The 144,179-nt window shown below is 44.1% G+C and overlaps 1 protein-coding gene across 1 annotated transcript; it reads left to right on the top strand.

The window, feature by feature from the left end:
* Positions 1–19,751: 19,751 nt before the first annotated feature.
* On the top strand, positions 19,752–73,542 carry timm21 (translocase of inner mitochondrial membrane 21). Its single transcript, XM_072274138.1, has 6 exons — positions 19,752–20,138; positions 34,949–35,011; positions 49,783–49,880; positions 53,854–53,927; positions 71,956–72,058; positions 73,130–73,542. The coding sequence occupies exons 1-6, from the start codon at positions 19,832–19,834 to the stop codon at positions 73,220–73,222; spliced, it is 738 nt and encodes a 245-aa protein (XP_072130239.1). The 5' UTR covers positions 19,752–19,831; the 3' UTR covers positions 73,223–73,542.
* The last annotated feature ends 70,637 nt before the right edge of the window (positions 73,543–144,179 follow it).

Consider the following 144,179-nt stretch of genomic DNA (forward strand, 5'->3'; position numbering starts at 1 on the left):
CAGCAAGCCAGGCAGCATCTATGGAAAAGAGTGCAGTCGATGTTACGGGTCAAGACCTTTTATCAGAAGTCAGGATAAGGTGGAGGAGGGGAGGAAGAAGTACAAGGTGGTGGGTAATAGGTGAAACTGAGAGAGGGGGAGGGATGAAGTAAAGAGCTGGGAATTCGATCAATGAGAGAGATAAAAGGCTGGAGAAGGGGGTAGAAAATCATGGAACAAAGGGAAGGTGGAGGGAGGTGATGGGCGGGTAAGGAGATAAGGTGAGAGAGGAAACTGGAATGGAGAGAGGGAGCGAATTACCAGAGGTTCGAGAAATTGATAGTGAGAAATCAATAGTCATGCCATCAGGTTGGAGGCTATCCAAACGGAAAATAAGGTGTTGTTCCTCCAACCTAAATGTGGCCTCATCACGACAGTGGAGGAGGTCATCGAATGGCATATCAAAAAGGAAATGGGAAGTAGAATTGAAATGGATGGCCATCGGGAGATCCCACTTTTTCTGGCAGCATTGATAGTGGAGGAAGGAAAGCCCCTTTCTGTGCTGCGCTCACCTGCACCTCTTCCATTTTGTGCATGTCTGCCCTCACCCCATCCTCCTGCCTCTCCACCAGAGATAGGGTTCATCTTGTCCTCACCTACCACCCCACCAACCTCTGAATCCAGCACATAATTCTCCTTAACTTCCATCACCACCAACAGGATCCCACCATCAAGCACATCTTTCCTCTCCTCCCCTCCCCCCCCATTTTCTGCTTTCCGCAGGGATCACTCTGTGCACGACTCCATGCCTCTCTCCCCACTGATCTCCCTCCTGGTACTTATTCTTGCAAGCGGAACAAGTGCAACACCTGCCCCTACGCCTCCTCCCTCACTACCATTCAGAGCCCCAAACAGTCCTTCCAGGTGAGGCAACACTTAACCTGTGTGTCTGTTGGGGTCATATATTGTGTCTGGTACTCCCGGGGTAGCCTCTTGTATAGTGGTGAGACCTGACGTAGAGTGGGAAGTCACTTAGCTGAGCACTCCGCCAGAAAAAGCAGGATCTCCCAGTGCCACCCATTTCAATTCTACTTACCGTTCCTATTCCAATATGTCTGTCCATGGCCTTGTCTTCTGCCGCAATGAGGCCACACTCAGGATGGAGGAGCAACACCTTATATTCCATCTGGGTAGCCTTCAACCTGATGGCATGAACATCAATTTCTCGAACTTCTGGTCATTGCCCTCCTTCACCATTCCCATGTTCTTAAAACTTCTTTAGAACTATAGTGACAGTCATTAGGTCCAAAAGACTAATACAAAGGAGTAGAATTTGACCCATTGAGTCTGCTCTCCCATTCAATCATGGCTGATCCTTCTCTCCCCTCCTCAGCCCCACTGCACTGTCTTCTCCCTGTAACCTTTGCTGCTGTATCCAATCAAGAACCTATCAATCTCTGCCTTAAATGCACCCAATGACCTGGCCTCCACAGCTGTCTGTGGTAACAAATTCCACAAATTCACCATACTGAGGCTAAAGAAATTTCTCCACCTCTCTGTTTTAAATAGACGCCCCTCTATCCTGAGGCTATGTCCTCCTGTCCTAGTATCCACCACCATGGGAAACATCCTTTCCACATCTACTCTATCTAGGCTTTTCAACATTCAAAAGGTTTCAGTGAGTAAATTCCAGCAAGTACAGACCCAGAACTATCAAACATTCCTTGTATGATAACCCTTTCATTCCCAGAATCTTCCTTGTGAATCTCCTCTGAACCGTCTCCAATGCCAGCATATCTTTTCTTAGATGAGAAGCCCAAAGCTGTTCACAATAGTCAAAGTGAGACATCACCAGTGCCTTATAAAGCCTCATCCCTGCTCTTGTCTTCTAGACCTCTTGAAATGAATGCTAACATTGCATTTGCCTTCCTCACCACCAACTCAACCTGCAAGTTAACCTTTAGGGTGTTCTGCATAAGGACTCCCAAGTCCCTCTGCATCTCAGATTTTTGCATTTTTCCCCCCATTTAGAAAACAGTCCGCACATTTATTTATATAACCGTGCATTTTCTAACAGTGTCTTTCATTTCCTTCAGATCCCACAGAACAGCAGTGGAAACAAGCCATTTCTTATTCCTCAGACAGTAAAAACAAGCTGCTGGAGGAACTCAGCAGGTCAGGCCGCATCTTTGGTGGTAAATAGACAGTTGACATTCTGGATTTGAACCCTTTATCTGGACAGTCCAGCTGAAGGGCAGGCAGCAAATGTCAGCTATCCATTTCCCTCCAAAGATCCTGCTTAACCTGCTGGATTATTTCTTTTTTATTAAAATAGACTATATTCATGATTGAAAAAGTGCATATATAAAGGAAGAAACAGTATAAAACCTTTGCATTCATGTTTGTTACATTCAGTAATGTAAACTCTGAAGAGAGAAAAGCAACACATACAAAGACAGCACCATTGCCACTCCCTGAGGTAATTTGTTTTTCGAGGGGCTTCCACCATCCAACCCCACCCTCGTCATGTGCTGCAGTGGAAGGAGTCTACACTGTGGTCCATTGCTTTTCGTTGCATCTTTCAACATCTGTGGACTCTTGAGACACCACTTCAGAAGACGAGTTCTCTCCTTCCTCATTCATCATTCCTCTTCACACCTCCTGCAGACAAATTGAATGCCAGTAACAAGTCTTCATTGTCCTCTCTCAGCTGACACCAGACTGTCATCCATTTGCACTTGGGTCTTCCCCTTTTACAGTTGTTCCCATTGTTTTCTGGATTTCAACTTGTTCTACAACTTTATATGTGTTTGTTTTCTGACTTTCTCGGCTCTGATTAAAGTTCTTCAACCTGAAACATTAATTCTGATTGCCTTGTTATACAGATGGTGTGTGTGTCAAGCAGAGAATCTCCAGCATTTTATCTTTTTATTTCATATTTGCAACATAAAGCAGTTTCTTTTGGTTTCTCTACTATTGTCAGCAAAGTATCACATAAAACAGCTTTCATCCCGTGCTACACCTTCACAACTGATCCCTTGCATAATCTACTAGTTCATTGGTTTATTATAGTACATTTACTGAATGACTACAATGAAAAAAAACAGTGTAAACGTTCCATCCAGGCAGACCATGTACTGAGATACAGTGAAAAACTGTGTAAGCGTGCCATCCAGGTAGATCACACCATACATAAGAACATTGAAGCAGCAAAATGAAAATAAAATGCAGAATATATTTAGCAACTACAGAAAAAAGTGAAGTTCAGATAAAGAGTCATATTAAGGTAGACTAAGAAGCCGAAAAATGCACTTTCTGCATCTGAGAGGTCAGGATCAGAATAAGGCTCCGGTTTATTATCACTGAAATATGTTGTGTTGCTGCAAAACATAAAAAATTATTACAAGTTACAATAAATAAATACATAAAGAGGTAATGGTTTTATGAGGGGGTGTAATTTTAAGGTGATTGGGGGAAAGCACAAGGCTGATGTCAGGGGTATTTTTTTTCTCTCTACACAGAGTGGTGGGTGCATAGAATGCACTGCCAGGGGTGGTGGTAGAGCCAGATACAGCTGGGACATTTAAGAGACTCTAAATGGGCACATGGATGATAGAAAAATGGGGGGCTATGTGGGAGGGAAGCATTAGACCAGGGGTTCTCAATGTTTCTTATGCCATGGACTCCTACCATTAATCAAGGGGTCCCTGGACCGCAGGTTGGAAATCCTTGCATTAGACAGAGTCAGTTACAATGTCAGCACAACACCATGGACCGAAGGACCTGCACTGTTTTATCTAAATACATACATATAATCATTAATAAATAAATGCATACATACATACATAAGTAGTGCAAATGAGAGATAGCAAATTAGTGTGAATGGACCATTCAAAAATCCATTGACATTCAAGAATCTGACAACAAAAGATTAGTGCTGTCTTTGAGTCTAGTGATATGTGCTTTTGAGCTTTTATAACTTCTGCTTGACAGGAGAAGAGCAACTGACCAGGATGGGAGTTCTCCTTGATTATGCTCTCTGCTTTCCCAGGGCAGTGGGAAGTGTAGACAAGTCAATGGAGGAGAGTTGGGTTTGCATAATGGACTGGCCCGCATTCATGACTCTTTGAAAGTATATGTGGTCTTGAGCATAGCAGTTGCCATAGCAAGCCGTGTTGCATTCAGCTACAATGCTTCCCATTGTGTCAATGTAAAAACTGCTAAGAATTATCAGCAACATGCTGAATTCCCTTAGACTCCTGAGGGAGTAAAGGCGGTGATGTGCTTTCTTGGCCATAATGTCAACATAGTTGGATCAGGAAAAATTGTTAGTAATATTTACACCTGGTAACTTGAAGCTTTCGACTGTCTCCACCTCTGCACCCTTGATACAGACGGGACTGGAATGCACCCCGCTTCCTGAAGTCAATGGCAAGCTGCTTCATTTTGCTGACATGTAGGGAGAAGATGTGTGACTAGACTCTCTATTTCCTTCCTCTACCCCCTCTCATTGTTGTGTAAGATCCAGCCCACTGTGGTGGCATCATCTGCAAATTTGTAAATGGAGCTAGAAAACAATCTGACCTTGCAGTCATGAGTGAGCAAGCAGTCATAGATTTATTGGGAGTTAGGTGTGAGGCTTCGAATGCAGACATGCAGGATCCAGTGTTGAGGATAATCATAGAGCAGTATGGTTGCTTATCCTTGCTGGTTGCAGTTTTATGGTCAGGTAGTCAAAGGTCCAGATACCTGGGGAGGTGGGGGGAACACGATGCAAGCTTTGGTCCCTTCTTAGTTTTCAATAACACGTTGACTCTTGACAAACCACCTACAAATAAGACATCTGTAACAACAATCAATTCTACTTCACCACCACTTTTCTGGACTCCTCTATTGTTTTCCAAATACAGTGGATTCAATTTAATTGGGAGACATTGGGACAAATACATTTTGGTGCAAATAAACGTCTGCCTCAACTAGCCAAAGTTTCATGGACATGAAATGGTGACAAAAACCACTGCTTTTTGATTTGGTGTCTGAGGGCCCAAAAGGGTGGTGGGATACATCGCTACCAAAGGAGGTGTAAGGCGATCCTTCCCTCCACTAGCCTGCAGGTCATCCTTGGGCAAGGTGTAGCACCTGCTTAGCCCCCCGATCAGGGTCATGTGAACCCATGGGAGCAGGTGGTGGATGGCCATGTGAGCAACCAGAGCAGATCACAAGTCCTGGTTATGTGACCACGGACACCAGGCAGACAATCTCTAAAGAGTATTGATAGTGGCTGGGGTCCCTGTCTTGTAAAGACACTGCCCAGAAAAATGCAATTGCAAACCACTTCTGTAGAAAAATTTGCCAAGGACCACTGTATCATGAAGAGAGTCACTGGAGAGGCATTGAAGCTAGTGGATATAGAAGTGATTAATTTAAGAAAATGAGACACAATTGGAGGAAGAAGCCTCCTGACCCAGTATTACATAACATTTTTATATGCTAAAGATCAAAAATAACAGCAGGACAATTCTATATTTACAATATATCTACAATGCTTCTTTTGAATTACATATAGTTTTCACACACCTCCTTCTTCACACCCACATTCCGGACGCCCAAACTGAATGTTAATCAGCATAGTCTGGTTTGCGATTAATTCCAATGCACTGCTCCAGGAAAACTATTGTTCAAGACTTAATTATAAATTCAATTTACAATTCATGTTCATGTCTGAAGATTGGTTGCTGATGAAGTAAATATTTGCTATACACCCTGACTCCAGAATATGCCCTAACAGGAACAATCATGGTCATGAGGGCTATGATTGCCTATGTCATACCACATGGCACATATTGAAGGTGATGATGGCCCCAATGGATAACATAGCATAAGCACATGCAACTGATGCAACTCTTTACTCTAGGCACAGTGTATTGTCTAATGGCCACACAAGTACAGGCAACTGTTGCTAGTTAGAACCCGTTCGGCAACAGTCTCCTGTCCCAACTAACTGGCATAGTATCCCAAATAAATGAAGGGAATCCAGCTATTTTTTATTTAAGAGTTATCCCAAATAAGCAACTGCCCTGATTAACCAATGGCTCAATTAACTGGAATCCATTGTATTAAGACTGATATTCTGACACCAAGTGCTGAATGAGCAGAAATTTCCTCCAGAGAAACCACGAGGAAGATTAAAGTTGCTCCCACCACCAATTTATTTTCCAGGCTGTCAACCCCATTGGAGAACATGGCAAATATAAGACTAGATGATAGGAATGAAGTAGGCTACTTGGTCTCTCAAGTCTATTCCAGTGTTCAAGAGTGTCATTGGAGAATTTGACCCAACTCAGCCTTTTCCGTAGGCAGCAAAAATGGCATTAAAAATAGGAGGATTCAACCATATGACCTGTAATGTTACTCCATAAGATCAAAGGTGATCTGGTCCTGGCCTCAGCTCTATTTTCCTGCCAGAAACCTATCTATTATTCAATACTACTTCATATTTCAACTTTTAATACGTCTAATGAATTGAGATCTAATGCTCCCTTGGTAAAATAATTCCAACTGTTCACTCTCTGAAAGAAAATACTCCCAGATGGACATGAATCTCTGAAATTCTTTACCTCAAGACAACAGTAAAATGCAGATTTGTTCATTGAGCATATTTAGACAGTGATCAATAGATTGTTAGACATTAATAGGATCAAGGGATCAGTTCAGAAAGTCACACTGAAGTAAAAGAATGGCCACAATTTTACTGAGTGGTGGAGGATACACTTGCAAGTATACTTCCTACTCCTGCTGCAACAACAGCGTCAGTAAAACTAAGGAACTTATTGACAACTTCATGAAGGGCAAGCAGAGTGAACATGCACCAGTCTACACTGGTGGATTGGCAATGGAGAGGGTCAACAGCTTTAGGTTCCTAGGTGTTAACATATCAGGTGACTTGCTCTGGACCCAGCACCTAAATGCAATCATACCCATGTCTTCCTTGGAAGTTAAAGAAGTTCGTCATGTCACAGAACTCTCTAACAAGCTTCTCCAGATGTACTGTTGAAAGTATTCTGAGCAGTCGTATCATAGTCTAGTATCTGTAGAAAGTGGTAGACAGAGCCCAATACATTGTGGGCACATCTCTTCCCAAAATTGATAGTATTGACATGAGGTCAGCCTCAAGAAGGCTACATCAAAGATCCCCACCATCTGGAGCATGCCATCTTCTCGTAGCTACCATCAGGCAAGAGGTATGGAAGCCTGAAGTCCCAAACCACCATTTTCGAGAACAGCAACTTTCCTTTAATCATTCGGTTCTTGAACAAACCTGCACAATGCTAGTCACTACTTTATTTAGCAACTCTATGACCGCTTTGTACTGCAGTGGACTTTTGTTCTGTTATCTATCTTGTATAGTTTCATATAACTTATGTTTTTCTTGTTATGTTTAACTTGTTAATGTTATGTATAATTATGTTTAACTTATGTTGTGTCTCTGATGCTACATGCTAGTGAAGCTGTTCCAAATAAGTTTCTTTTTATGGCATCTTTACATAACATTAATGTGTAATAAATGTTCCAGCTACGGCAGGCTCCACCTGGCTTTTGGGATATTGTCATTCCCTCCAGACGTGGGTGGAGCGGATCTCTCAGTTGTTAGATGAGTGGCAGTGCTCAGTTGAGGGGAAGTGACAGAAGCGAAGTGTAAATGTGGAGTAGTTTTCGGCAGGTCGAGGTGGTCAGAGGGGATCGAATGTTGAGAAGAGGATTGTTACTAGAGCTCCAACTGTTTGTGCATGAAGAGATTGAACTTTGATAAGTTTGGCGCCTTTTATTTTCCTTTTATATTTTATCTCTAGTAATTATATAGTTCCAGTAATACCTATAAATTGTAATCAATTAATCGTATATGGTGTTTTGTCTGTTATTTGGCGGGGTGGGGTACAATCACATAGCATCCACACAAACTTAATTACCCAGTTTGGCGGGGCCCAGGGCTGCTTTCCCTAGACAGCGAGTTGAGTGAGCCTGAGGCTTGCCAGGAGGCTACATTTGGGGTCTTAGTCCGGAATTGGATTCAGTGGTGTGCTGCGTGATTGCCCTGTTTAAATCAGCGCTGCGGTGTGTCTGTGGGATTGCAGTTAGTAATGTGTGTCTCTATGGGTTATATGCTGGTTATTGCTGCATGCGTGTTGGGTGAGGTCTTTGTTCGAGTTCAGACTAGCGCTGACAAGTTGGTGGTGGGACTAGGGGCTGTCCATACTGTTAGGAAAGAGGGGGAAAAGTTTTCAGTGTGTCTTCTCTGGCTAGGAGGGCAGCTAAATTGCTTGCAGTGCCAGGGGGATCATTTCAGGGGATCAGCCCCTCCCTAAGTTGTTCAGCTGATCAGAGAGGTGTCGGGAAACTTAGTGGAGGCCCAGTGGGGAAATGGCTTGGGGTCTCTGGGGGAGCACGTTCCCAGTGATGTACCAAGGAACTCCCAAAAGGAAAAGACCCTATTCCTGAAGGCTTAGAGGGACCACGCCCCAGTGTGTCATTACGGATAGATGGAAGCTATGCTAAAGCCATCCTCGACCCCGGGGCGCAGGTCAAGTTGTTGTACAGTTCATTTTACAACCAGTGTCTGAAGCATTTACCCTTGACAACATTAAGGGCACTGGAGATTTGGGGTACCAGTGCCAGTAATTGTCCAGAAGACAATGATTGGTTGGTGACCCTGGGGTTCATAGGGGCATTGTCTGGGCACCCAGCATTTCAAGCTGCTTGTGAAGACGTGTGTAGCAGCCTTGGGCTGGTACCAAATTTAAACGAGACCCCATTGTGTTACAGCCTGGGGGAAGTATCTGAGGGTGAGACCCTCTTAGTAGACACTCCAAAATACCACGAGGGAGGGGAGTTGACCGCTGAAGACACCTCGGTGAGAGAGAGGTCACAGTGACTGGACCCTGTAGCCGTGGAAGACGCAGGCAGCGTGTGTGTGGATTATAGGACTCTGAACAGGCGCACTGTCATTGACCAGAATACGGCCCTGAGGGCCGAAGATGCTATGGTCTGTTTGTGTGGTGCGACGTGATTTAATGTGCTGGATCTGAGGAGTGGATGTTGCCAGATCCCGATGAGTGAAGACGATGAGGAGAGGACAGCTGTTATAGGTTCCCTAGGATTCTTTCGGTCTGAAAAGATGCCCCAGGGCATATCCGGAGCCCCTGCAACCTTCCTGCAGGGCATGAGGAAGACCTTGGGAGATGTGGAGGTGTTTGGAGTTTTGGCGTATGTGGATGACCGCCTAGAGTTTGGATTCGCCTTGGGGGACTATGAGGCCAGGCAAGTGGCGAATCCCACAAGCCCCCCAAAAATGGATACAATCATCCTTATCAGTAATATAACCCAAACAAGCTGCTAGAAAGAGAACCACTGTCTCAGCAGTTAACATCGCAGAGAAGCCATTTTAAGTATAACATAACAAAGAAGCCACTTTAATTAGCCTACGCAGTAACACAAAAGAAGAAACCCCTTACACGTGCATATGATAATAAACTCAAGTTTGACTTGGGATGCAATGGGAAAGAAGTCAGGAAGGGCAGTAGTGAAAATTGATAGTTGAAGGGTCAGACAGGAGATTCTGTGGCCACAAAAGAGACACCAGTCATGGGCATCTCAGTGCAGCTGCAGAAAATTCTCAAGTGGAAGTGTGGTGCATGGTGGTACCAATGGCACAGAATGAAAAATGGACTAGGTCTTGCACATTGAATACGGGGAGTTATTAGAGAATCAATAAATTAGGACCTCTAGGTTTAGTAGTCTCTGGATTACTCCCAGTGGCATGTGCTGGTGATGATAGAAATAAAAAGATAGCTCAAATGAATGTGTGGCTGAGGAGGTGGTACAGGGGACAAGGATTCCAGATGTTGGATCATTGGGATCTCTTCTAGGGTGGAGGGAGGTGATGTACAAGAGACATGGGTTACAACCGGACGAGACGGGGAGCAATATCCTGACTGGGAGATTTACTAAGGCTACTCAGGAAGGTTCAAATTAGAGTGGTGGGGAGTGGGGCCTGTTTTCCGTTTGTTGTCCGTTCTGTTGGGTGCGGTCTAAAGAGATTGTGGAGACATTAGTAGCAATTTTTCAAGAATCACTAGATTCTGGAATGGTTCTGGAGGACTAGAGAATTGAAAATGTCACTCCATTATTTAATATAGGAGGGAAGCAAAGGAAAGCAGCGGCCATATCGCCTGATCTCAGTGGTTGGGATGATGTTTGAGTCCATTAGTAAGGATGAGCTTTCAGGGTACTAGGAGGCACATCATAAACCAGACCAAAGTCAGCATGATTTTTTAAAGGGGAAATCTTGCCTGACAAAACTGTTGGAACTCTTTGAGGAAATACTGGCAGGAGACTGTACATCCTCCCAGTGGGTTTTCCCTGGTTGCTCCGATTTGCTCCCATAGTCCAAAGACATTCTGGATAGGTTAGTTGGTCATTGTAAGTTGTCCCATGATTAGGTAAGGGTTAATTGGGTTTGTCCAGGGTTGCTGGGACATCGTGGCTCAAAGGACCAGAGGGGCCTACTCCACACTGTGGTGCTAAATAAATAAATAATAATAATATGATACAAAGACAGGTGGGGGATAGGTAGTGAGGTAGTGTTGAGGAAGCAGGGAGTCTACAGAAGGACTTGGATGGATGAGAGAATGGGCAAGGAAGTTGCAGATGGAATACAGTCTAGAGATACAAGTAACAGGCCTTGTCGATAATAAAATAACTAAAATATAATTTTAGTTATTTCATAAAATTCCTTTTATTTTTACTTGTGCACAAGGAGAACAGTCGGGGAGGAGAACCTCTGCCACCCACACTGTTCTGAAGTCTGAACAGAAACCTGCTATTTTTATACAGAATTCACTTCTCAGTTATGGGTATTGATTATTCCATATTGTATGCTTGAATTCTTTACTCTCAAGATCAATTGCCATTCAAATTAGAGGCGCAAAAAGTCAATCGAAACTTCTAACAAACAAGCCGATGAAATTTTGAAGGTAGTAAAAACAATGCAGTCTTAGTTGTTGGGTATGTTTCACGTCATTCTGATATCCTGTCTCTCACTGGCACCTCTTTTTGTGTGAGGTGATGCTATGTTTCAGGAAGACCTTTCTGGAAAAATCTTATTATATAGAGAGGCTTTATCTAGTTGATCATATTTGTCGGGGCTTGGTGGGGCAGCATGGCTCAAAGGGCCAGAAGGGCCTACTCCAAACTGCATTGCTAAATATGTAACAGATGATACAAAAATAGGTGGAGAGGCAGGTAGTGTTGGCTTGTGTATCAAAGAGGACAACTCTGGTGTTCCCAAACTAGAACCCATGGATGAACTGGGTGATCCAGTCCCTAAGGAAGGCTAGAACTGCAGTGCTCATATCAGGTGACCCTGATCTTTACAAGAAATCGATATATGATCTCTGTAAAACTATCCATCATGCCAAGAGACAATACCAGTCCAAAATCAAGTCCCAACTCAGCCGCCAGTTATATCAGCATTCACATGCTATAACGGGCTAGAAGGCCAAGTTGGGCAACATTGTCAACGACAGCGCACAACTTCCCAATGAACCTCATGCATTCTATGCACGTTCAAACAGAGTGTGATTGGAATGTCACCATCAGCCCAACAGCCTTCAATGCACCTCAACTCAGTCACCATTGCAGTCATAAGAACAGTTGTTCAGAGAGTGAATCCATGGAAAGCAACTGGCCTGGATGGTGTCCCAGGTGATGTCCTTATATCACATACAGATCTGTTGGTGGGGGTATTTGCAGTCATTTTTAATCTCATTCTGAGATTCTCAACCATAAAAAGACCACTATTCTCCCTAAAAAAAAACAATGTAACATGCATTAATAACCATAGCCTGATGTCTCTGGCGTCCAACAACATGATGTGCTTCAAGAGGCTGGTCACAGCCTCCCAGACAACCTTGATCCACTGCAATCTGCCTAATGCTGAAAAAAGTCTAAAGCAGATTCTATCTCACTGGGTTTACACTCATTTCTGGAGTATCTGGAGAGTAACACACCTATGTCAGATTATTGTATTGACTACAGCTCTGCATTCAATACTATAATTCTGAACCAATATCTCTCCAAACTCCTGGACGTGGGATTCAACACCTCCCTTTACAACTGGATGCTTCACTTCTTGACCAACAAACCTCAGTCAGTAAGGATAGGCAGCAACACCTCTGTCATGATTATCCACAACACTGGTGCCCTACTCTGCTCCCTATACATTCGTGACCGTGTGGCCAGATCCTGCTCTAGCTCAATCTACATAGAGGGCTGAATATCATCAAATAACAATGAGCAAGAGTACAGGAGGGAGGTAGTCAGCTTAGTGACATGGGGTCATGACAATAACCTTTCCCTCAGTGTCAGCAAAACAGAAGAGCTGGCCATTGACTTCATGAAGGGGGTTATGTACCTCAATGGTGCTATGGTCCAGAAGGTTGGGAGCTTCAAGTTCTCCAGAATGAACATCACCAAGAACCTGTTCTAATCCAACCACATTCGTGCTACAGCGAAGAAAGCTTACCAGGGCCTCTTTCTTCTTCCACAGGAGGCTAAAATTTGACAAATTTCCCTCATCCCTTATCAACCTTTATGGATGCACCGTAAAAGCATCTATCTGGATGCATCATGGCTTGCGACAGCAACTGCTCTACCTGTGAGCACAAGAAACTGCAGAGAGTTGTGGACCTGGTTCAGCTTATCACAGAAACCAGCCTCCCCTCTATGGGTTCCATCTCCATTTCTCACCACCTCTGTAAAGCAGCCAGCAGCATCAAAAACCCCACCCACCCAGATGTTCTCTCTTCTCCCTGTGACGAGAATACACATAAAATTAAGATGTTTGCTGGCCTGGGTATAGCATCAGTGACATCAGCAGTTGGTCTGCCACCTGTCCTCAGGGGAAGGAGAGATAAGGAACAATGGAGCAGCATCTGGAGATGTGTAATGAAGGGATTGGTGAGAGAGCTGTCTGGAGCGGCTCCCCCTTTGAATCCTGAACTGTTTGAAGTGATGGACAGGCGATACCCCAGCAGGGGGATAAAAAGGGACAGGCTCGCTAAGGCAAGACACACGACACCCGAGGTAACGAGACCCTGGAAGCGGTGCGCCTCTCACGAGTCGGTGGGAAGTACCGGACAACGCACAGGGTGGAAAGGTACGATCAGCGGGAACCCGGTGTGTGTCCGCCCTTGCTTGGGTGCCGGGTTCACTGCAGAGGATCGACCGCATCTGGAGGAGGGGTCACAGTCGGTGACCTCAGGTGACATCACCAAGGACCTGCCCAAAAGCTGTTTGTGAGAAATATCGCCGGTCTGTGAATGGAAGCCGTTTCTGAATGATCAGTCGTTCCAACGCTTTATAGTACAGGCGACCTGGGTTCCATTCCTGCCATTGCCTGTATGTTCTTCCCATGACCGCGTGAGTTTTCTCCAGGTCTCTCTCTCTCTCCCCCCACGTTGTCCATCGCCATGGCAACGATTACTGCGAACTGCACTACTAAATTGGACTGAACTTTGTGTCACTTTGAAATCGGTCATTTATCCCTGGACAACGATAGAGCTTGATTGATGCTGTTATCTTAATTCTGTGCACATGTGTGTTTATTATTGCTGAACTGTTGCATTTATTATCCTTTCGATTACTGGGTTGCTTGTTTCTTTAATAAAACTTCCTTAGTTCTAGTAATCCAGACTCCAACTGAGTGATCCATTTCTGCTGGTTTGGCAACCCATGTTACGGGTTACGTAACATCCCCCTCCCAAAAAGGTCTAAAGCCTGATAAGGTGTATCACTAGGTGCAAAACAGCTATTATCCTTCTGATACCAGACTGTTGAACAACTCCCTAGTAGTAGCACAGTAGCGTAGTGGTTAGCACAACGCTTTATAGTACAGGCGACCTGGGTTCCATTCCTGCCATTGCCTGTATGTTCTTCCCATGACCGCGTGAGTTTTCTCCAGGTGCTTCAGTTTTCTCCCACAGTCCAAAGACCCAGCAGTTGGTAAGTTAAATGGTCATTGTAAATTGTCCTGTGATTAGGCTATGATTAGATTGGGGGGTTGCTGGGCAAAGTGGCTTGAAGGGCCAAAATGGCCTATTCCATGCTGTATCTCGATAAATAAATAAATATTTAAAAAATTATAAGATGGATCTCACAATATAACTCATTATGACCTTGCACCTTATTGTTCACCTGCACTGCACTTTCCCTGTGATGGTCACACTGTACTCTCGACTTGCTGATTGTTTTAGCCTATGCCACTCCCGAGCACTGTTGTAATGAATTGATCTCTATAAGCAAAGGCAGATTTTTCACTGTACCTTGGTACATGCGTCAATCATAAACCAATTTGCCAATTTATACTGAGAACAAATTTAGTTATCAAGATGGACAGAAGCACAGTAAAGACTATTAGCTTAAACCATATTCACTTCAACACAACCAGCTTGACAGGTAAAGCAGATGAACTCAGGGCATGCATTGCTTCTGGGGACTGGGACATCATAGTTATAACAGAAACACAGTGGAGTGAAGGGCAGGAATGGCAGCTCAACGTTTCGGGATACAGATGCTACAAGTGTCATGTAAGAGAGAAGATAGGGTTGTGTTCTTGATGAAAAAGGACATAACACTGTTATTAAAGAGGATATTTTTGGGGATCATTAGGTGAGGACATCCGGATGGAATTAGAAAGGAGATACTCACTCTGAGAATCAGGTATGTTATGTAGGACTAGATGTTAATATCCCTTATTTGCACTCCTGAGACGTGCTGCCTAGACTCTGTGGGGTGACCGAGTGAGTGGTGGCATCTTCTGGGTTATCAAGTGGGCACCCTCTTTCCTCAGTGTTTCGCTGATAGGCCCACAACACCTCCGGAGGGTTCAGCAGTGAATCCCGGCATCCTGGGCTCACCCCCTAGATGCCTTTCACTAACTAAGGGGCCCAGATGGAATCCTTTCTCTTCAACCAGAGCCACTGACTATCCTTTTCAGCAGCTCTGGAGAGGTCTTTGACTGCTTGTCGATGTGTCTTCCCTCGCACTCCCAACTCCCGGAGTAGCCTTGATGTTGATGTGGCTACAAATGCTCTGCAGCCTACTTCGACCGGTCGGACCCTTGCTGTCCAGCCACGTTGTTGCACCTCAGCTGCAAGCTCAGCATACTTCAGCTTCTTGCGCTCGTAGGCCTCCTCCACTGCATCCTCCTAAGGCACTGTAAGCTCGATGATGTAAACGAGATGGAGCGAGGCCCACCTCAGCACAAGGTCTGGTCTGAGGTTGGTTTCCGCGAATTCAGTTGGGAAGCAGAGCCTCTAGCTTAAGCCTGCCACCGTCTTCCAATCACGTGCCCCGCCTATCCGCCCGGTGTCTGGTCTCGATGTATCGAGTTTCGCTTGACCCTCACCTTCCCGGACAAATGCTGTTAACGGCCAGCGGTATGAAAGGGGAGGGAGAGCAAAGACGCTCATCCACTGACTTTCCAGCACTGCTGCAAGACACTGTAGCACCTGGTTGTGCTGCCAGGTGTATCGGCCTTGAGTAAGGCTGGTCTTGCAGCCCACCAGAATGTGTCTTAGTGTTGATGAAGTCGGGCAGAGGGAGCATGTGGGGTCCTCTCCATACCACCGGCTGAGATTCACGGGAGACGGCAAGACATCATAGGCAGCCCTGATGGTGGTTCGCTCTGAATGTCCCCATCTCCCACAGCTCTTTCCAGGAGATCTTTCTTTTCTCCACTCCCTCCCATCTCATCCATTGCCCTTGCCTTGCCTGAGCGACGGCCTTTGCACACCTTGCCGCCTCCTCCTGCCGATGTATCTCCTGCGTCACGACCCTGCGTCTCTGAGACGGAGCAGCCTTGTTCCAGGCTGGTGTACTGTCCCCAAGGCCAAGACCGCTCCTCCCTTGCTGAACTCGGCCCACGATGTCCCTGTGCTTGAGTGCCGCCTTTGCTTGCTCGGTTGCTTCTGATGGAGTCCATTTCCTCCCAGTATCCAGGATGTGGGCAGCTTGTGCTACAAATGGATCACTTGCCCCTATTAACATCATCCCCAGTCTTACTCTGGTGCACTTGTACTCCTCTGAAAGACTGGAAATGGGTAGCTCTAGGACTCCTTTGCTGTAGAGCCCTGTGCTGCTGAGGCACCTGGGAAGTCCAAGCCACTTCCTTACGTACGAGCTGATCAGTCTCTCCAGCTTTTCCACCTTCGAGATTGGAACTTCATACAGGGTTAGTGGCCACATGGGAAGTGGAAGGAGCCCAAATTGCCTACACCAGAGCTTCAACTCACCAGGGAGTGTGGTTCCGTCAATGCTCTCGAGGCCACTGATGGCATCCTTGCTGAGCTGATCTACCTGCTCTTTGTCTTTGAGGGATGTGTTATACCACCGACCTAGGTTCTTCACAGGCTTCTTGAAGACTGTTGGAATTGTTTCATGGCCCATGTAGAAGCATTGGTCCACCAGCTTCCCCTTGACGATAGAGATGCTTCTGGACTTGCTCGGCTTGATCTTCAGCCGAATCTACTCGATGTTCTCTTGAAGCTTTCTCAACAAGCGTACAGTACAAGCCTTGGTCGTGGTGCATGTTGTGAGATCGTCCATGTACGCTCTGATGGGCAGCAGCCTCAGGCCAGGTCTTATGCGCTGTCCTCCAACCACCCATTGAGATGCTCTAATGATCACCTCCATTATAGCGCGCCCCCCCCGCCCGCCATAGACGATGGGAACTGGAGGCCAGATATTTAGAGAGATGCTACGTCCTTTCTTGCTTATAATTTATATAAATTATTTGGATGTGATTGTACAAGGCATGATTAGTAAGTTTGCAAATAACATTAAAATAGGTGACAGTGCAGAAGGTTATGAAAAATTACAGGGGGTTCTTAATCAGCAAGGTACGTGGGCTGAAATGGACAAACAGATTTCAATGCACTTTGGGAGGTTGACTCGAGTTTCACTTATACAGTGAATGGTCAAACCCTGGTTGTAATATGGAAAAGAGGGTTTAGGATTACAATTGCATTGTTTACTGAATGTGGCATCACAGGTAAATAGGTTGATGAAGAAGGCTTTTGGCATGCTGGCCTTCATCAATCAGCATGTTAAGTGTAGGAATTGGTAAGTTATGCTGCAGTTATACAAGATATCGGTGAGTCTGCACTTGGAGTATTGTGTACAGTTTTGGTCACCTGTTAAAGGAAGGATATGGATATTAAACTGAAAAAGAGTGCAGAAAAGAATTACCAGGATGCTTTCTGGACCAGGTGGCCTGAGTTACACAGAGGTTAAATGGACTAGGACTTTGTTCACACAAAGTTAAGAGATTAAAGGGTGACCTGACTGAGGTTTATAAGAATATGAGGGCATAGACAGAGCGAAAACACATGATCTTTTTTGCCCAGGAACTGGGTGCTAAAAACAAGAGTACATAAATTTAAGATCTGAGAAGAGAGATTTGAAAAAGGACATCAGGGGCAGCTTCTTCATGCGAAAGCTGATGCAGCTTTGGAAAGAACTGCAGAAATCGTGGTTGAAGTTCTGGCATCGGCCTACCCGCCAACAAGGACATACATATATACTGAAAGGTGCTGGGAAAAAAGCCAGCAATATCCTGGAGGATCCCTCACCCTGCCTGTGGACTATTTGTTACACTCCCGCCAGGGAAGAGCCTGCACAGCCAGGCCAGGACCACCAGCCTCAAAAACAGTTACTTCCCCCAAGCTGTCAGGCTGACCAACACCACCATTGACCCACCAGATCCACATCAGCCACAGCTGTCCACTGCCTCTCAGCACCCCCCACTCTGCCATCTTACTTGTACGTTGTGCTTCATAGGATTGCCTTTATATTTATTGTGGAGTACAATCATTTCCTTGTAATAATTATTCTGCTCTCCTTTACTGAAGAAAGACAATAAACAACTTTGAATTTTGAATTAGCAACATTGATTATCTATCTAGATAAGTACATGGTTATTATTTTATTCTGGATTTATTGACTATGCCTGCAAGAAAAAGAATCTCAGGGTTGTATATGGTGACATGTATATACTTTGATAATAATTTTTTTTAGATTATGAGGACATGCAGTCCTCTTTTATTGTCATTTAGTAATGCATGCATTAAGAAATGATACAATGTTCCTCCAGAATGATATCACAGAAACACAAGACAAACCAAGACTAAAAAACTGACAAAACCCACATAATTATAACATATAGTTACAACAGTGCAAAACAATACCATAATTTGATGAAGAACAGACCATGGGCATGGTAAAAAAAAGTCTCTCGAAAGTCCCATCATCTCACACAGACGGTAGAAGGGAGAAACTCTCCCTGCCATGAGCTTCCAGCGCCGCAAACTTGCCGATGCAGCATCCTGGAAGCACCCGACCACAGCCCACTCTTGAGTTCGTCCGAAAACGTCCAGCCTCCGACCAGCCCTCTGGCACCGAGCACCAAGCACCATATCTGCTGAGTGCTTCGACCCCGACCCCGGCAACAGGCAATAGGCAAAGCCGAGGACTTAGGGCCTTCCCCTCCGGAGATTCTCAATTGCACAGTAGCAGCCGCAGCGAAGCGAAGCAGGCATTTCAGAAGTTTCTCCAGATATTCCTCCATGCTTCTCACGTCCATCTCCATCAAATCAGGATTGTGCACGGCCCCTATTTAACAAATACGATATAATTTCGGAGTGTCTGCGTCGCGCCACCGTCATCTCCTCCCCTCCAATTTATCCTTGAATACCAACATTGTACTTGTTGAAATACATTTCATACCGTAAGACCATAAAATATAGGCGCATAACTAGGCCACTTTTCCTATCGAGTCTGCTACGACAGTTTAAATGCATTGTGGCTTTAGTCGTTGTATCCTTTTGTAGTAAGTATCCTTATATCCTTCTTATCATTTGCTTTCCTGTGGTAACACCTGCATTATCTTAATTAACATTTTTAAGAGACAATTATACATTACTGTCTAGAAGCTGGCAAGTTTTCAGTGACTTGGAATAATTACGAACCGGTTTTCCCAAACTATATCATGTTTAAATTTAGAAAAAATCAGAAGTGTCACTTTTGATCCTTCGGTTAAATTTGAAGAGACTTGGAGGTCATTTACTCAACACTTTCATATGACGTAGCTTGACCTTTTCCGAATCCTTCTTATTAACCTAGAATATATGGATAGAGGAGCGGAGTTAACAACATTAATGATTGTGTTCGATGTAGTATATTAGCCCAGCCTTGTTTTGTTTTGTTTTGTTTAGATCAGTTTTTGGTTTCGTTCAGTTTAGTTCTTTTTCTTAGTTTTTTTTACTTTGGGGTTTTTTTTTCTCGTGATTTTTTTCATTTTTCTTTTTATCATGGTTAACTATATCAAGAGTTTGGGAGGTCTATTATACTTGTATTATCTGTAGTTTTTACTTGCATATGTCAATTACCAATAATGTAATCCCAATCTTTTTGTATTAGTACTGTTATTATGTTTATGAACTTGAAAATTAATAAAAATATTATAAAAGAAAGGAATAATTACGAACCCAAATAAAATAAATGCACTTCCCATATTTTTTTCAGAAGACTCCATAGTTATCACAGTCATAAGCGATACAGACCGCAGGAAGAAATGCATCTTGGGAGTTGTGGTTTAACCCAGTTGTAATCTTGCAAGCATTAAACACGATGAACTACACGTCCCAGATAGCTGTTCGAATTCCGATTCCGACAAAGAATGGTCGGGACGTAGCAACTATTGTGGGAGAAGTATATTTACCTCTGTATAGTAAACAACATGGCCTGTATTTTACTTTTGCGAGCAGCGTGCACGCATAGATTAAGACTGGTATCACAGTTTAAGGTGCAGTTTCGATTAGGTGACTCGGGACTGTTTGGAATCTGCAGTTCTGTCTCACTGAGGCCCGGGACAGTCAGTTCTTTGCAACAAAAGCTGGATTCACTTCACTCTTTTAGATCGGTTTCCAGTCGGTGCATTTTTACACAGACCAGTCTGAGAACAAATAATGCGGTTCCAGAGAGGAAGCAAAACAACACGGTGTCCTTAAGAAGGAGCTCGCCGCCCGCGTCTACAGCCCAGAAAGGTAATCCTTGCAGAAAGGGGCCTCTGAATTCAAAGTTTCGACGTGTGTAAGAAAAATATTAGCATTGCCTACACCGAATTAAGTCAAAATCAAAGTAAAATTTATTATCAAAGTACGTATACGTTATCATATTCTGCCTTGAGATATTTTCTAGCAGGCATTTACAGGAAAGTAAAGAGATACACTGTAATTTATGGGAAACTATACAGTGCATTGAAAAAGTATTCAGCTCCCACAACTGTTTTCACATTTTATTATCTCTTTTCTAAATTTAAGTATTGAAATATGATTTTTGAGCTAATCTGCAAAAGTTGTGCACCATGTCAAGTCAAAAGAAAAATTCCAAAACCTGTCAACAATTTACTAAAAATTTAAAAACCAAAATTGAGGCTGAAAAAGTACTCATCCCCTTTGTAATTACTATGCCAACATTCCTCAGCTAAAATACAAGGTATTGCTGTACCACCTCACCTAGTTTGTTGATGTAGTGAATTGGAGGCTCACAAACACGAGACAATCCAAACAACACACACAAAGTACTGGAGGAACTCAGCAGGTCAGGCAGCATCTACAGAAAAAAAAGTACAGTGGACGTTTCGGGCCGAATTTGGAGGGTCACCTGTTTTCAATGAATTGTTAAGAATAAATTTCCCTCAGTGTGTTGGCACATGGCCAATTGGTTAAGGTGGCGGTCTGGTGACTGCATGTTGTGTGGTCTGTTTAACCACACATTGTTCTGTGATGACACTGGTGCCAAGCTGTATGGGTCCTAGTGCCCTTCCCTTGGACAACATTGGTGGCGTGGAGAGGGGAGACTTGCAGCATAGGCAACTACTGGTCTTCCATACAACCTTGTCCAGGCCTGCACCCTGGAAACCTTCCAAGGCACAAATCCATAGTCTCACGAGACTAACAGATGCCTCTTTTTAAATTCCCCTCTCTCGGTAAGGTCTGACAGTATGGTAGATTTTCAGCAGACCAAACCGAAGTGAAGACGAAAGAGCATTCAAGGCAAGTCAGGGAAATGATAATGTTGAAGCGTAAGTCTGGGGAAAGGTAAAAAGATTATCTGAGCTCATTGTAGTCCATTGTGAAACTATAATCACATTGCTTAGGTCAGGACACTCCTCTAAACTTAGCCGCTGGAGTCGAGTAGCACTTGTAAGAGAGGCAGTCCATTTCAGTGTGGATTTTCATTGGTTCTGTTGGGCTTCTTTGTGTTTACTGTAAACGCCCGCAAGAGGACAAATCTCAGCCAGTAATTTGATAATAAATTTACTTTCATAAAGTCTGCACTTGTATATAAACAGGATACTCATTTCTACTGCAGCCATAATGTTTGGGGGAAGAAAGAATTTAGCTGTGTCCAAATGGCACTCTTAACTCCACTGTCCCAGATGGTGAGTTTGTTGTTCATTTGCTCGTCCCTGTTGAAATAAATGGGGACAATGACTAGTTGGCGCACACTAATTTTTTCAGCTTTAGAAAGATACACAAATAGGGGAAAAATTGCACTCTAGTTTTCTCTGCAACACACACAAAATACGATGAAAATTCCCAGCCTGAAATGTCAACTGCTAATTCCTCTCTATAGATGCTGCCTGGCCTGCTGAGTTCCTCCAGCATTTTGTGTGTGTTGATCTGGAGTTCCAGCATATGCAGAATCTCCTGTTGATGATTTTCTCTGCGATGGTATTTGAGTTACTGATGAGATTATAGTTTGTATGTCAACGTTATATTACTGTTAATGAATTCTGTGCGCAGTGGTTATGATAGTTTAAATGGTTTGGCATGCACTAGGTGTGTCAAAGGGCCTGCTTTTGTGCCGCACTTTTCCATGACTCTATGACTTTGTCTGCTACTGTGATGCCAACAGTCTAAGTGAGAAGTTACTGGCTGCAACTGGAGATTGTTCTTGGCTCCACAGTCTCTAAGGTCTTGCTCAAAAAGGGTATTTATGGATGAGTGGCAAGGCAGAAGCCTTGGCTAAAAAAAGGCACATCCTTACCTGTAAAGACTTTGCAAAATGTCAGTTAGAAGTTACTGTAAAGATGTGGAAGAAGGTCTTGTGGTCAGATGAGACTGAAGTGGAACTTTTTGGCCTCAATACAAAGCGACACGTGTGTCATAAATCTAATACTGTGCATCAGCCAGGTAACACCATCCCTATTGTAAAGTATGGTGGAGGTACCATCATACTACGGGGATGCTTTTCACCTGCAGGGACTGGAAATCTGGTCAGGAATGATGGGAAAATAAATGCTGCTAAATACAGAGAAGATCTTGTACCCCATCCGTTACTTATTTTTATACACACATTCTTTCTCTCACTCTCCTTTTTCTCCCTCTGTCCCTCTGACTATACCTCTTGCCCATCCTCTGGGTTCCCCCCGGCCTTTGTCTTTCTTCCCGGACCTCCTGTCCCATGATCCTCTCATATCCCCTTTGTCAATCACCTGTCCAGCTCTTGGCTCCATCCCTCCTCCTCCTGTCTTCTCCTATCATTTTGGATCTCCCCCTCCCCCTCCAACTTTCAAATCCCTTACTCACTCTTCCTTCAGTTAGTCCTGACGAAGGATCTCGGCCTGAAACGTCGACTGCACCTCTTCCTAGAGATGCTGCCTGGCCTGCTGCGTTCACCAGCAACTTTGATGTGTGTTGCTTGAATTTCCAGCATCTGCAGAATTCCTGTTATTTGGAAAAAAACCTGCCAGCCTCTACCAGATAGCTTAAACTGGGGAGCAAATTTCATCTTCCAGCAGGTCAATGACCCAAAGCCACCCTCTCTCCCCAACTAATCTGACACATCTTGAGCAATTTTGCAAGGAGGAATGGGCAAGTCTTGCTCCATCACATGTGCAAAGTTAATAGAGACTTATCCAGAAAGACGACTGCCTGTAATGGCTGAGAGAGTGGTTCAATTAAGTACTGAGCAAAGGGGATGAATGCTTTTGAACCGTTGACATTTCAGTTTTTGAACTTATAGTTTTTCATGCTTTATAATTTTCTCTGTATTTTTGGGCTCCACTGTGGGGGGAAAAAGCGCATGAGATTCACAAATAAAAATTCTCAGTTAAATTGATCAAAATCCCTGATTGTAATACTCATTTATGTGAACAAAGAGTTGGGGCTGAAATCTTTAATGAGGCAATGTATACCTGAAGCTATTGGGTCTCCACTAACAGCAGGTGGCAACCGCTAAAAGTGAAATAATAAAATTGGACATACTGGTACAGTCTCAGTTATTGGATTCCAGGCCAATGCTTGTTTTGATTTTTTGCCTTTCCCGTATAAATTTCATTCTCAAAGCAATATTGTCAGCAACACAATCGCCTCACTGCTCATTGTAATGTTTTGCCTTGTATAAATTGGCTGTCAGGTTGCAACAGAGTCTGAATTTGAAGAAACATTATTTTGTAATAACGAAAGTCTGTGAGGTGCGGATCGTGCGGCCGCTTGTGTCAGAGAGGCTTCGGTGTGTGAACAAGGCATGCAGTCTAATAGCAAGTGACAGTCTTGGTCGCTTTTCTTGCGAGTGATCGTCTTACCCCTTTGGGCATCGTTAGTGTGGAATTCTGCAAGTTTTGTTCACTGATTTATTGGCAGGCAGCAGGGGCGGACGGCAGGGGAACCACGTGGCCTCGTCTTCCTGCTGAACCGTGTCTATGCCCACCTGGACAAGCCAGCGAGCTCTCTGAGGGTCATGTTTTTTGACTTCTCCAGTGCGTTTAACACCATCCGCCCTGCTCTGCTGGGGGAGAAACTGACAGCAATGCAGGTGGATGCTTCCCTGGTATCATGGATTCTTGATTACCTGACGGGCAGACCACAGTACGTGTGTTTGCAACACTGTGTGTCCGACAGAGTGATCAGCAGCGCTGGGGCTCCACAGAGGACTGTCTTGTCTCCCTTTCTCTTCACCATTTACACCTCGGACTTCAACTACTGCAGGGAGTCTTGTCATCTTCAGAAGTTTTCTGATGACTCTGCCATAGTTGGATGCATCAGCAAGGGAGATGAGGCTGAGTACAGGGCTACGGTAGGAAACTTTGTCACATGGTGTGAGCAGAATTATCTGCAGCTTAATGTGAAAAAGACTAAGGAGCTGGTGGTAGACCTGAGGAGAGCTAAGGTACCGGTGACCCCTGTTTCCATCCGGGGGTCAGTGTGGACATGGTGGAGGGTTACAAATACCTGGGGATACGAATTGACAATAAACTGGACTGGTCAAAGAACACTGAGGCTGTCTACAAGAAGGGTCAGAGCCGTCTCTATTTCCTGAGGAGACTGAGGTCCTTTAACATCTGCTGGACGATGCTGAGGATGTTCTACGAGTCTGTGGTGGCCAGTGCTATCATGTTTGCTGTTGTGTGCTGGGGCAGCAGGCTGAGGGTGGCAGACACCAACAGAATCAACAAACTCATTCGGAAGGCCAGTGATGTTGTGGGCATGGAACTGGACTCTCTCATGGTGGTGTCTGAAAAGAGAATGCTGTCTAAGTTGCATGCCATTTTGGTCAATGTCTCCCATCCACTACATAACGTACTGGGTGGGCACAGGAGTACATTCAGCCAGAGACTCATTACACCGAGATGCAGCACTGAGCGTCATAGGAAGTCATTCCTGCCTGTGGCCATCAAACTTTACAACTCCTCCCTTGGAGGGTCAGACATCCTGAGCCAATAGGCTGGTCCTGGACTTATTTCATAATTTACTGGCATAATTTACATATTACTATTTAACTATTTATGGTTCTATTACTATTTATTATTTATGGAGCAACTGTAACGAAAACCAATTTCCCCCAGGATTAATAAAGTATGACTAAGACTATGACTATACTGAGGACTAAGCCTCAAACCGCAGTGTCACCTGTTTACAGCCACCAGCAGAGAGTCATCGAAGCCGGTGTGCTCCACTGGGGGCAGTATGGCACGGCCTCCAGGTTAGAGTCCATGCTTCCCCCCCCCATATTTGCTTGGCAGAAAAGCTGCTTTGTTGTTGACTGCAGATTTCTGCGGCATGCATGGACTCGGGGTCGGGACTATTTTTTTTCACCTTGCTGTATTTTACTGATATCTTGTATGTGCTATGTGTACCTTGTGCTGTGTGTGACTGTTGGTATTGTGTTTTGCACTTTGGCGTCGGAGTAACGCTGTCTTGTTTGGCTGAATTCATGGGTATTCATGTATGGTTGAATGACAGTTTAAAAATTTGAATTGAAGGCTAGTGTTTATTGCCTCACTGTTATTTGATTTTTAGATGCTGGTGGTGAAATTTGCATTTGAGCTCCCTCTGAACTATATAGGATGGAGTTAACAGAATTTTGATCCTATTACAATGAAGGAGCATTTATGTATTTCCATGTTGGTGGCTTCAAGGGGAACATATACCTGGTGTTTTCCTACATATTTCCAACTTCTGCATGTTTGTGGTCAAGGACCTACTGTCCTAGAGAATGGGCAAGTTGCTACAGTACATTTTGTAGTTGGCACCACATCCGTTGTACAACAACATAGAGGTATAGAGCACAACAGCACAGAAACAAGCTCTTCTGCCGATCTAGTCCTGGCAGCCAAAAGAATAAATGCTAATGGCGGTGGACAGGGCACAAACCAATCAGTTAGTTAGCTGTGTCCCGGAGATGTCAAGTTTCAGAATCCGATGTAATATCACCGGCATATGTCGTGAAATTTGGTAACTTTGCGGCAGCAGTACATGATAACGGAGATGAAAAACTGAATTACAGTAAATATATAAAATGTTTAAATTAAGTAAGTCATGCAAAAATAGAAATAAAAGTAAGTAGTGAGGTAGTGTCCATTCAAAAATCAGATGTCAGAGGGGGGAAGAAGCTGTTCCTGATCTGTTGAGTGTGTGCCTTCAGGCTTCTGTACCTCCTTCCTGATGATATTCCTTCTTGATTCATTCATGAATTCTGCACGCTTAGATGCGGAAATGCTTTGTTGACTCAGGAGGTGAATGATAGTTCAGGCTATGTGGCCCTTGATGATCTTTTGCTGGCACGGTGTTATAGGGCCAGTCTAATTAAGGTGCTAATTATTGATGACTCCTGAGTTCATGAAAATGTTATTTAATGTTGAAAGGAGTTGGTTGGACTCTTGCTGGAGATCGTCATTTTCTGGCATGTACCTTTCTGCTTCATCAGGCAATACTAGAAAGTTGTCAACATCTTGCTACATCACACCACATAGTCCGAGGAATATCAACAGAATTGAACACTGTGCATTTGTCACCGATTAACTGGCCCCTCAGATCTTGTCTTGATACCTCAGACACAAATTCTATTTTGAAACTCTGGCACAAGGAGCACGTCATGGCCCCTGTTTACCACACTGTTCTGAAGTTTGAACAAAAAAAACTCTTTTTTATACAGAATTGACTAGCGGGATTGGATTTTGACCAATTGGTAACATTGTGTATGTTCAAATTCCTTATTTGCGTGATCAGTCACCGTTCACACTACAATAATGTAAGTGTTAATAGTCAATAGAAATGACAAGCCAACAATCTTTGAAGTTCAATATTTCTGTTTAATATCAGAGAATGTATACAATGTACAGCTTGAAATTCTTGCTGCTCAGGGACATCCATGAAAGCAGGAGTACCCCAAAGAATGAATGACAGTAAAAATGTTAGAAATCCCAAAAGTCCCCTTCTCCCCTCTCCCATGCACAAGCAGCCGCAAAGCGTCAACCCTCCCCCCTCCCCCACTTATTTCAGCAAAAAGTATCAGCACCCACCACCCACCACCCACCAGGCAAGCAATAGCAAAGCCCCCAATGAGAGACCATGATCTGCAGTACAACAATAACTAATTGTTCACCTGGCAAATTGACATACCACAGGCTCTCTCTCTCCCCTTAATAAAGTGACGAAGAGGTGTCACTCAGTGAGAGGGGAGACAAAAACAAAACAATTCTCTGATTACGGTGTTAAAGTTCACCTTGTCGCTTTTTCTCCCGAGTTCTCCGACTCAAGAATCGGCAGCAAACCCTTACCCCAGCAACGAGAGAAAGAGAGCGGTTCGCCGAGTACAGAGGCCACCAACAGCTGATGTGCCATTCCCGATATTCCGTTTTCTCCCGTGACACTTCAGTCACCGACACCAGCCAGGAATTGGCTTGTCCACAGGGCTGCAAAGCGTCAGAACCCTGGAGGCACGCTCGCTTTCTGGGCTGCGCCGGTGGGATATTGGAAAACAGCTGGTTGGTGAGCCCCAGGAGCAGGTCCTGTTGCCCTAAAGAACCGCAGTTTAAGTGCAGGTGCAGGTCAAGAGAGCTGCCAGAACACCATCCAACTTGAAAAGGAGAAAAGGAGACATTAAAGATAGAAATTAAGCTGTTTCTGGAAATTACGCGGTATGCCAGATGGGTCCAGTCCCCTGCTGTGATGTTCTTCAAAGACTTTTCTTGCCTGGGCTGACTGCACACTGTCTGAAAGATATCTTTGACTGGATATTACCTTAACCTTTACCTGACTGCAGATTCTACATACAATAATCAACAAGCATCCCCACTCTGATCTTAATGGAGCTAAAGCTGTTGATGGAACAGCTGGTGAATGTTAACTCAGGAGCTGACCTCTTCAATTAAACTCCTGTGGCTTTTTACAACCACCGTCATTTTCCCAGTCATTTGCTAAGTAGGCTTTCAGCCCGTGGAGAAATCATCTTCTCAACATGCGTAATCTTAGATTTTACTTCAGCTCCTGACCCTACACTCGGCCAAAGGCCAGTTTGATGTTAAGTTCTTGCTTCACCTCTGAAATTTGGCCCGTGTTCAGACATATGGCAGAATCATGGTCTGGAGGGAGGCAAGTGACTGAGATTCGCGAGAATGATCCTGAGGCTGAAAGGGCTAACATAGGCGGAGCATTTGATGGCTCTGGGCCTGTACTTGCTGGAGTTTAGAAGAATGAGGGGATCTCATTGAAACCTGTCGGATAGAGTGGACATGGAGAGGATGTTTCCTACAGTGTGGGTGTCTAGGACCAGAGGGCACAACCTCAGAATACAAGGATGTCCCTTTAGAACAGAGTTAAGGAGAAATTTCTTTAGCCAGTGGGTGGTAAGTCTGTGGAAATCATTGCCACAGACAGCTGTGGAGGCCAAGTCATTGGATATATTTAGAGAGGAGGTTGATAGTTTCTTGATTAGTAAGGGCACCAAAGGGTATGAGGAGAAGGCAAGAGCCTGGGGTTGAGGGGGATTCCATGATGGAATGGCGGAGCAGAATCAATGGGCCCAATGGCCTAATTCTGCGCCTATGTCTTATGGTCTTGTATGGAGATGGGATTAATGTAGGAGTACAGACTTGTCAGCACTGCACCAGCCTGTCGTTTTGTTCTTCACCCAAGAACGCAAGAAATTAGGAGCAGGAATAGACCATGTGGACCCTCAGGCCTGTCCTGCTAATCAATATAATCATGGCTGGGTAACCCTGGTCTTAAGTCCTGTGCCAGTTCTCGACAGCCCTCACTAATGGGCTAGCTTGTATAACACTAGAGCAGAACATTCCAGAGGTTCACCACCCTAGGGGGACAGAAAAAACTGTATCCAGTGTGTTCAGCTACCCGTTACTATGTGGAGTGAAGTAGTGGTTGAAGGTAGTGATAGTGGGGCTGGTAGAGACCTCGTGAAGAATTTGAGGCTGATTGTCCACTTGGCACTTCTGGCGAAAACTGAATAATGCTTCACTTCTATTTTTTTCTGCTCCTTGTCAGTCTCACCATTGGTGAAGGTAGGAATGTAACTGAGCCCCCTGTTCATGCTCTTTAGTTAAAAAACTAGACAACGGGGTGACCCATTGGGGCACCCTTTGAGAGAAAGGTAGTGCTGTCTGATGTGACCAGAATGAACATTAGGTTTCCCTGAATGCTATTGCTATCGCTTTGCTTTGGAAATTAAAGAAGAAAAGCTCAGTTTATTAAAGAAGAAAGGCGCGTAGCAAGACAAATATAGCTGCTCCTCGTTTAACGAAGGACACTTTTGATGACAACATTTCTGGTTGATCTGCCACCCTTCAAGAATACTCTAACATCTTTTTTTTTCCCTGGTTTAAAGCCACATACATCTGACCATGCTGGAATACCGGTTTCTCCAGATAAATCAACACGTTCTCCATGGTTTGGCCTTGCGCCTTCTGTATAGTCATAGCAAAGCCTGACTATATCGGGAACTGGCTCCGCCGAAGAGGGACATCTTCCCCTTCTGATAAACTGAGAGTAATTCTTGGGATCATGACAATGTCATTTTTGAATGCACCAGTGTTTATCTTTGCTACAATGAGATTGTCGTGCAGTTCTTCCACCATCATTCGCGTTCCATTGCAAAGCCTTGGTGGATCCAAGTTCCTCATTGAAATTATGGGATGCCATGATCTTGCTTCAGGTTCGATGCTGTTCGGTATATTGACAGCAACTTTGTTGGCAGTTGTTGTCATTTTGGAGATGCGCAGCCTTTTCATCCTTCGTCTCTTCAACTCTTCTACCATTTGTTCTTTCTCTCTGATCCTGGAGTCGTGCAGCCCTGGCCTGATCCGATTCTTGTTCTCTCCTCCTTCTATGTCAGTTGTTGTCATTTTGGAGATGTGCATGCCTCTCCTCCTCTGTGTCTTGTTTTATCTTTTTTGTCCTGACTCTTTGATCCTGGAGTCGTGCGGCCCTGACCTCATCCAATTCTTGTTCTCTCCCTCTCCTTGCCGCTTCCCAACGACGTTTGACGTAATCTCTTGACCGTAATGTCCCCCTTCTCTTTCCACACGGCATAATTAGGCTGACCATATTTATTTTACCTTAATGCTGGATAGAAGATACGAAACAATAACACCAAAGCCTCCAGGATGCTGATTTCTCTTGATGATATGGTTAGTGCTCTCCTAAATGGACGTGATGTCGTCTCCGCTGTCCTTTGACTGCAGCAAAGGGTTTGATGGGTGTTTCGAAGTACTTCATTACAGTAAGATTTAATTATCTCTTATTGATGGGTCGTGGTTTGATCTGTCCCAATTCTGCACATGATGATGATGATTAGCAGAATGTGACCCCTCGAAATAGAGCTGCCCTGCCCTTTTGCTCCGGTAGGTGTCGCTGCTGTGAGCATCATGAAGAGCTGCTGAGGCTGGCCGTATGCATGCGTCGTGGTGTCATGTCGCGGTTTCCATTAAAGCTGGAATCGGCTCGGGTTGTGGAAAGCGGGGCCTGTTGATTGACGAGTGAGCAATTTTATACGAATATATAACCCTGAACTTTGCATGCATTCTGTAAGTTAGCACATTTTAAGTCGATTTAGTCAAAAAAGGTGCCGCTGTATTGCACCATTCGGGCTAATTGGAGGTCACAAACAGAGCATGAGAATTTTAGTAGTATATAGATAATGCCAAGAATGTGTTGAAGTGTAACCAAAAAAGGACGTACTAATGTGACAATGATGTATATACATATTGAACAGTACAAGTAATATGCTATAGGCAGTCACGTGATCCTACGTGTGATCAATCCCTGCCTCATCCAATCAGGAATGGTGATTGAGGGATTATATAAACATCTATAACATATTGCTTCCTCTGTTTAGGATGCCAGTTCAGAGCTAACAACCCTGACTGGTCAAAAAGCAATTTTATGGAAACAGCAATGAAGAATCCTTCTATACAGTCAAGGATGGAGGAGCTTCATTGCTGCCCTAAGGGTGTAACAGGTCGTAATTAAATTTAGGATTATGTGGTTCTGACCTGAACCTTCATAGGGTTGACATGGTCTTTTGGTAGACCTGAACATTTTCTTGGAATTGCTATTGGTTTATTTTTGTGGCATGTACTGAAGTACAATGAAATGTTTGTCTTGCATACTGTTTGTAGAGATCAATTCAGTACATTAAGGTAGGATGAGGTAAAATAGTAACAGTAGCAGGACTAGCGAAAGTGCAATGCAGATAAGCAGTGAGGTGCACAGTCATTACAAGGTAGATTGTGAAGACAAGAATCCATCTCATTGTACTAGGGAACCATTTAATAGCCTTATAACAGCGGGGAAGAAACTGTCCTTGAGACTAGTGGTAAATGCTTTCAGGCTTCTCTGCCTGATAGAGGGGAGAGGAGAGAATATTTGGGGTGGTTGGGGTCTTTGATTATGCGGACTGCTTCACTGAGATAACGAGAAGTATAGACAATGGAAGGGAGGCACATTTCCATGATCTGCTGAACGGTCCCCTGAGTGTTATGTTCAACAATGAGGTTGTGATTATGGTGGAATATTGTTCAACTGATGACGATGTCCAATCTTGAGCTGCAAGATGAAGTCCTCAACCTGCTAGATGTTATCTGGTGATGGGTTCACAGAGCACAACGGAGACCTTGGGTTTGTGGTTTGGACTCTGTAGTTTACATTACGATGTATTTTTGTTTTCTGGTCACTCCTTTTTTTTGTTACTAGTTTGGGTGATTTTGAATTGGGGCGACCTGAAGTAACAAACACTGAGGTGAACAGAATGTGCCTGGTCTCTTTCGATTTTGTGTTTTATATTGTGTTTTGTCCCCTTTTTATTTGGCTGCCATTGCACACTTTTTTTCTTTTTTTTTGCACATGGTTGGGGGCTTGATGTTTTTCTTTGAATGCATTCCATGGTTTTCTTTGTTTCGTGGCTGTCTGTGGAGAAGACGAGTCATAAGACTATAAGACATAGGGGCAGAATTAGACCATTCAGCCTATTGAGTATGCACCACCATTCTATCATGGCTGAGTCTGGATCCCACTCAACCCCATACACCTGCCTTCTCACCATATCCTTTCATGCCTTGACCAATCAGGAAACTCTCAATTTCCGCCTTATGTATACTCACGGACTTGGCCTCTACCGCAGTCTGTGACAGAACATTCCACAGATTCAGTGCTCCCTCCTTATCTCTGTTCTAAAAGGTCACCCTTCAATTTTGAGGCTGTGCCCTTTAGTTCTGGATATCACCATCATAGAAAACATCCTGTCCATGTCCACCCTATCTAGTCCTTTCAACAGTTGGTAGGTTTCAATGAGATCCGCCTACATTCTTCTAAATTCCAGTGAGTACAGGCCCAAAGCTGCCAAATGCTCCTCAAATGTTAACCCCTTCATTCCTGTAATCATCCTTGTGAACCTCCTCTGGACTCTGTCCCTTTCTGAGATATGGGGCCCCAAAACTGTTGACAATACAGCAGAATCAAGTGATTCTTGGAAGATCATGACCGGATGGTAACCCATTTCGGGAGCATATTCCAAGACTTTTTCTCTGTTTTGTTCAAGTAGTTTTTTAATATAGTGAAATACAGGTAGTTCTGCTATACCAGGTGTTTTCCATAATGCAACTTGAAATGATTGATAGATTAAGAAATACTCCTCGTATTATACAGGCCACATTGTTTCAAGCAGTGGTTCCCAAAGTGGGAGGTTTCACCCCTCCCCGGCTTGGCGGTGGGCATTTCTTAGGGGGCAATATAAATATAGGGAGCAGTGGGGGGCATCTGAAGGATTACAGGCTTAATTTAAGAACTGAATGATCACATAATCATCTCATCTCTTGCTAACCCACCGTTCCCTTATACTTTGCTCTGTGCATTATGGTTGTTGAAAAGAAATGTGTGTGTCCTTTCCAGTCCTCATTGTACTAGGGATACGATTGGCCTGATACGTTGACTCTTTACTCATTTTCATTGATGATCTCTGACCTAACCAGCCTGACCCTGCATTATTACTGTTCACGATAATCATTGTGAATGTCAACAATTAAGAATGAAGAATTGGAGAATGCGATCATCGACAACATTGTTTGAAGGCAGTCCATTATCTGCAATAGGTTGTTGGCACTGATTCTGTTCTTTTAAGTCAAAAGAAAGTGATATGCATTCCTTTGTCGATAAGTAATAGGAACTGAGAGGGTAATTATGCAGTTGCTATAGAATCATTAAGTTTTGCATTATCACTGTCTTAATGCATTCCAGTATTTTCGTAACAGATGTTAGGCTAACTAGTACTTAAAATGCAGCCTTTTTGCCTCTCTCATTTTCTTCATTAATGGTGTTGTGTTTGCTGTTTTTCTGTCTCCCAGGTCTACTGCCGAATCTAGTTTACAAGATTACAACCAATACATCCACTATCACTGTTGCCACCTCTGTTCAGATGATTTGTCTGCACATAGTCCCTTTCGAACTTATTCGCTTTACTTAAAAGTATTTTTTATGAGTCTTTGTTCCCGGTAGCCACTTGTTCACATGCATTTTTATGTTTTCTATGCCTTGCTCTGGTGATCGATGCCACTTACTGTCTGATAGTACTGGTGTTTCCTTATTCCCTATTTTTAATCTTCTGTAACATTCTTTGTATTCTTGGAAATGTTTGTAATTTATACACATATTTTCTTTTTTTATATATGAGTTGTGCATTATGAAGATCTCCCAGTCCTCTGCCCTACTGTTAATCTTTGTAACTCTATAAAACTTTTTCATATTAATGTCCTTTGTTATCCTTTGTTTTTAATTAGCCATGGATGGACTACCTTTCCAATGGGGTCTTTATTTCTTAGTGGATGTTATATTCATTGGGAATTATGAGATATTTCTTGTCTGTCTCTTAACCTACAGATACTTTCCCAATCCATTTTAGACAACTTGTCCCTCATCCCTGTGGTTATTCTTATTGTCCCACTTTCATACCAGATCTGAAAAATGGAGAATGATGTATTACTGAGCGTTATATTCAATCCTTCCTCTTATTTCCAAGAAATAGATAATAAACATAAATAATATAAGACCATAATCCTATAAGATACAGGAGTGGAATTATTGGCCCTTTGTGCCTGCTCTGCCATTTCACCACGCCTGATCCATTTTTCCTCGCATCTCCTGCATTCTGCACATATCTATTCATGCCCTGACTAACCTCTGCCTTAAGTATACCCAATAACTTGGCCTCCACAGCCACCTGTGGCAACAAATTCCACAGATTCACCACCCTCTGGCTAAAGAAATTCCTCCTCATCTCTGTTCTGAAAGGATGTCCCTCTATCTTGAGGCTCTGTCCTCTGGTCTTAGATTCCCCCACCATCCTCTCCACATCTACTCTATCAAGGCCTTTCACCATTCTGTAGGTTTCAATGAGGTCACCCCTCATTTGTCTGAATTCCAGTGAGTGGAGGCAAATACTTCTCATTAGACAAGTCTTTCCATCCCAGAATCATGTTTGTGAACTTCCTTTGAACCCTCTCCAATGTCAGCACATCCTTTCTTAGATAAGGGACAGAAAACTGCTCACTGTACTCCAACTGGAGCCTTATCTGTGCTTTATAAAGCCTGAACATTACATCCTTGCTTTGATATTCTAGTCCTCTCGAATTGAATGCTAAAACATTGCATTTGCTCTGCTCACCACCAGTAGATAGGTATATGGGTAGAATCTTTCCTATGGTGATAAAAATACCATTCTCAGATATTTTTAACTTTTTGATTTGTGAACATTATGCGGTGCTACTAAATTGGACTATTACTTTGAGATGCCGAAATAAACGAGGAATTACAAAGTAGCTAGCTTTACTGTGGTGGAACAACAATTTCAAATTACTCCTGAATAAATGAAATAAGAAATGTAAAAGCAATTTTTTATTTTAAATGTAGAAAGCAATCAATTTATATTCTAAAAATGAAGTACTTTTCCATGTAAACACTCACAAATGATTAACAGAACTGTTCTCAGGTTGCTTATTATTATAAAACCACAAGATTTACTGTTAATTGACTAACACGTTTTAAATCCTTGAATGCTTCAGTGAAAGAAGCTGGAAAAGACCTTACCTATCTTCTCGTCGTGTTGGTTGGGATTGGCATAACAGGTAAGTTTTTCTTGTGCATGTACATCTTTATATAAATATATGTATGATATTAACCGAAGTTGTCAAGTATTAATCTCTATTTTAGGTTTTGCAATTTTTTTTTGTATTTAATCGGCCACTTTATTATGTGCCTCCTCTACCTAATTAACTGGGCACAGTGTATGTTTGCTGCTATAGCCCGTCCACTTCAGGTTTGGATGTGTCGTTTCAGAGATTCTCTTCTCAACACCACTGTTGTGTAACATGGATCACTCCCTACGCGACTCCCTTGTCCGTTCGTCCCCCCAATCCCTCCCCACTGATCTCCCTCCTGGCACTTATCCTTGTAAGCAGAACAAGTGCTACACATGCCCTTACACTTTCTCCCTTACCACCATTCAGGGCCCCAGACAGTCCTTCCAGGTGAGGCAACACTTCACCTGTGAGTCGGCTGGGGTGATATACTGCGTCCGGTACTCCAAATGTGGCCTATATATTGGCGAGACCCGACGCAGACTGGAAGACCGTTTCGCTGAACACCTATGCTCTGTTCGCCAGAGAAAGCAGGATCTCCCAGTGGCCACACATTTAAATTCCACATCTCATTCCCATTCTGACATGTCTATCCACGGCCTTCTCTACTGTAAAGATGAAGCCACACTCAGGTTGGAGGAACAGCACCTTATATTCCGTCTGGGTAGCCTCCAACCTGATGGCATGAACATTGACTTCTCTAACTTCTACTAATGCCCCATCTCCCCCTCGTACCCCATCCTTTATTTATTTATATACACACATTCTTTCTTGCTCTGTCCTTTTTCTCCCTCTGTCCCTTTGGCTATACCCCTTGCCCATCCTCTGGGTTCCCCCCCCCCTTCCTTTCTCCCCGGACCTCCTGTCCCATGATCCTCTCGTATCCCTTTTGCCAATCACCTGTCCAGCTCTTGGCTCCATCCCTCCCCCTCCTGTCTTTTCCTATCATTTTGGATCTCCCTCTTCCACTTTCAAATCTCTTACTAGCTCTTCCTTCAGTTAGTCCTGACTAAGGGTCTCGGCCCGAAACGTCGACTGTACCTCTTCCTAGAGATGCTGCCTGGCCTGCTGCATTCACCAGCAACTTTGATGTGTGTTGTGTAATGTGTGGTTATTTGTGATACTGTTGCTAGCCTGTCAGCTGGAACCAGTCTGGCCATTCTCCTCTGACCGCTCTCAGTGACAAGGTGTTTTTGCCCACAGAACATTTGCTCACTGGATGTTGTTTGTTTTTCACACTGTTCTCTGTAACGCTTATGCATGAAACTCTCAGGAGATCAGCGGTTTCTGAGATACTCAAACCACCTATCATCTTGACACTGTCAAAGTCACTTTTCTTCCCCATTCTGATGTTTGGTCTGGACAGTAACTGAACCCCTTGACCATGTCTGCATGCTTTTATAAGTTGTGCTGCTGCCACACATTGGACTGATTAGATATTTGCATTAACGAGCAGCTGTACAAGGCGTACCTAAAGTGGCCTCTTTAGAATTGCAAGGGGTATCGTAAAGAGGGAGGGAGAGGAGAAGCAGTGATAGAACAATAATGAATTGTGTACACACCTGAAAATTAGTTGTATAAAATTATTACCATCTTTAATTTTAAGTTGTTGTTCTGGCCAGTTGAAAATGAATAGTCTTCAAATTACTTATTTATCATAAATTCTTATTTATCTATCCTTCCCTCTCTCCCTTCCTCCCTCTTGGCCCACGCTGATATTTATCTTTGTGTTGAGGTGAATTCCCAGCTTTTCCTAATGTAATGCCCTGGTTAAGATCTTACTGCTGGGGTAGTTCATTTAATGGCTTTCTGCAGGAGCAGTGTGTTCTGCTGGTAGTGTTTGGGTTACCGTTAAAGGCAAGGGGTTGTGATGTTCAGCTTAGGAATGTCGAGTCAGCCAGTTAGGATGGCGGAATTGGAAGAAAGTTCTAGAGAAAGCTGGGTGGAGAGGTTTTGTGAGTGGGGTGGGTTCAGGTCGTTTCAGCGGGAGATGGAGAGACAAGAAGCCGAGAGAACCGACCATAGAATCCAACTGCAATGCGCGGTTCAATGGAGTCCAAGATGGGAACACCGGTGATTGGTGAATAGGTGTTGGTGCAATGAGTAAGGGACACATCCAGCTTTTGGAAGATCTGAGCTCCAACCTGTTGCTCATTTGACTGTTTTAATTATAATGGGTCCTTTTGTTTTTCTCTTTCTTCTTTAATAATGATTTGGTTAAGTTGACATTCATAAATATACTTTCTTTATAACTATTTGCACTATACGATCTGTTATTTCTAGCTGAAGGCTAATTGCATGAGGGCAGTATTTATACAGTATTTGCACCAATCGTGGTTCAGCTGGTCAAGATATCTCAACTTCCTGGTTTTGGTGGGACCCAAGTCATGTTGTACAGGGTTTGTGAAAGGTGGTTTTCTCAATGCTGAGTTCAGTGGCTGTTAGCGAGCAGCTAACAATCCGCATCTCTAGAGAAGCCCAGTAAAAAAGGGGTGTCACTAATATAACCAATAGTAAGTATTATCAAACCCTAAAGCCTTTTGCAAAGGATCAGTTAAATCCAGCTTGTGGCAATGTGTATCACAAAGATTTCACTCGTAATGTTACATATTGAACTGTCATATACTGTAAATCCAATTCTCCAACTTCCAGTAATTTGTCCGTCCTCCCCTCTCTCTCCTTTACCATTCCCCATTTTGGCTAACCTTTTACCCCTTCTCCTCACCTGTCTATCACCTCCCTCTGTTGGCTCTCCTCCTTTCCTTTCTCCCGTGATCCACTCTGCTTTTCTGTCAGATTCTTCCTTCTTCAGCCCTTTACCTCTACCACCTCTCACCTCCCAGCTTCTTACTTTATCACCCCTCTCCCATCCACCCACCTTATCCCTTCCCTCACCTGTTTTGGTCTTCCAGCCTGTACTCCTTTCTCTCTCTCCCCCCCCCCCCCCCCACTACTCCCACCTTCTTATTCTGGCCTCTTCCTCCTTTCTTTCCAGCCCTGATGACAGGCCTCAGCCCGAATTGCTGACTCTGTATTCCTTTCCGTAGGTGCTGCCTGACCTGCTTCAGTTCCTCCAGTGTTTTGCATACGCGTGTGTCTATTACTTTAGTATATGAATATTGATTTCTCTAACTTCTGTTAATTCCTCCCTCTTCCCCCTCTTCTCTTCTCCTATTTCCCATTCTGGTTACTCTCTCACCTTTTCTTTTCTCCACACCTGCACCCATGATCTAGCTATTACCTTCCTCTGGTTCCCCTCCTCCTTTCCTTTCTTCCGTTGTCCACTGCCCTCTCCTATTACATTTCTTTTTCAGCCCATTATTGCTTCCACCTATCACCTCCCAGCTTCCTAAATCATCCCCACTCACCTACTCACTCACCTTCACCCTCACCTGGTTTCACCTATTATCTGCCAGCTTGTACTCATGCCCTTCCCCCATCATTTTATTCTGGCTTCTGCCCCTTCCTTTTCAGTCCTGTCGAAGGGTCATGCCCCAAACCGTCAACCTGTTTATTCCCCTCTATAAGTGCTGCCTATCTTGATGAGTTCCTCCAGCATTTTGTGTTTGTTGATTGTCAGCAAGGACAATCACTACACACAAGATTTCCATCTGTGGAATCTCTTGTGTACATGTTTGTTCATGTTTTTTTTCCCCTTTGGAGAGCCCAGACAGCAGCAAAACCTGCATCAGGCTGCTTGCTGTTCATCGATTACAGCTCAGTGTTCAATACCATTATCCCCTCAGATTTAATCACTGAGTTTCTAAACCTGGGCTTCTGTCGCTCCCGGGAGTCAGTACAGGTCAGTCGTCTTCCTCTTTGTTAATCAACACAGGCACACCTCAAGGATGCCTGCTTAGCCCACCCACTGCTCTGCTCTCTAAACTCATGACTGTGGCCACACGCAGTTCAAATGTCATTTATAAATTCATAGATGACACCACTGTCCTTGGTAAGATCTCAGATGGCGACAGGGAGGTGCACAGGAGTGAGATAGATCAGCTGGGTGACAGGGAGGTGCACAGGAGTGAGATAGATCAGCTGGGTGACGGAGGTGCACAGGAGTGAGATAGATCAGCTGGGAGACAGGGAGGAGCACAGGAGTGAGATAGATCGGCTGGGTGACGGAGGTGCACAGGCGTGAGATAGATCAGCTGGGTGACAGGGAGGAGCACAGGCATGAGATAGATCAGCTGGGTGACAGGGAGGTGCACAGGAGTGAGATAGATCAGCTGGGTAACAGGGAGGTGCACAGGAGTGAGATAGATCAGCTGGGTGACAGGGAGGTGCACAGGAGTGAGAAAGATCAGCTGGGTGACAGGGAGGTGCACAGGAGTGAGATAGATCGGCTGGGTGACGGAGGTGCACAGGAGTGAGATAGATCGGTTGGATGACAGGGAGGTGCACAGGAGTGAGATAGATCGGCTGGGTGCCGGAGGTACGCAGGAGTGAGATAGATCGGCTGGGTGCCGGAGGTACGCAGGAGTGAGATAGGTCGGCTGGGTGACAGGGAGGTGCACAGCAGTGAGATAGATCGGCTGGGTGACGGAGGTGCACAGGAGTGAGATAGGTCGGCTGGGCGACAGGGAGGTGCACAGGAGTGAGATAGATCGGCTGGGCGACAGGGGGGAACACAGGAGTGAGATAGATCGGCTGGGCGACGGGGGTGCACAGGAGTGAGATAGATCGGCTGGGTGACAGAGAGGTGCACAGGAGTGAGATAGATCAGCTGGGTGACAAGGAGGTACACAGGAGTGAGATAGATCAGCTGGGTGACAGTGGGGTGCACAGGAGTGAGATAGATCAGCTGGGTGACAGGGAGGTGCACAGGAGTGAGATAGATCAGCTGGGTGACAGGGAGGTGCACAGGAGTGAGATAGGTCGGCTGGATGACAGGGAGGTGCACAGGAGTGAGATAGGTCGGCTGGTGACAGGGAGGTGCACAGGAGTGAGATAGGTTGGCTGGTGACAGGGAGGAGCACAGGCGTGAGATAGATCAGCTGAGTGACAGAGAGGTGCACAGGAGTGAGATAGATCAGCTGGGTGACAGGGAGGTGCACAGGAGTGAGATAGATCAGCTGGGTGACAGGGAGGTGCACAGGCGTGAGATAGATCGGCTGGGTGACAGGAAGGTGCTCAGGAGTGAGACAGATCGGCTGGGTGACAGGGAGGTGCAGAGGAGTGAGACAGATCAGCTGGGTGACAGGGAGGTACAGAGGAGTGAGATAGATCGGCTGGGTGACAGGGAGGTGCACAGGCGTGAGATAGATCGGCTGGGTGACAGGGAGGTGCACAGGAGTGAGATAGATCGGCTGGGTGACAGGGAGGTGCACAGGAGTGAGATAGGTCGGCTGGGTGACAGGGAGGTGCACAGGAGTGAGATAGGTCGGCTGGGTGACAGGGAGGTGCACAGCAGTGAGATAGATCAGCTGGGTGACAGGGAGGTGCACAGGCGTGAGATAGATCAGCTGGGTGACAGGAAGGTGCACAGGAGTGAGATAGATCAGCTGGGTGACAGGGAGGTGCACGGAGGTGAGATAGATCAGCTGGGTGACAGGGAGGTGCACAGTTGTGAGATGGATCGGCTGAGTGACAGGGAGGTGCACAGGAATGAGAAAGATCGGCTGGGTGACAGGGAGGTGCACAGGAGTGAGATAGGTCGGCTGGTGACAGGGAGGTGCACAGGAGTGAGATAGGTCGGCTGGGTGACAGGGAGGTGCACAGGAGTGAGATAGATCGGCTGGGTGACAGGGAGGTGCACAGGAGTGAGATAGATCGGCTGGGTGACAGGGAGGTGCACAGGAGTGAGATAGGTCGGCTGGGTGACAGGGAGGTGCACAGGAGTGAGATAGGTCGGCTGGGTGACAGGGAGGTGCACAGGCGTGAGATAGATCAGCTGGGTGACAGGAAGGTGCACAGGAGTGAGATAGATCAGCTGGGTGACAGGGAGGTGCACGGAGGTGAGATAGATCAGCTGGGTGACAGGGAGGTGCACAGGAGTGAGATAGATCGGCTGAGTGACAGGGAGGTGCACAGGAGTGAGATAGATCGGCTGGGTGACAGGGAGGTGCACAGGAATGAGAAAGATCGGCTGGGTGACAGGGAGGTGCACAGGAGTGAGATAGGTCGGCTGGTGACAGGGAGGTGCACAGGAGTGAGATAGGTGGGCTGGGTGACGGGGGTGCACAGGAGTGAGATAGATCAGCTGGGTGACAGGGAAGTGCACAGGAGTGAGATAGATCAGCTGGGTGACAGGGAGGTGCACAGGAGTGAGATAGGTCGGCTGGGTGACAAGGAGGTGCACAGGAGTGAGATAGATCGGCTGGGTGACGGAGGTGCACAGGAGTGAGATAGATCGGCTGGATGACAGGGAGGTGCACAGGAGTGAGATAGGTCGGCTGGGTGACAGGGAGGTGCACAGGAGTGAGATAGATCGGCTGGGTGCCGGAGGTACGCAGGAGTGAGATAGGTCGGCTGGGTGACAGGGAGGTGCACAGGAGTGAGATAGATCGGCTGGGCGACAGGGAGGTGCACAGGAGTGAGATAGGTCGGCTGGGCGACAGGGAGGTGCACAGGAGTGAGATAGATCGACTGGGCGACAGGGGGGTACACAGGAGTGAGATAGATCGGCTCGGTGACAGAGAGGTGCACAGGAGTGAGATCGGTCGGCTGGGTGACAGAGAGGTGCACAGGAGTGAGATAGATCAGCTGGGTGACAGGGAGATGCACAGGAGTGAGATAGATCGGCTGAGTGACAGGGAGGTGCACAGGAGTGAGATAGATCGGCTGGGTGACAGGGAGGTGCACAGGAATGAGAAAGATCGGCTGGGTGACAGGGAGGTGCACAGGAGTGAGTTAGGTCAGCTGGGTGACAGAGAGGTGCACAGGAGTGAGATAGGTCAGCTGGGTGACAGAGAGGTGCACAGGAGTGAGATAGGTCAGCTGAGTGACAGAGAGGTGCTCAGGAGTGAGACAGATCGGCTGGGTGACAGCGAGGTGCACAGGAGTGAGACAGATCAGCTGGGTGACAGGGAGGTGCAGAGGAGTGAGATAGATCAGCTGGGTGACAGAGAGGTGCAGAGGAGTGAGATAGATCGGCTGGGTGACAGAGGTGCACAGGAGTGAGATTGGTCAGCTGGGTGACAGAGAGGTGCACAGGAGTGAGATAGATCAGCTGGGTGACAGGGAGGTGCACAGGAGTGAGTTAGGTCGGCTGGGTGACAGAGAGGTCCACAGGAGTGACATAGATCAGCTGGGTGACAGAGAGGTGCACAAGAGTGAGATAGGTCGGCTGGGTGACAGAGAGGTGCACAGGAGTGAGATAGATCAGCTGGGTGACAGGGAGGTGCACAGGAGTGAGATAGATCGGCTGAGTGACAGGGAGGTGCACAGGAGTGAGATAGATCGGCTGGGTGACAGGGAGGTGCACAGGAATGAGAAAGATCGGCTGGGTGACAGGGAGGTGCACAGGAGTGAGATAGGTCGGCTGGTGACAGGGAGGTGCACAGGAGTGAGATAGGTGGGCTGGGTGACGGGGGTGCACAGGAGTGAGATAGATCAGCTGGGTGACAGGGAAGTGCACAGGAGTGAGATAGATCAGCTGGGTGACAGGGAGGAGCACAGGCGTGAGATAGATCAGCTGGGTGACAGGGAGGTGCACAGGAGTGAGATAGATCAGCTGGGTGACAGGGAGGTGCACAGGAGTGAGATAGATCAGCTGGGTGACAGGGAGATGCACAGGAGTGAGATAGATCGGCTGAGTGACAGGGAGGTGCACAGGAGTGAGATAGATCGGCTGGGTGACAGGGAGGTGCACAGGAATGAGAAAGATCGGCTGGGTGACAGGGAGGTGCACAGGAGTGAGTTAGGTCAGCTGGGTGACAGAGAGGTGCACAGGAGTGAGATAGGTCAGCTGGGTGACAGAGAGGTGCACAGGAGTGAGATAGGTCAGCTGAGTGACAGAGAGGTGCTCAGGAGTGAGACAGATCGGCTGGGTGACAGCGAGGTGCACAGGAGTGAGACAGATCAGCTGGGTGACAGGGAGGTGCAGAGGAGTGAGATAGATCAGCTGGGTGACAGAGAGGTGCAGAGGAGTGAGATAGATCGGCTGGGTGACAGAGGTGCACAGGAGTGAGATTGGTCAGCTGGGTGACAGAGAGGTGCACAGGAGTGAGATAGATCAGCTGGGTGACAGGGAGGTGCACAGGAGTGAGTTAGGTCGGCTGGGTGACAGAGAGGTCCACAGGAGTGACATAGATCAGCTGGGTGACAGAGAGGTGCACAAGAGTGAGATAGGTCGGCTGGGTGACAGAGAGGTGCACAGGAGTGAGATAGATCAGCTGGGTGACAGGGAGGTGCACAGGAGTGAGATAGATCGGCTGAGTGACAGGGAGGTGCACAGGAGTGAGATAGATCGGCTGGGTGACAGGGAGGTGCACAGGAATGAGAAAGATCGGCTGGGTGACAGGGAGGTGCACAGGAGTGAGATAGGTCGGCTGGTGACAGGGAGGTGCACAGGAGTGAGATAGGTGGGCTGGGTGACGGGGGTGCACAGGAGTGAGATAGATCAGCTGGGTGACAGGGAAGTGCACAGGAGTGAGATAGATCAGCTGGGTGACAGGGAGGAGCACAGGCGTGAGATAGATCAGCTGGGTGACAGGGAGGTGCACAGGAGTGAGATAGATCAGCTGGGTGACAGGGAGGTGCACAGGAGTGAGATAGATCAGCTGGGTGACAGGGAGGTGCACAGGAGTGAGACAGATCAGCTGGGTGACAGGGAGGTGCAGAGGAGTGAGATAGATCAGCTGGGTGACAGAGAGGTGCACAGGAGTGAGATAGATCGGCTGGGTGACAGAGAGGTGCACAGGAGTGAGGTAGATCGGCTGGGTGACAGAGGTGCACAGGAGTGAGATAGGTCAGCTGGGTGACAGAGAGGTGCACAGGAGTGAGATAGGTCAGCTGAGTGACAGAGAGGTGCACAGGAGTGAGATAGATCAGCTGGGTGACAGGGAGGTGCACAGGAGTGAGATAGATCAGCTGGGTGACAGGGAGGTGCACAGGCGTGAGATAGATCGGCTGGGTGACAGGAAGGTGCTCAGGAGTGAGACAGATCGGCTGGGTGACAGGGAGGTGCACAGGAGTGAGACAGATCAGCTGGGTGACAGGGAGGTGCACAGGAGTGAGATAGATCGGCTGGGTGACAGGGAGGTGCACAGGAGTGAGATAGGTCGGCTGGGTGACAGGGATGTGCACAGGAGTGAGATAGATCGGCTGGGTGCCGGAGGTACGCAGGAGTGAGATAGGTCGGCTGGGTGACAGAGAGGTGCACAGGAGTGAGATAGATCAGCTGGGTGACAGAGAGGTGCACAGGAGTGAGATAGGTCGGCTGGGTGACAGGGAGGTGCACAGGAGTGAGATAGGTTGGCTGGTGACAGGGAGGTGCACATGAGTGAGATAGGTGGGCTGGGTGACAGGGGGGTGCACAGGAGTGAGATAGATCAGCTGGGTGACAGGGAAGTGCACAGGAGTGAGATAGATCAGCTGGGTGACAGGGAGGAGCACAGGCGTGTGATAGATCAGCTGGGTGACGGGGGTGCACAGGAGTGAGTTAGATCAGCTGGGTGACAGGGAGGTGCACAGGAGTGAGATAGATCAGCTGGGTGACAGGGAGGTGCACAGGAGTGAGATAGATCGGCTGGGTGACGGAGGTGCACAGGAGTGAGATAGATCGGCTGGATGACAGGGAGGTGCACAGGAGTGAGATAGGTCGGCTGGGTGACAGGGAGGTGCACAGGAGTGAGATAGATCGGCTGGGTGACGGAGGTGCACAGGAGTGAGATAGGTCGGCTGGGTGACAGAGTTGCACAGGAGTGAGATAGGTCAGCTGGGTGACGGGGGTGCACAGGAGTGAGATAGATCAGCTGGGTGACAGGGAGATGCACAGGAGTGAGATAGATCAGCTGGGTGACAGAGAGGTGCACAGGGGTGAGATAGATCAGCTGGGTGACGGGGGTGCACAGGAGTGAGATAGATCAGCTGGGTGACAGGGAAGTGCACAGGAGTGAGATAGATCAGCTGGGTGACAGGGAGGAGCACAGGCGTGAGATAGATCAGCTGGGTGACAGGGAGGTGCACAGGAGTGAGATAGATCAGCTGGGTGACAGGGAGGTGCACAGGAGTGAGATAGATCAGCTGGGTGACAGGGAGGTGCACAGGAGTGAGACAGATCAGCTGGGTGACAGGGAGGTGCAGAGGAGTGAGATAGATCAGCTGGGTGACAGAGAGGTGCACAGGAGTGAGATAGATCGGCTGGGTGACAGAGAGGTGCACAGGAGTGAGGTAGATCGGCTGGGTGACAGAGGTGCACAGGAGTGAGATAGGTCAGCTGGGTGACAGAGAGGTGCACAGGAGTGAGATAGGTCAGCTGAGTGACAGAGAGGTGCACAGGAGTGAGATAGATCAGCTGGGTGACAGGGAGGTGCACAGGAGTGAGATAGATCAGCTGGGTGACAGGGAGGTGCACAGGCGTGAGATAGATCGGCTGGGTGACAGGAAGGTGCTCAGGAGTGAGACAGATCGGCTGGGTGACAGGGAGGTGCACAGGAGTGAGACAGATCAGCTGGGTGACAGGGAGGTGCACAGGAGTGAGATAGATCGGCTGGGTGACAGGGAGGTGCACAGGAGTGAGATAGGTCGGCTGGGTGACAGGGATGTGCACAGGAGTGAGATAGATCGGCTGGGTGCCGGAGGTACGCAGGAGTGAGATAGGTCGGCTGGGTGACAGAGAGGTGCACAGGAGTGAGATAGATCAGCTGGGTGACAGAGAGGTGCACAGGAGTGAGATAGGTCGGCTGGGTGACAGGGAGGTGCACAGGAGTGAGATAGATCAGCTGGGTGACAGGGAGGTGCACAGGAATGAGAAAGATCGGCTGGGTGACAGGGAGGTGCACAGGAGTGAGATAGGTTGGCTGGTGACAGGGAGGTGCACATGAGTGAGATAGGTGGGCTGGGTGACAGGGGGGTGCACAGGAGTGAGATAGATCAGCTGGGTGACAGGGAAGTGCACAGGAGTGAGATAGATCAGCTGGGTGACAGGGAGGAGCACAGGCGTGTGATAGATCAGCTGGGTGACGGGGGTGCACAGGAGTGAGTTAGATCAGCTGGGTGACAGGGAGGTGCACAGGAGTGAGATAGATCAGCTGGGTGACAGGGAGGTGCACAGGAGTGAGATAGATCGGCTGGGTGACGGAGGTGCACAGGAGTGAGATAGATCGGCTGGATGACAGGGAGGTGCACAGGAGTGAGATAGGTCGGCTGGGTGACAGGGAGGTGCACAGGAGTGAGATAGATCGGCTGGGTGACGGAGGTGCACAGGAGTGAGATAGGTCGGCTGGGTGACAGAGTTGCACAGGAGTGAGATAGGTCAGCTGGGTGACGGGGGTGCACAGGAGTGAGATAGATCAGCTGGGTGACAGGGAGATGCACAGGAGTGAGATAGATCAGCTGGGTGACAGAGAGGTGCACAGGGGTGAGATAGATCAGCTGGGTGACAGGGAGGTGCACAGGGGTGAGATAGATCGGCTGGGTGACAGGGAGGTGCACAGGAGTGAGATAGATCAGTTCGTTGACGGAGGTGCAGAGGAGTGATATAGATCAGCTGGGTGACAGGGAGGTGCACAGGAGTGAGATAGATCGGCTGGGTGACGGAGGTGCACAGGAGTGAGATAGATCGGCTGGATGACAGGGAGGTGCACAGGAGTGAGATAGATCGGCTGGGTGACGGAGGTGCACAGGAGTGAGATAGGTCGGCTGGGTGACAGAGGTGCAGAGGAGTGAGATAGGTCAGCTGGGTGACAGGGGGGTGCACAGGAGTGAGATAGATCAGCTGGGTGACAGGGAGATGCACAGGAGTGAGATAGATCAGCTGGGTGACAGAGAGGTGCACAGGGGTGAGATAGATCAGCTGGGTGACAGGGAGGTGCACAGGGGTGAGATAGATCGGCTGGGTGACAGGGAGGTGCACAGGAGTGAGATAGATCAGTTCGTTGACGGAGGTGCAGAGGAGTGATATAGATCAGCTGGGTGACGGAGGTGCACAGGAGTGAGATAGATCGGCTGGGTGAGAGGGAGGTGCACAGGTGTGAGATCAGCTGGGTGACAGGGATGTGCACAGGTGTGAGATAAATCAGCTGGGTGACAGGGAGGTGCACAGGAGTGAGATGGATCAGCTGGGTGACAGAGAGGTGCACAGGAGTGAGATAGATCAGCTGGGTGACAGGGAGGTGCACAGGAGTGAGGTAGGTCAGCTGGGTGACAGGGAGGTGCACAGGTGTGAGATAGATCAGCTGGGTGACAGGGAGGTGCACAGGAGTGAGATAGATCAGCTGGGTGACGGAGGTGCACAGAAGTGAGATAGATTAGCTGGGTGACAGAGAGGTGCTCAGGAGTGAGATAGATCAGCTGGGTGACAGAGAGGTGCACAGGAGTGAGGTAGATCAGCTGGGTAACAGAGAGGTGCACAGGAGTGGGATAGATCAGCTGGTTTGCAGTTGCCTGCAGCAACATTCTTGTACTTATTTTCAGCAAGACCAAGGAATTGATTGTGGACTTCAGGATGGGGAATTTGGGGGAACACTCATCAGTCCTCATTGAGGGGTGATCTGTGGAAAGGATGAGGTTAGAGGATCACTTCTGGGTCCAACACATTTATATCATCACAAGGGAAGCCACAATAGCTGCTCTGTTTTGTTTGGAGTTTAAGAAGATTTAGTTTGTTACTAAAGACTCCTGTAACTTTCTATAGATGCTTTACAGTGGAGAGCAATCTGATTGGGTGTAACATAAGGAAGCTGCATTGCACTGGTTCGAAAGGGGCTGCAGAGGGTGTTTGACTCAGCCAGTATTATCATCTTTTCACCTTAAAATTATGCTCTGCTCGTATAATGCATTTCCACCCTGGACAGAAGTCTCTGGTTAGCTACTCAATCTATGCCTCTTTGACTCTTAGTCTCTTATCATCTTGTACGCCTCCTATCAAGTCAGCTCTTACCCTCCTTCACTCCAAAGTTCTGGTTTCTGTGCACTGTCAGCTGGGCTGGGTACAGGATAGGTCTCTCAGGTCCCTCCCGGTACCTTGGGTGTGTAGTCAGGCACAGCGAAATGAATTATAATCCTGAAACCTTGTTCCTGAACTATATCTGACATCAATCAGTGAATATGCTTATCATTTTTATCGCATTAGGTGATTTCAGTTAGTATCATCTCATTGTCTATGTGGACAAAGCACCAGGACAGATCTTTATTCAAGCAACACACACCAAATGCTGGTGGAACGCAGCAGGCCAGGCAGCATCTCTGGGAAGAAGTTCAGTCGACATTTCGGGCCGAGACCCTTCGTCAGCACTTTTTGTGTGTTGCTTGAATTTCCAGCATCTGTAGATTTCCTCGTGTTTAGATCTTTATTCAGTTTATTTATTTTGTGGAATTGATTACGAGGGTATGCATTAGTAATCAGAAGCCTTGGCTAATAAGCCTACAGAAGTTCAATCCCACCTCAGGACCTGAGCAGTTTAAATTCAATTAAATAACTGGGAATTGTTTTCTCTCTGGTTGGGAAACCTAGAATCACATCTCACTGTTTCAAAATAAGGACTGAGATAAGCAGACATCTCTCCTACTAGCGGTCATGGCCCTTCCCTGTCCAATACCTACCCGTATGACTATAAGAGTTAGATCTGCTTCTGAGCATCTGTCAGCATGAGTTTTCATAATCAGAATATAAAGACAATTCATTACCCATCTTAACTCTAAAGTAAGTCACCAGCAAGATATCAGTGGAGCAACTCTTGCAGCTTTATAGTATTAGCAGATTCTCTCCCTGGGGTTTTCCATATTTGGGAAAGTCTGATGATTTTGAAAGGATACATGTCCATCCTACCCTTACCCCAGCCAGCTATGTACTTGTATGAAGTATCATCTTCTTGTCAATGCGCGCTTAAAGCAGCAGGAGATTTTTATTCAGTTTTTTTTTGTGGGATGTGCTACTAGGCACATCCCACAGAAAAAACTAAACTAGTAATTCAGAAGCTTGTGCTAATGAGCTTCAATCCCAAGTTCAGTCCCACTCAGGACCCAAGCAATTCAATTAAATAGCTCTTGAGTTTTCTCTTCTTTCTCTCCAGTTGGGGTATCTAGAATCAGATCTCACTTTTTTAAAATAAGGGGTAATATTAATATAAGTAATATGTGAATCTCAGATTGGCCTCTACAGTCTTCTGAAGACCCACCAATAGACAACCCCTTGGACAACAGCATACTTGACTTGAGTAATTGTACAGCTACTAGTACAAAGGTGGAACTGCTTCAGATGGAGTGTGGAACAAGGCATGGTCCCAGTTTGATTCCAGTAGAACCTTGCCATCTCAAGTTTCCTTCGACACCCAAGAATGGCTCTGCTAAGACAAATTATAGGCTGCTCCTAGTGAACTACCTATGATATGATAACATTTTGCTTTGAATGTGCATCTAGAAGTAATTAGGGTGAATAATGAGCCTAGATGTGTTTTGTGTTCCACAGTTTTCTGAGGGAAAAGGAGCCCTGCTGAATATAAAATAAGTAAAAAAAGAAAAGAAAAGAAATATTAAGGAATAAATCCCTTTCAAATCCTGTGGAAAATGGAAGAATTTCACACATGAGAATTTTCCAAGACTGCATTCACTTCACAAATCTTCTCTCTCAACATGTGTTTCTGTTATTTCAGGAGGATTGTTCTATGTGATATTTAAAGAGCTATTCTCCTCCTCAAGTCCAAGTAAAATATATGGAGATGCTCTGAAGAAGTGTCGAGCCCATCCAGAGGTATGGTTTTATGTGTCATGTGATGTCATGTGATTTTTATTTTTAAAGACCAAAATTTACCTTTTACCTTCAAACCTTAAATATTCACATGGGACATGTTCCAAAAACCATTGCAAATCTTTATGTGTTGTACAGTAAACTTGGTGATAATGGCATTAGCTTTGACAGGGCTAATAAACAGCAGTGAGATTCACATCTTGATTAATATCACCTTTCCTGCATTGTCACAAGAAGGCAGCATCCATCATCAGGGTCCCAAACCAACCAGGTCATGCTCTCTTCTTGCTGCTGCCATCAAGTTGAAGGTACAGGAGTCTGAGGAGTCACACCACCAGGTTCAGGATCAGTTACTACCCGTCAGCCATCAGGCTCTTGAACCAAAGGAGATAACTTTACTCAACTTCACTTGCCCCATCGTTGAAATGTTCCCGCAACCTGTGGACTCTTTTTCATCTCATGTCCTCAATATTTATTGTTTATTTGTTTATTTTTATTATTTCTTTCCTTTTGTATTTGCACAGTTTGTCTTTTGCACTCTGGTTGAGTGCCCAAGTTGGTGCGGTCTTTCATTGACTCTATCGTGATTATTCTATTATGGATTTATTGAGCATGCCTGCAAGAAAATGAATCTCAGGGTGACATATGTAATTTGATAATAAATTTACTTTGAACTTTGAACTCTGGTGTCCCTTCCCTTTCTCCAATGGTCCATCACATTCTTTCTACTTCCACCCTTTAACTTATCCACCTATCACCTCTCAGCTTCACACATCAGTCCCCCTTCCTCCACCCCACCCACCTGGCCACCTGGCTACCTGGCTTCACCTATCGCCTTCCAAGTTTGTACTCACACATTCCCCCCCAACCCCCCCATTCTCATTCTGACTTCTTCTCCCTTCCTTTCCAGACCCAATGAAGGGTCCCGACCCACAATGTCAACTCTTCATAGATGCTGCCTGACCTGCTGAATTCCAACAGCAGTTTGAATGTGTTACTCTGGATTTCCTGTAACTGCAGAATCTCTTTTGTGTTTTTGATTATTACCTTATTTGCAATTTTTGGTATTTTTGCAGCAGTATTTTTCTTTGTAACTTCCTGATGACAGCCATTGTCTATCTCACATAACGGAGAGTAACATAACTGAGCCGGATAATCAGAAAAGGTATTGAGTTGAACAGTTGGTTTGTATAGGAAGAGGTATCAACACGTCAAGGAAAATTGTTTCAGAATTAAATTCTGAATCACTCCTCAGGTTTGCATTAAGTTAAAAATGAAGCCTGTTTCACCAAAGTTAAACACACCCTTAAATAGTCTGCTCCAGATCAGGCAAACTTGCAACTGTTCCCAAAACTATTAACCAGACGTGAACACAAGCAATTCTGCAAATGCTGGAAATCTGGAGTACGACACACAAGAAGCTGGAAGGACCCATTAGGTCAGCAGAGACGCTGCCTGACCTGCTGAGTTCCTCCAGCATTTTGTGTGTGTTAACTGGACATGATGGTGCATGCAGGGAAGCTAAGGTGTAATTATTGAAAATCCTTCTTTTTAAGTGGTGGGGAACTAGCACATTCAAATTTTCAAAGTACATTTATTATCAGAGTATATATGCAGTATACAACCTTGAGATTCCCAGTAAATAATTTTACAGCTTGGCTGGACTTGTGTGAAATCTGCCTGCTCTGTCCATTATAACCATATTAGGGGCTACAACTATGATGGGATGTAGGTGGGGTAGATTGGGTGGGGGGGCGGGGGTGGAGTTCATGGAGTATAGTTCTTGCGTTGTGATGTGGCCATGCATCAGCCTTGCTGGGAAACTGTACCAGTAGCTTTTTGATTCAAATTCATGAAACCAAAATAACTTACAGAAATGAAGGAGGCAGCATGGTAGTGTAGAAGTTAGTGTAACTCTATTACAGCGCCAGAGCACCAGGTACGGTTCCCACCGCTGCCTGTAAGCATTTTGTACATTCTCTCTCCCCCCCCCCCCCCCCACCTGCATGGATTTTCTCTGGGTCATTATTCTACTGTAAATTCCTGCAGGAAAATGAATCTCAGAGTAGTACATGGCAACACATATGTACTTAAGATAATAAATTTACTTTGAGGTTTGAAACTCAAGGTGGAAAAGAATCAACAAATTCAGATGAATGTAAATAGTCTTGCTGAACTCAGTATCACATCTTGCAGTGGGAAATGAGCTTTCAACTTCTGGGTTGATAGTGTGACAGAATAACCACTCGGTAACTATTAATTGAAATATTACCTTTTTGTTTTCTTTTCCTGATCTTGAGATCTGTAGCATAATGTGCCAGATATGCTCCTTTGCGCACGCACACACACACACACACGCGCGCGCACATCTTTAGTATCTCCTTGTGACTAAGAGTACAAACACATAACGTTTGTTTTTGAAATTCTGCTCTGCCTTTTTCATAGTGATACTAACCCACTTAATATAAAACAATCAAAATAAATTTATTATCAAAGTATGTATCTGTTACCATATACCACCTTGAGATTCAATTTCTTGCAGGCATTCACAGCAGAACAAAGATACAATTTAGGTGAAAAACTACACATGAAGACTGACAAACAATGTACAAAAGACGTCAAACTGTCCAATGCAAAAGAAACAAATAATAATAAATGATACAATAAAATATACTGAGAACATGAGTAACAGAGGTCTTAAAAGTGAGTCCATAAATTGTGGGAACAGTTCAGCATTGAGGTGAATGAAGTTATCCACATTGGTTCAGGAGCCTGATGATTGAAGGGTAATAACTGTTGCTGAACCTGGTGATGTGGAAGTCTCCTGTACCTCCTTCCTGAATCTGAATGCAGCAGCAAGAAGAGAACATGCCCTGGATAGTGGAGGTCCTTAATGTGACAATAGTATTACACAATGTAATGGTGAAAGACTGTCAGCAGAACTCATTGTATTGTATGCTTGTGTAATTTCAAGATCTCGTTAAACTCTCATTGCTGCCTCCCAAATGGCATCGAGCTGATCAAGGCTTGAGTGAGAGGCTGCATACAGACGTGTTGTAAATCTGCTTGACTTGCATGCTGAGAGTTGCTGATGAGGGAATATTTACTTGAGATGAATGAGAATCAGATGTGCATTGCTTTAGAAGCTGGCATATAGTTGTGTATTTCTGACAAAATAATTAGATATGTATGCGCCTACTTAAATGTATACACTAAATAGGCAGGAAAGATGTAAGTACTGATGTGTTCAGAGTACACTCAGTGTCCACTTTATTAGGTACACCCATACATCTCATTAATGCAAATTTTTTATTACTAACAAAATGCATAAAAGCATGCAGACATGGTCAAGAGGTTCAGTTGTTGTTCAGGTCAAACATCAGAATGGAGAGGAAATGTGATCTAAGTGACTTTGACTGTGGAATGATTGTTGGTGCCAGATGGGTGATTTGAGTATCTCAGAAACTGTTGATCTGGGATTTTCATGCACAACAGTCTCTAGAGTTTACAAAGCATAGTACGTAGAACAAAAAAAAACATCCAATGATCAGCAGTTCTTTGGGCTTGTTAATGAGAGAGGTCAGAGGAGATGACCAGCTGGTTCAAGTTGACAAGAAGGTGACAGTAACTCAAATAACCACGTGTTACAACAGTGATGGGCGGAAGAGCATCTCTGAATGCACAACAGATCGAACCTTGAAGTAGATGGGCTACAGCAGCAGAAGACCATGAACGTACACTCAGTGTTCACTTTATTAAGTACAGGAGTTAACCAATCAAGTGGCCACTGAGTATAATATAATTGTAACAGAAGCAAAGTCCTTTCAAGTTCCACGTTTCATTTCTGCTGTGGCCAATGGGAAAGTTATAGAAACAAAGTCTAATGCAGTTTTTATTTTCCAATGAACACTAAATAGACTAGATTGATACTGTTAAAATTTGAATATTAAGATTTAAAAACAACTTGTGTCAACAGATAATTGCAGTGCTGGGAGAGCCTATAAAAGGTTATGGAGAGACAACTCGGCGAGGTAGAAGGCGTCATGTCAGGTAAGTTCGAGCATGTTTACGAAGATTATTATATCTTTATAAAAGACAACATATTAAATAGCTTTCCTGGTTGTTGAACAGTTGTGGGAAGAAAAATAACTTACATTTTTAATATCCTTACCAGAGAAAAATATTTTAAGCTACTTCAGTGCACATTTAATAACAAAATTTGGCAAATATTTGAGAAAGATGCGCCTATTTCTGGTGCACCAAGCACATCTGTGTTTGAGTTCTCTGCAAAATTGCAAGTATTTTAAAGGTAGCTTGGGGAAGTGACAACTGTGTGGAGCTCCAGTGGGAATCTTCAAATATTCCCGTTTAGGACGACTACACCTGAAATCCATAGTCAATTCAGTAAGCAACATCATTTCCGGCTATTTAAAAAATAATCTATCGATCCACAAAATTGGTGGACTCCAGAGAGCAGACTCTGGTTGCCAGTGCAGTTTCTCTTTAAGAAAAAGGAAGTGAGCAAGATTTGCTGGGCAACAGGTACAATTAGAATGCAGAGGCCTTTCACCCCCCCCCCCCCGGCCCACTCCTGACTACGCTGTTGGCAAATGTATAGCCTCTGGAAAATAAAATTTGAATACTTCAGAGCAAGATTGCCGTACCTGAGGGACATCAGATACTGCTGTGTACTTTGCTGCACAGAAACATGGCTTAGCCCTGCTATTCTGAAGCAGCACTGCAGCCTAAGGGCTTCACCATCCACCGCAAAGACAGGACAGCTGAGTTAGTTAAAGGTGGAGGAGTTGGCATATACTTCATGATTAACTCATTGTGCTGCACAGACATGGCAGTTCTGTCTCAACCCTGCTCAGCTGACCTGGAACATCTTGTAGTAAAGTGGTCAAGGTTTGTCTAACTCTAGAGACTGTTGTGTGTGAAAATTCCAGGAGATTAGCAGTTTCTGAGACTTCGGCACCAACAATCATTCCATGGTCAAGGAGACTTGGATCATATTTCTTCCCCATTCTAAACACACAAGATTCTGCAGATACTAGAAATCTAGAGATACACATACAAAATGCTGGAGGGACTCAGTAGATCAGGCAGTATGTATGAAAGTGAATAAACAGTCGATATTTTGGACTGGGACATCATTGGCAACTAAGTGTGTATATGAATAAAAAATAAATAAATGAATAGTGTAAAAAGAGAGTAAAAGTAGTGAATGGTTTCATTTTCCATTCAGAAATCTGATGTTGGTGTGGACTTATGCTGTTCTTAAAACATTGAGTCCTCAGGCTCCTGTACCTCCTCTCTGATGGTTGTAATGAGAAGAGGGGATTTCCTGGGTGATGGGGGTGATGCTGTCTTTAGAAACACTGCCTTTTGAAGATGTCCTCGATTTCGGGGAGGCAAGTGCCCATGATGGAGATGATGGAGCTGGTGGAGCAAGACATTTAACAAACTGAAGAAAGGATTCATTGACAGCTCATAATCAGTGCAGCTGCAAAGCAAAATGTGTGAATTTGGACCATAACACTTAGCAGCAGAATTAGGCATTCAGCCCATCGAGACTGTTCTGCCATTTTGTCAAGGCTGATCCATTTTCCGTCTCACCTCCATTCTTCTGTCTTTTCCCCATAACCTCTCATGCCCTGACTATTAAAGAACCTATCAACCTCCGCCTTAAATACACTGAAACACCAAGACTCCGTAGTCGCTTGAAGAAACAAATTCCCACAGATTCACTACCCTCTAGCTAAGGAAAGTCACCCTCATCTAAATGGACACCCTTCTAATCTGAGGTTCTGCCATCTGGTCCTAGACTCTCCTGCTATATAGGAAACATCCTCTCCACATCCACTCTATCTAGGTCTTTCAACGTTTGATAGGTTCCAAAGAGATCCTCCCTCATTCTTCTAAATTCCAGTGGGTGCAGGCCCAGAGCCATCAAACACTCCTTATATGATATCCCTTTCATTGCTGTAATCCTTTCTTGTGCAACTCTGACCCTTCTTCAATGTCAGCACGTTGTTTCGTAGATAAGGGGCTCAAAACTGCTCAGAATCCTCCAAGTGAGGCCTCACCAGTGCCTTATAAAGCCTCTGCATTACATCTTTGCTTTTATACTCGAGTCCTTTGGAAATGAAGACTAACATTTTATATGCCGCCTTCACCACCGATTCGACCTGCAAGTTAACCTTTAAGGAATCCTGCACAAGAACTCCCATGAACATACACTTCCCAGCACTGTATTCCATCTGCCCCTTCTTTTCACGTTCTCCCAATCTATCTAAGAACTTCTGCAGATTCCCTGCTTCCTGTCCCTCCTACCTACATTTGTATCATCCACAAAATTATCCACAAATCCATCAATTCCATCATCTAAATTATTGATATGTAAAAAGAAACAGTTCCAACACAGACCCCTGCAGAACGCCACTAGTCACCGGGAGCTAACAAGAGACGAGTTCCTTTATTCCCACTCTTTGCCTCCTGCCAATCAGCCAATCCTCTATCCATGCTAACAACAGGAATTCTGCAGATGCTGGAAATTCAAGCAACACACATCAAAGTTGCTGGTGAACACAGCAGGCCAAGCAGCATCTGTAGAAAGAGGTGCAGTCGACGTTTCAGGCCAAGACCCTTCTTGTCTTTCTTCCCGGACCTCCTGTCCCATGATCTTCTCGTATCCCCTTTTGCCTATCACCTGTCCAGCTCTTGGCTCTATCTCTCCCCCTCCTGTCTTCTCCTATCATTTTGGATCTCCCCCTCCCCCTCCCACTTTCAAATCCCTTACTCAGCCTTCCTTCAGTTAGTCCTGACGAAGGGTCTCGGCCTGAAACGTCGACTGCACCTCTTCCTACAGATGCTGCCTGGCCTGCTGCGTTCACCAGCAACTTTGATGTGTGTTGCTTCTATCCATGCTAGTATCTTTCCTGTAATGCCATGGGCTTTTGTTCAGTAACCTCATGTGTGGCACTCTGTCAAAGGCTTTCTGAAAATCCGAGTACATAACATTCATTAATTCTCCCTTGTCCATCCTGCTTGTTTTTTCCTCAATTCCAACTAATTATCAGGCACGATTTTCCCATAAGAAACCATTTTGGACTACTTTAGCATGTGTCTCTGTATGTCCTGAGGCCTCATCCTGAACTGTCTCCAACATTTTCCCAAGCACTGAAGCCAGGCTAACTAGCCAATAATTTTCTTTCTTCTGCTTCCCTGCCTTCCTCAAGAGTGGAGTGACATTTGCAATTTTCTAGTCCTCTGAGACCATTCCAGAATTTAGTGATTCTTGAAAGATCATTGCTAATGCCTCCATAATCTCATTAGCTGCCTTTTTCAGAACCCTAGGATGTAGTCCATCTGGACCAGGTGACTTTTCAGCTTCCCAAGCATGTTCTCCCTCGTAATAGTAACTGCACTAATCTCTGCCTCCTGATGCTCTCGAATGTCCAGCATACTGCTGGTGTTCTCCACAGTGAAGACTGATGCAAAATAATTGTTCAGTTCACTCGTCAGTTCCTTGGCCCCTTTTACTACCTCTCCAGTGTCATTTCCTAACTGCCTGATATCTACTCTATCCTCTCTTTTAGGGAGGAGCAGTTCGGCATCCTGACTATCTGAGGTCTGTTGGTTAGGAAGTCCAGCTCCGAGTTGCACAGTGGTGTACTTACTCCAAGGAGTGGGAGTTTGTTCATCAAGATCTGTGGGACAATAGTGTTGAGTGCCAAATTGAAATCCAGAAACAGCATTCTGACATAAATGTCCTTGTTTTCTAGGTGTGTCAGGGCTAAGTGCATGACAGATGCTATGCCATCTGTTGTAGAGTCGTTCTGTCAATAAACATATTAGTGAGTGTCCCAATGTGGCAGGAATGGAATTTTGATATGTGCCATTAACAACTGTTCAAAGCAAATGGTGATGATTGATGCCAGTGCGACCGGATGGTAGTTGTTTAGTTCTGAAGGTGTAGAGTTGTTTGGTACAGGGGTAATGGTGGCTGATTTGAAGCGTGTGTGGACAGTAGCCTGGATGAGTGAAGCGTTGAAGACGCCAGTGAATTGGTGTCCCCATTCTCCAGGTACTCAGCCTGGGATGTTGTCTGGTCCATCTTACGGGGGGGGTCTCTGCAGAGTCCTTCTCACATCTGCTGCTGTTACAGACTGGCAAAGAAGTGGCAGATGGAATACAGTGTAGGGAATGTATTGGCATGCACTTTAGTGGAAGGAATTTAGCATGAACCTTTCTTAGTAAATGGGGTGCAAACTCAAAGATTGGAGGTGCAGTGAGACTTGGGAGTCCTCGTGCAGCATTCCTTAAAGGTTAACTTGCAGGTTGAGTCAGTAGTAAGGAAGGCAAATGCAATGTTAGCATTTATTTCTATAGGGCGTCACAGATTATGGGGAGAAAGCAGGAGAATGAGGTTGAGAGAGATAATAAATCAACCAAGATCGAATGGCAGAGCAGATTCAATGGGCTGATTGGCCTAATTCTACTCCTGTGTTTTATGGTCTGATTGTCTGAATGATGGAATGTGTCACATTGCCAGAAAGATAGTAGTGGTAAAACAAAGTCTGGTATCTCTAACAGTGGTTGCATTGGAGAATATTGGAGATGGGAAAGATTGAGGACACAAAGGGATTTGGAAATAGTGATAAGAATGTTAAAGTCAAGATATTGAGGGGAATTGTGTTGGTCAGCAAGCACGGCAATGATTCAAAGTTCAAGGTCAAAGTAAATTTAATTACCAACATACATAGATGTCACCTTGTACAACCATATTAATTTTTAAGCATTCATAGTAAATACAAAGAAGCACAATGAAAATCAATGAAAATCCACACACAAAAAAGACAAAACACCAATGTGCAAAAGACGACAAACTGTGAAAATACAAACCCCATTTCCAGAAAAGTTGGGATATTTTCCAAAATGCAATAAAAACAAAAGTCTGTGATATGTTAATTCACATGAACCTTTATTTAACTGACGAAAGTACAAAGAAAAGATTTTCAATGGTTTTACTGGCGAACTTAATTGTATTTTGTAAACATACACAAATTAGAATTTGATGGCTGCAACACACCCAACAAAATTTGGGACAGAGTTAAAATAAGATTGAAAAATGCACAGAATATTCAAGTAACACTGGTTTGGAAGACTCCACATCAAGCAGGCTAATTGGTAGCAGGTGAGGTATCATGACTGGGTATAAAAGTAGTGTCCATCAAAGGCTCAGTCTTTGGAAGCAAGGGTTGTGGCTCACCCCTTTGTGCCAAAATTCATGAGAGAATTGTTAGTCAGTTCAAAAGGAACATTTCTCAATGCAAGATTGCAGAGAATTTAGGTCTTTCAACATCTACAGTACATAATATTGTGAAAAGATTCAGAGAATTCAGAGACATCTCAATGCGTAAAGGGCAAGGTCGGAAACTATTGAATGCGCGTGATCTTCGAGCCCTCAGGCGGCACTGTCTAAGAAACCGTCATGCTACTGTGACAATTATAGCCACCTGGGCTCGGGAGTACTTCGGAAAACCATTGTCACTCAACACAGTCCGTCGCTGCATCCAGAAATGCAACTTGAAACTGTATTACGCAAGGAGGAAGCCATACATCAACTCTATGCAGAAACGCCGGCGAGTTCTCTGGGCCCGAGCTCATCTCAGATGGACCGAAAGACTGTGGAACTGTGTGCTGTGATCAGATGAGTCCACATTTCAGCTAGTTTTCAGAAAAAACGGGCGTCGTGTTCTCTGTGCCAAAGATGAAAACGACCATCCAGATTGTTATCAGCAAAAGGTGCAAAAGCCAGCATCTGTGATGGTTTGGGGGTGCATCAGTGCCCATGGCATGAGTGAGTTGCATGTATGTGAAGGTACCATTGACTCTGAGGTGTATATTAGGATTTTAGAGAGACATATGTTGCCATCAAGGCGACGTCTCTTCCCGGGACGTCCATGCTTATTTCAACAGGACAATGCCAGACCACATTCTGCACGGGCTACAACAGCGTGGCTTTGTAGACACAGAGTGCGTGTGCTTGACTGGCCTGCTGCCAGTCCAGATCTATCTCCTATTGAAAATGTATGGCGCATCATGAAGAGGAGAATCAGACAATGGAGACCACGGACTGTTGAGCAGCTGAAGTCTTATATCAAGCAAGAATGGACAAAATTTCCAATTGCAAATCTACTACAATTAGTATCCTCAGTTCCAAAACGATTAAAAAGTGTTATTAAAAGGAAAGGTGATGTAACACAATGGTAAACATGCCTCTGTCCCAACTTTTGTTGGGTGTGTTGCAGCCATCAAATTCTAAATTTGTGTATGCTTACAAAATACAATTAAGTTGGTCAGTAAAACTATTGAAAATCTTTTCTTTGTACTTTTGTCAGTTAAATAAAGGTTCACGTGAATTAACACATCACAGATTTTTGTTTTTATTGCATTTTGGAAAATATTCCAACTTTTCTGGAAATGGGGTTTGTACAAAGTGCAAACAAAAAATAATAATACAAACAAATAAATAAGCAATAAATCTAAAGAACATGAGATGATGAGCCATTGAAAGCGATTCTCTAGGTTGTGGGAACTGTTCAGTAATTGGTGAGTGAAGTTATACTGTCTGGTACAAGAACCTGATGGTGTGGGTCCTGTTTCTCCTTCCTGTTGGCAGCAGTGAGAAAAGAACATGGTCTAGTGGTGTGGGTCCTTGATGGATGCTGCTTTTCTGTTACAGTGCTCCTTGTAGATGTGCTTAAAGGTGGGGAGAGCTTTACCCATGATAGACTGGGCTTTTTGGTAGACTTTTCAAGGGCATCGGAGTTTCTATACCAAGCCGAGATGCAGCCAGTCAGTGTGCTCTCCACTGCACATCTATAGAAGTTTGTCAAAGTCTTAGATGACATCTTGAATTATTTGAGAACTTTTAAGAAAATTGAGGAGCTGCTGTGCTGTCTTCATATTGACACTTACACGGACCCAGGACAGATCCTCCGGACTAATTACACCAGGGAATTTAAAGTTGCTGATCCTCTCCACCTCTGACACCCTGATATGAACTGGCTCATGGACCTCTTGGTTCCTCCTCCTGAAGTCAATAATCAACTCCTTGGCCTTGCTGACATTGAGTGAGAAGTTCACAAAGAGGAGAAAATCTGCAGATGCTGGAAGTCAATTAATACACACAAAGTGCTGGAGGAACTCAGTGGGTCAGTGTTACATAACCGGCAACAATGAATATCAATCGAGACAGGTTATATAAAAACAACCAAACATTTATTAAACACGGATAAACGATAAAGAAAAAAAACAAACAAAAACCTTAACCGGAAGTTAACTGCTATGCAGCTGTTCAACTATTCGTCACTCGGCACTGGTTCTTAAAGTGTTAAATGCAGAAACAGTTCTTAAAGAGGTAAAGTCAGATATAGTTTGTAAAATGGTAAATCCGAAAGTCCCACAGATTTATACACTCAATTGGGAGAGACTTCTCTGGAAAAGGATTTCTTCATAGACGCGACTTTCCTGCTGGTGCTGTTCGAAGGATTCACAATGCAGTAAATAAACAGTTTAAAACAACTGACCTTAATTTCTTTTAGAGAGAACAAACCTTTGCATGAACTCTTCGCTCTTTTGGCAAAAGTTATCTCCGATGCAGGTCGCTACGCCTTCAACGAAGACTCAATAAGGTCGATCCTTTGTTAAACTGCCGAATGATGCCGACTCCTCTCAATCCTTCGGTCCTGTACTTCGATAAAGTCTTCACTCTCCCTTCTACTGCTGGCATAGGGTAAATCAGCACATCTGGCCAAAAATTTCCAGTCGAATAATATTGTATCTTGCAATAGAACGCAACACTCCGTTTTAAAGATGAAACTGCGTCACAGAAACAAACACGCAACAGAAATGGAGGCACAGCACGTTCTACCTGGAAATCTACAAACTAAAAACTCACTGCATCATCTGGGGTCTACCCTTATATACCCGTGATGCACATGTCATCACATGACATTACGTCAGGTGACCTCCAAAAGACCATTACATCATTCTCACAAAAAAAAACAGATCTCCTTGAGCATGTAACACCTACCTCCAAAAAAAATTTGGTCTTTTAAAGAACAAAATTTTAACAATTAACAATTTACAAAAAAAAAATACAAAGGTATAAAACTTACAACATACTCAATATATACAGTCTTATCTTTCAGCACTTACTAACTAATGTACAGTAGGAGTGTTACAAATGTGAAAATACCACTCCAAAAAAAAACAAATTTTCATTGTTCATTTAACATCTAGATAAACAATCAGCAATCACATTATCTTTACCCTTAATATGAGTGATCAGAATATTGTACTCCTGTAACATTAGACTGTGTTATTAAATTGGAGTCTAATTTCCTTAACCCTTTTCTTTAACAGCCACAGTGGCATGACCAAATTCACTTTTAACTAAGTTAATAGTTAAGTTAACTTTTGGAAGTCTCTCAAATAGTTCCTCCACTGCAGTGATATGTGCCTTCCACGTATTATTTCCAGTAACTAAATCATCAATATAGGCATTTGTATCTTTTAATCCCTGAATCACACTATTAATCCTCCTCTGAAAAGTACCTGGTGCATTCTTCATCCCAAATGGAAGAACATTATATTCATATAACCCAGATGGGGTTACAAATGCTGAAATCTCTCTACCTCTATCCGTCAATGGAACACACCAATAACCTTTTAACAAATCAATTTTTGTAAGGAATTTGGCCTGTCCAACTTTACCCATACAATCATCTACCCTAGGGATTGGATATGCATCAGTTTTTGTCACAGCATTCACCTTTCTGTCATCCATACAAAACCTAATACTATTGTTTGGCTTAGGCACCATAACACACGGTGAACTCCAATTCGAATTAGAATATCTAATAATATCAATCTCTAACATATACTTAATTTCTTGTTCAGCAAGTTCACATTTTCCCCTGTTCATTCGATACGGATGTTGTTTTATTGGTTTTGCATCTCCAACACTACATCATGTGTAGCTACGGTGGTTCTTCTAGGGACGTCTGGAAATAAATCTCTATATTTAAAAATTAACTGTTTCATTTGCTGTCTCTGCTGTGGCTGTAAATGAGCTAATTTTTCATCAATATTTTCTAGAATTTTTGAATTTGGTAACCTGACTGATATAATGTTGGGTTTAAACTGAGTTTCAGATGAATCCTCCGTTAAGTTTTTATCAAGATCAGACTCATTATTGATCACAACAGTCATAATAGCATCTTCTCTCTCATAATACGGTTTTGTCATATTTATATGACACAGCTGTGCTGTCTTTCTCCGATCTGGGGTTTTTGCCACATAATCTACATCATTTACCTTAGATTTAATCTCATAAATACCATGAAATTTAGCTTGTAACGGGTTCGTTTGCACTGGGAAAAGAACCAACACCTTATCTCCAGGCTTAAATGACCTCATCCTAAGCTTCCTTATAATACCAAGTCTTCATCTTCTCTTGAGCTAATTTTAAATTTTCCTTGGCCAAGCTACAAGCTTTATACAATCTTTCTTTAAATTTTAAAACATAATCTAGAAAATTAGTGTGTACTTCTTTATTAATCCACTGTTCCTTCAACAAGGCCAAAGGTCCTCGAACTCTATGTCCAAACACAAGTTCAAAAGGACTAAAACCTAATGATTCCTGTACTGCCTTCCTTACTGCAAAAAGTAGTAAATGTATACCTTCATCCCAGTCCTTTTCATTTTCCACACAATATGTCCTAATCATAGTTTTTAGTGTAGAATGAAATCTCTCCAAAGCTCCTTGTGCTTCTGGATGATAGGCTGAGGAAATGATCTGTTTTGCTCCCAGTTTATAAACTATCTGCTGAAACAACCCAGACATAAAATTACTACCTTGATCTGATTGTATTTCTTTAGGCAACCCAAAATAAGTAAAACATTTTATAAGAGCCTTTGTCACAGTTTTGGCTGTTATATTCCTAAGAGGTACTGCCTCTGGAAACCTAGATGCTGTGCACATAATAGTTAATAAATATTGACGTCCAGTTTTAGTTTTTGGCAATGGACCTACACAGTCTACAATGATTTTTGAGAATGGCTCACCGAATACTGGAATTGGTTGCAGTGGGGCCACTGGGGTAACCTGATTAGGTTTACACACAATTTGACACGTTCTACAAAATGTTGCAACATCTTGTCTTAAATTAGGCCAATAAAAATGTTTAGAAACTTTGTTCTTTCTATTCTATTCTTTCTATTTTCTATGTTTCTATGTTTCTATGTTTCTATGTTTCATAGTTTTCTTTACCCCTAAATGACCACCCAAAGGAATACTATGAGCCATAGTTAAAATCTCATTTCGGTAAATTTTAGGAACTACTAACTGATGATTAACTTCCCATTCCTCACTAGCAGGAATTGTAGGCGATCTCCACTTTCTCATTAATACCCCATTTTCAAAATAATATCCTACTGGTACTATTCCAATTTCACTATCTGGAAGAGCTTGTTCTTTTAATTTAACTATCTCAGGATCTCTACCCTGCTCTGCTTTCATCTCCTTCCGAGATAAAGACAAATCTTCCTGATCAGACTTACCACCAAAATCCTGATCAAATAATGTAGGTAAGGAAGTTTCTGATACATCCTCAAAATTCGAATCTTGATTTGAACTGTCATGGGTAACAACCTCATCCTTTACATCAGTCTTTTTAGCCATAGCTCTTGTTAGATCACAGGAAGAATCTGTGTTAGAATCCCTCTGTGGTTCCTCAAAATTTGAATTTGTTGTCAAATGCACTTCAGGAAAAACTTGGCCACCTGCTAAATCATTCCCTAACAAAAGAGAAACATCATTCACAGGTAAACTGGATTGTAATCCTACTTTAACAACCTCTGTAACTAATCCTGACCTTAAATTTACTCTATGTAAATGTACTGGCATAAGGGCAGTCCAAACTCCTCTTATATAATTTACCTCACCAATGTCAGACTCATCACTAAACTTTAGCACACTGTCTAATATTAGTGATTGAGAAGCTCCAGTATCTCTAAGTATCCTTATTGATACTGAATTGGATCTTTCTTTCAAGGATACAAATCTTTCTGTTATAAAATTTTCATATCCCTTCTTAACTTGGTCAGACTTTGACACATCTTCATTAATATTTCCTGAACCCTGTGGCTTTACAGGTTTTTCAATATGCTGCACACTAGTATCTGGGGCTACTTCTTTCTCTTTCCTTTTCAATCAAAAGTAATTAGCTATTACATGTCCAGGCTTCTTACAATAATTACAAATAATAACAAAATGTCTTTCCTTCACATGTCTCCCTTCACCCTCACTTTTCTCACTAACTTCAGATTTAATGTTTGATTTACCTTGACTCTCTGTGCTATTTTTCCTTTTAAAAATTTTACCTGGAGAAAATTTATTCTTGTGAATTAAAACATACTCATCAGCTAACTTAGCAATCTCCTGTAATGTAGCAGTGTCCCGTTTGTTTAAGTATGTTCTCACTTCCAACAGGAATGCTTCTCTTAAATTCCTCCTGCAAAATCAACTCTTTTAATTTATTATACTCCCCATTCACATTTTTAGAGGAAACCCATCTCTCGAAACACACAGATTTCTCATAGGCAAATTCCACATAAGTTTTTTCCACCGATTTCTTCAAATTTCTCAATCTTTCTCTATACATTTCCGGAACCATCTCATACACCTTTAATACATGCTGCTTAACAATATCATAATCCTGTGCTTGCTCAGCATTTAAAGCTGTATAAACTTGTTGTGCCTTGCCTTTGATTACACTTTGTAACATCACTGGCCATTGGTCTTTCAGCCGCTTTAAACTAGAGCAATAGTTTCAAAATGCTGGAAATATTTATCCACTTCAGCTTCATTAAATGGAGGAGCCGAAATAACCTCATGACTGGCAATAAACTGTTTCGTAGAACCAGAAGACTGATTCCCGGACTTTAAGTTCTGCATCTCTAGCTCAAATTTCCTCTGGTTTTCAGCTTTTTCTTCAAATTTCCTTTTTTTTATTAGCCTCTCTTTCTTCAAGTTCCCTTATTTTAATAGCCTCCCTAGCTTCGAATTCCTTCTGTTTATTTACAGCTTCTAACCAACTCTCTTCCAAATCAGCTTCTAATTGCTTTAACTTTACTTGTTCAAGATGTAACTGCATTTCCAGCTTACTCATTGGAAACTTACCTAACATCTCCTCATCAAACAATTTCAAATTAATATAGTGCTCGGTGATTTTTCTTTGTATGAAAGCCTTGGCGGAATTCCTCATAATTCCTTTAATATTCAACTTCCGCGCAATCTCCAATACTTCAGGTTTTCTTGCATTCTCTAAAGACCCCGAGTCAGGCGTCTCCATAAACCCGTCAATATCCATTGTTGCTGAATACAACACACACACCAACCAAACTAAAAAAAAATCGGATATTTCCCTTTTCCAAATCAAAATGGCAATTACCAGCACTTACACCCAAAATCGGAACATCACCCGTGAGCCCCCGCAGATTATGTTACGTAACCAGCAACAATGAATATCAATCGAGACAGGTTATATAAAAACAACCAAACATTTATTAAACACATAAACAATAAAGGAAAAAAACAAACGAAAACCTTAACCAGAAGTTAACCGCTATGCAGCCGTTCAACAAATGGTCACTCGGCACTGGTTCTTAAAGTGTTAAATGCAGAAAAAGTTCTTAAAGAGGTAAAGTCAGATATAGTTCGTAAAATGGTAAATTCGAAAGTCCCACAGACTTATACATTCAATTGGGAGAGACTTCTCTGGAGAAGGATTTCTTCATAGACGTGACTTTCCTGCTGGTTCTGTCCGAAGGATTCGCGATGCAGTAAATAAACAGCTTTAAACAACTGACTAATTTCTTTTAGAGAGAGCAAACCTTTGCATGAACTCTTTGCTCTTTTGGCAAGAGTTATCTCCAATAAAGGTCGCTACTCCTTCAACGAAGAATAAGGTCAATCCTTTGTTAAACTGCCGAATGATGCCGACTCCTCTCAATCCTTCGGTCCTGTACTTCGATAAAGCCTTCACTCTCCCTTCTACTGTTGGCATAGGGAAAATCAGCACATCTGGCCAAAAATTTCCAGTCTAATAATACTGTATCTTGCAATAGAACGCAACACTCCATTTTAAAAATGAAACTGTGTCACAAAAACAAACACGCAACAGAAACGGAGACGCAGCACGTTCTATCTGGAAATCTAAAAACTAAAAACTAACTGCGTCATCTGGGGTCTACCCTTATATACTCGTGGTGCACATGTCATCACGTGACCTCACATCGGCAGGAAAATTACATCAGGTGACCTCCAAAAGACCATTACATCATTCTCACTTAAAAAAAAACGCAGATCTCCTTGAGGCATGTAACAGTCAGGCAGCACCTATGGAAAAGATTAAACTATTTTACTCTTTTCCATAAATCCTGCCTGGCCAGCTGAGTTCCTCCAGCATTTTATATGTATTACCTTGAGTGAGAGGTTGTTGTTGTGGCACCACTCAGCCAGATTTTCAATCTCCCTCCTATATGCTGAATCATCACCAACTTTGATTCGGCCAAAGGACTGTGAAGTCATCAGCAAATTTTAATATGGCATTAGAGCTGTACCTTGCCTCACAGTCATAAGTATAACACAAGTAGAGCAGGGGGCTGAGCACACAGTCTTGTGGTGCTTCTCTGCTGATGAAGATTGCGGAAAAGATGTTGTTGCCAATCTGAACTAACTGGGGTCTGTAATTGAGGAAATTGCGGATCCAGTTGCACAAGGGGGTATTGAATAAAACTTAGTGTGTGCCTGTAAACTGACAGAAATTTTATGTGAGTCCTGACGAAGGGTCTCGGCCCAAAACATCGACTGTACCTCTTCCTAGAGATGCTGCCAGGCCTGCTGCGTTCACCAGCATTTTTTGTGTGTGTTGCTTGAATTTCCAGCATCTGCAGATTTCCTCATGTTTGAATTTTATGTGAGCTTGTGTTTAATCACATCTTGCAATACTCAAGAGCTGAGCTAAGAGCAAATTGTTAGAAGTGGCAGATAGGCAGTAACTAAAGTTGAAAAAAAAGTTCAGTCCTGCCACATCTTTGGAAAGAGAAGCAGGGTTACAGTTCAACTTGATGGTCTTCCATCAGAAACAAGGCTGAGGTAGATTTGCCTGATAGCTCACTAAACTCTGATTTAAAAATTTAAGCTGATACATTTTACCTCCAAAATTTATCTCTTAACAACTCTACAGTGTCTATATTCAATACCTTGACAGTCCCTAACAGGTCATGGCCACTCAGGGATTGTGAACCAATGTTTCCAACATCTCATTTTTCTCATTTTTGGTTCTACATCAAGGACAAGTTTTTAAGCCATAACATTACTTGTATTTCCAAATTTATCCTATCTAACTGTTTGCACATTGTGGTAAAACCCAGCTATTTTCCTTTAGATATCTTTGTTTATTTCTTTAAAATATTGTCACCCGGAGAAATATGTTGGCTCCATGTTGCTACCAAGCATGAAGCTTAAGGTAACTATTGCAGTGGTTTGCTTAATTGCATTTAGAATGCTAATCATTCGTGCTTGACTGTTACAAATTAGCTCCCGAGAGAGTGGATCAATCTGAGAATCAGTCATAGGATGAGAGCTGGCAGATTATTTATTTCACCAAAACATTCAAATAACATTTAAACATATTTTTCGACACTCATTTCATGGTATCTCTTTCACCTTTGAATTGGGAAATTTTAGGACATACTCTCTGACCTGCAATAATCTTGAATAAGAGTCCTATTTCCTTACAAATTTGCTGGAGGCCTCTTGACCTGAGTAGAGCTTGGTGGCTGTCAGGACCTGTCAATCCCATTCTTCCACTTACTTTTCTCACTCACATCAACCAGCTCCCCCTCCCCCCACCACAACCCATCCCCCACCGATCTCTCCTAATATCTTCCTACACCCGCTACCATAACCCTGTTCGATTTATGTCTACATTTTTACTTCTAACCCTCCCAATCCCCCACCAACCTTTTCTAGTATATTTCTCCTAGTATCTCTCCTGGTATCTTTAGTTAGTCAAATCACAATCAAAGTAAATTTATTACCAAATTATATATATGTCACAATATATTACCCTGAGATTCATTTTCTTGCGGGCATTGACTGTAAATACAAAGAAACACAATAGAATCAATGAAAAACAGCACACCGCAAGATGGACCAATGCGCAAAAGACAACAATGTGCAAACACCAAACGAAAATAGATCAAAACAAAATAATAATAATAATAATGCCATAAATATTAAGAACGTGAGACAATCAGTCCTTGAAAGTGAGTTCATAGGTTGCGGGAATAGTTCAGTGATGCGGTGAGTGAGGTTATCCATTGTGCTTCAAGAGTCTGATGGTTGAGGAGGTAATAACTGTTCCTGAACCTGGTGGTGTGGGTCCTGAGCTCCTGTACCACCTTCTTGACAGCCAGAGAGAAGAGAGCTTGGCTGTGTGGTGGGTGTCTTTGATCATGGATGCTGCTTTCCTGCGACAATGCTCCTTATAGATGTGCTCAATGGTGGGGAGGGCTTTACCTGTGATGGACTGGACCATATCCATTACTTTTTGTGGGCTTTTCCATTCAAGTGCCCCTAGTTCTGCAGATAATCATTGGGCAGAGAGTTCTTCAAGCAAGCATGATTGAAGTCCTCAGCAAAGTTTTGAAAGGTGTAGGGTAGGCAGTTTTTTGTTTATGAATTGTGGCACTGAATACATGAAGTGCTTTCTTAACATTGGCCTTTGGTAATATGTGAAGGAATGTGTTGTTAATAGAGAGAATCCAGAGGAGGTTCACAGGGATGATTCCGGGAATGAAGGGGTTAACATATGAGGAGCAATAACACCTCTGGACCTGTACTCAGTGGAATTTAGGAGAATGCGGGGGGATCTCATTGAAACCTACCGAATGTTGAAAGGACTGGATAGGGTGGATGTGGTGATGGTGGGGGTATCCAGAACTAGAGAGTACAGCCTCAAAATTGAGGGGCACCCTTTAGAACAGAGGTAAGGTGGATTTTTTTTTTTTGCCAGAGAGTAGTAAATCTGCCACAGACTGTGATGGAGGCCAAGTCTGCGCCTATATTTAAGGCATAAGTTGATCATTTCCTGAGCGGTCAGGGCTTCAAAGGATATGGCGAGAAGGCAAGTGTATGGGGTTGAGTGGGATCCGGGATCAGCCATGATAGAATGGCAGAGCAGACTCAAAGAGCTAAATGGCCTAATTCTGCTCCTGTGTCTTATGGTCAGGATCACGCAGGAGATCTCTCTTGGTAAGTAGAATGGACAGCATTTAATCATGAGATGTTCCCAGGTTGGGGGAACAAGAGGACGACAAGACTGCTATGTCTGAGCATCACGAAGAGCTTATCATGAACCTCATGCCCCCAGCTTTTGCCCTCTTTGAATTAGCAGTCCGGTCAATCCAGTGGATTGAGAAGTTCTTGAGTCTAACAGCCATATCCAGCCAGTCCGAATTGAGCCATGTCTCCGTGAAACAGAGGATGCAGCAATTAGCCATTGGTTGCTGTTGGTAGCTATTCGGCAATTAGCATGTTATTGAGTTGGGGAGATAACACATACATGTTTCACACAGCATTAAGGATCAGAATCGAGCATGACTTCCAGAAGTTATGAGGCAGCAACACCAATCACACACCACCACTTCAACCAATACAGTATAAAGAAGGCATTGCCCTTTGGATGAGATGTTTACCTTCTTGACTAAGTGTGAAAACGATCCCATAGTATTTACTTTTTCAAAGGCACCAGATTTTTCCTGCCATTCAAAGTTCAAAGTGAATTTATATCCAAAGTAGGTAGATGACGCCATACACTATATTAAGATTCATTTTCCTGCAGCCATTTACAGGAGAATAAATACAGTAGAGTATATGAGGGACTTTACATAAAGACTGACAGACATCCAATATGCAAAAGACAAATCGTGTAAATAAAAAAATAAATAAGTAATACTGAGAACTTGAGTTGTACTGTCTTTGAAAATGAGTCTGTGGAATCAGTTCAGAATTGAGGTGAGTGAAGTTATCCATGTCGGTTTAGGAACCTGATGGTTGTAGGGTTAATAACATAGAACATAGAATAGTACAGCTCATTACAGGCCCTTCGGCCCACGATGTTGTGCTGACCCTCAAACCCTGCCTCCCATATAACCCCCCACCTTAAATTCCTCCATATTCCTGTCTAGTAGTCTCTTAAACTTCATGAGTGTATCTGCCTCTACCACTGACTCAGGCAGTGCGTTCCACGTACCAACCATTCTCTGAGTAAAAAACCTTCCTCTAATATCCCCCTTGAACTTCCCACCCTTTACCTTAAAACCATGTCCTCTTGTATTGAGCAGTGGTGCCCTGAGGAAGAGGCGCTGGCTGTCTACTCTATCTATTCCTCTTAATATCTTGTATACCTCTATCATGTCTTCTCTCATCCTCCTTCTCTCCAAAGAGTAAAGCCCTAGCTCCCTTAATCTCTGATCATAATCCATACTCTCTAAACCAGGCAGCATCCTGGTAAATCTCCTCTGTACCCTTTCCAATGCTTCCACATCCTTCCTATAGTGAGGTGACCAGAACTGGACACAGTACTCCAAGTGTGGCCTAACCAGAGCTTTATAGAGCTGCATCATTACATCGTGACTCTTAAACTCTGTCCCTCGACTTATGAAAGCTAACTGTTGTTGAACCTGGTGGTGGAGGAATAAAGCACCTGTACCTCCTGCCTAGGGAGAAGGTAGCATGGCCCAGATGATGTAGCATTCTGGTCAATAGTAGATGTTCAGCATCTTAATATTTATATTAAGAAAAAATCAGTAGCTGTGCCAGCAAATCAAAATCATTATATCTCAATAGTCACTGACTGAAAAGCTCTTTTAATATAAATCCATGTTTGTTCTTTTTAAACCTTTGAGATGTATTTCTGTTTTTCTTTTATTTCAGTCACATGGAGTATGTGAAGCATGGTGTGAAGCATATGCAACTCAAATTTTACATTGAAGGCTCTGAGCCAATAAAAGGAACAGTGCACTTGGATGCAAAGGAGGTTAGTTAATATTTTGCTTTTTGTACTGCTTTGTGTAGCCTATTTCGCTAATTCTTAGGTCTTTCTTTTAAGCTGAAAAAAGTGAGGTTTTTTTTTAAGAGTTTGTTTTCCACAGCCTCTGAGTTTCATTCAGTGGATTTGGAGGCAATATAATGCTACATGCTAAATTCTTTGCTGGGGTAATCCAGGCTAGAGTGATAGCTGTGTGGTTTGTTATTAGTGGGGGTCTCGAAGTAGGTTGGTAGCAGAGGTGTAAATCAGTGCATACTGAAGAATGGGAATTTAGACCACGGTTTAACACACGTAGCAACACAACGCTTTACAGTACCTGCAACCCAGGTTCAATTCCTGCAACTGCCTGTAAGGATTTTGTACAATCTCCCTGTGAATGCGTGGGTTTCCTCCGGGTGCTTCGCTTTCCTCCCACAGCCCAAAGACATACTGGTTGGTAGGTTAATTGTTCATTGTAAATTGTCCCATGATTAGGCTAGGACTAAATTGGAGGATTGCTGGGCAGTGTGGCTCGAAGTTCCAGAAGGACCTATTCCACGGTGTATCTCAATAATAAATAAATGAATAAAACTACACTATTAAAATATTTTTTAAAAGTTCTTTATACATTATCCACTGTTAAAAGTAAATTTCACTTGTTCACTAAAATATTTAGTACTGAAATCTGCACCTTTGCCAATCACACATAAAATTAAAACATGTATTTAGAATTAAATGCCCTGGAACATCGATATTTCACATACAGGCCTGCAGTCATTTAGGAGTCTTGGCCACAGAATGTTTCCATATTCATTCCCCCCCGAAACTTGCAGTAACGCTGACTGCATCTTGCCAGAACAAAAGCCCATCAAGTTTCCAATCCAACAGGATGCACCACTTTTAAAATAAATTCCCAGAGTCTTTCACCTTGTTTTAGCTGTTGAGAGAAGATGTAACCGATTCCAGAAGCATTAAGCATCACCTTAGGGCCATTTGTTTTCCATGCCTTGTTACAATGGATGAGAGAAAACTAAATTCACGTTGATAATGAATCAAAATGTCTTATGCTCTTTATTTCAGAACCCAGAAAGTGGAAAGTATGACTTTCGTTACATATTTGTGGACTTTGACACCTATCCTAAAAGAACCATTATTGTTGAAGACAACCGCTGAACGTCATGAATGTGTATTTTTTGATATGCTGGGAGAAAGCCGGAGATCCTTTCATGCTTTAATAAATTAAAGAAAGCCTGTGAATAAGAAATAATTTGGAAAATTAATCTTTTCTCAGAGACTGTCAATGCAATTTATTTGTGAGAAGGTCAGATTCAGAATCTGAAACATAATTACTGTAAACGTTTGGTATATAGACAGTCTGTTAATTAATGTATTCTTTTTATTTTAAGGGACCAATTGTTGGCCCTTTTGAGCAAAGCAAATCGAATCATGTATGTAAAATGAAGTAACTTTATAAATAAAGTATTTTGTGACTGTTGCACTAAATTGTGTTCTACCTTTGTGCTTCAGCTGTCCGAGACTTGCACTGTTCACTCAGCTGAATACAACCAATCTACACACCGTGGCCACTTTATTAGATACCTCCTGTGCTTAATAAAATAACACTGAGTGTATGTTTGTGGTCTTCCGCTACTGTATCTCACACTTTAAGGTTCGACGTGTGTGTTCAGCGATGTTCTTCTGGACACCACTGTTGTAATGTGTGGTTATTTGAGTTGTTGTTGCCTTCCTGTCAGTTTGAACCAGTCCAGACATTCTCCTCTGACCTCTTTCATTAACAGAACTGCTGTTCACTGGATTTTTTTTTTTTTTTGTTTTTTGCACCATTCTCTGTAAACTCTCGAGACTTGTGTGTGAAAATCCCAGAAGATCAGCAGTTTTTGAGATACTCAAATCACTCCATCTGGCACCAACAATTGTTCCACAGCCAAAGTCACATGGATCACATTTCTTGCCCATTCTGATGATTGGTCTGAAGAACAACTGAATTTCTTGACCATGGCTCCATGATCGCTGGAGGCGCTGTCACAATGAGTCGCTGTCACAAGATTAGCTGATTATAGATATTAACATTAAAGAAGTAAGTTATACCTAACAAAGTGGCCACTGAATGTAGTTTGAAGCCTCTACCAACGCAAGCCTGTAGGAGTTCATATCCTTTTTCAACCTCTTACCCTTTCCCATCCTCCCTGAGGTGAATCAGCCAATCTTGGCACTTCCTGCAATCACATTTAATAGCAGAATTTTACCAGCGAGTTGTGGTCTGCTGGCAATGCGAATTGCATTTTGTTGCTCCATAGCAAATACTAATTGAATTATTATGTTTTTGGTTAAAAAACCAAGAAATAAATCAAAATGAAGTTTTAAAAACTCTTGCCTATTGATCTCAGTAGATCACCGAAGTTTAAGTAATAAGAAATAGACCTCTAGACTTATTAAAGCCTGAGCCCCCTTCAAAGACTGACTGACCTTGAGGAGAGAAGGATGCCACTGATATACAAACCATATAAATACCTGTCCTGAGAATGTAGAATAGAGTCTTTGAACTGGTTCAGGAGTTTTCATGGTGCATGCTGGAAGAATTGAGGCACAATATCTCATAGAAGTGGATCGTGGATAAAGTGAAGCACCTTAATCTATATCCTTCTTGATAAAATAACTGAAGAGAGGGAATGACTATCTTGCAACAGATTTATTTATGAACTTTAGCTGTGTCATCTGTGCCTCAATTGCCCCTTTTGTTAGACATTCGTCCAGACAAAATTCTTTCTATTGATGTACATTTGAGTCAAATGCATCAGTGCATTGCACTCTATGTCTCACAATTGACCCTAATGACTGGAGATGAACTAGGCATTTGAGCTGGAGTCTTCTCACCTGGAAGATTAAGAGTTTGGGATCCATGGTGACTTGGATGTTCGGATTCAGCATTGGCTTGCCCATAGAAGTGGTTGACAGGACTTATTCTAACTGGAGGTCCCTGACTAGTGGTGCCCCACAGGGATTCCTCTGCTGTTTGTGATTAATGTAGATGTTTGGTTAGTAGGTTCGCAGATGGTGCAAAGGTTTGTGGTGTTGTAGGTAGTGCACAAGATTGCCAAAAGATGCAACTGAATATAGATCAGTTGCCGATATGGGTGGAAAAATGGCAGATAGAATTTAACCTGGCCAAATGTGAAGTATTGCACTTTGGGAGATCAAATGTAAAGGGATAGTACACTGAAAATGGCAAGACCCTTCACAGTGCTGATGTAGAGAGGATCTCGGGATCCTAGTCCAAAGCATCCTGTAGGTGTTGGCACATATTGATAGGGCAAGAAGGAAGGAGCATGGCATACGAGGCACTGAGTTCAAGGGTTGTAATGTTACGTTTAAGCTTTATACAGCTCTTGTTAGGTGCCACTTGGAGTTCTGTACTCAGTTCTGATTTCCCCATTATAGAAAGGATGCCAAGGCTTTGGAGAAGTTTACCAGGACACTGCCTGAATTAGAGGACATGTGCTACAAGAAGAAGTTGGACAAACGTGGCTTGTTTTCTACAGGGTGCCTGTAATACTCTGCCAGAATACAAACATTATGTAGGCAGAAGGGATTTGCTGGACATTTCATTGCTAGTTTAATTAGTTCAGCACGTCATGAGCTGAAGAACCTGTTCCTGAGTGGTACTGTCCTGTGTTCTATCATGGGTTTAAGAGCTGCTCCAAAGACCTAAGCTAAGCCAATATTCATATTAGATCAGATTATGAGGACACGCAGTCCTCTTTTATTGTCATTTAGTAATGCATGCATTAAGAAATGATACAATGTTCCTCCATTATGATATCACAGAAACACAAGACAGACCAAGACTGAAAAACTGACAAAAACCACATAATTATAACATATAGTTACAACAGTGCAAAGCAATACCGTAATTTGATAAAGAACAGACCATGGGCACGGTAAAAAAATGTCTCAAAGTCTCTCGAAAGTCCCATCATCTCACGCAGACAGTAGAAGGAAGAAAAACTCTCCCTACCATGAACCTCCAGCGCCGCAAGCTTGCCGATGCAGCACCCTGGAAGCACCTGACCACAGCCGACTCTTGAGTCCGAAAACTTCGAGCCTCTGACCAGCGCTCCGACACTGAGCACCATCTCTGTCGAGCACTTCGACCTCGGCCCCAGCCGCCAAGCAGTAGGCAAACCCGAGGATTTGGGGCCTTCCCCTCCGGAGATTCTCGATCGCACAGTAGCAGCAGCAGTGAAGTGGGCATTTCAGAAGTTTCTCCAGATGTTCCTCCGTGCTTCTCAACATCTGTCTGCATCAAATCAGGATTGTGCATAGTACCCTACTTAACAAATACAGATATCTTTCGGAGCGGCCGTGCGCACTGCGTCGTGCCGCCGTCTCTCCTCCAAACATAATGTAGTATTACAGAGTACTACCTTTTAGATGAGGTATTAAACTCAAATCATTTACCCTAATTCAAAAGATCCTCAGGCATTATTTCCAACATGGCCCTGTGCTCTGGTTAAAATACGTTTGTATACATTAGACTCTACGTCAGAAAAAGTCATCACGTTGCTTTTCTGAAAGCCTGCTGCATGCAAGTTGGTCTTTACTTACTATATTACCATCAACTAATTAATTTAAATTAGATTGTCATGTATTTTTGTAGTTTGAGGTTATATAAAACATATATCTGACCTATATTGTAATCTGATGAAAGCTTAAGTAAAGAGAAATTTTGAATTTATTTATTTATTTAGAGATACGAATGAGTTGCAACTCCAAGCAACTCACCTAGTTAACACCTGCCTAATGACAGGACAATCTACAATGACCAAATAACCTCCCAACCAGTAGGTCTTCGGACTGTGGGAAGAAGCCAGAGTTCCTGGAGGAATCCCACACGGTTCACGGGGAGGACGTACAGGCTCGTTACAGCTGGTGCCAGAATTGAACTCCAAACTCTGGAGTGCCCCAGGCTGTAATAGCGTCTCTCTGCCCGCTATGCTACCGTGGCATCCTATGGCAACTCGCACAACACAGCAGTGTAATATTCTTATAAACCATTTGTTAGCAAGGTACAGCATTACAAAGTGTTAATTAGGTACAATACTTTAATCTGCTTTCATCTCAGTTAATGTGAATCACTGGTAAAAAGAACTTGTTATAGAGATCCGTCCATGACCTGAGTAGTTTACAACAAGTGAGTGTAGCAAGATGCCTCAAACTACAATTATATAAATGAATATCAAATTTAATTTAGTTTGTAGAAGAATAAGTGTTCACTAGGGCAGCATTATTTCTTGGCTATAATAAGGCCATTAGTTCTTGTATAATTGCTTGAGAAAGCAGTCTCAATGAAGGGTCTCAGCCCAAAAACATCGATCATTCACTCCTCTCCATAGATGCTGCCTGGCCTGCTGAGTTCCTCCAGCATTTTGTGAGTGCTGCTTTGATCATATTTTAAGTTCTGCACAAAAGTGAAAACATCAATAGTGCAGTGTATAGGACCCAGACAAAACAAAAAGATAAAACTTCAATGAGGGGGCGTTCCCTCACTACCACATTTATCATTCATCAGTAAGGCTGTTTACCAAAGGTTGATGGTTCAAGCCCACCCAGGGATACTGGCAATCTATCACCTTACGGCACCACGGTAGCATAGTGGTCAGCACAGTGTTTTACAGTGCCAGCTGTAAAATCAATCAGGGTTCAATTTCCACCGCTGTCTGGAAGGAGATTGTACATTTTCCCCATGGGTTCCCCCCATTGCTCTGGTTTCCTCCCACACTCCAAAGATGTACAGGTAAGGCTTAGAAAGTTGTTGGCATGCTATGTTGGAGCTGGAAACCCAGCAACATTTGGAGGCTGCCTCCTGTCACGGTGTACGCTGAAAAACTACTGAATCCAGATGCAGAGGAACGACAGACCCCCATATTGAGACAGAGACAGGAGTTTATGCATAGGAATTCCAACTGAACATGGGTGCCTTGACCAAGTGATAGAACAAGACCAATCATTCTTGAAATACAAGGACCCTGCAATAAGCATTAATTGGGAACCCACTTTAAATAATCACAGTACGCGGAAAACCCGATCCAGTCACAATAAACTTGACAAGGTTAAAGAGACAGCACAAGGGCTTAACAACGCTAGATAAGGCAGCAATTAACAAATCCAGGTGCACTGGCCTGCAGGGCTCATGACAGGTCAGACAGCACATCCTCTGATTGGCACAAAAAATACATTTCACTGTGTGCTTCAATATATATGTGACAGACAAAGCCGATTTGATCTCTTATCTTCTATTGTAAGCCTGTTTTACATATTAAGCTGTTCAACTGGGCCTTGAATTCATCATCAAATCCTCAGAGAGTTGGTTCTAGGGTAATGTTATGTTCCAAAGGATCAAAGGTTTCAGGACGAATTGTAAGCATGTAAAAGACTACAGATGGTGAAGTTTGGAGCAAAAAAATGTAAACTGCCAGAGGAACTCCACGGCTTCAGCAGTAATGAACCCATCAACGATAAGGTTAGCACAAAGCTTTACAACGTCAACATTGCAGCTGGAGAAGTTACTGTGTACATAAGTAGTGCTGTGAATTAAATGCTTATTAAAGGATAAACTGAAAAAGAACTGAGCAAGGACTGAAGTCACGTGATGGCCAAGGTGTAACATAAAATTACTTTTCTTAATCGGGGCCCGATCACCACGAATCATGGTGTGCCTTCCTTCTGTTGGATCACTCCAGGTGGCAGAAACCTGTGGAGAAGCGGACTGGACACCTTGGGTTGATTTCACACAACAGTTAACTAAACTGTCGGACATAATGTATATAACCTTATATTAACCACAGGGATAAAAACAGACAATGCCAGAAGCCCAGGTAGCATCAGTGGAAAGAGAAAATATGTTACATACGCCTGGAGCAAAAACAGCAATGAAGTAGTAGGGTGAAACGTTTTTACCGAGGCATGTCAGCCATGCTGGACAACTTACAGTGCGGGAGCTGCAAACTCACAACGGCACTGGAGGTCGAATCATTTACCACAATCGATCTGATAGGGTTCAAAATAGATAATGTTTCAATTCATGGAGCCTTTGTCAGAACTGGGAAGGAAACAGACAAGTTGTTTCTCAGTAGCAGAGAAGGTGATGAAGGAATTTCTCCCCCCATCTTTTCTTTTTTTGTAGACTAACTTGTTTTTCTTTGTTACGTAGTTCCGATGAAGGATCCGTTTCCTGAAATATTAACTGTTTTTCTTGTTGTCACTGCTGCTTGGCCTGCTGAGTGTTTCCAGCATATTCTATTTACTTCAAGTTCCTAGGCTGGGCAGTTTTTAAAAATTTTCTTTTAACCTCAAGGAAGCAAGAGTAGATGCGGGACAACCTGGCCCCTTTTTGCAATGGAGAAGTAATCAGGAAGGAACTTATTAGAGAGTAGCTTTATTTGGCACATGTATGTCAAAACTGAAAAGTCTGAGGGCAGATAAGTCAACTTGACCAGATGGTGTACGCTCCAGGGTTCTGAAAGAGGTGGCTGAAAAGATTGTGGAGGCTTTGGTAATGATCTTTCAAGAATCAATTGGTTCTGGCATGGTTCCTGAAGACTGGAAAATTCCAAATGTCACTCCAGTCTTCAAGAAGGGAGAGAGGCAGAAGAAAGGAAATTATAGGCCAGTTAGTCTGACTTCAGTGGTTGCGAAGATCTTGCAGTTGATTGTTAAGGATGTGGTTTTGGGGTACTTGGAGGCACATGATTAAACAGGCCATAAACAGCATGGTTACCTTAGGGGAAAATCTTGCCTGACAAACCTGTTGGAATTCTTTGAAGAAATAACAAGCAGGGTCGACAAAGGAGAATCAGTGAATTGATTGTTCAATTGAATTGACTTTATTACTTACATCCTTCATATACATGAGGAGTAAAAATCTTTACATTACATCTCAGTCTAAATGTGCAATGTACAATTATAGTAATTTATAACAAATATTATGTGCAACAGGATAGTCAATATAACGTAGAAATATGATTGTATCAGCATGAATTAACGAGTCTGATGGGCTGGTGGAAGAAGCTGTCCCGGAGCCTGTTGGTCCTGGCTTTTATGCTGCGGTACCGTTTCCCAGATGGAGGCGGCTGAAACAGTTTGTGGTTGAGGTGACTCAGGTCTCCAATGATCCTTCGGGCCCTTTTCACACATCTATCTATGTAAATGTCCTGAATAGTGGGAAGTTCACATCTATAGATGCACTGGGCTCTCCGCACCATCCTCTGCGGAGTACTGTGATTGAGGGATGTACAGTTCCCATACCAGGGAGTGATGCAGCCAGTCAAGATGCTCTCATTCATACCCCTATAGAAAGATTTTTGAATCTGAGGGCCACACCAAACTTCTTCAACCGTCTGAGGTGAAAGAGGTGCCTTTTTCACCACACAGCCGATATGTACAGACCACGTGAGATTCTCGATGATGTTTATGCCGAGAAACTTAAAGTTGTTCACCCTCTCAATCCCAGATCCATTGATGTATATGGGGTTAGCCTGTCTCCATTCCTCCTGTAATCCCCAACTAGCTCCTTTGTTTTTCTGACATTGAGGGAGAGGTCGTTTTCTTGACACTACCGTGTCAGGGTGATGACTTCTTCTCTGTAGGCTGCCTCATTATTATTTGATATTAGGCCAATCAGTGTAGTGTTGTCAGCAAATTTAATTAGCAGATTGGAGCTCTGGGTGGCTACACTGTCATGGGTATACAGAAAGTAAAGGAGGGGACATAGTACACAGCCCTGAGGGACACCTGTGTTGAGGGTCAGAGAGGCAGAGGTGAGGGAGCCCACTCTTACCACCTGCTGGTGATCTGACAGGAAGTCCAGGATCCAGCTGCGCAAGACAGGGTGAAGGCCGAGGTCTCTGAGCTTCTTGTCAAGCCTGAAGGGAATTATGGTGTTGAATGCTGAACTGTAGTCCAAGAACATCATTCTCACATAAGTATCATTCTTCTCCAGATGTGTAAAAATGGGGAGTAGAGCTGTGTCTATTGTGTCATCTGTCCATCGGTTGTGTCGGTAGGCAAATTGTAGGGGGTCCAGTGTGGGTGGTAGCAAGCTGAAGATGTAGTCCTTTACCAGCCTCTTGAAGTATTTTCTTATTATTGAGGTGAGTGCGACAGGACGCCAGTCTTTCAGACACGTTACCTTGGTCTTTTTAGGTACAGGAACAATGGTGGATGTTTTGAAGCAGGGGAACACTCTACACTGGGAGAAGGAGAGATTCAAAATGTCTGTAAATATGCCAGCCAGTTGTGCCACGCACATTCTGAGTACTCGCCCTGCCGTCTGGTCCCACAGCCTGCGACTGTCCTCCCGTTGGAATCACCTGCGTACTTTGGCCTCAGAGATGACCAAGCTGCTGGTTTCATCATCTGCAGGTCTCCTCAGGGGCTCAGTGTTGGCAACATTGAATTGAGCGTAAAGAAGATTTAGCTCCTCTGGGAGAGAAGCAGCAAAGTTGTAAACTCCACTGCGCTTAGCTTTGAATTCTGCGATGGTGTGCAGACCTTGCCATAAGCTGCAAGTGTTGTTGGTAGAAAGTTGACTCTGAATCTTGTATGTATTGTTGTTTTGCTGCCTTGATGACCTTGTGCAGATCGTAGCTGTATTTCTTGAGTTCATGTTGTATGCTTGAAACTTTCAAGATGCCACACATGAGGCTGCTCAACAAGTTAAGAGCCCATGGTATTACAGGGAAAATACCAGTATGGACAAATCATTGGCTGATTGGCAGGAGAATAAAGGGAGCCTTTTCCGGTTGGCTGCTAGTGACTAGTGGTGTTCCACAGGGGCCTGTGTTGAGACCCATATTTTTACGCTATACGTTATATTTGGATGACAGAATTCATGGCTTTGTGGCCAAGTTTGAGGACAATATAAAGATAGGTGGAGGGTCAGGTAGTTTTGAAGAAGTAAAGAGGCTACAGAAGGACTTAGATTAGGAGACTAGACAGAGAAGTGGCAGATGGAATATAGAGTGATGGACTTTGGCAGAAGAAATAAAACTGTAGACTATTTTATAAATGGAGAGAAAATTCAAAAAAACTGTGGTGCGAAGGGACTTGGGAGTCCTCATGTAGGATTCCTTAAAAGTTAATTTGCAGACTGAGTCAGTGGTAAGGAAGGCAAATGCAATGTTAGCATTCATTTTGAGAGGGCTAGAATATAAAGGCAAGGATGTAATGTTAAGGCTTTATAAGGCACTGGTGAGGCCTCACCTGGAGTACTACGAGTGGTTTTGGACCCATTATCTAAGAAAGGATCTGTTGATATTGGAGGGGGTTCAAAGGAGGTTAATGAAAATGATTCTGGCATTGAAAGGCTTGTCATATGGAGAGTGTTTAATGGCTCTGGGCCTCCACTCACTGGAATTCAAGAATGAAGGGTGACATTATTGAAACCTATTGACTGTTGAAAGACCTTGATAGAGTGGATGTGAAGAGGATGTTTCCTAGGATAGGGGAGTCTTAAGATCACAGGACACAGCCTCAGAATAGAGAGGCATTCTTTTAGAACGGAGATGAGAAGGAATTTCTTTAGCCAGAGTAGGGAATCTATAGAATTTTTGTGGAGGCCAAGCGATCAGGTATATTTAAGGCAGAGATTGATTAGTTAGGGCAAGAGGGATAAGGGGAGAAGGGAGCGGATTGGGACTGAGAGGGAAAATGGATCTGCTATGAAGAAATGGTGGAGGAGGCTCTATAGGCCAAATGGCCTAATTCTTCTCCAGTGGTCTTATAGAAACATACAGTGAAAAGCATCATTTGCATCAGTTGAAATCAGCAAGGATTGAGTTAGTGGCAGCCCCAAAATGTCACCACACTTCCAGTGCCAACATAGAATGTCCACAACTTACTAACCCTAAATGTACTCCTTTGGGAGGAAATCTGAGTGCTCAGAGGCAACCCACGCAGTCACGGGGATAAAGTACAAACTTCTTACAGACAGTGGCGGAAACTGAGCCCCAATCTTACAGCTGGTGTAACTCTCGATTAGGCTAGCCGCTTAATGTAGGGGAAGACAGCCCTCAACCCAGCCAAATTTAAGAAATCTTGTTCGGGTGGATGCTGTGTGATGTGTCCTCTGTTACAAATCAGTACCACGAAATAACGAACAGTACACAATACACGATTAAATGATTGAGCTTTATAATTCTTAATTTGACTATATGGTTAGTAAAGAAACAGAATAAGAAAAGGGCCCATTCTCAAGAATGGTCTAATGTGCAACATTGGAGCTCACGGTTCCGCTCATTTGCTCCCCGTTGACCTCCTCCGAGCGTAGCCGACCCTCGGATCCCAGCTCCAAGTCCACTCCGTCTGGCGGTCTACCAACTCTCTCCGTTCACGTCTACTCCCCTCAGCTCTCCCCAGCAAAAGACCGCAAAATCCCTGCTCCCAGACCCACAGGAAGGAACAACATCCCACTCATTGGCTAGCATACATTCCAAAGCCCCCGTTATCTCTCGTCATGACCCAAACATTGCTGCTACAGGGAAATCATTATATTAGCAGTGAAACCTTACAGAGAGGCCATTACTTTAGCAGTAAAGCCTTTCAGCGCATTACACTGGCACTGTAAAGCACTGTGCTAATCACTATGCTACCATGCTCACACAGGGGATTGGGTGGAGGTTAGGGACAAATAGAAGGAACAATACGTTTGCACTCAAGGTATTCGGTATGTACTAAGAATCTATAGTGGAAGCTCAGTATGTTTACAGACAGAGACCTTTATCTAGGTTTGGTGATGATATTAAATTAGGTGGTCCAGTAAATAGTGTAGCAAGAGCACAAGGTTGTAAAAGGACATTGATAGATGACTGGGAAATAATATGGCAGATGGAGTGCAATGTAAAAAAAATCTGAGATCATCCACTTTTGACCTACGAAAGATAAATCAAACAATTCTTTTTAATAGCATGAAGCTAGGAACTGCGGATGAGCAGAAACTTTAGCCGTCCAAGTACATAAATCACTAAAAGCTGGTAGACAGGTACAATAAATAACTTTAGAAGATAATGGAATGTTGGCCTTTACCTTAAATGGGTCGAATACAAAGGAGTGCGAGTGGTGCTGCGGCTGGAGTAAACTCTCGGTAGTCCTCATCTGACCCAGTGCATCTCAGAAAGGGGATGTTGCTTTGATTTCTGTGGTTAAATGTTAATGAAACTGCTATATCCAAAAGCTTCCTTCTGGAGAGCACTGTAGGGCTATTAAAACAAAATCTTCACGCCATCTTAAACATTCCTTCTCCTGGGCAGCAAATCCAGAGTAACACGTACTAAATGCTGGAAGGACTCAGCTGGTCAGGCAGCATCTGTGGAAAGGAATAAAGAGTCAATGTTAATCTGATCAATCATCTTTTAGTAAGCCCTGTCCATTACCCCATCTCTGCACTGTAGACACTTAAAACCACTTTTTATAATGCTGCTTCCATTGTAAATATATGCTGGTATTTATGTATTTATGCAAATTTTATTCCATATCCATAGTTCAACTCTCACTTTATATTTTATATAATTCCTTATTCTTTATAACTGTTGAATGATTTTTGTTGCATGTCTGGTAACAACAACTATTCCACAGTCAAAATCACTTGGATTTTTGTAAATGACACTTATTAACTCTTGGTTTTTTATTATTCCAAATAAAGGACAAAATAGTAGAATCAATTTGATCCTGAACACCAACTGAGCCAGTTGACCATGTCTGCATGTTTTTATGCATTGAGTTGCTGCCACATGATTGGCTGATTAGATACTTGCATTAATGAGCAGGTGCACAGGTATACCTGATAAAGTGGCCACTGAGTGTTTGTGGTGAGTAAAGTTGATCCCTGATCCTAGATCCTCAATGAAACCACAAGCATTCATTCATGGTAACCTGGGCAACAGTGATTTCCACATTTTGAATAATTCACCTGAATACAGGTATCAGTAAGATGCCATCAGTAATTCGTCACAGGAGCATCAGGGATCTGGACTCCTTGTGGTCTTAAATGGTCACTTGCTGAGTCTCCCTACATCAGGTTAAGTGTCACAGTTGCTTTGTTCCCCACTTAACTTGAAATGAAGGAATCAAATATGAGAGCTTTAGGTTAGAGTTCAAATATGCAAAAGCCTTGAAGCAAACAATTTCTGGGAATTCTGAACACTGTAGAATCACAAACTGCCGGTTCACATTTTATTTCAGCATTTAGAACTGTCTGAACTCTGCAGTATTACATCCAGTGACTACTTTATTGGGTACACCTGTACACCAGCTCGCTAACGCAAATATCAAATCAGCCAATCATGATGCAGCAACTCAATGCATAAAGCATGTAGACATGGTCAAAAGGTTAATTTGTTGTTCAGACTAAATATCAGAACGGGGAAGAAATATGATCTAAGTGACTTTGACCATGGAATGATTGTTGGTTCTAGATGGGATTGTTTGAGTATCTCAGAAAAAGCTGATCACCTGGGATTTTCATGCACAGCAGTCTCTAGCGCTTACTAAGAATGGTGCAAAAAACAATAAACATCAAGTGAGTGGCAGTTCTGTGAGTGAAAACGCCTTGTTAGTGACAGAGGTCAGAGGAGAATTTGCAGACTGGTTACAGCTGACGGGAAGATGGCAGTAACTCAAGTAATCATGCTTGAAACCATGCTGTGGTTGGACTACAGCAGCAAAAGATCACAAACATTCACAGTGACCACTTTATTAGATCAGGAGGTACCTAATAAAATGGCCACTGAGTGTACAGTAATTCTGTTAAAATACAACTCTGTTCCTCTTAGAAAAAAAGGCAAGTAATACATGTTTAAGGAACCATGGTTTTTGAGAGATGTTGAGGTCCTGGTTAAGCAAAAGAAGGAGGTGCATAGCAGGTATAGGCAGATAGGAATTAATGAGGTATTGAGGAGTATAACAAATGCAAGAGAACACTTAAGAAGGAAATCAGGAGGCCTAAAAGAAGGCATGTGTTTGCTCTAGTAGACAAGGTGAAGGAGAATTCAAACAATTCAACAGATATATTAAAAGCAGAAGGATAGCAAGGCACAAAATTGGTCCTTTTAAAGATCACAATGGTCATCGATGTGTGGAGTCGAAAGATGGGAGAGATCTTAAATAGATTTTTTACATATGTATTTATTTGGGAGATGGACACAGAGTCCAAGGTGAGACAAGACAGCAGTGAGGTTATGGACCACATACAGATGACAGAGGAGGAGGTATTTGTTGTCTTGAGGGAAATTAGGTAGATAATTCTCCAGGACCTGACAAGTTTTCCCTGCAACCTAGTGGGAGACTAGTGCAGAAATTGCGGGGGCCCTAACAGAGATATTTAAAACATCCTTAGGAATAAGTGAGATGCTTGGAAGATTGGAGGATAGCTAATGTTGTTCCGTTTTTTAAAGAAAAGCCTAAGAATAAATCAGGAAATTATAGCCTGGGGAGCCTAACTTAAGTAATGCAGAAGTTATTGGAAAGTATTCCAAGGGACTGGATATATAATTGCATTTGGATAGACAGGGACTGATAAGGGATCTTATAGTTTTTGAGAAAGTTACCCAGGAATATGATGAAGGCATGGCAGTGGATGTTGTCTACATGGACTTTAGCAAGGCATTTGACAAGATCCCGCATGGGAGGTTGGTCAAGAATGTTCAGTCACTTGGCGTTCAAGATGAGGTAGTAAATTAGATGAGACATTGGCTTCATGAGAGAAGCCAGAGAGTGGTAGTAGATGGTTGCCTCTTTGGAGGCCTGTGACTTGTGGTGTGCTGCAGTGATCAGTGCTGGATCAGTTGTTGTTTGTCATCTGTATCAACTGTCTGGACAATATTGTACTAAACTGGAACAGGAAATTTGTGGATGACATCAAGATTGGGAGCTTAGTGGACAGTGAGGAAGGCATCAAGGTTTGCCGCAGGATCTAGACCAGCTGGAAAAATGAGCTGAAAAATGACAGAAAGAATTTAATGCAGACAAGTATAAGGTGTTGCACTTTGGGAGGGCAACCAGAGTAAGATTTACACAGTGAGCGGTAGGGCACTGAGGAGTGCAGTAGTGTTCCGTTTTGTAACTCCAAAACTAATCGAGAAAACATCTCAGGATCCAGGAAAATCTTACTTTACTGAGGTGCTGACATATGACATGGTGGCATCATAACATGTGCCATTTACATACTTCTTACATATAACCCATAATGAATTATGTAAATAAACAGAGCATGCTTAATCAAACAATATATTTACAAATATGCAACACACCTCCCTGCTTAGTTACAAACTCCAACTCAACGTAAATATGCAATGCATTGCTGTCTAGTCATGTTATACATAAAAACAAAGAAACATAGAAAATAGGTGCAGGAGTAGGCCATTCGGCCCTTTGAGCCTGCACCGCCATTCAGTATGATCATGGCTGATCATCCAACTCAGAACCCTGTGCCTGCCTTCTCTCCATACCCACTGATCCCTTTAGCCACAAGGGCCATATCTAACTCCCTCTTAAATATAGCCAATGAACTGGCCTCAACTGTTTCCCGTGGCAGAGAATTCCACAGATTCACCACCCTCTGTGTGAAGAAGTTTTTCCTAATCTCGGTCCTAAGAGGCTTCCCCTCTATCCTCAAACTGTGACCCCTCGTTCTGGACTTCCCCAACATCGGGAACAATTTTCCTGCATCTAGCCTGTTCAATCCCTTTAGGATTTTATACGTTTCAATAAGATCGCCCCTCAATCTTCTAAATTCCAACGAGTATAAGCCTAGCCGATCCGGTCTTTCATCATATGAAAGTCCTGCCATCCCAGGAATCAATTTGGTGAACCTTCTTTGTACTCCCTCTATGGCAAGAATGTCTTTCCTCAGATTAGGGGACCAAAACTGCACACAATACTCCAGGTGTGGTCTCACCAAGGCCTTGTACAACTGCAGTAGTACCTCCCTGCTCCTGTACTCGAATCCTCTCGCTATGAAGGCCAGCATACCATTCGCTTTTTTCACCGCCTGCTGTACCTGCATGCCCACTTTCAATGACTGGTGTATAATGACACCCAGGTCACGTTGCACCTCCCCTTTTCCTAATCGGCCACCATTCAGATAATAATCTGTTTTCCTGTTTTTGCCACCAAAGTGGATAACCTCACATTTATCCACATTAAATTTCATCTGCCATGAATTTGCCCACTCACCTAACCTATCCTGCATCCTCTTAGCATCCTCCTCACAGCTAACACTGCCGCCCAGCTTCGTGTCATCCGCAAACTTGGAGATGCTGCATTTAATTCGCTCATCTAAGTCACTAATATATACACACAGTATACTACAATAATACAACTACTATATAGACATCCACACCATAGTAAGTTTTAAATCGTCCCATTCAGGCCTAAAGATTTAATCACTGTGGAGGATTTCTGACTCTACTGGGACAACATCTTTCCTGACAAGGAGGATGTCATCCCACTTGTCAGTTGAGACTTCTGGCTGTGAAGCAATCTCAGGTTCTTAAGCCTCCTCTGTGATAGAAACATAGAAACATAGAAAATAGGTGCAGGAGTAGGCCATTCGGCCCTTCGAGCCTGCACCGCCATTCAGTATGATCATGGCTGATCATCCAACTCAGAACCCTGTACAGCCTTCCCTCCATACCCCCGATCCCTTTAGCCACAAGGGCCATATCTAACTCCCTCTTAAAGATAGCCAATGAACTGGCCTCAACTGTTTCCTGTGGCAGAGAATTTAACAGATACACCACCCTCTGTGTGAAGAAGTTTTTCCTAATCTCGGTCCTAAAAGGCTTCCCCTTTATCCTCAAACTGTAACCCCTTGTTCTGGACTTCCCCAACATCGGGAACAATCTTCCTGCATCTAGCCTGTCCAATCCCTTTAGGATTTTATACGTTTCAATAAGATCTGCCCTCAATCTTCTAAATCCCAACGAATATAGGCCTAGTCAATCCAGTCTTTCATCATATGAAAGTCCTGCCATCCCAGGAATCAATCTGGTCTCCAATTGACTCTGGTCTCCTCACCTGATTGATGTGTTGTCACCAGATGACATCAGACGCAACCTCCGCTGCATAGAGGATTTGTCCAGTTCTGTCCTTAATCTTTCCACCTGCCCACTTTTGATCACTTCTGTGGTCCCTCGCAAGGGCTGCTCATCCAGGAGTAAATTATTGAAACTCATTGTTTCAGATGTTTGTCCTGCACACTCCTTCTGAGATTGGGTTTGAGGAGATTCAAGCATGAGCACAAGGGAGGACCCAGGAACAGCGTAGTTGGTGAGTTGTTGGATGTGGAGTGTACTGCACTTGGTGTCTTCTGGATGTGTTGGCCTGCTGAACAGTGCACAGCAAGCTGCTCAATCTGCTGATCTATCCCAGGCCACCAGACAAAGCTTTGAGCCAGTGTTTTAATTTTGACAATGCCTTGATGAGAAACATGTAGATCCTCCAACACTTTAGCTCTCAGCTTGGATGGTTCAACGACTCTCAATTCCCACATAAGGCAATTTTGAGAGTAGATATCCTGCACGCGCCTGTCAGAATAAAAGGTAAAGATAACACATGTAGGGAACCTTGGTTTTCAAGTTCATCCTGGCTCTGCTAGAAATGAGAGAACTGGAATTTCTGTTGCTCATTCCAGCCCATGTAGACCTGAGACAGTGTGGGGTATTTTCTGGTTTCCCTTTGGATCATCTCTGCCGTAATAGGGAGATTTTTAGGGGAATACATCAAGAGGAGTGTCCATTTTTGTAAATTTTTGGGGTATTTCTTTTTCCAAGGATAAGTAGGACAATACATCAGTTTTTCCATGAATAGTCGTCCTCTTGAATTCAAACTGGTAACTGTGTCCTCCAAAAAACAGAGCCTATCTTTGCATTTTTGCTGCCACTGTTAGTGAAACCCTTCTGTGGATTGAAAATGGACACTAGTGGTTGATGATCATTAACGAGGGTAAACTCTCTCCCATACAACGACTGGTTGAAACGTTTTACACCCCAAATCATATCTAAGGCCTCTCTGTGAATCTGTGCATAGTTTTCTCTGCAACGGTAAGGGCAGGCGTTCACATCCATCACTCATTACATGACAGGACTGCGAGATGTCACAGACAAGCTTCACTGGACAATGTGGATCATAATGTACAGTGTCTGATGTCACATTTTCCTTCACCTTTTGGAAAGCCACCTCACACTGCTTTATCCATTGCCATTTCTTCCTGATCTTCAGTAATCAGTTCAACGGTAGAGCTCACAAAAGCTGAAGTGGACTCCCCTGCCTTTTGCTTGCACTTATAAAACCTTCTTTATATTTGCACAGTTAGAACAGTAGGGATGCCTTTCCTTCTGAGTCACACAGAGCCAAACTCCGCATCACAGACCTGACCGCTGTGACTTTCCTCTGCTAGGCCATTCCCCCCCCCCCCCCAACAGTATCCAAAGTGATATACCTGTTGTTGAGGGGGATGGCCACAGGGTACTCTGCACTGGCTCCTTAACCCCTTTCCCCTTCCTGACTGTCACCCAGTCTGGGCCTTTCCACATACCACAAGAGGAGCATCCAACTATAGACAGACCTCCAGTGTCTCTGATGACTATGACTGCAAGAAGTGCATCCAGCAACAAGTTCTAACACTCCGCATTGAGGAGCTGGAGCTGGAACTGGATGAACTCCAGATCATTCAGGAGGCTGAAGGGGTGGTAAATAGGGCATATAAAGAAGTAGTTACACTCAAGGTGCAGGACACAGGAGACTGGGTGACAGTCAGGAAGGGGAAAGGGGTTAAGGAGCCAGTGCAGAGTATCCCTGTGGCCATCTCCCTCAACAAGAGGTATATCACTTTGGATACTGCTGAGGGAGGAGACGGCCTAGCAGAGGAAAGTCACAGCGGTCAGGTCTGTGACACTGTGTTTGGCTCTGACTCGGAAGGAAAGGGAGGGGGAGATGAGCTGTGGTGATACGGGATTTGTTAGGAAAACAGAAAGGAGGTTCTGTGGACAAGAATGAGATTCCTAGATGGTATGATACCTCCCAGATGCCAAGCTCTGGGACATCTTGGACTGGGTCCTCAGCATTCTAGGTGGGAGGGTGAGCAACTGGAGGTTGTGGTCCATGTGGGTACCAATGGCATCGGTAGGAAAAGTGACGAGGTTCTGCAAAGTGAGTTCAGGGAGTTAAAGGACAGGACATCCAGGGTTGTGATCTCAGGATTACCACCCATGCCACATACTAGTGAGACCAGAAACAGGAAGATTATACAGTGGCTAAGCAGTTGGTGTAGGAAGGAGGGCATAAGATTTTTGGATCACTGTGCTCTCTTTCAGGGAAGGCGGCACTTGTACAGAAGAGACCGTTTGCACCTGAAATGGAGGGGGTCTAATATTCCAGTGGGAAGGTTTGCTAGCGCTGCACAAAGGAGTTTAAATTGGAGTTGCAGGGGTTTGGGAAGCAGAGTGCCAGAACAGATAGTGAAAAGGTTGTGGAGACAGATGCTAAGACCTCAGACAAAGTCAGGAATCAAAAGATTGAGCATGGTGTGACTGGTGTCCTAAACTGCGTATATTTTAATGCAAGTATTCTAGGAAAGGCAGATGAGCTCAGGGCATAAATCAACACATGGAATTATGATATTGTAGTCATTAGTGGGACTTGGTTGCAGGACTGGCAGCTCAATATTCCAGGGTTCCATTGTTTGAGAAGTAACAGAGTGGTGCCATTTCTAGTCAAGGGAAATGTCACTGCACAACTCCGTCAGGCCAGACCGGAGAACTCATCCAGTGAGGCTTTATGGGTGGAATTAGGGAATAAGAAAGGTATGACCACATTAATGGGGCTGTATTATGGACCACCCAATAGTTTGCGTGAATTAGAGGAACAAATCTGTATAGGGGTTGGAGACTGTTGCAAGAAACATAAGGTTGTCAGAGTAGTGATTTTAACTTTCCACATATTGACAAGGACTCACAAACTATAAAAGGACTGGATGGGATAGAGTTTATCAAATGTGTTCAGGCAAGTTTCCTTAAATAGGACATAGAGGTCCCAATGACAGATTGTGAGATATTTGATCTATTAGGGAATGAGACAGGGCAGGTGACAGAAGTTTGTGTAGCGGAGCACTTTGGATCTCATGATCATAATGCCATTAGCTTCAAAGTAAATATGGAAAAAGAGAGATCTGGTCCGCAGGTTGCGATTCTAAATTGGAGAAAGGCCAATTTTGATGGTATCAGAAGGGATCTGGCAAGTGTGGATTGGGACAAGCTATTTTCTGGCAAAGGTACTATCTTCTGGTAAATGGAAGGCCTTCAAAAGTGAAATTTTGAGAGTACAAATCATGTATGCATCCATCAGAATAAAAGGCAAAGATAACACGTTTGGGAACCTTGGTTTTCAAGAGATGCTGAGGCCCTGATTAAGAAAAAAAGGAGGTGCATAGCAGGTATAGGCAGGTAGGGACAAATGATGTGCCTGAGGAGTAAAAGAAATGTAAGAGAACTCTCAAGAAGAAAATCAGGAGGGCTAAAAAAAGACAAGAGGTTGCACTAGCAGACAAGGTGAAGGAGAACCCTAAAGGCTTCTACAGATATATTGAGCAAAAGGATAACAAGGGACAGTACTGGCCCTTTGGAAGATCGGACTGGTGATCTATGCATGGAGTGGAAAGGGATGGGGAGATCTTAAATGAATTTTTTGCATCTGTGTTTACTCGGGAGAAAGACACATAGTCTAAAGAAGTGAGGCAAAGCAGCATCAAGGTCATGGACCATATACAAGTTACAGAAGAGGTGTTTGCTGTCTTGAGACAAACTAGGGGAGATAAATCCCAAGGGCCTGATAAGGTGTTCCCTGTGGGAAGCAATTGCAGAAATTGTTGGGGCCCTAGCCGAGATGTTTAAATCACCCTTAGCAAAAGGTGAGGTACCAAAGGATTGGAGGATAGTTAATGTTGTTTTGCTGTATAAAAAATGAACCAGGAGTCAGTGAGCCTGATATCAGTAGTGGAAAACAGCTCTATTTCTACCTCTAATATCTTTATTTTTTCCTTTTGAGGACCCTGACCTGGAGTTACATGCAGGCTTCAGTTCTTTGCAGGAATGGGACCTGTACTTGGAGTTCCACGACTGGCCATTGTATGACACACCAAGGGTTTGGCCTGAGAACCTTGATCGTGTTCGGAAGCCTAAGATCTCGGGGCTCTGGAGAGGGGCAGATCAAGGGTTGGTGTCACGGCAGAAGACTCGTGTGTCGTTGGGGAGGCCGGAAAATCTTTCTTTGTGGGCCTGAAGACCCGAGATCTTTGCGATCTTTGGACACAGAGCTCGAAAAAAGTGACGAAACGGACTTTTAACATCATAAACCACTGGGTTGTTGTTATGTCTCCCGCTAGCTGTGAAAATGGAAGACACCTCCCTCTCTCTTGCCAGGGAGAGAGAGAACCTGTGGTTTGTCAAATTTTGGATGAAGTGTGAAGCCTTTGGGGTAACTTTGGTCTGTGTTTTTGCTATTGCTTAGCTCACGCATGGGCTCAGTGACGGTACGTTTTTTTTGCTGGTGGGGGGGATTGTTGCTTGCTGCCGCTTACGTGCTGGAGGGGGAAGCTTGGATGGGACTTTGGGGTTCTCATGTTTAACTGTCGTTCATTCTTCTGGGCACCTCTGCTTTTGTGGATATTTGCGAAGAAAAAGCATATTGTATACATGTCTCTGACATTAAATTTGATCTTCGAACCTTTGGAAGTTATTGGAAGGTATCCTAAGAGATGAGATATAAGTATTTGGCAAGACAGAGACTGAATAAGAATAGTCAGCATGGCTTTGTGTGTGGTAGATCATGTCTAACCAAACTTAGAGTTTCTGAGGAAGTTACCAGGAAAGTGGATGAAGGCAAGACAGTGGATATTGTCTACATGAACCTTAGCAAGGCATTTGACAAGGTCCTGCATGGGAGGTTGGTCAGGAATGTCCAGTTATTTGGCATTCAAGGTGAGATTATAAACTGGATTAGACATTGGCTTTGTGGGAGAAGTCAGAGAGTGGTAGTAGAGGGCTGCCTCTCTGACTGGGGACCTGTGACTAGTGGAATGCTGCAGGGATCAGTGTGAGTCTGTTGTTGTTTGACATCTATATCAACAGTCTGGATAATAAAGTGGTTAACTGGATCAGCAAATTTTCTGATGACACCAAGATTAAGAGGTGCAGTAGACAGTGAGGAAGACCATTAAAGTTTGCAGTGGAGAGATGGGCTCAAATATGGCATGTGGAATTTAATACAGATAAGTGTGAGGTGTTGCTCCTTGACCAGAGTAGGTCTTACACCGTGAACCGTAGGCACTGAGGAGTGTGGTAGATCAAAGGGATCTGGGAACTCAGAAGACCAGGCAGTATCTTTGGAAAAGAGTACAGTCGATATGTCCTACCAAAGAGTCTCAGCCCAAAACGCCAACTCTACTCTTTTCCATAGATGCTGCCTGGCCTGCTGAGTTCTTCCAACATTTAGTGTGTGTTGTTTGGATTTCCAGCTCCTGCAGATTTTCTCTTGTTTGTGAAAGGGATCTGGAAACACAGGTCCGTAATTCATTGATAATGGTGTCACAGGTAGATAGAGATGTAAAGAGAACTCTTGCTACACTGGCCTTCATAAATCAAAGTACCGAGTACAGGAGATTGGATGTTATGTTGAAGTTATACTATATAAGACTTTGGTGAGACATAATTTGTTCAGTTTGGGTCACCTACATGAGAAAGATGTAAATAAGGTTGAAGGAGTACAGAGAAAATTTATAAGAGTGTTGCTGAACTGGAGGATCGAATTATAAAGAAAGATTGAATAGGTTAGGACTTTATTCCTTGGAATAAAGATAGAGGTATACAATAGATAGGTAGATAGAGGTATACAAAATTATGAGGGATATAGATAGGGTAATTGCAAGCACGCTCTTTCCACTGAGTTTGGGTAGAACTCAACTAGACGTCTTGGGTTAAGGGGAAAAGATGAAAGTTTAAGGGGAACATGAGAGTGCAGAATGAGCTACCAGTGCAAGTGGTGCATGCGACCTCGATTTCAACATTTAAGAGAAGTTTGGATTGGTACATGGATTGCAGGGGTATGGAGGGCTATGGTCCAGGTTGAGGTCAATGAGCCTAGACAGTTTAAATGTTTCAGCACAGACTAGTTGGGCTGAAGGGTGTGATACTGTGCTGTACTTTTCTATGACTCTAAGTGGCTGGTTCTTGAGCAACGCACAAAATTCTGGAGGAACCTAATAGGTCAGGCAGCAACTATGGAGGGAAAAGAACTGTCAACATTTTCTTGCCAAACCCTTAATCTGGATTGGAAAGGAATGAGAGAGAAGGCAGAATAGAAAGGTAGGGCAAAAGAGCCTGGTTAATGAGAGAGGTTAGAGGAGAATGGCCAGACTAGTTCTGTTACCAGGTTTGGATATGGCCCAAGTGCGGAGTGAGAGACACTGAACCAGGTCGATAGTTCACAGACTTTAATATGAACAGTGTTAAAGGGAAAATAAAACAAAAAACACTGGACCAAACAAGGCCATTAACTAAAACTCTCAAAAGGAAAATGAAGCCTACACTGTGGCTGAAAAGAACATCTAAACATTAAACGAACACCGCTAGTCTTCAGAGTCAGGTGACTTGAAAGTCCAACATCTCAGGGAAGACCGAATGCAAACAGCAGCGAAGTGTTGCCGTGCTCTGTCCAAGTCTTGACAAGCACTACGACGACAAGTATGGAGTTAATACTATCACGATTAAATAATAATTAGCCACACGTGCAAATTCACAAGCACATTTGCCATATCTACTGCGCTGCCAAATCAGTGGTTGTGACAGGTCCCCCCCACCCAGGCGCAGCCCCTGACGTGCCACAGACCAAGATGTCCTTCGCCGGGATCCAAGTACATACATTCTTCTGGGCCATACCCTTCCCAGTCCACAAGGTACTGGACCTTACCATGTACCCAGCAAGATGCCAGGAGCCGCTGCACAGTATAGACAAGGGAACCATCTACCAGGCGGGGAGGAGAGGGAGAAGGGGTGACTGGAGCCAGGGGAGAGGTAGTAACCGGCTTGAGCTGGGAAACATGAAATACTGGGTGGATTTTCAGTGATGCTGGAAGACGCAATCTATAGAACACCTGGACAGCCTTTTCCACTATGAACAGTCCCACGTAACGCAGTGCCAAAATCTGGTTCTCGACTTACAGGGGAAGATCCCTTGATGCCACTCAGACCTCCTCTCCTGGCTTGAATGGCCTTACCTGTCGACAGATCCGATCAGCCTGCCGGGAATGTTCTTTCTGGGCGCACAGCAGAGAAGCCCTGGCTCGTCTCCAGCTGCGCTTGTAGCGCTGGATCAGCTGTTCAGCAGCAGGAACTCCTACGCTGATCTCCTGATCAGGGAAGAGTGGGGGCTGGAATCCCTTCTGGCACTCAAAGGGAAACATACCGGTGGAGGACGACTGGAGGTGAATGTGGGCGATCTCTGCCCAAACCAATTGGGAGCTCCAGGGCGTGGGGTTGGAAGAGGCAAGACAGCGCAGGGTTGTCTCCAACACCTGGTTCACTCTCTCAGTGTGGCCATTAGATTGGGGGTGGAAGCCAGACGAGAGGCTGGCCATGGCTCCTCCAAGAGAGCAGAAAGCCTTCCAAAAGCGGGAAGTGAACTGTGGTCCATGATCAGACATTGTGGTGGCATCCATTAGTCTCGCGAGACCATGGATCTGCGCCTGGAGCGTCCTCTCCAGGGCGCAGGCCTGGGTGAGGTTGTATAGAAGACCGGCAGTTGCCAATGCTGCAAGTCTCCCCTCTCCACGACACTGATGTTGTCCAAGGGAAGGGCAAGGGCCGATACAGCTTGGCACCAGTGCCGGCTCAGGGGTTGCCAGAACAAGGTTGAAGGCAATGTCAGACTGCCTCAGGGACTCCAGCTCCGGATTTGTCCTCAGGGTTTACCCCTGAAGCCTTTCCCATGAGTGGGTATGGCCACAAAGCAGCAGAGTTTGAAATCAGAGCTTTCCTTCTCTTAGATGGACTGCCTTCCCAGGCTGATGAGCTCCATCTACCCGAAGCATTAGTTTTAAGGCGCCAAGACCCGCCTTCGCCCCTTCTCCTGTCAGTAGAAACAGTTCCGCCGGGCTTAGAAGCTAAGCCACACGGGAAGGCTAGGAGTTGGACTTGGTTGTCAGAGGCTATTTGAGATGCATGCCGTGAGGAGCACTTTTAGGTAGCGGGAGTTTGTCCCCACTATCACCCCTCGGCTTGACAACCTTGGAACCAATCAGATACTATGTCTTGAGGAAAACCGTGGAGCCTGAACACATGTTGAACCATGGGTGTGGCAGTCTCACGAGCTGATGGGAGCTTGGGGAGGGCAATGTAGTGGGCAGCCTTGAAAATCGATCCATAACGACCAACAAGGTGGAGTTTCCATTAGATGGGCACAGACCAGTGATGAAATCTACTGAGAGGTGGGACCAGGGGCGGTGGGACACAGGCAGTGGACATAACAGACCCGTAGGACGCTGGCGTGATGTCTTGTTCCGAGAGCAGGTGGGACAGACGGATACAAATTCGTGGACATCCTGGGACATAGATGGCCACCAAAATTGTCACTTTATAAATTCCTGAGTCCGTTGAGTTCCCGGATGTCCAGCCAGACAAGAGGAGTGACCCCATTCCAACACTTTGGAACATACCGCAGCAGGGGCAAACAGCCAGCTGGGAAGTACCCCATCCGGGCCTGGATCTGATTGCTGGGCAGCCCTCACCTCTGCCTCTATTCCCCAGATCACTGGAGCAGTGATACACGAGCGACGAAGAATCGGCTCTGGATTGGCATTGTCCTCAGATCCATCGAACTGCCGGGAGAGAGCGTCAGTCTTTGTATTCTTGCTGCCGGGATGATAAGTGAGGACGAAATTGAACCGTGTGAAGAAGAGAGCCCACCGGGCTTGACGAGAGTCAAGTCTCTTAGCATCCTGAATATAGGAGAGGTTCGTGTGATCTGTCCAGATCAAGAATGGATGCTCTGCCCCCTCCAGCCAGTGTTGTCATTCTTCCAGGGCCTCCCTGACAGCCAGTAGCTCCTGGTTCCTGACATCGTAATTCCTCTCGGCCGGAGTCAAGCGATGGGAAAGAAATGCACAAGGGGGCAGCTGGCTATCCGCAGATGAGCGCTGAGAGAGGACAGCTCCAATGCCTACATTGGATGCATCCACCTCGACAATGAATGGCTGAGATGGGTCTGGGTGTTGCAGCAGCGGGGCAGTGGTGAAACTTCGCTTTGGCTTGGAAAACACTTGGTCGACATCGTCCGTCCAATGGAATCCTGCTGAGGTCTTCTTGGTGAGTTTATTAATTGGAGCCGCAATAGAGCCAAAATTCCTGTTTGACTGTACACAGTTTGGGCTGCTCTGCAACTGCCTGAACTTTACTAGGGTCCATTTGAACACTGGATGAGATAATTATATAGCCCAAAAACGACACCTGGTCTTTATGGAATTCACATTTTTCAGGCTTGGCGTACAGGTTATTTTCAAGAAGGCATCTGAGTACTCTCTGTACATGGTGGACATGCTCCTGGTGAGAGCGGGAATAGATAAGGATGTCACCTAAGTACACAAACCGTTCAACATGTCCCTGAACACATCGTTAACCAATGCCTGGAATACAGTTGGCCAGACCAAAAGGTATCACCAGGTATTCATAGTGGCTGATTCATAGTATTAGAGGTGCTGAAAGCCGATTTCCACTCGTCCCCTTCTCTTATGCGAATTAGATTGTAAGTATTGCACAGATCAATTCTGGAAAATATTGTTGCTCCCTGGAGATGTTCAAACGCAGACGCCAGCAAGGGAAGAGGGTAGCAGTTCTTCAGTGATGTTGTTCGGGGCTGATAATCGATGCAGGGACGGAGCTTGCCACCTTTCTTGCTCACAAAAAAGAAGCCCGCTCCAGCAAGCGAGATTGACAGACGGATGAACCCCATGCTCAATGCCCCCTTCATATATTCCTCCATGGCCACCGTTTCAGGATGAGAGAGGGAAAAGAGCCGGCCCCAGGAAGGACTAGTGTCAGGTAGGAGGTCTATGGCACAGTCGTGTGGCCGGTGTGGGGGCAGGGTGGTGACCTTTCTTTTACTGAACCTCAAGGAGATCCGCTTAGCCAGCCTGAATCCCAGACAGGTCTACACCCTTGGCTGACACAGGAGGGGATTCATGGGATGGAGGTAGAGCTGGACCCAGACAAGTCCCCACTCTGAGTACCTTCAGAGACCAATCGATCTGTGGCTAATGTCGGGATAACCAGGGGAGACCAAGTACCAGTGGCAGTTCTGGTGAATTAACCAGATAGAAAGGTATTTTTTCATGGTTGCCTTCAAAGCACCAGTTGGAGGGGTTGGGTGGAAAGGTGGATCTGGCCGGTTCCCAGAGGTCGATCATCCAGTGCCTTGACGCTGATCTTTTCTCTCAATTCCTGAGTTGGAATTCTCCATCTTTGAGCAGGGAAGGTATCCCTAGGATTCCCGGCTGCACCGGAGTCAATAGACGCCTTAAGCTTATGGGTCTGAGACCTCCACGACAAGGAAGCTGCCAGCTTTACAGAATGAGGGGAAGCTGACTGAAGAGAGAATCGACCCGTCAGGATTCCCCTCCCTGCTGACGGGTATTCTCTTTTACTGGACGTTTGGAACATGCCGCCCGGAAGTGTCCTGGATCACCGCAATAGAGGCAGGAACCTGTTCTCCAGCGCCGCTCTTGTTCCTCTTGAGACAGGCACACGTGTCCCACTTGCATAGGCCCCTCCGTGGGCTGGGTGCTGGGTGCTGAGGGAGGGGGAGAGGGCGAGGAACGACGGTGATCAGGTGGGGGGGGGGGAGGGAGAGAGCAAGGAAAGACAGTGACCTGTCGTCGCGTAGGAAGTTTGAATCATTCTTTCCCTGCGCCATTCAGTCACCCGTTCGTCAACTCGAACAGCCAGATTAATTAGGTCATCCAGACTATCCTGCTCGTCCTGGACAGCGATCTTATGTCAGACCCCTGCGTTCAGCCCACGCTGGATGGCAGTGATGAGAAATCTCTCATTCCATCTCGTCTCTAATGCAAGCGTACGGAACTTGACTGCATAGGCTGTCACGGTTCCTCTACTTTGGCGCAGGTCCAAGGCAGCCTCCTGACCCCACACTGGAAGATCAAAAACCCTTAACTCCATCACGAAATATTGGAACGACTGCGGGGCGTACTTGCTCCCGTAAAGCGTTGAATAGGCTGAGTAGAGGTCCGTCAAGAAGATTGAACATGTACGCCAATTTTCGCGCATCACCACCAAAACGAGTAGGCTGGGCTTGGAATGTCAGCTCGCATTGGGTAATAAAATTCCTGCAACCGTCGGAATCACCAGAATATCTGCCTGGTGGTGGAATACTCGGTTCCTGCACGGTCGTGGGAGTCGGCTCTGGTCTGAACTCGGGAACATTAGTAGCAGAGATTGTCGGGGCAGCAGAAAAGGAGAACCTGCGAGATGCTGGGAGTGGGACTGAGGCGGCCTGAAGCTGCTGAACTGAGCTGGCGAGAACGTTCATAGCTGTCAGCTGATGCTGGCTGTTCACAGTAAGTTCGTGGATGGTGGTCGTGAGTGCGGAAATCGCAGACACCCGAGTCCAATTGTCTGTGGTGAGCAGTTGAACAGTTGCAGCTAGGGACGATGCCTGTTCCTCCAAGTGAGACTGGGCTTGTTGGCCTGAGATTATCTGCTTCATTGCCTCCGTAACTTCACTGAGAACAGATTCCATTGCCTGTAGCTGTCACAAGTGCGGAGCACAGGTGGAAGCAAATTCAGGACGCAAACACGTTTTGTAGCGTTGACAAAAATAGAGTTTATTAATAGTTACTAGGAAAGCTGGGAAGCAACGATTGTTCCGAAGGAGATCAAGGAGTTAGCAAAGCAGAAGCAGGAATAAGTGTGGCTAGACTTGGACTTGGACATGGAACTCGGAACATCAGAGCCCGGACTTGGAACTCGGAACCCGGACATGGAACTCGAAACATGGAACTCGGGGCCTGGACTTGGAACTCAGAATATGGAACATCAGAGCCCGGGATTGGAGCTCAGAACTCGGAACATCAGAGCCTGGACCTTTCTTTGACACAGGACACGGAACACTGAGCCAGGACTCCTCCTTGGACACAGGACATAGAGCTGGGACTCCTCTTTTAGACACAGGACGCTGAACACTGAGGGACAGGATTCCCCAACTCAGAGTAGCGACAAACGGCTGGACCTACTCAGCGGAGATGAAGACACGAAGAGACGGTACCACACAACGATAGATAGTTCATACCTTGACACAGAATGGCTCCAAGTAATGGCAAGGCCTTGGCATGGCCCAGGAACTACAGACAGTGGCTCTAGTCTCAGTCCGGCGGGTTAACTTGATGGACCTGCTCCAGTGAGGTAGCATAGCGGCTCGATCAGGCAAGGTATAATAGGCTGGCTCCAGCGAGGAGAGGCATTCGCTTCGAGGAGAAAACTTGAGTAGGTTGGGTGATGTAACTTGGCTCGTTCCGGCAGGGTGACTTGCTTGCACTTGCTTCGCTGATGTCCGATAACGATCTAGCGCCGAGTATCTGTAAGCCCAACACTAAATACCGCTCGTTCAGCTGAGTCTCAAGTGTCTTTAATTACAGAGCCCAAGAAACACAGGGAAACAATGAATTAAGGAAAACAAGGAGTCAACAGTCCTGATCGTGACACAAAGTAAATTTAGAGGGACCCAGGGAATAACCGATCAGGACCGTGACAGTAGCTTGTCTCCTACCTGACCAATGAATCTCACGGCCAAAGTCAGCTGCTCTCTCTCTGCTGTTTGAGACCTGCTGTTACCAGATTCGGATATGGCCCAAGTGCGGAGTGAGAGTCACTGAAGCAGGTCGATAGTTCACGGACTTTAATACAAACAGTGTTAAAGGAAAAATAAAACAATAAATGCTGGGCCAAATAGGGCCGTTAACTAAAACTCTCAAAAGGAAAATGAAGCCTACACTGTGGCTGAAAAGAACATCTAAACATTAAACGAATACCGCTAGTCTTCAGAGTCAGTTGACTTGAAAGTCCAACATCTCAGGGAAGGCCGAATGCAAAACAGCAGCAAAGTGTTGCTGTGCTCTGTCCAAGTCTCAACAAGCACTACAACAACAAGTATGGAGTTAAATATAATCACGGTTAAATAATAATTAGCTGACACGTGCAAATTCACAAGCACCATTGCCGTATTACTGTGCTGCTGAATCCACGGTTGTGACAAGTTCAGGCTGACAGGAAAGCGACAGTAACTCAAATAACCACGCGTTACAACAGTGGTTTGCAGAAGAGCATCTCCGAATGTACCACATGTCGAACCTTTAAATGAATGTGCTACACCAGCAGAAGACCACAGACATGCACTCAATAGCCACTTAATTAGTTACAGGAGTTTCCTGATAAAGTGGCCACAGAGTGTCTTTTTGTCTATTTGGAAACTTGAGCTCTGTGTGGCAGTGGAGGGGTACTTTGTTAGCAAAAGGAGGTTGGTGTGGTAAAGTATGGCTTGATGAATGAAGAAAAATTTGGCAAATAAAAATGTGTGTGTCTGATGGCTTGAGTGTGTTTGTGTGTCTAATTAAACAACGTTGCGAAAGAACTGTCAGTGCTCCAATTAACCTCCTGCTGTTTGGAAGGTCATAACATTTCTTTGTTATTGCTACACTGAGAGATTGTCACTCCTGCCAGATGCTTTCACTGCACCTATATCTATGCTTTTCTAATGAAAAAATACTCCTGACCCCAACGCACAAGGCATCCTTCTTGGCCTCTGGCTTCCTTATCTCTGACACATGCTCGATACGACACCTGGAGCAGCCTCTAGATCGTCATTCTTCCAAGGTATACATTAACTGACCACAGTAAAGTGTGAGAGATGTTCAGCTGCAGTTTACGGGAATGTGAGGAGAAGGAGTAATGGGAATAACAGGACTCGTTCCCTGAGAAACTGCATGGACCTGATGGGCTGAAAATCTCCTGTGCCATTGTTAGTATGAGATAAGACATGAAATTCTGGATGTAATTGTATAAAACGCAGAGCTCTCACCCTCTCTCCTGTGGTCTTTGTTACCCATGGTAACCATGGTGTTTGTTTTTACTGTCAATCACTCTGTGAGTGTGCCCTTTGGAACTGGTACAGCAGTACCTCAACAACAGCGTTAAATTAAGTATCATCTTGCAGAAACAGTGCAGGTCTGTTAAAGTGCATATTTCTGTGTATAATTTATTGGAATGTTGCTTCAGATGTCTCTTCGGTCAATTTCACATGGTTTACAGTCTTACTGAAAAAGCTGCACCAATTTAGCATGTTTCATCCAAAACGGCTGAAGTCCAGTATCTAGGCATATATCACTCAGGTGATGCATGCTAAAAATCTTGTTATCATCAATTGTTAATGCATACCTTAAAAAGGGATCAGAAATTTTTACACAAACATTGGGAATGGATTGTCTTCATCAAAGTTGTGCACCTCTACAGTCCCTCTCAATGTAAATCCTGTTACAATTACGAAAATGAGTTGCAAATTTGCCAGAGCAAGTTGGGATTTCTATCACAAGGGACTGCAGAGATGGACAATTCTGATCACTTCCAATAGCAAGTCAGCACGGTAGCATAACGCTATTTCAGCGCCAGTGATCCGGGTTTTAATTTCACCGCTGCCTGTAAGGAAATGGTACATTCTCCCTGTGACCACATGGATTTCCTGTGGGTGTCCCGGTTTCCTCCCATAATCCAAAGATGTGCGGGTTAAAAAGTTAATTGAGCACATCTGTCTAATTGGGCGGTGTGAACTGATTGGCACTTTGTTACTGCGCTTTATCTCTAAATAAATTTTAAAATATAAGATAGTGCCGTTGGTTGTGCTAACCCCAGTACCATAGGTTCAATAGACTTCAGTGGAAAATGTGCGGATGTAGATGGTTGATGATGATGGTCTAAGAGCTGATGACTGAAGAAGGATTTGTGACGAGTGTGTTTGTAATTTGGATCACATTGAACTGGTCATCATATTAGACGGACCTAATTTCAGGTGGCATGTGGCTAAGTGGTTAAGGCGTTCGTCTAGTGATCTCAAGGTCGCTAGTTCGAGCCTCAGCTGTGGCAGCGTGTTTGTGCCCTTGAGCAAGGCACTTAATCACACATTGCTCTAATATCTGTGCGCGGAGTGGCACCCCACGCAGACTTCCAATCTGTGCCTTGTAAGGCATGAAAATGCCCGACGCAGGCCTCTCATGGTCTGAGTTGACGTTCCCCCTCAGGTGTCACATTGGCTTTTTCAGTTTCATTATGGACTTGATTCAGAGTAACTTCATTCTTAACCCACCTTTCCTTTAAACAAAGTGCAGGAACTATTATGTGTGAAAAAGCACAAGTACAAAACTTGCTGTGTACTTTGGAACAGCACCTTGGGAATGCTGTTCCCCCCTCCCCCCAACACTTACCCGAGCCTCCGAGTTATCAGTGAGTAGTCGTGTGGCTCTATTAATATAATTTCTATGGGTACGAAAGTCCCAGTGTTGTGGTGCTATGTTCATTCCACACTAGATTATGGAAGCAAGTGTTAGACAATATCAAAGCAAAATGAAGGAAGACTCGACGTTTGAGAAGAATGATGACAATATCGTGGAAGGACAGAGTTACAAATGAGGAGGTGTTGTGAAAAGCTGGAATAAGAAGAGAGCTGATATCATCAATCAGGAAATGGCAGCTGGAATTTTTGGGACATGTACTGAGGAGAGAGAAGCTCGAACATCTTGTGTGAAGGGAAAAACTGATGGGAGAAAAAGTTGAGAGGGAGTTGTATCAAGGGATGGTGTCACTCCTCGCTAGCAGGTATGGGTAAGCGTTCTCAATGAGGGTCACCAATTGGAAAAAACGCAGATGATAAGCCACAACAGCACCTTAGTACAAAGGGGGTTTATTTAGTGCCCGGTGAAAGAAACACAAAAGCTGCCCAAAAGTTGTGAAGAACAAGTATTTACAAATCGACAAATGAAAACACGTATGTACAAAATTTTCAAATATAGAGAGGCTTTCTTCATGACACACTTTGTCATTAACTTTCCAATATAACTATTCACCAGCCACCAAATCCAACCTGCACACCTCCCAGCAAAGCCAAACTGAGGTTAAGTCCTGTGTAGGGTGTAGTGTGCCTGCTCCCACTAACCCAGACATTATTTTAGGATGCCCCAAGTGTCTCTCAGGTCTTTTGGGGCCATTCTGCTGTCTACAAATCAATGTAATGGTGTGAGTGAAAATAAGTGAAACTGTTTGGAATGCCTGTATCTAGAATTATTATTCTTATGAGTTATAAACCAGTAGAGCATGTTAACTGAAGGGATCGTTTTGTTTAGCCAAGCTAGTGATTGTTTTACTGTGGGAGTGTGTTAATGGTGAACTCCCAAGAACTGCAGAATGGGAGTGCAAAGTGTGGGAACTACTACAAGGAAACCAGACCAGGGACAGAACGAGGATGAGTGGCTAACTGTGCAAAGGGGTGAGGTTAGTGGGGAGAATTAGCATTGTTGACATGTTCTGGACGTGGAAACCATAGAAAGGATGAAGAGGAGATTTACAAGGATGTTGCCTGGATTGGGGAGCATGCCTTGCGATAATAGATTGAGTGAACTCAACCTTTTCTCCTTGGAGCGCCGGAGGATGAGAGGTGACCTGACAGAAGTGTACAAGATAATGAGAGGCATTGATCGTGTGGGTAGTCAGAAGCTTTTTCCCCAGAGCTGAAGTGGCTAGCACGAGAGGGCACAGTTTTAAGGTGCTTGGAGGCAGGTACAGAGGAGATGTCAGGGGTAAGTTTTTTTAATGCAGAGAGTGGTGAGTGAGTGGAATGGGCTGCCGGCGGCAGTGGTGGAGGCGGAAACGATAGGGTCTTTTAAGAGATTCCAGGATAAGGTACATGGAGCTTAGAAAAATAGAGGGATATGGGTAAAGCCTAGGTAGTTCTAAGGTAGGGACATGTTCGGCACAGCTTTGTGGGCCGAAAGGCCTGTATTGTGCTGTAGGTTTTCTATGTTTCTATGTCACAGATGGACAGGCAAAAGTTTTGAAGAGCTTATTAGAACTTCTCAGAATAAAGACGTATGGAAGGTCATGATCGCCCATGTCACATGACTCGGCACATAATGATGACAAGTCTTGTGACTGCAACCCTGGCTGCCTTAGATAACATCCCTTAGGTCCTTTCATCTGTGGTAAGAAAAGTGGTGTAAGAATGGAAAAGAGTCCCAAGATTCACCCGGAAATCCCCAATATCCCAGTAAATATTGGAGACTTGCATCAAATCTGCAAAGTTCCCAGGTATGTACCTCTGACCTTATTCCATAAGACCATAAGACAAAGGAGCAGGAGTCAACCATTTGGCCCATCTAGTCTGCTCCGCCATTTTATCATGAGCTGATCCATTCTCCCATTTAGTCCCACTCGCCTGCCTTCTCACCATAACCTTTGATGGTTACCTATCAATCAGATACCTATCAATCTCTGCCTTAAATACACCCAATGACTTGGCCTCCACTGCTGCCCGTGGCAACAAATTCCATAGATTCACCACCCTCTGACTAAAAAAATTTCTTCGCATTTCTGTTCTGAATGGGCGCCCTTCAATCCTTAAGTCATGCCCTCTCGTACTAGACTCCCCCATCATGGGAAACAACTTTGCCACATCCAGTCTGTCCATGCTTTTCAACATTCAAATTGTTTCTATGAGGTCTCCCCTCATTCTTCTAAACTCCAAGGAATACAGTCCAAGAGTGGACAAACGTTCCTCATATGTTAACCTTCTCATTCTGGGAATCATTCTAGTGAATCTTCTCTGTACTCTCTCCAACATCAGCACATCCTTTCTTAAATAAGGAGACCAAAACTGCCCACAGTACTCCAAGTGAGGTCTCACCAGCGCCTTATAGAGCCTCAACATCACATCCCTGCTCCTATACTCTATTCCTCTAGAAATGAATGTCAACATTGCATTCGCCTTCTTCACCATCGACTCAACCTGGAGGTTAACCTTAAGGGTATCCTGTACGAGGACTCCCAAGTTCCATTGCATCTCAGAACTTTGAATTCTTTCCCCATTTAAATAATAGTCTGCCCGTTTATTTCTTCTGCTAAAGTGCATAACCATACACTTTCCAACATTGTATTTCATTTGCCACTTCTTTGCCCATTCTTCCAATCTATCCAAGTCTCTCTGCAGACTCTCCATTTCCTCAGCACTACCGGCCCCTCCACCTATCTTCGTATCATCAGCAAACTTAGCCACAAAGCCATCTATTCCATAATCCAAATCGTTGATGTACAATGTAAAAAGAAGCGGCCCCAACACGGACCCCTGTGGAACACCACTGGTAACCGGCAGCCAAACAGAATATAATCCCTTTATTCCCACTCTCTATTTCCTGCCAATCAGCCAACGCTCTATCCACGTATGTAACTTTCCCATAATTCCATGGGCTCTTATCTTGTTAAGTAGCCTCATGTGTAGCACCTTGTCAAAGGCTTTCTGAAAATCCTAATATACAACTTCCACTGCATCTCCCTTATCTAGCCTACTTGTAATTTCCTCAAAAAATTGTAATAGGTTTGTCAGGCAGGATTTTCCTTTCAGGAATCCATGCTGAGTTCTGCCTATCTTCTCATATGCCTCCAGGTACTCTGTAACCTCATCCTTGACAATCGACTCCAACAACTTCCCAACCACCGATGTCAAGCTAGCAGGTCTATAATTTCCTTTTTGCTTCCTTGCCCCCTTCTTAAATAGCGGAGTGACATTTGCAATCTTCCAGTCCTCCGGAACCATGCCAGAATCTATCGACTTTTGAAAGATCATTGCTAATGCCTCCGCAATCTCCACAGCTACTTCCTTCAGAACATGAGGGTGCATTCCATCTGGTCCAGGAGATTTATCTACCTTTAGACGATTCAGCTTCCTGAGTACTTTCTCTGTTGTAATTGTGACTGCGCAGACTTCTCTTCCCTGCCACCCTTGAGTGTCCAGTATACTGCTGATGTCTTCTTCAATGAAGACTGATGCAAAATACTCGTTCAGTTCCTCCGCTATCTCCTTATCTCCCATTACAATTTCTCCAGCTTCATTTTCCATTGGTCCTATATCTACTCTCACCTGTCTTTTACTCCTTATATACTTGAAAACACTTTTAGTATCCTCTTTGATATTACTTGCTAGCTTCCTTTCATAGTTAATCTTCTCCCTCTTAATGACCTTCTTAGTTTCCTTTTGTAAGCTTTTAAAAACTTCCCAATCCTCTGTCTTTCCACTAATTTTTGCTTCCTTGTATGCCCTCTCCTTCGCTTTAACTTTGGCTTTGACTTCTCTTGTCAACCACGTTTGCATCCTTTTTCCATTTGAAAATTTCTTCTTTTTTGGAATATACCTGTCTTGCACCTTCCTCACTTCTCGCATAAACTCCAGCCACTGCTGCTCTGCTGTCTTTCCCGCCAGCGTCCCTTTCCAGTCAACTTTGGCCAGTTCCTCTCTCATGCCACTGTAATTTCCTTTACTCCACTGAAATACCGACACATGAGATTTCGGCTTCTCTTTTTCAAATTTCACAGTGAACTAAATCATGTTATGATCACTGCCTCCTAAGGGTTCCTTCACCTCAATCTCTCTAATTACCTCTGGTTCATTACACAATACCCAATCCAGTACAGCCGATCCCCTAGTGGGCTCAACAACAAGCCATCTCGCAGACAATCTACAAATCCTCTCTCTTGAGATCCAGTGCCGACCTGATTTTCCCAATCCACTCGCATGTTAAAATCCCCCACAATTATCATAACACTGCCCTTCTGACAAGCCTTTTCTATTTCCTGTTGTAATTTGTAGTCCACATCACTGCAGCTGTTTGGAGGCCTATAAATAACTGCCATCAGGGTCCTTTTACCCCTGCTATTCCTTAGCTCAACCCATAAAGCTTCTTCCGATCCTATATCACCTCTTTCTAATGATTTAATATCATTTCTTACCAATAAAGCCACGCCTCCCCTTCTGCCTACCTTGCTATCCTTCCGATACACCATGTATCCTTGGACATTCAGCTCCCAGATGCATGCATCCTTTAGCCACGTCTCAGTGATGGCCACAATATCATACCTGCCAATCTGTAGCTGTACGACAAGATCATCCACTTTATTTCTTATGCTGCGTGCATTTAAGTACAACACCTTAAGAACAGTATTTGGTACTTCTCACTTTGATTTCACTGCAACTTTATTGCACTGCAGCTCATCCCAATGGCTACACATTTGCCCCATCACCTGTCTGTCTTTACTGACATCTTTACTGCTCACTATCTTAGATTTATTTCTGTTTTCCCCTTCCTCCATTCTATCATTCCGGTTCCCATCCCCCTTCCAAATTAGTTTAAACCCTCCCTAACAGCTCTATTAAACTCTCCCGGCAGGATATTGGTCCCCTTTGGGTTCAGGTGTAACTTGTCCATTTTGAACAGGTCATACTTCCCCCAGAAGAGATCCCAATTATCCAAGATTCTGAAGCCCTGCCCCCTGCACCAGTCTCTCAGCCACACATTCATCTGCCTGATCCTACTATTCTTGCCCTCGCTAGCACGTGACACAGGTAGCAATCCTGAGATTACTACCCTGGAGGCCCTGCTTCTCAGCTTCCTTCCTAACTCCCAGAAATCTCTCTTCAGGACCTCCTCCTTTGTCCTATCTATGTCATTGGTACCAACATGTACCAAGACAACTGGCTGTTCACCCTCCCCCTTCAGATTATTCTGGACCCGATCCGAGACATTCCGTACCCTGGCACCTGGGAGGCAACACACCATGCGGGTATCTCTACCAGGTTTACAGAATCTCCTGTCCGTTCCCCTGACTATGGGATCCCCTATGACTACTGTATTCCTCTTCTCCCTCCTTCCCTCCTGCACAACAGCGCCAGGCTCAGTGCCAGAGACCTGGTCACCGTGGGCGTCCCCTCTCAGGTCATCCCCCTCAACAGCACCTAGAACAAGATATTTGTTGCTCAGGGGGGCAGCCACAGGTGTGCTCTCCACTATCCGGGCATTTCCCTTCTCTCTCTTGACAGTGACCCAGTTTTCTGACCCCTGTAGCCTAGGGATGACTACCTCCCTGTAGCTCCTGTCTATCAACTCTTCACTTTCCCTGATAAGCAGTAGGTCATCAAGCTGCAGCTCCAGATCCTTAACACGGTCTCTGAGGAGCTGCATCTCGGTGCACCTGGCGCAGATGTGGCCATCAGGGAGGCTGGAGGTCTCCCAGGATTCCCACATCTGACACCCTGAACAAAGCACTAGCCCTGCAGGCATGCTATCTAATTCTACAGGAATAAAACAGGAAAAATAAGTCTACTCACCCACTTACCTCGCCAAACAGTCAAACTTTTTAAACCGTTAGCTCCAACCGTTAGCTGTGTGAGACCTGCTGTTCCTGTCTGTCCAGGCCAATTCGTGAAGGTGGGGGGGGAGAAAAAAAGAATTGGTGCTTCACTTTCGCCTCTTCCCATTTACCGCCGAAGCCCGTTGAAGCCAAAGCCCTACACTCTGCTACCGCTCACTTCGCTGCCCGCTCCGACAGCTGCCCACTGTATAGGGTGGTCTCCTTTACAAACTCTCCGCGCTGTCCTGTTACGTCACGTGTCTGAGCAGTCTCGTCCTTCTTGCACTCAAAGAGTTGTTCCATCTCGTTGTTGTTTATTTTTATTTGCTGTCCCATACATGCTACAAAGTTGTATCAAGCATGAAGGAAGCAGTGCTAGACATTCCCAACCAATGTTGCATCACAAGGATGGAGAAAAAGATAACAGTTGAACAAGTTAAGGAGAGAAAATCAAATCTTTATACCTTCTTTTTAGTCTTCATATGGTCAGATAAAAGATGATCTGCTTCTGTTCCATTTGCTGTAATTCAAAAGTTTCAAACTGATGCTAAATAATAAGCAATAAATACCACATACATTATGTATAAAATTTTATCACGTTTGTCAAGAAAAGTAAGTTCAGACAAGCTATTTAAAACCAATTGCAAATAAAGATACACACTTCATACCATTTATACTTCAGTTTTCAATTCCATATTTTGATGATGTTGTTAGTGTTTACGTGAACTTGAGAAAGCCAATAACCAAGGAAATAAATTTCCAATGTGTATGAGGACCTGCCTAGAGCAATATTTTAATTTCTGATTATATCTCCTTTGATGGTACTTCTGGCTGAATTAACTTTTACTACAGGCAGTCCCCGAGTTACAAATGTCCGACTTACGAACAACTTGTACTTACAAACGGAGGAAGGAGAACGCCGTCCGCCATTTTAAGTCGTTGCCGTTAACACTCGTTAACACTGTGTTGAGTGTGTAACTTTGTATTTGGCTTACATATTTCTTAGCAAGATTCACCCCGACCCCCACCCCCACATTTCCAGTGAGCACCTCCCCTACCTGTCTCAGTGCGGGAGGACTTTAGGACCTGGGGGAGCACAGGACCCGCCGCCCACTGAATCCGCAGTGTTTCTGTTCCGTTGACAGAAAACGATCACGATTGAAAATTAAGTGGAAATAATAAGGCGATCGGAAAGAGGTGAAACACCATCAGTCATTGGAAAAGCGTTAAGCTACAGTCGGTCAACAATCGGAACAATTTTAAAGGATGAAGGATAAAGTGAGAATAATGGAGCATGTGAAAGGCCCTGCCCCGATGAAAGCTACAATTATTACCAAGCAACGCAGTAGTTTAATTATTGAAATACATATGTTTCTTAAGTGTTTTATATGCTTAGAAAGGTAAAATATATACTATATACTAAGACAAACATTTGACTAACTGACGCTAAGTAATACTGGATGTACCTGTTCCAACTTACGTACAAATCCGATTTAAAGACAGACTCAGGTACGGAACGTGTTCTCAACCCGGAGACTGTCTGTATTTCATTGCCATCTGCTTCTTAGCAATATATATATTTTTTTATAGTGCGCAGTAAATTTGACCTTGTATGCTATTATACCTGGTATCGTTTAATCAACCACTGAGTAGCCACTTTCTTAGGAACATCTATACATCTGCTTGTTAATGCAAATATCTAATCAGCCAGTCATGTGGCAACAACCATATGAATAAAAGCAAGTCAACCTGGTCAAGGCGTTCAGTTGTTGTTCAGACCAAACATCTGAATGGGGAAGAAATGTTACCTTGACCGTGGAATGATTGTTGGTGCCAGAAGGGGTGGTTTGAGTATCTCAGAAGCTGCTGATCTGCTGAGATTTTGATGCACAACAGTCTCTAGACTTTACAGAGAATGATGTGAAAAAACAAAAAAAAACATCTAGTGAGCATCAGTTCTGTAGGTGAAAACACCTTGCTAATTAGAAAGATCAGAAGAGAATGAACAGACAGATTTAAGCTGATAGGAAGGTAACAGAAACTCAAATAATCACATATTACAACAGCGGTGCGCAGAAGAGCATTACTGAATTCACAACATGTCAAACCACGAAGTGGATGGGCTACAGCAGCTGAAGACCACAAGCATACACTCAGTGGCCACTTTATTAGGGACAGGAGGTACCTAATCAAGTGGCCATTGATTGCATATATCTGAATTGATCCCAGTGATTTCAATGACAGTGTCCCTTTTGTGTTGTAGCAGTTATTTGCCAGGAGTTCATATGTATGCAGCAGATTGATTCAATATTACAGGAGCCAACCCCTTTCTATTTTCCCTTAAACAAATGATAATATTTTCACATTTTAAAATGCAACACTAACTTCCTCATCCCGAAAGAGTCAAAATGTTCAGTTTTATCAAAATTAGATCTGGCATTACTAGAATCAACTGCAGAACTATCAAGCTATATATTTTTTCAAATGATATACAATATGCTTACGGTCTGATGATGTTGAAAACTAGCACGAAAGAATGCAAATATGTAGTGTGGCAGCACCACTTATTAACTGGTTGATGTAATTCAGATATTAATAATGAAGGGTAACACAGTGTACACCTATACCTTAAAAATCCAAACAACAGGAATTCTGCAGATGCTGGAAATTCAAGCAATACACATCAAAGTTGCTGGTGAACGCCAGGCAGCATCTCTAGGAAGGGGTACAGTCGATGCTTCAGGCTGAGTCCCTTCGTCAGGACTAACTGAAGGAAGAGTTAGTAAGAGATTTGAAAGTGGGAGGGGGAGGGGGAGGGGGATATCCAAAATGATAGGAGAAGACAGGAGGGGGAGGGATGGAGCCAAGAGCCCCTGTCCCATGATCCTCTCATATTCCCTTTGCCAATTGATGTCAGACTATTCCCCTACTCAGAAGAATATCTGCTTAATGCAAGCAGCTCTGACTTTCAGCAATTATATTTTCTTTATTCAGAATCCTTTGCTTTATATTCTACTTTCTAAGATGCTGAGAAGTGCCATTCTAATTAATGAAACATTCAGAACTTGCAACAATGGAGGAGAAAAAAAGCATCTAACCTGAGCAGAGATTCCAACCAAAAAATCAACACGAAGCACTGTTTTCAAATCTTTGCCAGATCTTCCCCTGGTATTTCATTAAATTTATTATTTTTACATTGATTTCATCAATTGAGTTGAAACATTTTATTGCAGGTAATTTAATATTTAAATGAAATGCCTAGCAGTCATGTAACGTGCTGCTATATATTGTGATATATGACTGTATAACAAAACAAAGAACAGTTCTGGCACTGATGTTGCTGGTTTCACTATTATTTTTGATTGTTTTACAAGTACTGAATGCTATCAAACAAACATTTTTACTCCATCTCTTCAAAACTGCTTATAACTATGAAAGATTCATTTTAAAATGTGACTTTAATGTATTGCTGCCTTAATCGAGTATAGAGGTTTGCATTAAACTCTGTTTTATATTCCTGAATTTTTCTTAACGTAATCTATGATTTTGTCAAGCTCATAAATTATTCTCAACTCTTGCAGCTTTCTTGAGGTTGTGGCTGTTTTAGTGATTATTTTATTTATCATTTCTAACGGTTTGGAAAGAATTTACATTTATTGCTTTGACTGAATAATCACATTAATCACTGGCTGGTCCACATCACCAAATAATATTTTATTCTTTGAAATTGTGTGTTAACATTGGATGAGTGGGAAAACTCATAAAGCAAACATTAAAGATCATGTAATATTGTTTTGAAGAGCAACAGGCATGTCAGTGGAGACCTGGGTCAATATTTAATCCTCACACAAATGACTGAGACTGATTACCTGGTTACCAGATCATTAACGGGTTATCTATCTGCTCTTTGAGTGCAAAGTGACAGCCATATTTCCTACATTGTAACCATAATTCGTCTATAAGATTAATTCTTGAAATATAAAACTTAGAAACAGAATCAGGTTTAATATCACTGGCATATGTCAGAAATCTGTTGTCTTTGTAGCAGCAGTACAATGCAGTACACAATAATAGAAAAATTTGAATTACAGTAAATGTATATATATAGTTTATTAAATAGTTAAATTAAATAAGTAGTCCAAAAATAAAAATAAAAAGGTAGTGAGGTAGTGTTTATGGGTTCAATGTCCATTCAGAATCTGTTCCTGAATTGTTGAGTGTGCTGATGGTAGCCATGAGACAAGGCATGACCTGGCTGATGGGCGTCCTTAATGATGGATGCCACCTTTTTGAGGCATCGCTCTTTGAAGATTTCCTGGATACTATGGAGGTTGGTACCTATGATGGAGCTGACTAAGTTTACAACTTTCTGCAGCTTATTTTGATCCTGTGCAGTAGCATTTTCCCTCCCCATACCAGACAATGATACAGCAAGTTAGAATGCTTTCCATGGTACATCTGTAGAAAATTGAGAGTGTCATTGGTGAAACTCTTGGAGATACTATGAAAGGCATATGCATTTTTTTGTTTCTTGCATCAGCCAGTAACCCTCTTAATTTTGGCTCTCTCAAAAGTTACAATGAAATTGAAATTCTTGTCTGGTCAAGTGTGCTGGCATTGATGTAGTGGTGGAGTGCTGAGCCCCTATCACACCAGCTTGATATTGATCTGTGTGGATACCCGGGGTACAAATCAACACTGCAGTGACAGTCTCTTCCCGTCATTGACTTTTGGTTTCAATAGTTAAGTCTGACGTCCTATGGTTGCCAGGTGGAGAGAGTTCTGGCCTCTAGAGGCACAGCTCATTCTGCATGAACATCACTGCCTATACTTAAACTATTTTTTATATCATTTCCCATGAGAGTTAATTTGGGTTTCAGTTTGAAGCACACAGTGGAAAGAAGTCTCTCTCATCCTTGTCACAACCACGGATTCGGCAACTGCGCTTGTGAATATGCAAGTGTCAGCTAATTATCATTTCATCGTGATAGTATTTAACTCCATTCATTCCGCCTTAGTATTTGTCAAGACTCAGACATAGCTCCGCTTCGTTATCTGCATTCCGCCTTGCCTGAGAAATTGGACTGTCGAGTCAACTGATTCTGGACACAAGTGGTATTCGTTTTATTCTTAGTTGTTCTTTTCAGCCACTGTATAGACTTCGTTTTCCATTTGAATGTTTTAGTCAACAGCCCTGTGTGGCCTAGTGTTTATTGTTTTCTGTTTCCCTTTAACATTGTTTGCATAAAAGTTTGTGAACTATCGAACTACTTCAGCGTCTCTCACTCCGCATGGGCCATGTCCGAACCCGTTGACAATCCTCTCTTTAAAAGCAATATCTGTGAGTCTTCAGTTTTATTAATATTGGTAAACATTTAGTAGATATATTTTGAGGAAGTAGTATGTTTATCGCTTATCGTTATTAAGATATCGATGTGCCATGAGTTTATTCCTGTTTATGTTTAATAGCTATGGAGTGTTGCGTGTGTGCTAGAATTCTGGACTGTATATAAAAGGTGTATTTTTAAACAAATAGCTTTTTTAATCATTTCAGGTTTGATCTGAATAAAATTATTTCATTTAGTCAAAGTATGCATCTCATGTTAGGACAGAATGTTTCTTGTTCAGCAAGGAAAGCAAAGCTTGATTTGCATTTATTTTATGACGTTGGCAAATAACTGATGTGAAAGTAACGATCGGAGTAACACACAAAGTGCTCGAGGAACTCAGCGAGTTAGGCAGCATTCATAGAAAAGAACAAGTGGAACAAGTGCCATAGAGGGAGTACAAAGAAGGTTCACCAGATTGATTCCTGGGATGGCAGGACTTTCATATGTTGAAAGACTGGATGAACTGGGCTTGTACTCGTTGGAATTTAGAAGATTGAGGGGGGATCTTATTGAAACGTATAAAATCCTAAAGGGATTGGACAGGCCAGATGCAGGAAGATTGTTCCCGATGTTGGGGAAGTCCAGAACGAGGGGTCACAGTTTGAGGATAAAGGGGAAGCCTTTTAGGACCGAGATTAGGAAAAACTTCTTCACACAGAGTGGTGACTCTGTGGAATTCTCTGCCACAGGAAACAGTTGAGGCCAGTTCATTGGCTATATTTAAGAGGGAGTTAGATACGGCCCTTGTGGCTAAAGGGATCAGGGAGTATGGAGGGAAGGCTGGTGCAGGGTTCTGAGTTGGATGATCAGCCATGATCATACTGAATGGCGGTGCAGGCTCGAAGGGCCGAATGGCCTACTTCTGCACCTATTTTCTATGCTTCTATGTTTCTATGATACCGCCTGACCTGCTGAGTTCCTCCAGCATTTTGTATGAGTTACTCTGCATTTCTGCAGAATCTCTTCCGTTTAAAGATAAAGGTAACAAGAGATTAGCTTTATTTGCCACATGTACATCAAAACATACAGGGAAATACATCATTTTGCATCAGCAACCAACACATTCTGTGAGTTGTACTGGAGGCAGCCTGAAATTGTCACCATGCTGAAAATTCATCATATCTCTTTGGAATGTTGGGGGGGGTGGTGGTGGGGAAGAACTGGAGCATATGGAGGAAATACACATGGTCACAGGAAGAACATACAATCCAATCAATGATCATAGAACATCAAACATAGAACACGGAAATCTACAGCACATTACAGTCCCTTCAGCCCACAATGTCGTGCCGAATATGTAACGTACTCCAGAAACTACCTAGAACTTCCCTACTGCATAGCCCTCTATTTTTCTAAGCTCCATGTACCTATCTAAGAGTCTCTTAAAAGACCCTATTGTGTCCGCTTCTACCACCGGCAGTGCATTCCTCGCACCTACCACTCTCTGTATAGAAAAACTTACCTTTAACATCCCCTCGGTACCTATTTCCTAGCATCTTAAAACGATGCCCCCTCATGTTAGCCATTTCAGCCCTGGGAAAAAGCATCTGGCTATCCACATGATCAATGCCCCTCATCATCTTATACACCTCTATCAGGTCACCCCTCATCCTCCTTCACTCCAAGGAGAAAAGGTCAAGTATACTCAACCTATTCTCATGAGGCATGCTCTCCAATCCAGACAACATCCTTGTAAATCTCCTCTGCACTCTCTCTGTAGTATCCACATCCTTCCTGTAGTAAGGTGACCAGAAATGAACACAGTACTGCAAGTGGGGTCTAACTAAGGTCTTATATAGCTGTAACATTACCTCACGGCTCTTGAACTCAATCCCACTGTTGATGAAGGCCATCATACCATATGCCTTCTGAGCAACTCTGTCAACGTGTGCAGCAGCTTTGAGTGTCCAATGGACACAGACCCTAAGATCTCACTGATCTTCAACACTGTCAAGAGTCTTAACATTTATATTATATTCTGTCTTCAAATTTGACCTATTGAAATGAACCAGTTCACACTTATCTGGGTTGAACTCCATCTGCCACTTCTCAGCCCAGTTCTGCATCCTATTGATGTCCCGAAATAACCTCTGACAGCCCTGCAGACTATCCACAACACTCCCAACTTGTGCTGTAAAGTGACTGTGCTGACCACCATGCTTCTGTGCTGTGTTGCATGGTAGTAGGAGACCAATTGGAAAGTCATGACTGTACGGTTCAGTGATGTAAAATTTGGAAAGGGTAATGAAGTGCAAAATAGAAAGCAAATCTCAGTAAGGTATGTAGAAACCTGACCAAGATATATGGTTTCAATAAATAACAAAATTAAAACAGATCAACTTTCAGAAATGCTGGACTCTTTATGGAATACTACAGTATATGGAACTTTATAGAACTACACAGTATACTTATATAACACTTATACTTGAATGGAAGGGGGTAAATATTAGTAATTAAGAACAAAATCATGAGAATTTTAAAGAATGCAGTAGAATTGGAAGGCAGTTCAGAAAGAAAAACAGGGAACATGGCAAAATTACATCCATTATTGTCACTCATTGGGCCATTTTATTAGATACACCTGCTCATTAATGCAAATGCCCAATCAGCCAATCATATGGCAGCAACTTAATGCATAAGAGCATGCAGACATGGTCAAGAGGTTCAGTTAATGTTCAGACCTAACATCAGAATGTGATCTAAATGACTTTGACCATGGAATGCTCGTTGGTACCAGAAGGGTTAGTTTGAGTATCTTGTTGCCGGGGACGGGCATGTCTCTAGAGTTCACAGTGAATGATACAAGAAACAAAAAAACATTCAGCGAGTGGCTGTTCTGAGGGAGAAAGTGACTTTTTAATATGAGAGTTCAGAGGAAAATGGCTAGACTGCTTGAAGATGACAGAAACGTGACAGTAACTCAAATAACTTCATATTACAACAGTGGTGTGCAGAAGATCATCTCTGAACAGACACAACAAACCTTGAAATGGATGGGCGGCAGCAGCAGAAGACCATGAACATACACTTAGTAACCACTTTATTACATATAGGAGGTACCTAATAAAGTTGCCACTGAGTGTATAACATTGTGTATCCAGTATAGGAAAAAATATTACAATTATAAAGAATTTTGCATGATTCACCTAAAATGATGGCAGTAAAGAGAAACTTCAATTTCAATAACACATGTAAACTACTAAGAATACTGGATCCAATAGAAAGGACTTGATTAATAGAAGAGGCTTATAATAAAGTTCATATGAAAAGATTCTCAATTAGAAATTAATGTGAAAAGTCATCACTTTCAAATTGTCAGTAAAATGAGATGATGATCAGATGAAATGTCTTTACATAGATCATGGATCACAGAATATTTTGCCACAGGAAATGCTTGCAATAAGAAGTAGTAAAGAAAAGTTGTTATCCTCTTCCAACGTCAGTCAAACAACTCAGTAGAATTCTCCTTGGGTTCCCATCTATCACCACACACCCAACTGAACTCCAGACTAAATGCACCTTGCCTCTACCCACTATTACATCATAAATTTATTACCAAATTACATATAATCACCATATACAACAAAGATTATTTTTCTTTCAGGAATTCACTGTAAATGCAAGAAACACAATAGAATTGAAAGACCACACCCAACAAGACAAAAATTACTGAACAAAAGACAACAAACCGTGCAAATAAAAGAAATTATATTACTTAATTATAATAATTATATTATAACTCCCAAAAAGCTTTTGATTCTGTCTGATGCTCATGGTTAATAGAAGCTCTTAATATGTATAAATGACTTCAAATACTCGTGAAATTCCTACATCTGATGAAGCATTGGTGTACTATAATCACCCTATCTATTAACAACCAAAAAAAAACAACCACCATATTCAAAATAAAACTAGGTTTTTTCTAGAGAAACAGGTTAAGCCCACTATAGTTATGTCTAGCTTTAAACCCACTCTCTAATTGGCAGAAAATCAGAGGCAACCAAATGAATTATACCTTGACATATTTTCTGTACATGGATGATTTGAAATTATACCCTCCTTCGTCAGAAAATCTAAAGTAATTAATTCAGTAGTAGAACTGTGCTAGTGCTATTAACATGAACTTTGGACTAGGTAAGTGTGGAACATTAAACATAGAGAAAGGCGCAATAGAGCTAGTAGAATATAAATAGAGTAGCAGGGTACAATACAACCTATGGGTGAATATGAAGCATAAGTATCAATAAGTGAAAACACCTGAAATATGCTGAATTAAAAGAGAATATTGAAAGACTTTGGAACAGGAGCAGGATATACTGTACATTGTCCCAACAGTAACATCTACAACTGGTGTCATCCCAAAATTACTACACAATAGCATTAAACAATTAGGCCTACACTACAATATTTATGCACATCCTCCGAAAGCCACAATACTAAACACTAGTAGAATAGTCCTAAAGATCCTAGCAATTGAGAAATGAGTATGCCTGTACCTCAAGTTTTACTAGCTTGAGTTGAAAGAATATTAATAATAAATAAACAAGGAATTAATATAAATACTGCACCAACTTGAGCATTCAACCAGTGTGCAAAAGACACTAAACTGCAAATGCAAAAAGAAAGAAACAATACTAATAAATAAGTAAGCACTAAATATTGAGAATATGAGATGAAGAGACCTTGGAAGTGAATCAGTAGGTCGTGGGAGCAATTCAGTAATGAGTAGAGTAAAATTGAGCGAAGTTTAATACCTCGGTTTCAGGAGGCTGATGGTTGAGGGGTAATAACTGTTCCTGAACCTGATGATGTGAGTGCTGAGGCTCCTGTATATTCTTCCTGGTGGCAGCAATGAGAAGGGAGTGTGGTCTGGGGATGGACACTGCTTTCCTGAGACTGTGCTCCATGTTGATGTGCTCAGTGATGGGGAGGGCTTTGCCCCCGATGGACTCAGCCGAATCCAACAGTTTGTAGGTTAGAAACATAGAAAACCTACAGCACAATACAGGCCCTTTGGCCCACAAAGCTGTGCTGAACATGTCCTTACCTTAGAAATTACCCAGGGTTACCCATAGCTCTGCATTTTTCTGAGCTCCATGTACCTGTCCAGGAGTCTCTTAAAAGACCTTATTATATCTGCCTCCACCACCATCACCAGCAGCCCATTCCACACACTCCCCACTCTCTGCGTAAAAAACTTACCCCTGACCTCTCCTCTGTACCTACTTCCAAGCACCTTAAAACTGTTCCCTCTCGTGCTAGCCATTCCAGCTCTGGGAAAAAAACCTTTGACTATCCACACGATCAATGCCTCTCATCACCTTATACTCCTCTTTCAGGTCACCTCTCATCTTCCGTTGCTCCAAGGAAAAAAGGCCGAGTTCACTCAGCCTATTCTCATAAGCATGCTCCCCAATCCAGCCTACATCCTTGTAAATCCCCTCTGCACCCTTTCTATGGTTTCCACATCCTGCCTATAGTGGAGCGACCAGAACTGAGCATAGCACTCCAAGTGGGGTCTGATCGGGGTCCTATAGAGCTGCAACATTACCTGCAATGGTTGTTCCGTTCAAGGGCATTGGTGTGTCTATAGTAAGCCATGATGCAACCTATCAATATGGTCTCCACCACACATCTACAGAGGATTGTCACTGTTTTAGATGACATGCCAAGTCTTCACAAACTTCTGAGAAAGCAGAGGCACTGCTGTGCTTTCTCCATAATGGCATTTACTTGCTGGACCCAGAACAGATCCTCTGAAGTGATGACGCTGAAGAATTTAAAGTTGTGGACCCTGTCCACCTTTGATTCTTTGATGAGGAATGGCTCGTGGACCTTTGGTTTCCTCCTCCTGAAGTCAATTATCAGCTCCTTGATCTTGCTGACATTCAATGAGAGGTTGCTGTTCTGGCACTACTCAGCCAAACTTTCAATTTCCCTCTTATATGCTGAATCCTTACTACCTTTCAGTGGAGCCAGCAAATCTTAATATACCATTAGAGCTGTATTTAGCCAACAGTCGTAAGTATAAAGCAAGTAGAGTGGGCAGCTAAACACACAGCCTTATGGTGCACCTGTGCTGATGGTGACTATGGAAGAGATGTTATCAATCTGAACTGACTGGGGTCTGCAAGTGAGGAAATAGAGGATCCAATTGCACAAGGAGGTATTGAGGCCAAGGTCTTGGAGCTTATTGATTAGTTTTGAGGGGATGATAGTATTGAGTACTGAGCTGTAGTCAATGAAGAGCATCCTAATGTAAATATCTTCACTATCCAGATGTTCCAGCGTCGAGTGAAGAAACAATAAAATAGCATCTGCTGTTGACCTGTTGTGATGGTAGGCAAATTGGAGTGGATCCAAGACACTTCTCAGGCTGGAGTTGATATGTTTCATCACCAACTTTTAAAGCACTTAATTATCGTGGATCTAAGTGCAATGGCTGATGGTCATTGAGGCAGGAACTATGTTCTTCTTAGGTACTTGTAGAAGTGAAGCTGCTTGAAGCAGTTGGATACCTCTGACTGCCAAAGCAAGAGATTAAAGATATTAATGAGCAGCACAGGTCTTTAGCACTTGGTCAGGTATCCTATCTGGGCCGCATGCTTTCCGTGGGTTCACCCCCATGAAGGATGCTCTCACGTGTGATGAGAGACCTAGGCAACAATGGTTTGGACCCAGGTGCTGGAGTATCCGAACACAATACGGGACTGAAACAAGGAAAGGAAAGGGTTCTAATCTAGATGCTAGATGAGAATCCAAAGTAGGGCTGATGATTGAGCACCGATCCCAGATCAGGAGCTCTTTAACTATTTAAATCCTGGCCCCAAAACATGGTCGTCAATTAACAGGGCAGGCCTGAATCTTTAAAGTGGCTGTTCCAGCTATTCACATTCCAGAGAGTTAGAGCACCTAACCCCCAGAGGCCGGGGTGGTCAGTTGCATGTCATAACAGGACCCCCTCCCATATGGCTGATTCTTGACTGCCCTGGCTGGTCAGAGAGATGATGATGGTAGCCATAGATGAGAGGTAGGTCCATGATGTCCCTTTCAGGAACCTAGCACCATTCCACAGGCCCAAATCTTCCCCAGTCCATCAGGAAGTGCTGAACACCCTGAACATATCTATGGTGAAGACCTGTTCCCCATTGACATATCTGGGTGGCAGCGGAACTGTTGGTGGTGGGGTGAAAGGACTGGTGTTTACAGGTTTTAGTTTGGAAATGTGGAAGGTGGGATTGATCTTGAGGGTCTTGGGGTGTCGCAAAGAGTAAGCCACCAGGTTTAATTTCTTCAGAACTTTGAACTTGGGCACCAGCTTCCTAGATTCCACCTGGAGAGTCAAATCCTGACTAGACAGCCAGACCTGTTGTCCAGGCTGCAAAGCTGGTCCCTGTCAACTCTTGCGGTTAGTCTTTATTTCAGCCTTCCAGGTAGACCAACAAAATCTCCCCTGCCCCAGACAATTTTTCTTGCGGTGTTGGACAAGATCTTTGGCCGCAGGAACCCCAACCTCAGCTCCTGCTCAAGGAAGAGTGGCAAGGAAAACTCAAGTTGGTATTTGAATGGGGACATCCCATGTGCACTGTGCTGTAAAGTGTTGTGGCTGACCTCTGCCCACACAAAAAGCTGCACTACTGGTTTGGTTCTTCAGAGGTCAGGCATCTTAGGGTTCACCAGCTTGGTCTGGCAGTTGGTCTGTAGGGCAGAGGGAGTGGGGATCCCAGAGGAAATACTCACTGTTGCCCCAATCAGCCTACAGAATGCCCTCCAAAAAAGTGACACGAATTGAGGACTGAGGTTTGACACAATGTGCACTGGAAATCCATGGATCCTGAAGACCTGGTGCAGGACAATTTCAGCCATCTCCACTGCAGATGGTAATTTGTCCAAGGCAATTAATTAGCAGGCCTTCAAAAATAGATCTACAATTACCATGATGAAGGAAGGCAGAAGACCCATGAAAAAGTCCATGCAGATGTGTGCCCATGGTCTGTCCAGAACAGGTATAGGGTGAAAGGAGCCCTTGAGGTTGGGTACAGGGGTTCTTGTTCAGGGCACACACCTCACATGCCTGCACATATTGTCAGACCTCTCTCCCTATTCCATGCCACCAGTATCTTCTCTTAATGAACTCAAGGGTCCTGGCAATCCTTCAATAAGTGGTTATTCATGATGAGTGTGCCCATTGAATTACCTGAGACTTGGGACAAACAGACCGTTCTTGGGAACCTTCTCTAGCGCCTAGGCCTTGTGAACAAGTGTGTTGATTCCCCAACAAACAAATTGGCGTCTTCACCTTAGCTTACGGCAAAATGATGGTAGCTGCTCCTCTCTTTTGGGTTCATCAAATTGACCAGACAAGGCACGTGGCTTCTGATTCTTTGACCCTGGTCAATAGGTCATGATGAAATTGAAGCGGTTAAAGAAAAGAGACCACCTGGCCTGTCTGGAATTCAATCTTTTGCCTCCTGAATATAAGCCAGATCCTTGTGGTCTGTCCATACTGGTTCTTGGCCAGCGATGCTATTCCTCGAAAGCCATCTTGACTGTGAGCAACTCTCTATTCCTGATGTTGTAGTTCATGTCTGCCAGGGATAGCCACTTGGAGAAGAATACACACCAGTGCATTTTATTGTCTGAAGGTGTCCATTGAGACCATACTGTACCCACTCCGATATCCGAGGCAAAAGTGCCCATGGATCTCATAGTTAGTGCTGTCAGTAGAGCAGCCACTGAGCTAAAGCTCCTGATGAACTTCCTGTAAAAGTTGCCGGATCACTGGACTAATTTCATGTTGAATGGTTGTGGTCAATTTCTGACTGCCTGTGTCTTAGTAGGGTCCATCTTGAGTTTGCCATTAGAGATGATAAAACCCAAAAATGAAATGGTGGTCAAGTGAAATTCAGATTTCACTAGCTTGACATAAAGTCCATGATTTAGAAGCCTCTTTAATATATCTCTGACGTGAACGATTTGCTCCTCCATGGACAAGGAGTACTTATGGAGAACATCCGGGAGCAAGTAATTTATAAAGGCCTGGAAAACTGCTGGTGCATTTACAAGGCTGAAGGGCATAACCAGGTACTCATTGGCCCTGTCAATATATGTTGAAAGCAGCCTTCCACTTGTTGCCCTCCATGCGGACCAGATTGTACACGTTCCATGAGACTAGCTTCGAGAGTACTCTTGCCCCTTGGAGAATCTCAAAGGCCATATTCATGAGTGGAAGGTGGTAATGGTTTTTGGCCGTTATGAGATTCAGCCCTTATATAGTCAATGCATGGCCACAGGCTGCTGTCCTTTTTCTGTACCGAGAAGCCTGCGCGGCTGGTGAGGTAGAGGGGCAAATGAATCCCATGGCAAGCCTCCTTTATGTGTATAATTGATGCTGCGGAGGACAAGTACCAAGCAGTAGATCAATATCACAGTTGCAATGGAAGAGTTGAAGCCTTTCCTTTGCTAAAGACCTCTTCGAAACCCTTGAAGACGGAAGGGATTTTGACAAGCTTGCGTGTCACAACTAACCCCGAACCTCCCTCCAAGGATAATTTGTGAAGCTCATTAGATAGCAGGGGTGATTTGGCAGACCTCAGGATCACCCTAGGTTCACGAGTCTTTAGCTGAAATAGAGACCACATCAGAGTCCAAATCCTTACCCACATCCTCAGACAATGGCAAAAAGGCACTATGAATAGTCTTTGTGCTCCTGGAACTAGGCTCAAAGGGTCTACTTTTAGGAGCTTTTCTCTTCAACAAGACCTGGCATCTGGATCCTTTAGGCTTGGTTGCTGGAGCTTCAGACTCCTTGGGCACCTCTTTGGCTTGATCTTGAACAGGAGACCCTTTCTCTATAGTTCCAGTGCACTCCCGACTAGACAGGGTTAGGGTACGCATGGTCCTGGCAACAGGAATGGGTCTCTCAAAGGCTCCAGGTTACTCTGAACTAGAGTCTATCTCCTCATTGGCTGCAGTTCTTTAGAGAGTCTGGGGGTTGGAACACCAAGCCGAAAACATACCCTCTTGCCCTGACTGGACCGTGCAATGATCCTCCCTTCCTTCCAGTTCATGTAAGGGTTATGCTGGGACAGCCAAGGGTGCCCGAGGATCAGTAGTATGCGAGGAAAATGGATGAACAGAAACAAATATCTTCTGCATATTCTTCTATCCTCATTTGCAAAACTGATGTCTGCTGCAGGATCAGCCCAGAACCAAGAAGGCAACCATCCAGGGCTGGTGCAGGCATGGCCGACTCAACTCTTGCGGAGGTATGTCGAGCCAGCAGACAGTCCCCGAGTCCAGGAAGTTACCAGTTGCCCCAGAGTCCACAAAAGCATTCACCTCTTGTCAGTTCTTACCCCAGGAGATCTCCGCCTTCAGCAGGACACCAGAATCATTCGGGTTGGGAAAAGTAGCTGCTATCGTCACAGTCCTCCCGACACCAGGTGGTCTTTTTGGTTTCCCAATGGCTGCAGTTTTGGATATGTGGCCCGCAGGTGACCTGCTTCCCCATAGTAATAGCAACAATCTTGACTCCGACTCTGAGAGTCTTGTGCAGCCAGTTTGCAAGGGCTTGACAGAATCTCGAACAGGAGATGGACTGGTCATTGTCTCAGGTTGGGAAATGGAACGGTGATGCATTGAGGCTGGGCTCAGGCTATTCTTCTTCGACCTTGTAAGGTAGTCCCATTCTCACTCCACCAGGCAATTATCGAGGTGAATGGATCAGAGGCTCTAGGTCCTCTACTAGCTCTCCCAAGGCAAGGCGTCCTTTAGTTTGTCTCAAAACACATGGTGGTAAAGAATGGCCAAGGCCTCCCCACTCCAGCCACTCTCTTCGGCCAAAGTCCGAAATTCAATAGCACAGTCAGCTGCTGACCAACTACCCTGACGCACATTCATCAGATGATCCGATGTGCAGCCTGCCCCAGCAGGGTGATGGAACACCTTCTTCATGGCGACCATGAATTCCTCTGAATCCGAGCAAATCTTAGAGCTTTGCTCCCAAAGTGCAGTGGCCCAGGGCAGGAACGAGAACATGAAGGTCACCTTTCCGTGCTCCGTAAGGAACCTGAACGGCTGGAGTTCAAACACCAACAAACATTGAGAGAGGAAGCCTTGGCAAGGGCCCAGGTCATGGCCAAATCTCTCCGGGGTCGGAAGATGGACTGGCTCTGCAGAACGACTGACAGCTTCACCCGAGGAACGCTGGTTTCCTCATTGCGATAGTTGGCCATTCTCCTCCGATCTCCCTCATTAACAAGGCGTTTTCACCCACAGAGCTGCCTCTCATTGGATGCTTCTTGCACCATTCTCTGTAAACTCCAGAGATTGTTGTGCACGAAAATCCCAGGAGATCAGCATTTCCTGAAATACTCAAACCACTCCACCTGGCATCAATAACCATTCCACAGTCAAACTCACTTGGGTCACATCTCTTGTCTGAACAACAATTGAACCTCTTGATCATATCTGCATGCTTTTATGTATTGAGTTGCTGCCACATGACTGGCTGACTAGATATTTGCATTAACGAGCCAGTGTACAGGTCACCTAATAAAGTGGCCTCTGAGTGTACTTCGCTCAAGTGTATTTGTGAAATGCCTTTGGACGTCCTTTCTTATCAGGGTGTTTATTAGGTTCAAGCTGTTGCTTTCATGAGCCTGGAGCTTTGGAAGAGTTTGTTATCAGCACCATTGATGGATGCAATTTCAATCCAATTTTAGAGTCAGTTTGGAGTCAGGCATAAATTAAACAAAATAATGATTTACATTTCCAAGCTGATGCATTATGTTGGCTAACATGCACTGAAGAGACCCACCAGGACACAAAACTTTTAGTATTTGTTGTCCATTGTGAGCCAGTGGAATAGCTATACGTAAAGATCATATGAGTACAGTTTAATAAGGAAATATTCTGAGAGAATTCCCATTGCATTCTGCTGATCTTCTGTTGTTATTCAAACATGAAACTTTGAAGGTGCAATAAAAACAGTTGATTCTTACTATTTGTCATGTTTGTCTTGGTGTTTCACAGCCTTCTGCCAAAATTATAGCAGGAGATTAGAAAAATCCTGAAGAGATTATCCCTGCCACTCACTTTCTGTGACACTGTTACAGTTTCAAATTAGCTATTGATATTTGAACTTGCAGACCATTATTAGAAAGGATTTGACAGCTGGAGTCATCATTCTAATAGGAATCAAAGCTGGTGCCTTTGGGATGAGAGGTTCTTGTGTTGATTGAAATTTAGCTTTCCCTAGATCAAAGTCCTTTGAATCAAGAATAAAGCATCCAAATAATTAATAATTACCAAGTAGTACACCTTGCAGTTTGGTTCTGCAATGCACTTCATATTATGTTATTTTAGTGAATCCCTTCAAGTTATGCAATGCAATTTGTAATTTTCTGTTTTTTCTCCCTAAAATTATACCCTGCCATTTCAATATTTTTTTCTTTCCGCAGACATCCCCTCAGCAGTGAGAGGCAAAGTATCTTTATCTGGTAAGATTATTGTGCTTGTAAAATATTTATTTCATAAAGTGAGGAAGATAACATGTGAAACATTTTGACTTTCTCAGAAAGAAAGTAAGTTTCTTTCTATATCCAGTGGAATACCTCAGGGATCATTTCTAGGATTTGCAGATTGCAATATACATTATAATTTCAATATACAAGAGGTACGATTTGAAAGCTTGTAAGTGGCCATGAACTCCTGATTCGCTGATCTAGAAGGGGAGTGGGACTTGCTTGTGGAGTGGGAGTTTGCTTGGGTTAATAGTAACTAGGGTTAATTAGCACGGGTCAATAAAAAGAAGAGTGGCTAGAGAGAAGCAGCCATGGTGTGAGTAGCCAGTGTTAGAGTGGTCAGGTCTAGCTCAACAGACGTGAGCGAGAACAGGCGCAGGGTAGAAGTTAAGTTTGAGAAGTTAGAGGCACAACAAGTGTGGCAGGATGCAGGAAGTGCACAAAACTTCAGCTCCTGATTGACAAGGTAAAGGAACTGGAGCTGCAGGTGAATGGACTCTGGACTATCCAGAAGAATGGAAACTTCATAGGTGAGTCGTTTACTGAGGTGGTCAGACCTAGAATACAGAATTCAGATAGTAGATGGTTGACCACCGGGAGAGACAGTATGGAGACAGTATCTTTCTTAACTGAAGTTGACTCTTTTGTAGGGGATGTGGCATTCAAATGGTGGATGGATCGCCAATCAAGTTGTAGTTGCCCCAGCTACTCACACACCCATAATGCTGGCCCTCCTGTTTTTACCACATACAAACTCAATGTGTCTTTTTGGCTGTTGCATTTCACTGTTACAAATGTTATTCCCACAGGAGTTAACTTTTTTCCAGTATAAGTTCTTAGTTGGATATCGTCAGTTCAGTATCTTTGAAATGGCGTCCAAATTAATTTTGTGAAATTTCATTCTAAATTAACTTGACGTTCAATATGGCGAAGGCCATATTGCTTGTCTATTGTTAGTTTTCACATTATACACTAAGATTCAAGGCTACCCAGTCCTGTGTCATTCTCATCGTTATCAGATTGTTCGGCAACAGCATTCAGATTAGTGCTCTTTTTGAAACTGCAACTTGATTGTTATCTTTTTTCTTTCCTGTGCAGCCTATTTATTTCGGTCTGCCTGAAACGCTCTTTGTATATGTCCTACTTTGTTGCTTGTTATGCCTTTAAATCTACGTTGGTCTGGTATATGTGAGCTCCCACAACAACAGCAACACAATTTGTTCGGCCAGGTTGTTTTCTATTTAGAGACTTCAATTTTGTTCACATTCATTTTCATTCATGACTGCAACTCAATTGTGTCTTTTTCTGTGGCGTCCATTGATACAGCTATTTCAACTACTCCTTTAGATATAAGAACTGCTTCAGTTAGAATCCATTTTTGAATGCTTACTTGTAGGATTCCACAAACTAAACAATATCTCAGTGCATCATTAAGACCATTACCAAGCTGACAATGCTCAGACAACTTCGTCAGTATAGCTACATACATTGAAATGGACTCCCCTTTTGATTCTGCTTATGAAACCTAGAACATTCTGCAATCAACAATGGTTTCAGTTTTAAATGTTTCTGCATTACTTTCATGATATCAGCAAAGCTAATTCTGGCTGATTTGGTTGGAGCAGTCACATTTCTAAGCAAACGTACGGATAGTACAACTTACCTGGGCCGTAGGGGCACACACAGAAGAGCACTGCACCATCTCTCACAGTTGTGGGCCAGTGCCTGGGTTGTGGCAAAGCTCTCTCCAGTCCACTCTGCCATGTTGTTGTTCATTTCTTCCTCTGTGTGCCCCTTTTCCTTTTCCCCTGCACCATTCCCTGAAGAATGGTCTTTGAGAGTTATGCGGCCATACCATCTCAGTTTCCTCTTCTTTACTGTGGACAGTAGATGGTAGCATCTCATGTGCTAGTTGATGGTTCTTTGTACTTCATCGTTTGAGATGTGGTCTGTATAGGAGATGCCAAGAAGCCTTTGGAAGCATCTAATTTCTACTGACTGGGTCTTCTTTTGCAGTCCGTGATTCACATGCATACAAGAAGATGGAGAGCACATGTGGATGGAGTTTCAACTTGGATCTGAGAGTGATGTTATTGTTTCTCCAGACTGGTTCTAGTTTAGCCAGTGTTGCTATTGTTTGGGTCCTTGCAAGGATTTCAGGCTTTGATCCTTCTTGCTTGGTGATGGCACCAAGATACTTAAACTGTTTGACAGTCTCTTGTTCTTGCACACTAACAGTGATTTTTGTCGTGAATGGCTCCTCACTGTTTCTCATCAGTTTGGTATGCCTTTAAATCCAATGAACAATGCAAAAATCACTCGCTTCTCATCAGCTATTTCATTTGCTTTAAATTACTGCTAAATTTGCTATCCAATTATCCATTGCACAATCAAACATGTCAATCTTTCTGATGTAGCCAAGCATTTCTGCTCCTGTTTTTATGATTATTATCACTGTTTATGAACCCATGAATTCTTCTGTTTCTTGCCTTTTTTGTGTGCCTCCTTTTCTGAAGATCACATGTGCACTGTTTATTTTACTCGACCATATCTCGCTGCATTTCTTTTAAAAACTCAGACATCCCACTGTACTTCAACAGGCAGCTAGTCATTTCAGATTTGTTTTAAACTTCCTCGTCACCACTGTTATGTCTTGTAACTCTGAAACATAAAAACTAGTTGAAAGGAAAACAAAAGAGCTGGGAATGTGAGTCTAACTTCGTTTTTACTTTAAGTGAGGACGCTTGTACATTATGGTGGTGTGATGACATGTGCCAGTTATGCACCTTTACAGATGACCCACAATGCATTATGGATAAGAAGGAATGTTTAATCAAATAATATATTTAGGATATCACTGAAATATTAAATGCACAACTCTCTCCGTCACTGACCATCTCTTGTCAAGGTTTTAGATGACTTGTTGAATCTTTTCAAACTTATAAGAAAATAGAGTGCTGCTGTATCTTCTTTGTAATGGCACTTACATGCTGGACCCAGGAGAGATCTGCTGAAATGATAACACCGAGGAATGTAAAGTTGCTGACCCTCTCCACCTCCGATTCCCCTGATGATTACTGCTTCATGGATATCCAGTTTCCTCCTCCTGTAAACAGTGATAACAAGCTCTTTGGCTTTGCTGACATTGAGTGAGTGGTTGGCACCACTCAGCCAGATCATCAATAGCCCTCCCATATGCTGATTGATCACCTCCTTTCATTCGGTCAACAACAGTGGTGTCATCAGCAAAGTGAAATGTGGCATTGGAGCTGTGCTTAGACACACAGCCATAAGAATAGAGTAGACCAGGGACTAAGCACACAGCCTGTGGCGATGGTGATTGCAGTGGAGATGTTGTTGCCAATCAGAACTGACTGGGGTCTACAAGTGAGAAAATACAGGATCCAGTTGCACAAGGAAGTATAGAGGCCTGGGTATTTTGATTAATTTTGAGGGGTTGATAGTATTGAAGGCAGAGCTGTAGTCAATGAAGAGCATCCTGATGTATACATCTTCACCGTCCAGTTGTTACAGGGTTGAGTAGAGCCAATGAAAGGGCATTTACTGCGGCCCTGATGAACAGGTAGGAACATTTGAGCGGATCCAAGCTGCTCCTCAGGCAGGAGTTGATACGTTTCATCACCAGTCACTCAAAGCACTTCATCACAGTGGACGTAAGTGCTACTAGGCACTAGTTATTGAGGCAAGTTCCTCATCCCTCTTAAGTATCGGTATTATTGAAGCCTGCATGAAGCAGAGGGATACCTCCAACTGCCGAAGAGATAGGTTGAAGATCTCAGTGAACACTCCAGACAGTTGATCAACACAGGTTTTCAGTACTTGGCCAACTACTTCATCTGGGCCAGATGCTCTCCGTCAGTTCATCCTCCTGAAGGATGCTCTCACGTCAGCTTCAGAGACTGAAATCTCTGGGTCATCAGGGACTGTGGGAGCTTGTGACAGTACTTTATCTCCAGCACTTTAGTTTACCCTGTCATTCATAGTATTCACAAAACTTAAATACAATGATCGGGAAAATCACTTTATTTTTAATGTCCTGAACTATTGAATTGAACCTAAATATAATCAGCACATTCTCACATGCAAAGCACATGGAAGGTTTTCTTCCACTCGTCTCTTTTTTTTATTCCCCATTCTGGCTCTCCTCTTACCCCTTCTCTTCTCCTCACCTGCCTATCACCTCCCTCTGATGTCCTACTCCTCCCCTTTCTCCCATGGTCTATTATCCTCTCCTATCAAATTCCTTCTCTCCTATCAGCCCTTTACTTCTTCCACTCATCACCACTGAGCTGCTCACTTCATCCCTCCTTCCACACCCACTTGCCTTCCCCCTCACCAGGTTTCACCTATCAGCGTGCAGATTGTCCTCCTTCCATTCTTCCTGCCTTCTTATTCTGGCTTCTTCTCCCCTCCTTCCTAGTCCTGATGAAGGGTCTCAGCCTTCAGCTGACATGTCATCTTCATCTTCATATATCTGATACATTGGCTCTTTATTTCTCTGCATAGATGTTGCCTGACCTGCTGAGTGCCTCCAGCATTTTATGTCTGGTAAGAAATTGAATTGTGCACTATTGTGCATATAATGTGACTAAGTATGAAGGTCCTTCTGTGCACTGGTTCTGTCAACTAGTTTACAACATTTGTTGAACATTACTGCCAGTATTTTAAGCACATTACAGGGTTAGGACATAATATGGACTTCAGCCAAGGATCTATAGTCTGTATGTGTTTACATACAATGTTTTTGCTTGGCTTAGAATAAACACAAAACTCTAGGTAAATAAATAGAAGAAAGGTGGCTCTCATGATTTTTGAAATGAAAGATTTTATCTGAGCAATGACTGCATTATCTGCCATATAATGTAAGCGAACCATTTTACCTTTCCCTGAAGTACTGTACCAATGAAAAAGTTCAAAGTACATTTATTATCAAAGTATGTATACATTATACAACCTTGAAATTCATCTCCTAACAGGCAGACACGAAACAAAGAAACCCAAAATGAACCCCTTTAAAAAAAAGACCGTCGAACACCCAATGTGCACAGAAAAAAAATCATGCAAACAATAAACGCAAGGAAATGTTGTTCTGAACTGAAGTCCTCAGAGAGAGACTGTCCACAGACCCTTAGTTCAGCGCAGAATAGAGCAGCAAGCTGAACTGACCCAACCCTCATCTCTGGCCCCGACTCCCTAACCTTTTCAATCTGGCCCAGCATGTCATCCAAACATCAAGTTCTGTCGCCGTGATACATTCTGGGGCCTGGACCCCGCTGCCTCGACTCGGCCTGTACGCAACCTTTCGGATTCAGTTTCAATCGAACCTTGAATCTTCCTTGCTCTCAGCAATAGGCCCTCTGCCTCACTTGTAAGGACCTAGATCTATTAGCACTTTGCAGGTGAGACATTCAACTTTGGTTGGAGGTAACAGAGTTAGGGGAGGGTAGTTTTATGGCCATGACTGCATGACTGCTCCAATCCCTTCTGCCAAATGTCTGAGTGAATGCCAACAAACTGGGTTTCCAAGACCATCCTGACACTTCTAGTGTTCGGCCACCCAAATCTGGTTCATCTTATGTATAAGCGAAGTAAATGAGAACCCCCACCTTCAGGACACTCACTATGCTAGGACCTCACCTGGACAAGATTGCACTACCCATCTAGCCAATGATCTATGCCTGTACATAGAACATTGCAGCACAATACAAGCCCTTTAGCCCACAATGTTGTCTGACCTTTTAACCTGCTCCAAGATTAGTCTAACCCATCCCTCCTACATAGCCCTCTATTTTCCTTTAATTCATGTGTCTATCTAACAGTCTCTTAAGTAACCATCACGTATCTGCCTCCGACATTCCCCTATACTTTCCTTCAATCATCTTGAAATTATGACCCAACATATTACCCATTTCCACTTTCGGAGAAAGTCTCAGGCAATCCACCTGATCTATGCCAATTAACATCTTGCACAGCTCTTATCAAGTCACATCCCATCCTTCTCTGCTCTAGAGCAAGAAGTCCTAGCTTGCTCAATCTATGTAATAGTGTGAAAGGAGGGAGAATGGTATTGCATAGACTTCCAGTATATTGTCCATACAATACTCACTCTCTTTCAGCCACAGAGCAAGCTAATTCTAGCTCCTTTACTTATTACTATGAATGGCACAACTTATATCCGAATATTCTTGTATATTTCTGCCTGGTCAAACATAGCATCTTATGATATTTAACATCTTCTCACTTCCAAGAGATCCACAATGTTTAATAATCTAGTCCAATCCCTAGTCAGAAAATGGCACCCTACAGTTGAGTGACATCCTGATTATCCTGATAACCCTGTCCATGGGAGATGAGCATAAGATGGTAGAAGAGAATAGGAGCTGGAGTGTAGTGGCAGGCTGATTTGAAACTGATGGACAATAAGCATAGATGAATTCCAGACTGAGTTTATTCACTCAAGGGTTTGTTATTTAAAACATTATGAAAATTGAAAATACTAAACAGATTGTGGACTTCAGAAAGGGTAAGACAAGGGAACACACACCAGTCCTCATAGGGGATCAGGAGTGGAAAGTGTGAGCAATTTTTAATTCCTGGGTGTCAATATCTCTGAGGATCTAACCTGGACCCAACATATCGATGTACCTACAAAGAAGGCATGACAGCGGCTATATTTCATTAGGAATTTGAGGAGATTAGGTATGTCACCAAAAACACTCATAAATTTCTGCAGATGTACCGTGGAGAGCAATCTAACGGGCTGCATCACCGTCTGGTATGGGGGTGGGGGCTACTACAGGATCAAAATAAGCTGCAGAGAGCAGTAAACTTAGTCAGCGCCATCACTAGCCTACACAGTGTCAGGACATCTTCAAGGAGTGATGCTTCAGAAAGGCAGCATCCATCGTTAAGGACCTCAATCACCCAGATTGTGCCTTATTCTCATTGCTACATCAGGAAAGAGGAACAGAAGCCTGAAGGCACATATTTAATGACTGATGAACAGCTTCTTCCCTTCTGCTATCCAGTTTCTGAATGGGCATGAACACTACCTTATTGCAATTCATAACTTTTTTTCTGTTATTATGTATTACATTGTCTGCTGCAAATTCAGAGTTCAGAGTTCAATTCCGATGTTGTCTGTAAGGAGTTCCTACGTCCTCCCTGTGAATGCATGGGTTTCCTCCAGTTTCCTCCCGCAATATAAAGACGTACCATTTAGAAGGTTAGTTGGTCATTGTAAAGGGGTGGATAGTCATACCCCAGATGAATTGTTAATTCAATTTTTAAGTATGGTTAACGCTGTTGGCAAAGTTGAAATTGTAGCGCAAAGGTTTGATAAAATGGCAGGCTCAGACCTTGTTGTATTTCAGACTAGCGCTGATGTAACGGTGGTGGGACTGCCAGCGTCTGTCGGTGCCCCAGGTGAAGTGGGGCCATGGCAGGGAGGAGGAGAAGGGAGCCCAGCAGGCTGGATCACAAGCTAAGTTGCCCATAGTTGGGGGGGCGGAGGTTTCAGAGACAGGGTTCTTTCGTTTCTGAGGAGTGAGGGGAAAGAGTCGTCGGATTTGGAAAGTTCAATTAGTCCCTGTTCCCCAGTGAAGAGTAAGAGTAATGAGTTGGCATCAGCCCTTACCTCTCTGGCAAATGTGGCTCAGTGCACAGGCAGAGGGACCCTGCTGGAGCTAAGAATTTTCTCTGGAATAACGCCCACCCCTGTGGGGGAAGAGGAGTATGAGACGTGGGTGGAGCAGACCTCTCAGTTGTTAGATGAGTGGCAGTGCTCTGATGACGAAAAGCAACAGAGATTGTTTGAAAGTTTGAAGGGGTCGGTGGCTGATGTGGTGAAAGCTGTGAAAACTAGCCTACCCTTGGCAAGTACCTAGATGCATTAGGGACAAGAGGTGCAGGTTGACCCAGTGTTACCCGGTTCGGATATGGCCCAAGTGCGGAGTGAGAGACACAGAAGCAGGCCGGTAGTTCACAAACCTTATTGCGAACCGTGTTAAAGGGAAAATAAACAATAAACGCTAGGGCCGTTAACTGAAACTCTCCAATGAGAAACGAAGCCTACACTGCAGCTGAAAAGAAAATCTAAACTTTAAACGAATACCCCTAGTCTTCAAAGTCAGTTGACTCAAAAGTCCAATTTCTCAAAGAAGGCCAAAAGCAAGAAGGCAGCCAAGCGCTGCTATGCTCTGTTCAAGTCTCGACAAGCACTACGACGACAAGTATGGGGTTACGTACTATCAGAATTAAATAATTAGCTGACACGTACAAATTCACAAACGCAATTGCTGTATCTACCTCACTGCCGAATCTGTGGTTGTGACACTCAGAGCCCGACCTGGAGCCTACACCTAGTAAGAGGACTCTGCAGCGATGTGGGGTGACTGCAGGACCAACAGCAGGAGAGATTTGGACAGCCCCCGCCCCTGAGTGGGATACAGATTCAGAGGATCTGCCTTTTGCCTACTCCCCATTGATTGAGGAAGAGATTCCCAGCCCTTCTCCCACTGAGTCAGGTGAAGTGGTGGGGGTGGGGGAACTATCTGTGGGCAGCCTGGGTTACAGCAGGACTCTGCAGGGGAGGAACTGGGGCTTGGCCACGGGACAGAGGGGTCCGAGTTGCAGGTGGGCATGAGTGATAGGTCAGGGGAGGCCTTGCCAAAGTAGACCGGAAGTCTCCCCAGTAGTGTCTGAACCTGAAGAGTTAGGTGAGGGGGAATGGAAGTCTCAGAGAATTAGGAGACCACTGGATAGGCTGGCCATGTCACACTGGGGGAACAGAGTGTGGCCCCTACTGCTGTGGGGAGCTATGTCACTGCCTTTTACACCTGGGTTGGACTTTGTGCTTTGCAGGAAGAGTTGGCAAATTATCTCCAAGTCATGAGGACACGACTAAATTTGGTGGGGGGAGAGTGTAACATCCTGGGAAGGTTTTCACTGCTAATATAATGGTTCCTCTGTAATGCAGTGCTTGGGTTATGACTAGAGATAACCGGGGCTGCCCAAAGATAGCACCCCCCCACTTCACCTGACTCAGTGGGAGAAGGGCCGGGAGTCTCTTCCTCAATCAATTGGGAGTTAGCGAAAGGCAGCATATACCACACATCCAGGTCTTCATCCTCCGAATCATTTTCCCTCTCATGGTCGGGGGCCTGGACTAACCTTGCCTGTTGTGGGCCCTGCAGTCGCCTCATGTTTTCGCAGAGTTCTCTTACTAGGCGTAGACTCCAAGTCGGGCTCAGGGTCTACCTGCACCTCTTGTCCCAGGGCAGCAGGTGGTTCTGATGGAGAATCTTGACAGGCCCATTCCCATCCTCTGATTTCACCCGCAAAACTGATAGGTTTGGCATCTGACTCTCCACCACGTAGGGTGTAGCCGCCCAGCAGTCAGCCAACTTATGCTTTCCAGGTAGCCCCTGATTCCTTATGAGGACTCGGTCTTCTGGCAGGAGTTGGGAGAACCTCATCTTTTGATCATATCTCCTCTTATTTCCTCAATTCTGCTTGGCAGCCGTGACCCCAGCTAATTCATAAGCCCTTTTCAGCTCTCATCTCATGTCAGACACATACTTCAGATAAGTCTTCGGTGGTAAGTCATCCTCGTCAGTCCCAAAACAAATGTCAATGGGCAACCTCAACTTGCGTCCAAACATCAGATAATATGGTGAGTACCCAGTAGCTTCATCTTGTGTACAGTTGTAACAGTGAACCATAGAAACCATAGAAACTACAGCACAGAGACAGGCCCTTTGGCCCTTCTTGGCTGTGCTGAACTATTTTCTGCCTAGTCCCACTGACCTGCACACGGACCATATCCCTCCATACACCTCCCATCCATGTATCTGTCCAATTTATTCTTAAATGTTAAAAAAGAACCCACATTTACCACCTCGTCTGGCAGCTCATTCCATACTCCCACCACTCTCTGTGTGAAGAAGCCCCCCCCCCAATGTTCCCTTTAAACTTTTCCCCCCTCACCCTTAACCCATGTCCTCTGGTTTTTTTCTCCCCTTGCCTCAGTGGAAGAAGCCTGCTTGCATTCACTCTATCTATACCCATCATAATTTTATATACCTCTATCAAGTCTCCCCTCATTCTTCTACGCTCCAGGGAATAAAGTCCTAACTTATTCAACCTTTCTCTGTAATTGAGTTTCTCAAGTCCCGGCAACATCCTTGTAAACCTTCTCTGCACTCTTTCAACCTTATTTATATCCTTCCTGTAATTTGGTGACCAAAACTGAACACAATACTCCAGATTCGGCCTCACCAATGCCTTATACAACCTCATCATAACATTCCAGCTCTTATACTCAATACTTCGATTAATAAAGGCCAATGTACCAAAAGCTCTCTTTACGACCCTATCTACCTGTGACGACACTTTTAGGGAATTTTGTATCTGTATTCCCAGATCCCTCTGTTCCACTGCACTCCTCAGTGCCTTACCATTAACCCTGTATGTTCTACGTTGGTTTGTCCTTCCAACGTGCAATACCTCACACTTGTCAGTATTAAACTCCATCTGCCATTTTTCAGTCCATTTTTCCAGATGGTCCAAGTCCCTCTGCAGGCTCTGAAAACCTTCCTCACTGTCTACTACACCTCCAATCTTTGTATCATCAGCAAACTTGCTGATCCAATTTACCACATTATCATCCAGATCATTGATATAGATGACAAATAACAATGGACCCAGCACTGATCCCTGTGGCACACCACTAGTCACAGGCCTCCACTCAGAGAAGCAATTCTCTACCACCACTCTCTGGCTTCTTCCATCGAGCCAATGTCTACTCCAATTTACCACCTCTCCATGTATACCTAGCGACTGAATTTTCCTAACTAACCTCCCATGCGGGACCTTGTCAAAGGCCTTACTGAAGTCCATGTAGACAATATCCACTGCCTTCCCTTCATCCACTTTCCTGGTAACCTCCTTGAAAAACTCCAACAGATTGGTCAAACATGACCTACCACGCACAAAGCCATGTTGACTCTCCCTGATAAGCCCCTGTCTATCCAAATGCTTGTAGATTCTGTCTCTTAGTACTCCCTCCAATAACTTACCTACTACTGACGTTAAACTCACCGGCCTATAATTTCCTGGATTACTTTTTGATCCTTTTTTAAACAACGGAACAACATGAGCCACTCTCCAATCCTCCGGCACCTCACCTGTAGACAGCGACATTTTAAATATTTCTGCCAGGGCCCCTGCAATTTCAACACTAGTCTCCTTCAAGGTCCGAGGGAACACTCTGTCAGGTCCCGGGGATTTATCCACTTTAATTTTCCTCAAGACAGCAAGCACCTCCTCCTTTTCAATCTGTACAGTTTCCATGGTCTCACTACTTGATTCCCTCAATTCCATAGATTTCATGCCAGCTTCCTTAGTAAATACAGACGCAAAAAACCATTTAAGATCTCCCCCATTTCCTTTGGTTCTGCACAAAGCCGACCACTCTGATCTTCAAGAGGACCAATTTTATCCCTTACAATCCTTTTGCTCTTAATATACTTGTAAAAGCTCTTTGGATTATCCTTCACCTTGACTGCCAAGGCAACCTCATGTCTTCTTTTAGCCCTCCTGATTTCTTTCTTAAGTATTTTCTTGCACTTCTTATACTCCTCAAGCACCTGATTTACCCCCTGTTTCCTATACATTTCATACAACTCCCTCTTCTTCTTTATCAGAGTTGCAATATCCCTTGAGAACCAAGGTTCCTTATTCCTATTCAATTTGCCTTTAATCCTGACAGGAACATACAAACTCTGCACTCTCAAAATTTCCCCTTTGAAGGCTCCCCACCTACCAATCACATCTTTGCCAGAGAACAACCTGTCCCAATCCACGCTTTTTAGATCCTTTCTCATTTCTTCAAATTTGGCCTTGTCCAGTTCAGAACCTCAACCCTAGGACCAGATCTATCCTTGTCCATGATCAAATTGAAACTAATGGTGTTATGATCACTGGAACCAAAGTGCTCCCCTACACAGACTTCTGTCACTTGCCCTAATTCGTTTCCTAACAGGAGATCCAATATTGCATCCCCTCTAGTTGGTCCCTCTATATATTGATTTAGAAAACTTTCCTGAACACATTTTACAAACTCTAAACCATCTAGACCCCTAACAGTATGGGAGTCCCAATCAATGTATTGAAAATTAAAATCCCCTACCACCACAACTTTATGTTTCCTGCAGTTGCCTGCTATCTCTCTGCAGATTTGCTCTTCCAAGTCTCGTTGACTATTGGGTGGTCTGTAATACAATCCCACTAATGTGGCCATACCTTTCCTGTTTCTCAGCTCCACCCATAAGGACTCAGTGGACAAGCCCTCTAATCTGTCCTGCCTGAGCACTGCTGTAATATTTTCCCTAACAAGCAATGCTACTCCCCCACCTTTCATTCCTCTGCCTCGATCACATCTAAAACCAGATGCGCAATATGTTGACTCCACCTGCTCTTCTTGCTGATCTCTAGGGTCCTAAGTATGTCTAGCAAGGTCTGATTAAATCTCTGAGGCTGGGGATCGCCCTGTGGGTGAAAGGGCATGATCCTCGACTTCTTAAATCCAAGCATGTCCAGTAACTCACGGATGAGTCTGCTCTCGAAGTCCCATCCCTGGTCACTATGTATCCACCTGGGAAGGCCATAATAAATGAAATACTTCTCCCATAACACTTTTGCCACCGTAGTCGCCCTCTGGTCCTTGGTAGGAAAAGCCTGTGCATATCTGGTGTAGTGGTCCCTGATGACTAAGATATTCACCGTGTTGCTGGCATCGGGTTCTATTGCCAGGAAATCCATACACACCAGGTTCAAGGACCCTGTACTCTGCAGGTGGGACAAGGGAGCTGCCCGCGTAGGCAGTGTCTTCCACCGTATGCATCGAATGCACAACTTGCAGTATTCTTCGACCTCCGACTTCATACAGGGCCAGTACAACTGGTCTCTGAACAATCCATAGGTCTTTTCCACCCCCAAGTGTCCAGAATCATCATGAAGTGACCTCAGCGCAATGCTCTGATACTTCTCTGGCAGAACCAGCTGGCTATGCCAAGGTCAGTTCGGGAGTGACGTGACCCGGTATAAGATCCGGTTCTTCAACTCCAACTGAGGCCATTCTTTCAGTAATGGAGGCACCAAAGCATGTTTCACCTTTTCCGCCTGAGCCATGTCTCCCTTTTCGACCACTGACCAACCAGTACCGATGCCCAGGTCATCTCACTGAGCAGCTGCCACTTCCCCAGAACTCAATTCCGGTAACTGGTTTGTCTTCAGAGTAGTCAGGTTACAGTAAACTTGTGGAATGGTATCATCAGAACCTCCCAATTGATCTACTGCTCGATCCTGCCCTTGCCTTCCCTCTGCCTTCACGGTGATGGCAAATTGACACAGGGCCTTCACCCCAGGGGCAGGAAAGCTCACCCACTCCTCGTCCCTGACCAGTCCCTCATGCGCCTGTTGGGACAAAGCATCAGCATCAATGTTCCAGCTTCCCGGCCAGTACTTCAGGCTGAAATCATATGTCACCAACCACCAATGGCCTGTGGCATCCAGTTTCGCCAAATTCAGGATATAAGTTAGGGGGTTGCTGTCCGTCCTCACCTCAAACTTGGCCCCATAGAGGTAGTCACTCAGATTATCCTCCGCCGCCCATTTCAACGCCAGAGATTCTAACTTGTGTGTGGGATCGTTTCTCTCGGAGGGCAACAGACTCCGGCTGACAAGCACAACAGGTCTCAGCCCAGTGCCCTGATTCTGATACAGGACACCCCCTAAACCCTCTGATCTGGCATCTATGTGCAGTACATATGGTAATTGGAGGCCCAACATAGCTAACAGACATCTTGCAGAACTGGCACTTGTCCAGGGAAAGTTTCAATCCTTCAAATTTCAGGTGGCCCAGCACCTTCAGCAGGCTCACTTCATGTTCTTCCAAGGTGGAACCAAACACTATGAGATCATCTAGATATACCAATACCTCAAGCATGTTCATAAACACCCCCATTTTCACCATGACCCGCTGGAAGGTTGCAGGGGCTCCCTTTTGAACTGGAAGAATCCAAGTGGACATATAAATGCCGTCTTCTCTTTGTCAGCCTCATTCATGGAGATCTGGTAATATTTACTCCTCAAGTCCAGCATACTGAACCACTTCGTAACACTCAGACAGGCCAGCATACCTTCGATCCTTGGGACTGTATACTGGTCAGGGACCGGTACGCCTGTTCAGAGTCCTATAATCCACACACATCTGTACCTCCCCATTCTTCTTTCTGGCCACCACTAATGGGAAAGCATAGGTGCTTCAGGACTTGGTGATGATTCCAGCTTCGTTCAACTCACACAAATGCTGCCAAACATCTTCCACCTCTGCAGGGGCCAGTTGCCGCGACCTCTCTCTGAATGGAGTGTTCTCGGTCACCCGGATAGTGTGATGAGTGCTCTGGAACAACTCACAGTAAACTCGTCAGTGGGAAAGACACCTTCCAGCTTCAACATCTTCTCTACCAACCTCCTCTTCCAACCCACAGTTACCAGAGAGTCCCTGAAGTTGACTGACTCAGCAGGCAACTTTCCCCCTTCTCCTGGCACAAGTTCTGAAACCCTGGCATGAGCTCCATTGGGCTCTCTGTCATGCCAAATGCATTTTCTAGTGTTCCCATGTAATCAGCCACATAAGCTAAGGGGTAGGGGGACCTGATGGCCCTCACAACATCAGCAGCCCACCCACTCAAACTCTCAAGCAATCTTTGTCGCTTTACATCATCAGAGCACTGCCACTCATCTAACAACTCAGAGATCTTCTCCAACCAAGTCTCATACTCCTCTTCCCCTTTAGGAGTGGACGTTATTCCAGAGAATAGCAGAACCTACCATAGCTGGGACTTTGGACCTGGGCATTTTTCCATTTATTTGCCAGAGAGGTAAATGCAGATACTAACAGAATTCTCAGTCGTCCCTGGGGAACGGGGACTAATTAGACATTCCAAATCTGACCACTCCTTCCCCTCACTCCTCAGACGTCTCCGCCCCAGCTTTGGGAAACTCTACTTGTGATTCGGCCTGCTCCACTACCATTATGTCAGCACTAGTCTGCGGTAAAATGAGGTCTGCGCCTGCCATTTCATCAAACCTCCACCCCGCAATCATAACTTTGACAACAACTTAAACAGTATTTAACAGGTGAATTAACAATTCATCTGGAATACGAATATCTACCCTACTCAACATACACATTAGTTACCTCTCCAACTCGGGAACATCTATACCAGCACAGGTTTAAACACACAACCCACTGGTTCAATGCTCAGGGCAATCACACAACATCCAGCGAAATCAATCCTGGACGAGCCCCCACAGGTGTAACCCTCAGGTTCGGCCGGCGGCATTAGTCTAGGGGAAGGTAGTCTCAGGCCCCACCAAACTTGTGAAATCTCATTTGTGTGGATGCTGCGTGATGTTTTCCCTTGCTACAAATCCATACCACGAAATAACAAACAGTACACCATATGCAGTTCAATGATTAAGCTTTATAATTCTTAATTTGACTATCGGGTTGGTAAAGAAAACAAAAAGGAAAAAGGCCCATTTTAATGTGCAT

The sequence above is a fragment of the Mobula birostris genome, chromosome 1, assembly GCF_030028105.1.
Source record: "Mobula birostris isolate sMobBir1 chromosome 1, sMobBir1.hap1, whole genome shotgun sequence".
In the NCBI taxonomy this organism is placed as follows: domain Eukaryota; kingdom Metazoa; phylum Chordata; class Chondrichthyes; order Myliobatiformes; family Myliobatidae; genus Mobula; species Mobula birostris.

What these genes read in the sequence shown, in the direction of transcription:
- timm21 (XM_072274138.1), top strand. Translation starts at nt 19,832, where the DNA reads ATGGCCTGTATTTTACTTTTGCGAGCAGCGTGCACGCATAGATTAAGA. An exon ending in GGTTGGGATTGGCATAACAG is followed by an intron (nt 35,012 to 49,782) that starts GTAAGTTTTTCT and finishes CTGTTATTTCAG; the next exon opens with GAGGATTGTTCTATGTGATA. An exon ending in GGTAGAAGGCGTCATGTCAG is followed by an intron (nt 53,928 to 71,955) that starts GTAAGTTCGAGC and finishes CTTTTATTTCAG; the next exon opens with TCACATGGAGTATGTGAAGC.